The 144,179-nt window shown below is 43.2% G+C and overlaps 1 pseudogene; it reads left to right on the top strand.

Annotated features, from left to right (window-relative positions):
* The first annotated feature begins 71,597 nt into the window (after positions 1–71,597).
* LOC109438787 (heterogeneous nuclear ribonucleoprotein D-like) lies at positions 71,598–133,737 on the top strand (annotated as a pseudogene).
* Positions 133,738–144,179: the final 10,442 nt, after the last annotated feature.

Below are 144,179 nucleotides of genomic sequence, written 5' to 3'. Positions count from 1 at the left end.
AGGTCATCTCAAACACATTACCTCATATTTTTTTCTAAAACAAGGAAATGTTAGCATCCCCATCTTTCAGATAAGGAAACTGAGCTCAAAGATTTGGCCAGGACACTAAGCTAGTAGGTAGCAGAGCTAGGACTCAAATCAGGGTTTTGGGTCTAGATCCCTTTGGGTTAAAAGAAACCAGGCAGTAGTTTCAAAATAAGTGGCATTTAATCATGTTGCTGCTAATCCAGCTCTCAGATCGCCTGTGGCGTCAGGAGGAGAACTCAGTCAGACCAGGTGTATGACATCAGGGGGCAAAGTTCGGAGGCTGCATTTTCCCTTCTTCCTCAGGGCTGTAGGAAGGATGGGGGCAGCCTGTGGAGGCAGCGGTTCCGTGTGACGTGAACATCAGAAGACAGCTGTGGGTGTGTCTGTGAGTGACCTCAGGGGGTGCTGGGTTCCCTGAGGGGAATCAATGAAGGAAGGGGACACTCACCAAGGGATTTTCTTGTGCCAGGAGTGTACCCATCTGTGAGCACCTCTCATTATGTCAACCATTTTCTAAGGAGATAAACTGAGTCTTTGATTGTTCAAGGTCACACAGCTAGCAAGTAATGGCACTGAGATTCAGAGGCTGAGCTGTCTCATTTCAAAGTCAATTTTCTTTCCACTAAGCCAAATGAAGTGGCACAGGGGACTGCAGAAAAAGACAGATGGTTTGGGGAGGGAAGTTAGAAGTAGAAGGAGGGAAGCCCTGGTCCAAATATCAATTTGGAAAGACACATTATGTAGGAAATTATTTACACGGTGAGACAAAAGGCCCACTCTCTTCTCTTTATTTATTCTAGCCTATGCTGTTTTTACTGTGGTAGCCAATCTCCTGTGATGGCTGCCAGCATTCATGCCCTTGTGTGTCCCCTTCTCATGCTTTAGACCTGTGAACTGTGGTGAAGGTGATGCTGTATGACTTCTGAATCTGAGTCATAATCAGACTTGAAGACTTCTGGGTCTTTTGGAGTGTCCACTCTGGGGGAAGCCACCACAATATAAGTAGTCTGACCACTCTGAGACTGCCATGCTGTGAGGAAGCCCAAGCTAGCTGTTTGGAGAAGCTGTGTGGAATGAGGGAGAATCCCATCCAGTCTCTAGTTGTTCCAGCTGTCCTGACTGGGATACCAAATATGTGAGTGAAGAAACCATCTTGGTTAGCAGACCCCACCCAGCCTTCAGATGACTGGTCCCAGCCTCCATCTGACTATAACACTGTGAGAGGCTCCAATACAAACCGTCCAACTGAGCCTAGTCCACACACAAAACTATGAAAGATAATAAAGAATTGTTTTCAGGCACCCAGTTGTTTCTGGGGGGAGATGTGATGGACATTTGCCGTAAATCTCCACGAATCTGGACATCTCTCTTGACTTGGAGAAGCTCAAGGATATCCTGGGCCTGGTGTGTCCACATGGCAGCTCTATGTTCCTCAACTCAAAATGACCTACAGTGCCATGAGAACTGGCCTTTAGCAAAAGGCCCCGAGTTTGTTTCCTGGTTCCTCCATACCACCTGTGTGACTGTAGTTAAGTCAGTGTTCTCTCTAAGCCTTAATTTTCCTATCTACAGAATTAGAGAGGGGTCAATGAGCATTAAACACTCTTCTACTTCTCTGACTCATGAAATAGCACTCTCTGCCTGAAAAATGAACACACCACCAGCTAGGTGCACCCTTTCTTGCTCTGAAGTAGAAAGGAGCCCATCCTGGATATGTCTAGGCTTTAGAAAGGGCTATATGGATGCCAGGTGTCTCTAGTCATCAACCAAGTCGTAGAAGGCCAGGCATGCAAGGTGGGCACCCAAACTCCCCGCCCCACACTACCTCTTGAGCCTCCTGCTAGGGTTGTCAGCACCAAGAAGGGAGTACCAGCTCAAAAGCCAGGAAGTCCTGGAATCCCAGCTCAGCCTGAGCAGGGGAAGTGTCTGCCTGCTGAGGAAAATGGGAACTCCTGAGAGAAGCAGGCTTCTGGGGTGGCTGTGAAATGTCTGGTGACATTATTTGTGTCTAAAAATAAAGCAGCTGAGGACTATGTAATTACAGCTTCTGGAGTCATTCATAATTTGGCATTTTCCCTCATAGCTGCTCTCTCCCAGTGTTCCTCATCAGCAACAGTGAAGGAGGCCACTTGTGGTGGAAACCCAGTCAGAAGGGCCTAGAATTTGGTCTCCAAACCATCCATTCTTCTGTCTCAGGAGCCCAGCCTGGTACCTGGTATGTAGTTGGCACCTGTAAATAAAGTGCAAGAGAGCAAGAATTTCTCAAGTTAGCTGAATACTTCCACACATGTACACACAGATGCCCTTGGCCACTTTTTCATCAAGAATTCATTCAGAAGTGCTGGGACCCTCCAAAAATCAAAGGTGCAGGTGTAAACTCATGATGAATATTTATTCAGGAGAGAGGCTCAGGGCCTGGGCATTTTGGTGCTGGAAGGACCTCTCTCTTGGGTCTGTGGCAGGGTGGCGAGGCTCTAGCCAGAACCTCTGTCCTAGCATGGGCTAAGCAGGCATCAGGGCCCCATTCTTCCCCTTCAGACCCCACTCTCTTCCAGGGCCTCTCAGATGATTTGAGTCTCTTCTACCAGAAGAAAGGCCATGACTCAGTTTGCAGGGAGGGCTCCATGATCTGGAGTTCCCCCAGGCATAGTCCCTACTGTGCCCGCATTCTTGCCTGAACTCTCACAAGGGACAAAGGTCATGGCAAAAGTGAGCGAAGGAATCCCACATGGGGGAATGTCTTCACCCCATTACAGGAGAAAGGATATTTTAAAATCAGGGAGATATTTTGAAGGTATAAGGCCTAACTAACATTTGGATAAAATATTTCGCTTGGCTGTCACTTACATCATTCTGTGTGGTTCCTATTAATTAGATGAAGTAGTGATTATTATTATGTCCACTTTATAGGTAATTAAACCGAAATTTAGAGATGCTAAGTCACTTTCCCGAGATTATCCAAATAATGACTCACCTTGTACTCAAGTTTTATCCTCAGTTCCTGGAATCTTCCTGCTGAGTGTGCAGGCCCAGTTGCTACCTCCACACTCACATTTGAAGCTTGGATAGCCGGCCATGGGTGTCCCAGACTTTAGAAAACACCACATTTGCTACTCCCTCCACATAGTACCGAATTAAACCTAAATCTAGCCCCATTTCAGCCTACCTACTTTCTGAAATACATTTAATCCTACAAGTTTTCAAGTGTGAGGGCCATCTGCTTGTTGGTCAGTGCGTCCTATGCACTTGAGCCAAGTCAGTTGGGGTTCCAAAGAGTTAAGAGACCACAGGGTCTGCGACAGGCCAGGTCCTTGACCAAGATCTGGCTACACATCTGTCTTCAGCCCTGCACCCAGGAGAGCAGCAACACAGAAACAGGCTGTTCACACCTTCTTGCTAAACACTACCGGTTGTGATTGAACACCTTGACATTCTTTAGTGAAAGTTCAGTTCAGCCACAACTCAATGCTGCATGAAGAATGAGGTTTACCTAAAATCTCAGAAGCACAGAAATTAGAGGTGAAAAAGGATGCTGAGTTCAGCGACAGCCCATCCCCAGCCACTGCACACAGGTTCTTCTTGGTAATAGAATTTTCCTTTATTCGTCCAGTCTAGGATGCTGCCTCCCCTAAGACTACTCTCTGCTGTTTCCCAGGGAAGACATTTTTTATAGAAATGAGAGGTTGATCCTTCCATGATTTGCTTTGAAATTCATTAATCATTCAGAAGCTGGTGAAGAAGGGAGAACCGAGAATATAAAATCGCCTGATAGCCAGTGTGTCTGAGAAGGGAAAGGGAAGAGAGCTGGCACACTCTGAAGCTGCTGGCACTCTGCAGCAGTGTGGCACAGTGCAGGCTGACCACTTACTTGCTGCGTAACTTTTGGCAAAAATTTAACCTCTCTGAGCCTCAGTTTTCTCACCAGTAAAATGGGAGCTAATGATGCCTGTGAACAAAGGGGAGTTAATGTAGGAGCATCTCATGCTGTGACTGGCCCATAGGAATTACTCCACAATTTATTTTTATACTTACTTATCCCTCTCCAGATCCAGCTCCATGTGTAAAACAGGGCTAAGCAGGCTCTTAGCCCTGCTCACTCACAGGGTAATGATGACCAAGACAGACAGGTTCTCTGATCTCACCAAGCTTGTTGTCTTTATGACTTTCCTGGAAGAAAGGGGCTGAAATGCTAATAATGATGCTTGCCATTTGATCTGATTGTTCTCCTGCACAGGTTGTAACCCTGTGACTCATTGGGGACAGGAGAGAGGTCACAGAAACAGATGCCATTCCAAAGGTAGTGTGGGAGTATGAAGGTGCAGCTCTTCCCCTTCTAGTGGCATGACCCCAGGACCATCTCATCCCATCTGGCTCCCCCAGGCCCAAGTTCCTAAACACACACACACACACACACACACACACACACACACACCCCTTCTCATAGCATGTAAATCAGTCACTCTTAACCATGCTGCACATTAGTGATTCTCACTCATGTTGATGCCCAGGCCACACCTAAATCAACTAAGTCAGAACGTCTAGGGTTATTGTCATGACCCCAGGTTGAGACCTAGTGATCTAAGCAGACATAGCTGTGAGGGGGAAAAGGGCACCAGACCTCTGCTCTTAATTATTTTTTTGATTTCACTGAACAGCCTCAGTTTCCCTTCTGGGCAAAGAGGGTTCTAATGACTTCCTCACCAACAGCTGTGGTGAAGGTGAAGCAGGGGTTTGGGAGAGTGCTCTGGGAAAGCCTGCCCCGATGAGTGGTCTGGTCCTGTGACTTGCTGGGAGCAGGCAATGGTGTGAACATTTCTTTGGAGACTAAGCACTGAGTGCATCCAGTGTGTGCTCAGGCCAAGTGGGGAGCCAGAAGGAAAACCTTGGTCAGTGAGCATGTGGAGCTCCACCGCAGTCGTCTTGAAGCTGAACTGTCAGCCCAGGAGCCTCCCCTCCCCTCCCCTCTCCTCCCCTCTCCCCTTGTCCTTTTTCTCCTTCTCCATCCAGACTCAAGTCCTGCTGTCTCTAGGTGCTGCATTTCCAATACCTTGGGCCAATAAACAGGCAGATGTCAGCGTTTGGAAGGGGCCTATATTAATCATAGTGAAATACACACCTGTCAAGAATCCAGCCAAGATGCTTCAAAGAGCCCTGGAGGAGAATTGGGGGACCAGGTTGATCCTGGGGCTGACAAGCATGCTGAGGAACTATACAAGAGCATGGAGTCCTCTCTGTGGTCTCAGACCTGTATTGGAGGGCCTCAGGGGGCCATGGAGACAGTATAAAACAGTCCCTGACCTCACCTCATTTATGACCTATATTAGGAGTGTGACACACTGGGCTTTAAAATGCTTGCAAAGCAACATACAGACAAGTGCAGAGTAGTGAATCAGGGTTGAGGAAATGGTGAGGAGAAAAAAATATTAGGTGAGAAGCAGACTTGGGAGGTGGGAGGGTGGGGTTGGAAGAGCCCTAGAGATGGAGTAAAAGAGGAAGTTATGCCCTATTAGTAGGGAGAGAATTGACAGGGAAGAAGGGGAAGGAGAAAGGAGAGGAGGAGAAGGAAGGGGAGGAGAGGAGAAGAGACTTTGCATGTAGTAAGTAAGGGAAGTATTGTTTTATGAAACTTTTGTTTCAGTTTTGCGTGTGTGTGTGTGTGTGTGTGTGTGTGTGTGTGTGTGTGTGTGTGTAGGACCCTGATATAAAATTCATTTCCTGCCTTGAATCAGTCTAAAAAGTGTATGCATCAAGGAAGTCAAAGCTCTGGGTGTGAGATCAGCACTGCCACTGACTCCGGCCCACGTAACTTGGGCAAAGGCACTTTGCCTTTCAGAAAGAGTTCACCATCAGAAAAATGTGAATGACAAACCCTGCCTCAGCTCTCTACCTTCCTGAATTTGCTGTGAGGCTGAAACAAGATAATGCATGTGAAAGGGCTTTGTACACTGAAAAGTTCAAATAAGGATAATCCATTATCACTAGGTGAAGTCAATCAGAAACGTATTCAGAAGAGGTGAATTTATATCTGGACTTCGAAGGAGATGATGGTAGTGGTGACCATGACAGCTCACATTTAGATGGTGCCCACTGTGTGTCTGTGCTGTTCTATGGAGGGATGGAAAATGGACTGTGGGCAAGGAGGGCACAGCTCTCCATGGCCAGGGCATTGGGACCAGGCTAGGTAACAAGAAAGCCTGGTTGCTGGGCCAGCAGCTTGTGGTGAATCACACCAAACAGAAATGGTAAGGTTGGGTGCTAGGTGCCCTTGCCACAGGGCAGCTAATCTGGAGTATGAACTGGCTATATTTGGGTATCCTCCTGGGGAGGAGAAGTGTGCTGAAATGTGTCTGTTGGTTCCCTCCCTCCAGGACAGAGAATAGCAGCAGTCTTGCTCTAAAGCATGGTTGTTGGCCCTTAGCAAGTAGGGAAGAAACTGTCAGATGTGAATTACATCTGTCCAGAGATTCTATGGAGATATGTCAGCCTCTCCTGTCCTCAGAAGATCCAAAGGCATCACTCCAGACGTCTAGGCCACCTGGGTCCCAGGAGGCACCTGCTTCATATGGGCTTGTAAAGGAGAAATCCCAGACCCCAGTTAGAAGCTTGTGATCAGGGAGCAGTTGAAGACTTGCTGCAGGAAATTGGAGCTGCCAATCTCCTAATAATTGGAATATTTTTGCACTCTGCATTTCACAAATGTATGGTAAAAGCCTGGAAATCACAAATGTCCTATAAATGCTCTGTATTACAAGTCAAATCCTGTTACCACAAGTACCATAGCAATGAAACTTTCTGTATTGCAAAAGCAGTTTCCATGTCCTAGCCAACGGCGCACTTATTTCTAGCAATATCCAATACGCCAACAGTGAGTTCTCCCTCTGAGCGCTTGGTTCACTGATTGCTCATCTTGCTCTCTGCAACACACGCAGGCAGCATCTTGTGCCACTCACCACTGTCATGCTTATCAGTCTCGCTTTCCCATCTGGATGAAGAAGTCTGTAAGTATGGCTCTGCTCCTGCCCTTGGGTACAGCACGTATGCACATGACGTCTGCCAGGCGTTCACTGGACCCTGCACCAGATGTGTTTTGCTCACCAGGTGTGAGGTGAGCATGCCAGGAAGGTGAGGATGCTGTTTTCCAGGGCTCACAGGCTGACAGGGGGAGCAGACAAGTGAACCGCCAGCAGGACTCAGTATGAGGCCCATCCTGCAACAGGCTCCGAGCTGGGGTCCATGGACGTGTACCTAACATGGACTGAAGAGGTTCAAAAAGACTTCACCCCAATAAATTTAATAAAATAAAATTAAAAAAAAAAAAAAAAAAACTTCCTGGATGATGTGGCAAAATAAGACATGAAAGATAAACGGAGGTTATCTAAGCAGGTGGGGAAGGGGGAGGCTCAAGGCAGTGGTGGGAGCTGGACTAGAATTCCAGGTGGTTGGATCAGCACAATAACAGCAATCTCTCACTTTTATTGAATACTTGCAATTTCCAGGCACAAAATAAAGGCTCTGCAGATATTATTTCATTTACGCTTCACATTAGCCCTACTATCCCCATTCTATAGATGAGGAAACTTAGGCTGTGAGAGGTTAAATATTTTGCTTAAATAATTTGTGCAATCTATGTATTGTCTGTCATAATTACCATAATCATTACTATTACTATTATCTTCAAACTCCAAGTCTAAATTCTCTTCTTCTGGTAAGTAAGGTTTCTGAGTAATCTCACCTAATGACAAGTTTGTAGTGCTAGTAATGGACAGTGTCAGGATTTGAACCCAGTACTTAATAATACTCCATAGGTGAGAGAAAGCACCAAGTTGGGTTTAGAAGGAAGGGCTCACTCTGGCCCAGCATGGTGTAGAAAGGGGTGAGAGAAAAGTGAGATGAACAGGGATGGTCATGAGGGGTATGAGGCCATGGAAAGATAGCTATCTAAGTGGTCCAGGTGAGGAAGGACATGCCAGACTGTGGTTTTAGAAATGTTCCTCCAACTTCATTATAAAGAATGGATTCCAGGGCACAGATGAAAGCAGAGGGACATTTTAGGGTTGTTTTCTCTTCTGAGCAAGAGATGTGGGCAGCCTGAATTCAGGCCTTATGGGCACTGAGAAGTGAGAGATGAGAGAGTATTTTAGGATGTGGACTGGATGCGACTCCAGCCACACAGGTTAGGGGGGAGGAGAAGAAGGAAGCTGGCACAGGCAGGGTGAGGCAGGGAAGAGACCAAGTTATAGAGGCTGGCTCTGGAGGGGTGGAGAAGACATAGGAGGTCTCACTGTCCATGCCCAAGAGGGCTAGAGAGGCAGGAGGGGCTCTGTAGGTGGCAGGCTGGTGGTGGGGTGGATGTTTGGAGGGGAGTTTATGCTTGGAATCAAGAAGTAATGGTCTGGTGGTTCTGCAGGAGCAGTTAGTTCACTGCAGGTGAAGCACATAGTCCCCTGGGGAGGGTAAGGGTGGACATCAGATACAGCCAGGCAGGCTGGTTTCCAAATAGTAGGGAATGAGAAAATGAAGACCAGAACACAAAGACTAACTGGATCACCATGGGCAGGTTGGGGTAGGAAGTGTTAGGGTTGCAATGCCAGGGTTTCAGGTGGTACCTTGCAGGATCCACGAGTAAAGGCAGAACTGGCCTCATGGTATACTCAAAGCAGCTGATGTCCTTCCTGAGAACCAGGGCACCAGTGACTCCATTTGTGTGGGCTGACAGGGGAAGTGTACTTGTCCTCTGTTGTTTTGCTTTCTTACCCAGGGCTCAACCCAGAGGTGGGAACATGGTGAGTACTTGGCAAACATTGGTTAAAATCAGTCCAACATCATGTTTCAATGTATATCCCCACCCCCAATGATTGAAGTTTGTGCTATTGAGTGTGTAGAGTTTGGAAATCCTAGAAGACAGAGTGCTCAAGGGGATTATTCTAAAATAGGTAGTGAGGCTCCCCAACCAATATTTTGTGTGTTGTGGGAAGATAAATATTTCTAAAGATAATGACATCAGAATGCTACAGGAATGCTCTAGAGAGTTTAGCGCCTCTGCGTCTCTTCGCTCTCTCATTAGGAGAGAGCAGTGATGTTTTAAATTCTTTAAAGTGGCTCTTTAGTCAAGAAGGAGTTTAAAAAAATAATTTCTGCAGCAGGGAGTACAGAGGGTGACAGGCAATAGCTGGACATGGTGTTGAGAGGGCCAGGAGGGAAGCCAAGAAGGCTGGAGGCAGGAGCTGGTGGGTACACAAGGCAGAGCTCTTAACCCCAGAGTAGAGCAGAGGAGACTCCACCATGGACAGCAGTGGGCAGCTAGGAAGCCTGGGGAAGAGAGAGCTCAGTAGGCTGATGGCTGGCAGGCTCCCACTGCTGGCCTCTCAGTCCTTTAGGACCAGCACCAGGTAGGTTCACTCCTAGTCCATACAAGGCCTCTGCAAGCATTAGGGAAAGATGCAGCTCTGCTGGGAAACATGGCTCAGCTGTCAGGATACAGCTAAATCTCAGTTCCCCAGTGTCTCTCAGACAGGTGCCCTGATGTAGAAAAAATCTGTACTACTGTTCGTGGCAGTTCAGGGGAGAGACAGGGATGTAGCTTGATGAAGCATTGGAAAGCAGAACCAAAAGCAAAACTGGAAGTCATGGCAACCGAAGAGGAATGAAGGCATTTCAAATGAAAAAAAGATAAAAGTGTAATTTCCGGTCCAGAAGCAGTAGGGGCTCCTGATTAGCCAAGGCAACTATGGGGCTTTCGCGTGTCCAGAAAAATCCCTTCCCCTCCAGAGCAGGCTGTCATTGGCCCTGTGCTTTGCCATGCCTGGTTCCATGACATCAGCACTCATGAAACCTGGTGGCAGGGGGTTTTGTAGAGGAGGAAGCCACAACTTAGAGGTCTCATGAATTGCCCAAGTTCTCTCAACAAGCAAGGGAGTAAATGGGACTTAAACTTGGGTCATCTGACTTCAACCCCAATCCTTTCCTTAGACAGTGTGGTAGGTTGTCTGCAAAGATGGTCACCAAAATGTCTCCAATCTCTGTACATATCTGTCCCTTCCCTATTAAGATGTGAAATTCATTTCCCTACCCCTTGACCTAGGCTGTCCTTGCAATTTGCTTTAACCAATGAAATGTGGCATAAGTGACACCACACCAGGTTCAGGCCTAGGATCCCGCAGCCATGCAGAGATGCACCAGCTGGACTTTAGGTTGCCTATACATAATACTGCTCAGTGGGGCACATGGAGAGGGAGAGGTCAGGCAACCCTCTAGCCACCCAAGGTGCCAGATATGGTAGTGAAGCTATTTTGGGAGTTCCAGTCCCAGCTAAATGCAGTCTCATGAATGAGCCAACCCGACATCTTGTGGAACAGAAGAGCTGCCCAGTGGAGCCCAGCTATACCATGAAATTACAGTATATATTAACTCACTATTGTTTTTTGTTTTGCATAACTGAGACACCCAATTAGTTCCAGACCCTCCCTCTAGGGTCCTGATAGTGGAAGGACTTGCCCAAGCCATCTTCCTGGCTCTAATAACTGAACAACACCAACCAGGATTGATCTATAGAGACTTGGCTGCCACTCATCATGTCCTTGTTTATCTAGAGACACTGCTCTGTATCTAGGATTGTGCCTGCCCTGCCCCTTCTTCCTCTATGTCCTATCACCTACCTTTGGCGGGGAATTCCATGAGGACAAGACAGTGTTTAGCCTCTGCTTTCTCTCCATACTTAGGGACAATTCTCTACGCACAAAAGGGTTTGGTCATGATGTTGGTCTGTTGGTCTGCTTGTTTAACTAACTAACTATTAAGTTAAATGCCCAAATCATACTCCATTGATAATCTACTGGAAGGCACATTCTAGTGGGTGACTTATTTCAGCGCAACAATTGAATTTCATTTCATATTTTGTTGCTAGCCAGGAAAGCTTGGTTCAGCTGAGGTGAGCTGACTTTTTGGCTTTTGCTGTGTTGGTCTTTGCTCCATGGGAGCCATCGTAGGCAAGTCAGAGGTTTCAGAATATCCCTCACCCCCACCCTACCATCCCCTAACTGGCTGTACCTTGTCATGCTCGCTGTGCCCTGGTTAATAATGTGTTGTCATACAAATTAATTACAAAACAACTAAAGTCAATTTCCCTTTCATCAGGGAAGACAGAAGGACTGGGGACCTGGGAGGAGAGAGGAGGACTGTAAATGAAGCTACATCTTTTTCATAAAGAGAACACTCCACAGGACCTGGGCACTCCCACATTTCTCCACCTCTAGCCACCTCTGTGAGCCTCTGCAGGGAGATTTTTCTGCATAATGGAACATTTTCCCATTTTAATCAGATGCAATTTTGCAAGCAGTTTTTATGATTTAGCAAGTCCATTAAAACCGGAATTTGTTCTGCTCTGACACTAGAAAGGGGCTCCACAGAGCATAAACATTGGAAATTACATGTAGAGAAAGACAATATTAAAATTCCCCAGCCTGGTCTTGTTGTCTGAGAAATTCTGTTATCAAGCATCATGCCAGCTACCATCAGAGGCACTTGAGATATATTCTGCTTCCTCTTTATGCACTAGCTGGGGGCACTGGAACTCAGGAAGCAATAAAGACTGGATGTTGTTATCTTTCAGCACTTTTGGCATCAGGAGACAAATGGGTATTACAGGGAACTCGCTGGAAGGGCAGGTCACAAAGCTCAAAATCTCAAGGAAGAGGGTGGGTGAGCCCATGCGTAAGGGTGAGCCTGGAAATTACTTTCCTGCCCACAGTGCATTATAGGGCATATTGGCACATAATTAAGAAGGTCAGTTTATCAATTTCACTTGTAATTAGTGTACTGACAGATGACCAGGGTCAACTGAAAACTCTAATGAAACTCTCTCTCTGCTTCCCATTAGGTTTTTCTTTCCTTATAGAACCAAAAATAGTAGTAGCAGTGAGTCTTTGAAGAGCATTTCCACTCTCCCAATCAAAGAAGAAGCAATAGAAAAGACTCACAAAAGGTAAAACCTAGGAGATCAACTCCATAAAATTATGAATTTATGTGAATAACAAACTAATAAAACACTATTATAAAAAATATCAAAGACTGAAGACAAATATTTGTTTCCAACCATTCAGACCTAGTGTTAATGTTTTAATATAAATAATTGACACATAAAGGAGCATTCTAAAAGTCAAGATGGGTGGGGTGAGTGAGGAGAAAAAACACAAAAGAGGTAATGGATATGATACGACAGAAAGAGTTTTATAAATGAACGTATGTTAAAAAGTGCAACCTCACTTGTAATTAAAGAGACACGAAGATTCGCTACTATTTGGACTTCCAGCTAAACATGGAGGACTGAATATGTGTTTATTTCCTCTCTCTTCTATATGCCCACTAAAATGAAATTGAAGAATAAAAGAATGGCATAAACTTACAAGAACCCAAAGAACAGGAGTGGAGACAGCTGAACATAAAAGATGCTGATCAATAAATGTCACACAGAAGAAGATGGAGGAGTGGTGATTGGTGGAGGAAGCCAAACAGAAAAGACTGACAGGAAGACTGAGGTTCACAACAGAGGGCCAAGGCAGTGGAACTAGAGGACACTCTGGCTCAGGAATGGGCCAGGAAATATTCAGTGGCAAATCAGAGGCTTCATGGGTTGGAGAGAAAGCTCTAAGGGGTCCTAGTGGAATCAAGGTTGAGGAAGAAGGGGCAGGACTTTGGTGGCTTAGCAGTGTGGTGGCCTAGCTAACTAGGATACATGCCCAGGACAAAGACCTAGAAAGGCCAAGAATCCTTTAGATGCCTAACTGACACTTAAGAAAGTAAGAAAATTTACCCAGGAGCCAGACACAAAGAATCTGGAGCAGGGAGCACTTGATTTAACACTAAAGCAGTTGCATGATTTTGCAAGCTTTGGTAACCCAAGCACATAGGATTAGTGCTCATGTGGAGCCCAAGGATTAGGTTTTGGGCTTTCTGAAGAGGAGTGTTAGAACTGGACCTTTGCATAGAGCCTTGACCCATAAATGGTTATACTCCCACCAAAGAATCGGATAAGAAATGTTCTCTGCTAGTCCAGGAATTTGACAAGTTTGTCTGTCTCAGCAAGAGTGTGGTAAAGGTCTCATATCCAAACCGAAAAATTTATAGTGATGGACCAACTCCTCATGCAAAATTGGTCTTTGACCTTACATGGTACAGAAACAAACAAGTTGATAATTTTATATTATAAAGTTGTCCAGAGTTAATGGATGCTTTGGGGACTCCTAACATAAGCAAACACAACATGATATTAGAACATACAGGTAACCCCCATATAACATGGCACTTCTATAACATGGTTTTGTTCTAACACGGTTCGAGAATTGGGGAAAACCCTCATACAACATGGCATCCTAGAACATGGTTTCACTCTATTACGGTTTGAGAATTAGAGAAATCCCCAAACAACATGGAGCGTAATACGAGCTTTTAAGAGCAAAAAACATCTCCTTTAAAATTAGGGAAGTAATAAGAGCGAAAGATATCTCATTTGAAATTAGGGAAATCCCAGAATAACATGGAATGTAATAAAAGCTTTTAAGAGCAAAAGATATCTCATTTGAAATTGTTCACTGGGCCGTGGATATCATATCAGATTTGACTGCAGAATTTTAAAATTTATTAGAATTTTAAATCCATTTTGTTTGTGGAGTATTAAGTTCAGAAGATGAAGATATCTTGTTGAAAATAAAATGCCCTTGCTTAATGGTACTTAGTAGTGATGACAAAGAAAACATTATTTAACACATATTAATATGTTATACTTTTGGTGAAAATTGCTTTAATAAAGATATTTCTCTTAATTATAACAATATAACAGTGTTTTTTTCAATTTTTGGAACATAACCCCCTTTTTTTGTACTAGTTCTTTGTTTCATATAACACGGATTTGCATAATCCGACATTTTTAGGAACCTAACAACCGTGTTATACGGGGATTACCTGTATTCTTGTCTATGATTGCCTAGGATCCTAGAGATAAAATCTTGTTGAAGTTGAGTTTACAATTCAATTTAAAAACACATGAAAGAAAATAAAACACATGAAGAACAGACAATCATGAAGAAGGATTCAAGATGGTGGATTAGGTAAATACTATGTCTACTGTATCTCAGGATCACACTAAAATTACAAAAAAATTATAAAACAATCAACCTCAAGATACATCTGAACACTAGCTGAGCAGAACCACTATGACTAAGGATATAAAGAAGCACCACATCAAGTGGAGATGTGAAACAGGCTGACCCCAAACCCACAGAGAGAGGTTGAATGTTGGGAGGGAAACCTTGGTGGCAAAGGTCCCACCTGAAGAGGAAGGGACCTCTCAGCCCCATGCCGGGCTCCCCAGTTCAGGAGTACTGTACCAGAAAGAGGAGTGTCCATGGCATCTGGCAGTGAAAATCAGCGAGGACTCTGTCTTCCCTTTCAAGTGGGGCAGAAAGTGACTGGAAACCCAGACACCCTCTTGTAGAACTGACAGATGGACTTGCTTACTGGTGGGCACTCACCTGGTCTCTGGTGGAAGGATGGCAGCTCAGGAAGCCCAGGGATATGTGGGGAAGGACTGAACTGAGTGAGGGACTTTGGTGTGGGAACTGGAGAGATGGGAGCCATTGTTTTTCCTGTGTGGAGCCTGCACATGTGTGCCTTACAAGGGTGCGCCATATTTTCAGGGTTAAGTCCTCCCTCTAAAAGCCAAGTCTGGGACTGCATTGATCTGGTGGAATCCACACACATGAACAGTGCCTTGGTGATGCCCTGGGAGCCCACCCTCTATACAACTGGTACTATGTCATCGAGAAACTCTTGATTGCTAGACTGCTGGCTGCAGACTAAAGTCGGCTTAGGGGCTGGGGCAGCCCAGGAAACATTTGCTGGAGGACAAGAAGTCCAGAACTTTGCCATAGCATAGACAGGCAGTGGCTTGGGGGGACTGAAGTGGGCAGTGTCTGGCCAAAGTGTTCTCAGGGGGTTTTTGTGAAGTGGTCACAGGCTCAGCACTAGTCCAGGAGCTGAGTCTGCACTGAATATGCAGAAACTACCCACCACATCCCTAACTCCCTAAAACTCCACACCACCCACCTAGAGTTGCATTGTCAGGAGCACTCTGGGTACCTAGGTGGCTGGCTCTGCCTCCACAAGCTGTGGAGGAAGGTTTTACAGCAGTGGACAATCCACAACAGTCTGGGAAGAATTTTGGTGGTGGAGGTGTCCTAAAACCTTCACCACAGCTACTTGGGGGCAGTCTCAGGAATTTGCAAGCCTGAGGTAGTGGCTGGCTGCAGTGTTCTCAGTGTGCTGTGCAAGGTGATCATAGGCCAGGTATTGGCATAAGAACTGAATCTGCATTAACATTGTAAAAACCAATGGTCATGTTTTGTGACTCAGTTGAACTACACGCAGCCCAGCTACTGCTATATTGCTGAGGGCAGTCTCAACACTGGGTCAACCAGCCTGGCACAAACACCTAAGGAGCCTCTTTAAATGACTGGGCCTTACAGGAAACTGGCAGATGGCAATAGACCTAGGGAGCCCTGGGCCTTTTGCTAAGTTGCTTCAGGCCCACTACTGGTAGCAGCAGGCCTCAGTTCACAGTAAGGCTAACCCCACATACTACAAGATCCAGCAAAGGCAGCAACCAACCACATCTAACTTTGAGGGAACTACCAGGTAGTCACAGCCAGTCACAAGCAAGGCTGAAATTGCCCTGCATGGGAGCCCCACCCAAGAGAACCAGAAGCAACACACCCAGAGACCAGCTCCAGACCACACCAGACCACTACCTGGTTAGCCCCACAAATGGCACACTCAATGGGGGGGGGTCTCAACAGGCACAAGAGCCCACAGGGGCGAAGCCTCTTTTGAACGGTCAGCCCCCACACAACAGCTCATACACTACAGGTGTAACCAATCCTCATAGTTAGTCAGCCTGTGAATCAATTCCATCCACTGACACACCAAAAGCACTCAAGGTTTAACTACAACAGGAGAATACACACAACACAAGGGACACCTCTGGAACACATGCAAAGGAGATTAGGGAGACTGCACAATTCGACTACATAGGACACAAATACATAAGGTCACCCAGCAAAGACTAAAAGAAGTAGGATATTTATATAATAGATAGAACCAAACACAGGGTGTCAGTCAGAATGAGGAAACTAAGAAACATGTCCCAAATAAAAGCACAGAAAAAACCTCCAAAAATGGAACTAAATGAAAAGGAGGAAAATAACCTACGAGAGACAATTTAAAATATTGATTATAAGAATGTGAAGGAATTTAGTGAGAATTTCAACAAAGAGGTAGTAAGCATAAAGAAGGACATAGAGCCCATGAAAAATAAGCAGTCAGAAATAAAGAACACAATAACTGAAATGAAGAATACACTAGAAAGAATCAACAGCAGATTAAATGAAGCAGAGGATCGAATCAGCGATTTAGAAGACAAGGTAACAGAATACACACAATTGGAACTAAAAAAGAAAAAAGAATAAAAAACAATGAAGGTAGTTTAAGAAAACAGTGGGACAATATCAAGTGCAACAGCATTCACATCTTACGAGTACCAGAAGAAGAAGAGAGGGAGCAAGGGTTTGAGAACCTATTTGAAGAAATAATGACCAAAAACTTCCCTAACGTGGTGAAGGAAAATGTCATACAAGCCTAGGAAGCAGAGTCCCAAACAAGAAGAACCGAAACAGGCCCACAACAAGACACAACATAGTTAAAATGACAAAAGTTGGGGTGGCCAGATGGCTCAGTTGGTTAGAGCGTGAGCTCTGAACAACAAGGTAGCTGGTTCAATTCCATCATGGACCAATGAAACGTGTCCTCCACAACTAGACTGAAAACAACAGCTTGAGCTTGGAGCCGAGCCACCGGTGGATGGCTGGTTGGCTCATTGGTTGGAACACGGTGCTCATAACATGAAGGTCGCAGGTTCAATTCCCACATGGACCACTGAGAAGCAACGACTTGAGCTTGGTGCTGAGCCGCCAGTGGTCAGCCAGTTGGCTCAGTGGTTAGAGTGAGGTGCTCATAACGCCAAAGTCTCCACTTCCAGTCCCACATGGACCAGTGAGCTGCACGCTCCATAACTAGATTGAAAACAATGATTTGACTTGGAGCTGAGCTGCGCCCCCCACAACTAGACAGAAAAACAACGACCTGACATGGAGTTGATGGGTCCTGGAAAAACACACTGTTCCCCAATTTTTTAAAAAAATTGACAAAAATTAATGACAAAGAGAGTATCCTAAAAGCAGGAAGAGAAAGACAGCTACTTATTTACATGGGACCTCCCATAAAACTATCACCTGATTTTTCTACCGAAACTTTGCAGGCTAGGTGGGAGAGGCAAGAAATATTCAAAGTGATGAAAAACAAGAGCCCACAACCAAGACTGCTCTACCCAGCAAGGCTGTCATTTAAAATTGAAGGAGAGATAAAGAGCTTCCTAGAAAATAAAAAATTAAAGGAATTCATTACCACAAAGACAGTATTACAGGAAATGTTAAAAGGACTTCTTTAAGCATAAGAAAGGAGAAAACAAACCAACCTACGAAGATCAGAAATACAAATAGTGGACAAATAGTCATAAAAATGACGGCGTGAGGTGAGCCTCTTGAAATATCCCCTGGAATTTATAATACATTGAACAACTATAACCCCAAAATGGACTCACTGCACAGCAGACAGGCAAGACTAAGAGGCACACTACTGAAATAACCTAAAGGAGGGCAAATAGCATGATCAGGGGAGGAAGAAAGGGAGAAGTGTGGAGACAGGGTCACGCAGGCGCAGGATGCAGACCTAGCTCAGTGCCCTGAGCTCGCTGCATTCCAGAACTGAAGCAGCTGGTCAGACTGCTAGGGCTCTGCTTATAACGCACAGTGCTGAGGGCACAGCATATAACACAGCCGAACCCAAAACTCACAGCAGAGACCTTGGAGCAAAGACTGAAGGAAGAGGGCTGAAAATGGTGGTTTAAGCTCTCACTGCTGAGCAGAGAATGGAAGCATAAGGCACTGAGACTAGCTGGTCCTCTCTACCCTCCCAGAGCTCACCCTGCAACAACCTGCCCAGTGCTAGAAGCGGAAGAGTAGCAGTGTCAGATCAAAAGAACAGAATATTTGCAGTTCTGAGAACTGTGGTCCGCAGACAGAGATTGGCAGCCCAAATAGTTCTGGCAAAGGGGAGGGAGCTGTGGAAGGAGGACTGGCTGTGGTGGTGGTCGCCGCCATTGCTCTGGGCCACCTCTCACAATCCACACTACCCCTGTCCCTACCTATCTGGGCGGATCCCTGCAGGAGTAAACAGCTGCTGAAACACACAGGCTCTGAATGAGGTACAGGAAAAGCTTTGGAACATCAGAAGCTTTCTGCATCACAACACAGAGGCGGCGCCTTATGACCTAAGCCAACTGTTCACAGAGGAGAAGCCCACCTTCCAGGGAATGCCCCCATTGTGTGAGAAGACAGAATAGTGCAAAGAAAATATAACACTACAGTGTGAGAGAGGATAAAAGTCTGCAGATTGGATAAAAAAACTAAACCCAACCATATGCTGTCTCCTAGAAACACATCTCAGCTACAACGAAAAGCATAAACTCAAAGTGAAAGGGTGGAAATTGACATTCCAAGCAAATGGTACCCAGAGAAAATCAGGTGTAGCCATAAAGATATCAGATGAAACAGACTTCAAGGTGAAAAAAATAAGAGACAAAGATGGACATTTCATAATGGTGAAGGGGACTATACAACAAGAAGACATAACAGTCATCAATATTTAGGCCCCTAATCAGGGACCACTGAAAATACCAAGCATGTACCAACAGAACTAAAGAGAGAAATTGACCAAGCCACAATTATAATAGGGGGTCTAAATACATCATTGACAGCTATGGATAGATCATCCAAACAGAAAATAAATAAAGAAATAGCAGCCCTAAAGGACACATTAGATGAAATGAACATAACTGACATTTATAGAGCACTTCATCCTAACACATCAGACTATACATTTTCTTGTAGTGTACATGGAACATTCTCAAAGATAGACCATATATTGGGACATAAAACTAGCCTCAGCAACTTTAAGAAGATTGAAATCATATCAAGCACATTTTCTGATCACAAGGTTTTGAAATTGGATATCAGCTGCAAAAAGAAAACAGGAAAAACCACAAATATGTGAAAATTAAACAGCATACTTTTAAAGAATGACCTTGTCAAAGAAGAAATAAGAGGAAAGACCAAAAGATACATAGAAACAAATGACAATGAAAATACATTCTACCAAAATGTTGGGGATGCAGCAAAAGCAGTTTTAAGAGGGAAATTTATATCATTACAAGCCTATCTCAAGAAACAAGAAAAATAAAAAATAAACAACCTAAAGTTACACAGTAAAGTACAAGAAAAGGAAGAACAAATAAAACCCGAGGTCAACAAAAGAAAGGAAATAATAAAAATCAGAGCAGAACTAAATGAAATATAGAACAAAAAGACAATAGAAAAAATTAATGTGACAAACAGCTGGTTCTTTGATAAGATCAATAAAATTGATAAACCCTTGGTTAGACTGACTAAGATAAAAAAAGAGAAGACAATGGAATTTATAGATGGTATAATATAGAATTGTACACCTGAAATCTATGTAATTTTACTAACAATTGTCACCCAATAAATTTAAAAAAATGCAAAAAAAATAAAAAGAGAAGACACTAATAGCAAAATCAGAAATGAAAGAGGGGAAAGTTATCACAGATGCCACAGAAATACAGAGGATCATCCAAGAATACTATGAAGGACTATATGCCACCAAATTCAATAACCTAGAAGAAATGGACAAGTTCTTAGAAACATATAGCCTTCCTAAGCTGAACCGTGAAGAACTGGAAAATCTAAATAGACCGATCACCAGTAAGGAAATTGAATCCATCATCTGAAACCTTCCCAAAAGCAAAAGTCCAGGACCAGATGGCTTCACTAGTGAATTCTCCCAAACCTTCAAAGAGAATCTAATACCAATCCTGCTCAAACTATTCAAAAAAATAAAGAAGAGACAGTACTCCCTAACTCATTTTATGAGGCCAACATTACCCTGATACCAAAACCTGGTAAGGACAACACAAAAAAAGAAAACTACAGAGCAATGTCTCTGATGAATACGGATGCAAAAATCCTGAACAAAATTCTAGCAAATCAAATGCAACAATACATTAAAAAGATTATTCATCACGACCAAGTTGGGTTCATCCCAGGGCCCAAGGATGGTTCAACATATGCAAATCCATCAATGTGATACATCACATAAACAAAATAAAGGACAAAAATCATACAATTATATCAATTGATGGAGAAAAAGCATTTGATAAGATACAACATTCATTTATGATTAAAACAATAAAATAGATATAAAAGGAAAATACCTTCACATAATAAAGGCCATCTATGACAAACCTCAGCTTATCTCATAAATAACAGTGAAAAACTGAAACCCTTTTCTCTACATTTAGGAACATGACAGGGCTGTCCCCTATCACCTCTTCTTTTCAACATAGTGTTGGAAATCCTCGCCAGAGCAATCAGGCAAGAGAAAGAAATAAAAGGCATCCAAATTGGGAATGAAGAAGTTAAATTGTCATTCTTTGCAGATGACATAGTGCTATATATAGAAAACCCTAAAGACTCCACCAAAAAGCTATTAGAAATAATCAACAAATACAGTAAAGTTGCCGGCTACAAAATCAACATACAAAAGTCCATTGCATTCCTATATATTAAAAATGAAATCTCCTATATCATCTTTTCTTACCGCCGAATAGTATTCCATTGTGTATATATACCACAACTTCTTTATCCATTCATCTATCGAAGAACATTTTGGTTGTTTCCATGTCTTGGCCACCGTAAACAAAGCTGCAGTGAACATTGGAGCACAAGTGAAAAGATGATATAGGAACATTTGTGACAACATGGATGGATCTTGAGAGTGTAATGCTGAGCGAAATAAGTCAGACAGAAAAAGCAGAGAAGCATGTGATTTCACTGATATATGGTATATAAACCAAAAACAACAAAAGAACAAGACAAAAAAATGAGAAACAGAAACTCATAGACACAGACAATTGTTTAGTGGTTACCAGAGGGTAAGGGGAGTGGGGGGTGGGGGGTGGGAGATGAGGGTAAGGAGGATCAAATATATGGTGATGGAAGGAGAACTGACTCTGGGTGGTGAACACACAATGGGATTTATAGATGATGTAATAAAGAATTGTACACCTGAAATCTATGTAATTTTACCAACAATTGTCACCTCAATAAATTAAAAAAAAAAAGAAATCTCAGTAAAAGAAATAATGAAAAAAAGAATTCCTTTTGCAATTGCAGCAAAAAGAATAAAATACCCAGGAACAAACTTAACTAAGTATGTGAAAATTCTATATGTTGAAAACTACAAGACATTTTTATAAGAAATTGAAGGAGACACAAAGAAATGGAAAAATATTCCGTGCTCATGAATTGGAAGAATCAACATAGTTAAAATGGCCATATTACCCAAAGCAATATACAGATTCAATGCAATCCCCATCAAAATCCCAATGGCATTTTTTAAAGAAATAGAACAAAAAATCATCAGATTTGTTTGGAACCACTAAAGACCCCGAATAGCCAAAGCAGTTAAGAAAAAGGAACAATACTGGAGGAATCACATTTCATGACTTTAGCTTGTACTACAGGACAAAGTAATCAAAACAGCATGGTATTGGCAGAAAAACAGACACATAGACCAATGGAATAGAATTGAGAACTCAGAAATAAAACCACTTAAATATAGACAGATAATTTTTGACAACGAAGCAAAAAACATACAATGGAGAAAAGACAGCCTCTTCAATAAATGATACTGGCAGAATTGGAAAGCCACGTGCAAAAGAATGAATCTGGACTGTTCTCTGTCACCATGTATCAAAATTAATTCAAAATGGATCAAAGACTTAAGCATAAGACCTGAAACAATAAATTGCATAGAAGAAAACATAGGTACTAAACTTATGGACCTTGGGTTCAAAGAGCATTTTATGAATTTGACTCCAAAGGCAAGGGAAGTAAAAGCTAAAGTACATGAATGGGACTATACGAAACTTAAAAGCTTCTGCACAGCAAAAGAAACCATCGACAAAATAAAGAGGCAACTAAGTGAATGGGAAAGATTTTTACAAACATTACCTCCGATAAGGGGCTAATATCCAAAATATAAAAGGAACACATGCAACTCAACAACAAAACAAACAACCCAATTGAAAAATGGGCAGAGGACCTGAAGAGACATTTCTCCATAGAGGACATAAAAATGGCCAATGGACATATGAAAAAATGCTCTTTGTGACAACGTGGATGGATCTTGAGAGTATAATGCTAAGCAAAATAAGTCAGACAGAAAAAGCAGAGAACCATATTATTTCACTGGTATGTAGTATGTAAATTAAAAACAACAAAAGAAGAAGACGAACAAATGAGAAACAAAAACTCATAGACACAGACAATACTTTAGTGGTTACCAGAGGGTAAGTGGTTACCAGAGGGTAAGGGGAGTGGGAGATGAGGGTAAGGGGGATCAAATATATGGTGATGGAAGGAGAACTGACTCTGGATGGTGAACACACAATGGGATTTTTAGATGATGTAATACAGAATTGTACACCTGAAATCTATGTAATTTCACTAACAATTGTCACCCCCAATAAATTAAAAAAAAAAAGAGGAAGAAAAAAAAAAAGAAAAAGTGCTCAACATCATTAATCATCAGAGAAATGGAAATAAAAACTGCAATGAGATCACCTCACCCCAGTTAGAATGGCTATCATCGATAAGACAGATAGTAACAAGTGTTGGAGAGGCTGTGGAGAAAAAGGAACCCTCATACACTGTTGGTGGGAATGCAGATTGGTGCAGCCACTATGGAAGGCAGTGTGGAGGTTCCTCAAAAACTTAAAAATAGAATTACCATATGGCCCACCAATCCCTCTCCTGGGTATCTACACCAAAAATCTGAAAAAATTTATCCATAAAGACACGTGTGCTCCTATGTTCATTGCAACTTTATTTACGGTCGCCAAGATGTGGAAACAACCAAAATGGTCTTTGATAGATGAGTGGATAAAGATGTTGTGGTATATATACACAATGGAATACTATTCAGCAGTAAGAAAAGATGAAATAGGATCATTTGTGACAACATGGATGGATCTTGAGATTATAATGCTAAGCGAAATAAGTCGGACAGACAAAGCAGAGAACCATATGATTTCACTAATATGTGGTATATAAACCAACAACAACAAAAGAACAATACAAACAAATGAGAAACAAAAACTCATAGATACAGACAACAGTTTAGTGGTTACCAGAGGGTAAGAGAGGAGGAGGGTGGTAGATCAAAGAGGGTAAAGGGGATCAAGTACATGGTGATGGAAGGAGAACTAACTCTGGTTGGTGAACACAGTGAGTTTTACAGATGATATAATACAGAATTGTACACCTGAAATCTATGTAGCTTTACTAACAATTGTCACCCCAATAAACTTTAATTTTTTAAAAAAAGAAAGTTTGATATTTGGAGTATTCCATTTTCTTCAGCTTGCTTAATTTCTCCATTCCCGTGTTCTGGTTCAGGCATTTACTCTCCCCTTTTTTATGTTTTACTTGCTACAAATATTCCCTGTTGATGGCGGTCGAATAGCTCCCTTTAGTATTTCTTGTAGTGCAGGTCATGTATTTGAAAATTCTCTCAGCTTCTGTATGTCTAGAAAGGTCTTTATTCCTTCTTCATATCTAAAGGATATCTTTGCTGGGTATATTATTCTTGGCTCATAATTTACCTCTTTCAATAGTTTGAATATTTGTTTCCACTCCCTCCTGGCTTGTAGAGTTTCTGCTGAGAAATCTGATGATAATGCACCTGGATTTCCTTTGTAGCTTACCGTCTTCTTTTCCCTGGCTGCCTTGAGGAGTTCTTTCTTTGTCGTTGAAATTTGACAGCTTCAATACAATGTGCCTTGGAGAAGGTCTGTTGGGATTAAGGTAATTAGGTGTTCTATTTGCTTCTTGGATTCAAGGATCCAGTTCTTTCCACAAATTTGGGAAGTTCTCATCAATTATTTCTTTGAATATACTCTCTGTTCCCTTCTCCCTTCTGTTTTTGTTTTTTTTCCCTGTACGTGTTGGGAGAATGTTTTATTTTTCTCTCCGACTGCAGCATTTTTTCCTCTCTCACACTGTATTGTTATGTTTTCTCTGTACTTTTGCAGCTTCTCACACAGTGGGGGGATTCCCTGGAAGGCGGGCTTCTCCTCTGTTAACAGTTCACCTGGGTCATAGGGTGCCGCATCCGTGTGGGTATGCGGAGAGCTTTTGAAGTTCCAAAGCTCCTCCTGCTCCAGATTCGGAGTTCGTGTGTTTCAGCAGTTCTGTTTACTCCTGCAGGGATCTGCCCAGATAGGTGGGGACAGGGGCTGGGTGGGTTGTGAGAGGTGGCCCAGAGCAATGACAGCGACCACCATCACAGCCAGTCCTGCTTCCACAGCTCCCTCCCCTTTGCCAGAATTAGTTGTGGTGTGAATCTGTGTCTGTGGACCACAGTTCTCAGAACTACAAATATTCTGTTCTTTTGATCTGACACTGCTACTGTTCTGTTTCTAGCACTGGGCAGGTGGGGGCACGGTGAGCTCTGGGAGGGTAGGGAGGTGTGGCTTGTCTCACTGCCTGAGGCTTCTGTTCTCTGTGGCAGTGAGGGCTTAAACCACCATTTTCAGCCTTCTTCCCTCAGTCTTTGCTCCGAGGTCTCTGCTGTGAGTGTTGGGTTCAGCCGTATTATATGCTTTCCCCTCTGCCCTGTGGGCCATAAACGGTGCCCAAGCAGTCCAAGTTCTTCTCTCTTCCGCAGCTGCAGTAGTTCTGGGATGCAGCGAGCTCGGAGCACTGAGCTAGGTCTGTGTCCTGCGCTCGCGCAGCTCCGTTTCCGCACTTCTCCCTTCCGTCTTCCCCTGCTCATGCAATTTGCCCACCTTTAGGTGAATTCAGAGTGAGCCTGTTTGTCTTGCCTTTCTGCTGTGCAGGGAGTCCTTTGTGGAGTTATAGTTTGATTTGTTGTAAATTCCAGGAGAGATTTCCAGAGGCTCACCTCACGCCACCATTTTGATGACGTCACTCACTCCATCTGGTTTCTTAGACATCTCTCTCCTTGGGTCAGCTGAGCTCAGCCTTTGGCAATCTTGACCAGGAAACTCCTTGCTCTGAGAAACCCTACTGGCATGAGTTTCATCCTCCTGCATTCTGGTGGGAACTGTCAAGAATATGGATGGTGTCTTAGTCCATTCAGGAGGCTATAACAAAATACCCCAGCCTTGGGGCCTTAAACAACAGATACTTATTCTTCACAGTTCTGGAGGCTGAGAAGTCGAAGATCAAGTTGATGGCAGATTGGATAATGGTGAGGACTCTCTCCCTGGCTTATACATGGCCATCTTCTCACATAGTGGAGAGAGATAGCTCTGGTCTTTCTTCTTCTAATAAGGGAACTATTATTCAGGCTCCAACCTCATGATCTTATCTAAACTTAATTATCTCCCAAAGGCATGACCTCCTAATGCCATTACATTGGCAATTAGGGTTTCAACATACGAATTTTGGGAGGACACAAAGATTCAGCCCATAAAAGGTAGTCTTGGTCCTCCTTAGCAGATTCTTGGGAGCAGGTAAAACCCAATCCCAGGGGACAACTGCTTTTATATCTCTAAGCCCCTCCAACAGACAATTAATCCCTTTTCAAGGGAGGTTTTCCCACTCTCACATGTCTGTGAACCCACAGAACATGAGCAGACAGCATGTGAACACAGGTGCACACACACCTGCACATATCCTGTGTCTTCCAGAAACTTTCTGAGGGTAGGGCCACAATTTCTCTACACCCCCTGTCCCTAACCTCCACCTTGCCTACACATGGCAAGACCAACACACTGGGGGCAAAGATGTTCCCAGATACCCTCGAACCAGACATTCCTTGGCATAGTGGGTTTGTGCCTGCCACTTCTAGGCTGTGTGGCCTTGAGTAGGTCGCTTAACCTCTCTGGGGCTCAGCTTCCACTTCTATAAATTGGAGATAATAATAACACCTGTTTTACCTACTCACGGAGGACAAAAGTTATGTAAAGTAGGATTATAATGATTGTGTTCATCATAATCCTTATAACTGACTGGTCCAGGTCATGGGGGGAGCAGGGAGGGCATCCTCCTAGTTAGAGCTCTGGCCTTAGATTTCTTCAGTCCTCCCTGAGGATTGCAGAAGGAGGCCTTCAGCCTATGCCTACACTAAGGGTCTCTGCCTTCTGCACACACTCCCCAAGCCTGTCTCTGGGATTGGCTGGTCAGCCCCGTTCCTTGTAGGGTAGACAGGTCCAGGATGTGTGCCACGGGTAGACCGGCAGCCAGCAGCCCACAGAGGAGCACCTGTGTCTGTGTTGGTGGAACTGTGGGTGGCTATTTGAGCAGAGCCTCCATTGCTCTGAAATAGCTCTTTAGTGCAACAGTGATAGGGACAAACTAGTACTTGTAGTCTGGGATGAGCTGCCACCTGAGGGCTGCTAGGGAAACCATGGCTGCAAGAGCCCCGCCCCCCAACTCTGCCATTCGTCTCTTTGCCATGGAGAGAGCAAGACAGAAGCAACAAGGATAACAAAATAGGTGGCCCTCACCACGGACTTCGGGAAACGACAGTGGACCCCAGGCCTATAACTGGAGGGAGGGGTGACCTTAGGATCAATTTTTCCATTACAAAACTATGTCCAAATGTCAATCTTTTCTCTTCTGGTTCCGGATTTCTCACCTCCATTTCGTCTATCTCTCTCCTCACTCTTGTGCCTCACTTGTATTTCATGTTAGCGCAACACTGATCTTTGAAGAATGAAATTTGGCAGCAATTGAGTGCCTAACATGACCTCTTCTTGTCTGGTATATTCAGGGAAAGGGCACCTCCTGAAAGGGAGGGGAGTTTTGGGGTGCTGCACAGGATGAGAAGCCAGATTCATGTAGGATCTCTAGATGCAAATGGGAGCCTGTCCACAGTGTGGATGAGGGAGTGAAGCAGCTCTTCTCTTCTGTCAGACCCTGAAGCCCAGTTCATTACCATCGAAGGAAGACCATTAGTATGGGCCAATTCTAGCACTTTCCAGAAAACTTTTCCAACTTTATTTCATAGCACCAGCATTTCCTTTCCCGTCCTTCTGAGGTACCTGGAGGTCGCTGGTTAAAAACTGGGTTCCTACCCAGACCTGGCCTCCAGACATACCTCTACCAGTGTCCAGGACGAATGGCTGCTTCCTTCAGGGCTCACCAAGCCTCACTCACTGCAATGCAAGGCCCTGTTCTGGGGTTCTGGGCTCATCAGAGAGCAAGAGGGTGCTAACCAGCTCCTCAGAATGAACCACCAGACCTATGTGTGAAAAATGACGCTTTCAGTCTTCTCCCCACCATTCCATTTACATTGGTCCTTTCCAATTTTCCAGACCCATAAGACTTCGTTTGTATAGAAATGTTAGTTTTTGATTTTTTTTATGTTTATCATGAGTCATTGGCTATTTCTACAGATATGAGGAGAATTGAGAGCTGTTGACTCTTGGAACTCACCAAGTTATTGGGAATGGTTCCCCTTGTTTGCTCCTTACATTCTGACCTCTCAGCTGTCACCATGCCCAGCCCACTGCCTCCTCCAGCACAGCCCGCCACCCTCAGTTTGGTTCTATACCACACCAACATCCATGTGCCTTCCCCTACCTACTCTGGGTACCAGGTTGTCAGCCAGCACACTCTGCCCTTTTGCCCCACTCCACCCCACCCTAGCCATCTGTCCATCTGTTAAGTTCTCTTACTTGTCCCTGATTTTTTTTTTTAATTTTATTAAATTTATTGGGGTGACAATTGTTAGTAAAATTACATAGATTTCAGGTGTACAATTCTGTATTACATCATCTATAAATCCCATTGTGTGTTCATCACCCAGAGTCAGTTCTCCTTCCATCACCATATATTCGATCTCCCTTAACCTCATCTCCCACCCCCCACCCCCCACCCCCCTTACCCTCTGGCAACCACTAAACTATTATCTGTGTCTATAAGTTTCTGTTTCTCATTTGTTTGTCTTGTTCTTTTGTTGTTTTTGGTTTATATACCACATATCAGTGAAGTCACATGGTTCTCTGCTTTTTCTGTCTGACTTATTTCACTCAGCATTACTCTCTCAAGATCCATCCATGTTGTCACAAATGTTCCTATATCATCTTTTCTTACCGCCGAATAGTATTCCATTGTGTATATATACCACAATTTCTTTATCCAGTATCCAGAATATACAAGGAACTCATGCAACTCAATAACAAAAAAACAAACAACCCAATTGAAAAATGGGCAGAGGACTTGAAGAGACATTTCTCCAAAGAGGACATACAAATGGCAAATAGACATATGAAAAAATGCTCAACATCACTAGTCATCAGAGAAATGCAAATCAAAACCACAATGAGATATCACCTCACCTCAGTCAGAATGGCTATCATCAACAAGACAAATAGTAACAAGTGTTGAGAGGCTGCAGAGAAAAAGGAACCCTCATACACTGTTGGTGGGAATGCAGACTAGTGCAGCCGTTATGGAAGGCAGTGTGGAGGTTCCTCAAAAAATTACGAATAGAATTGCCATATGACCCAGCAATCCCTCTCCTGGGTATCTACCCAAAAAATCTGAAAACATTTAGAGATAAAGACACGTGTGCTCCAATGTTCATTGCAGCTTTGTTTATGGTGGCCAAGACATGGAAACAACCAAAATGTCCTTCGATAGATGAATGTCCCTGATTTTTTGATGTTTAAGCCATAGGCTATGATAATCATATCTGATCATTAACAATTCAATAATGGAATAGTGATGGGAGAGACACTTGGATAATCAGCAAGCACAGGCTCATTGGTGGCACAGAGCAATCACAGTGATATAATAACAGATCCCAGGAAATTTCAATTAAACCTGGAACTTTATTAGGGTTTCATTTTAATTTTAGCACAGAGAAGGATAGCGTAATTGCAGTCAACTAAAGCCAATGCTTTAAATCTCTTCCAAAAGAGACCCTCTTCCCCTGGGGATGCAAGGAATAAGTACCACTCTTCCTTATCTCCTGTTCATGTTAATTCCAAGCCATTTGATGAACTCTTTCTCTGCCCTGAAGAATGTTCCAATTGAATCCCTGGCTATGCTTAACAACAGGATCACTCTGGCCTTAATGATAAGGACGATGGTGCTCAGGATTAGTGTCCATCGAGAGCTCATGTGCATGGCACTGTGCTAAGTGCTATCCGTGGATCATATCATTTAACACTCACTACACCTTATTGACATACTGATTAATATCATCAGTAGGGTTTTCAGGCAGAAATTACCGCCCGTTCTCAGGAAATTTTTCGCTTTCCTGTTCCTGAATCCCGAGAAAAGTTGGTTGGGAAATCAGGAAAAGCAGCTCCTTGAACCCAGTGATACCCACAATGGGAAACAAATGTACTACTCACAATGTATCTGTTAGACATTTTTCCTATTTAATGCTAGGGTTTCCGGGCAGAATTCCCACTAGTTCTCAGGAATTTTTTTCGCTTTTCCGTTCCTGAATCACAATAAAAATTTGTTGGTAAATCAGGAAAATCGGCTCCTTGAACCCAGGAGGTTGGTAGTATTGCCCGTCACTTTGTGGAAAAGATTCATCATGGAAAACAGAAAACAGTGTGTATCTCAGGATTTGGGAACAGGAAAGTGAAAAAAATTCCTGAAAACAGACGGGAATTCCCTAATCATCATTTTATCTACAATGTCACTGCATCTCAATGTTAAAAAAAGATGCTCTGGGTGACCCACCATGTAAATATTAGTGATGAAGCCAGAACCCCAAGCCAGACCTGCCTAAGTCCAAAGCCATTGGACTTTTGGTCCATTGCTGCTCATTCTCACTCTTTCTTCTCTTCTTTTCTCCTCCTCATCTCTTTCTTCCTTTCTCTCTCTCTCTCTGTCTCTCTGTCTGTCTCTCTCTGGATTAGGTATTGGGGGAGCCTAGAAAATGCTGAAGAAGGATGGGGTAACCCAAGAACAGTAAGACCTAAGCATCTCATGTAGGGTCTTTGGTCTCTAATTGAGGGTGGGCAGCTGGGCAGATTTTTAGAGAAAAGTTTCCCTGAATCCTGCCCCCAAATCAAACCACCCAATCAGAATCTCTGGACATCAGGTCCAGGTATCTACATTTTTCCACAGCTTCTTAGGCAATTTTGAAGACCATGTGTTTAAAACCTCACCCAGTGCTTCTTTTTTTTTCTTTTTCTTTTTATTTTTTAATTTATTGGGGTGACAATTGTTAGTAAAATTACATAGATTTCAGGTGTACAATTCTGTATTACATCATCTATAAATCCCATTGTGTGTTCACCACCCAGAGTCAGTTCTCCTTCCATCACCATATATTTGATCCCCTTTACCTTCATCTCCCACCCCCCACCCCCCTTACCCTCTGGTAACCACCAAACCATTGTCTGTGTCTATGAGTTTCTGTTTCTCATTTGTTTGTCTTGTTCTTTCGTTGTTTTGGTTTATATACCACATATCAGTGAAATCACATGGTTCTCTGCTTTTTCCGTCTGACTTATTTAGCTCAGCATTACACTCTCAAGATCCATCCATGTTGTCACAAATGTTCCTATATCATCTTTTCTTACCGCCGAATAGTATTCCATTATGTATATACACCACAACTTCTTTATCCATTCATCTATCGAAGGATATTTTGGTTGGGTCCATGCCTTGGCCACTGCCCTTCTTGCACTTCAGTTTGACATCTGCAAAATGGTGTCATGTGACAGAAGGCACAACTGGGCTTCACTGTGATATGAGCTTGCTTTCTCCCACTTCCTCAGCTCTATCATCACAGGGAAGGGGTGGAACTAGCTTTCAGAGAAGAGAAGCCATACGATTGTGTGGTGATTGGAGAGACCTCAGAAAGGTCCTTGGACTTCAAAGTAGTAATCTCTCCAAACTTACATGAGACACCTGATCTGCCACCATTGGCAACTTAGAGTTCTGGGTTTAGAGACCATTTAGATTATCAGGGCCTCATTTCCTCATCTGTAAACACTTGTTAATCCTCAGCTGGGCCCTAACAGAAATCTAACCCAGCCCTGCTGTCATGGAGCTCCATTCCAGCCATAGGGACACACATAAACAAAGGTATATGCAATACTATACTAAGTGCTAACTCCAATGGGGTGAGCCCTGGGCAGGAAGAGCCCTGGCCAGCATAGGGCAAATCTAGACACTCAGCATGTGTTCACTCCACAAACTCCTTCCCCTCATTCCTCAACCCAAACAGTGCCGACACCTGCCCTGAATAAAATGTGAGCACTAAGTCTTACCTATTTGGGGCCCGTTTGTGGTAGCTTGTCTAGAGGTTAAGAGTACAAGCTTTGAAGCTAACCCTGACTTAACATTTATGTCACTCATAACAGAGTATTTACCTTCCTCATCTTCAGTTTCCTTGTCTGCAAAATAGGGGCCCTGTAAGGATTATGTGAGACGGTATCTGTGAAGCGCTTAGCAGAGCACATGAAAGTGTTAGCTCTCCAGAACCATTATTTGTAGTGATTTTTTTTCTTCTAATAGAAATTCTAGTTTTGGAATGGCACAGACCTGTATTCAAATGCCAGATATACAACTTGCTGTGCATATGACCTTTGAGCCTTGTGTTCTCATCCATAAAGAGGGGTGATAATAGTGGCCTCTTAGGCAAGGATACAAATGCAAGGTCCGTAATGCTGCCCATTTCCATCCATTGCCTTGGTCTGAGAGGAGGTCCCATGCCCAGCCAGCATAGGGCAAATCTAGACTAAAGACTCTGGGTTTACCTTCTACTCTGCCTCACACCCAGCCCAGAGTGGCCCTTCTCAGATGTTCTTGCTTTTTTGATGATCACTTGCATCATCATCCGGAGCCCCACGTCACTGAAAGGACAGACCCATCTTCCACTGCTGGATCAGGGCTGGCCACTCAGTATGGGCAACATTGCTGCTGACCATAACAGGGGCTTCTGCAGTCCAGAGAGGAGTGACAGTTATCCCAGGCGAGGTCAGGGTGGAGGGCTGTGGGAAGAGGGAGAAGGCAGAAGGAAAGAGAAAGATACATCCCTTCTCTTTTCCTTAATCCCCATTTCCTCCCTGCTCATTTAAACCCACACCAGCTCCTCAAAACCATTCCAGAGGCAGCCATGGCACAGAAGAGAGACCTGGAACTTCCCATAGAAGACATGTGTTTGAACTCTGTTTGTGCAATTGCCAGGTGAACTTGGACCTCCCCGCTCATAGTTGCTACCTCTACGAGGTCTGACAATTAAGTTCATGAACTTGTTGCAATGATGTTACTAACCTTTTTTTTAAAAAAATATATATATATATATATATATATATATATATATATATATATCACAGGGAATATTCATTATGAATTTGTACCAGCTGGACAAACAGTTAACCATGTTTACTATTGGGAAGTGCTGAAAAGGCTGCGTGAAAAAGTTAGACGACCTGAACTTTTCACCAACAATTCATGGCTCTTGCATCACGACAACGCACCAGCTCACATGGCACTGTCTGTGATGGAGTTTTTAGCCAGTAAACAAATAATTATATTGGAACACTCTCCATACTTATCTGATGAGGTGCCCAATGACTTCTTTCTTTACCCAAAGATAAAGGAAATATTGAAAGGAAGACATTTTGATGACATTCAGGACATCAAGGGTAATATGACAAGAGCTCTGTTGGCCATTCCAGAAAAAGAGTTCCAAAATTGCTTTGAAAGGTGGACTAGACACTGGCATCAGTACATAGCTTCCCAAAGGGTGTACTTTGAAGGTGACCGTAGTGATATTCAGCAATGAGATATGGTGCACTTTTTCTAGGATGAGTTCACAAACTTACTTGTCAGACCTCGTATAAAGAGAGGTGGCAAAGCTCTATTCCAAGGGTTACTCTGAGGAGTAAATAAAAAGAGTGAAGAGATGCAGGCTTGTGCTCTTCTTCCCTTCCTCTTCTTTGAACCCACAGCTTTTGAAAAGCTGTAAACTTTTTTATCTCCTCATCCTTCCCACATCTGAGGCCCCTCTCCGCTTCCCCAGCCAGGACACCCTCATCATCACCCAACTGGGTGATACAATAGTGCATATTTTCAGGTGTCATGAGCGCCCCAAAAATAAAGACATTGATAATGTAATCAATTATCCCCTTCTGGGCTCAGGCCAGAGCAGACCTGAAGGCCCCTTTTTCAATGACTGGAGTAGGGAGAGGTGTCTCCTAAAGCAGGAACACTTACACCAGAGAACATGAATGAACACGTAATTCCTCAGAAAGTCTCACCACCCTGTCCCTTGCTCCTGGGCCATGAAATGCCCTCTCCTGACAGCGCTGGAACTGCCATCTCCCTCATCTGTCATTTCTGGCCAGAAGCAGACTGGTCCTCAGTCCACTCTGCAGCACCCCACACTCCATACAAACAAGAGCCTGTCTGAAGCAAAAATCCTTTAGCAATTACTTATAGAAACAGGATGGAGAGTGCTGTAGACAGAAAGAATAATTTATTTATTGGTTCTCTGTGCTTTCGTTTAGTTTTTAAATTGTTCTTCAGTGGATAAAGACATCTCTCCAGCAGCTCATCCCCAGATCCTAGCAGCTAATCTGCACCTGGCAAACCAAAATGGCCTCCAAACCAGATGGAGACTCAGAGCCCATCAGGAAAACAGAACCAGTTCTAAGTGAAAGTGGGGATTTAAATATTGGATATGGGCTACCCATGGCAATTTTGGATGAAGCACTTTGCTACCTTGAGCCTCTCCATCTTCCTGGTCTGTAAATTGGGATTACGATATTTATTTCTTAGGGTTTTGATGAAGCCTAAGATAAGGAATGTGAAGCACTGTGCTATAAGCTGAATGTTTGTGTCTCCCAAAATGCATATATTGCAAGCCTAACCCCCAATGTGATGGGATTAGGAGGCGGGGACTTTGGGAGATGATTAGGTCATGAGGGTAGAGCCCTTAGGAATGCTGTTAGTGTTTTCATAAAAGAGGTCCTGGAGAGCTTCCCTGCCCCTTTCACTATGTAAGGACACAGCAACAAGGCACTGTCTATGAACCAGGAACTTAGTCTACCAGCATCTTAATCTTGGACTTCTCAGCTTCCAGAACTGTGAGAAATAAATGTGTGTTGTTTAAGCCACTCAGTCCATGGTATGTTGTTTTGGCAGCCCTAACAGATGGAGACATACCCGGCCCAGTGCCTGGTACTTTGGGAACTGAACAAATATTTGCCCCTTATTTCTTCTATACTTCTCCCCTGGAGTCCACCTTGGGGAAGGGTGTTTAGAGGGGCATGGTGAAACTTGCTTGATAAAAGAGGAAAAGTTCAGTTTGGGTCCCCACACAGTTTGACATAAACTTGACTAATGTAAATTTAATCCCATAGACCCCTGGAAAGTTGACCTCTCATTTCCCCCCAGTCCTCAGGATGAGGGAGCAGAGGAAGGGAGGGACCCCTCAAGCCCTTCACTTTCCTAGAAAGTCCTCTCATGTAAGCTCTCACATTTACTGTGAGTTGAGGCAACGAGAGAGGACAAATGGGAAACGAAAGCATGTTGGAGCTCAGGAGGAGGAAGTGCAGGGTGAGGGGTGGGGTCCGAGACTACAGCTGTGTTCTGTTTCTTGGCACTGCAAAGGACCTGCCCCACAACATCTCATGTCACCTTCACTGCTGGATGAAACAGTAGGCTTGAGGAAACAGGGCCAACCACGGCCAGGTGCTGTCTGCTTTCCTGCTCCTCCTCCTGACCAAGCAGAAGATGGAGACTTCAGCAAGTCCTGACTTGTGCAAATTTCATTTTCTACTCTGTGCTTAAAAGTCTCTATCACCTAAAATTTCTCCAAAGGATGAGTCACTTTGAAAAGCAGGAACAAAAATTAAGGCAAATGTCTTAATTGAAACCTCCCTGCCTATAGCAAACAATCTCCAAGTCGAAGATAATTCTGGTCTACTGCTGAGACACAGCACGGTAACCATCTGGTTTGGGGGTCTGCTTTCCTACTGGAATGGGAGCTCCGAGAGGGAAGCTCTGGTCTTGGATGCCCAGCTCAAAACCTGACCGGTAGTTGGTAGGAAGACAGGCTGGAAAATGGCAGGGAGGGTGGGTGGGAGCCAAGTGCTGCATCCGGTGGCACAGGGCTCGTGCTGGTCCTGGGAAGGATGCAAAGCCCAGGTCATCTATCCAGGTCCAGCCTGTGTGCCTCACTCTGTCGAGCACTCCCTGCAGTAGCCTGCCTTCTCTGCCCTGGCCTCACCTCCTGCTCACATGTTTCTCCGTGGCCAATCCTCTGGGACAGCTGCAACTTAATGAACTGCAGAGTTGCCGAGGCTGCCTCTGATCCCAGCAGTTCAGCGAAGGAAATTGGAAATCAATACCATTAAAGAAGGAAATCTGGGTTGTGATGTGGAGATTTGGGATGCACCTGGTAACCTTCTGGGGATGGAGCAGAGAGGACACAAGGAGAGTCTCCTGGGACTGAACCCAGAGGGGGACTTGACAGGGGCAGTGGTTTCCCGGCCAGAACTGGGTTACGGTCAGAGATCAGAGTGACAACCTGAGAAGGCATAACATGTGAGAAGGGAGAACCTGAGTCAGTGTAGCCAGCACAGTGTAAAGTGTGCTGGAGAAGGGAGAGGGAACAGAGGAGAGGAAGATGGAAGAGGTCTGGTTGGCAGTAAGAAAGCAAGGAAGAGCTCCAGGGAAGATGCTGGCATCCAACAGCCCAGGGACCGGAGCAGCAATATGCACGTGGGAATTAGTGAGCAGGATGTGGCTTTAGCAAATTCCATGCTGATAAGCAATGCAGCCTGGTAAGGAATCTGAAATGGTGGAATCTCAGCAGTGGGCACATTGGGGTCAACTGAGGAAGAACCTGAGCACCACAACGCAGCCCTGAGAGAAGGAAGCAACACAGAGTGAACCATAACATGGTCCTGTTTTGCTCACACGGCCAGCATTTCCTCACCACCCTCCACACTTGGCTGATGTATTTTGTCGCTGTAAAGTTCCCCCACTCAGGGACAGTGCCAGGGCATGGACTTAGTCAGTGTTTGAATCAGCACCCTGGCTCTGTTTTGCCAGGCACGTGTTCTGTCTCTTTTTTCCTGCCACCCTGTAGCTCAACACAATGGTAACAAGGCCTGCAAATAGCTCCTAATGGCAGCCTGTCTACTGAGTAAGACTCTCTCCACCCAACCCTCCTACCCTCCCCCTCCATCTGTGCACCATAGTTGGGATTCAGGGCCATGTACTGCTCTAGACTCATCAGAGAGCCAGCAGGACACAGACTCCTTAGCCCTCCAGCCTTCCTTGTGGGCTCGGGGCTGGGACACAGCTGCTCAGCCCTCACAGGTCTCCTGGTTCGCACATTAGACCCAGAGAGCCCACACAGGAGAGAGCCTATGATTGCTGTGTGGGAGGGAAGAGGCCTACGCAGAGAGGCACACCGGCACCAGGGCCTGCTCAGGGGACCTGGCTTTGGGCCCGTCACTGCTCCTCCCAGGTCCTTGGTTTCCTCACTTATAAGGTACATGGTAGTAACATTTTCCCTGCCTCTTTATAGGACTCAGTGGACCCCTTAAATGAGAACTGAGATATGAAACTACTGCATGAGATGCTGGATATATGCAGTTTTTAATGTCATGAGCCACATTTGCATGGCTTCTTATTCAATCACACTATACAGGAGTTCCTTCCTAGGGGCCAGAATGAATGCTCTGAGAGGCACCTCTGACCCTGAAGGCGTTTATGGTCTAGAGTAGGAGGCATGGCAGAATCAGAGTGAAATCATGGGAGGAAACATCAAAAACATACACAGAAATGTGTGATATTGCTCTGTGGCCCCTCAGTCCCTGAGGGTGGAGTTTCATGGCCCCAACTTGGAGAAACAAATGCTCAGGCTCTGCCCCAGGATATCCAGTGGCCCCCTAGGATAGCAGACACCAAGACATTGGTTGGAGGCTGGTGTCTCAGCCAAGGGGTCTGGTGATATGCTCAGTGTCCTTGGCCTTGTGGTCGGTAGAGAGAAGCAGTCTGGAAAGAAAGGGCCCGTGCACTAGCCAGAGGTCAAGATCACTCTGTACCTTGTCAGGCCCTCAGACGAGGTCTGGGGGTATCCACAACCCAGCCAGGAACACCTAGGTGGAGCCCCATGCAGTGCTTTGCAAGCTCCCAATTCTCACACCTGGAAGAGGCACGGTGAGAGCTTAGTGTTCTGGTACATCCTGACAACAGCATAAAGATCAAGTCTGGGTGTGCAAATGATCTCCATCCCTCATTGCTTTTCCCCCATTGTAGTCACAGTTAGGCACCTTGCTAATATGCAGAAACCACTGCCACCCTGTGCTGGGAAGAATGGGGTTAGGTGTTCCGAGGCTTGGAGCCAATGAGCTGTTCTCAAAATAGGCAGGGCAGGGTTCTGATGTCCAGAAAGGATGCCAGCCAAGGGGATTCATGCAGCTGGGACTTATTAGAGGCAAGTCTTGGCAGGGTTGTTTGCTCAACATCCTGGAAAAGCAGCCCCATCTTCCTCTCCAGCTCCCTTGGGGTTTCCAGCCAAAACCCCCACCTACCCTTCTTAGGACCCTGGGCCCAGGGCCAAGTAATGGCCAGGGAACAGCAGCTCCCTACAGCACCCTCTTGTCATACAGCCCCACAGTGGCAGAGATGACCTCCATTTCTTCTACCCAGCCTCTGAGCATCTTCAGCCTCCTCTCAAGATTCTGGGGCCCTCAGCCATAGCCATGGCCAGGGAATCTGCTTTTCCGATTAGCAATGAGAAGGCAGAAAGATTTTTAAAGATATAGTTTTCTCATTGTTTAACCACCAGAATCAGGATGGTCTCGTGGCCAAAGTAAGGCTGTCAAACCTGGAATCATAGCCACATCAAAGCTGGAAGGATCTTTACAGTCATCTGTTGCACATCCTTCATTTCAGAGACCAGAGGGGCAGGCATGCCCAGAGCACAGAGCTGGTAGGGACAGAGCCAGTCCCAGAGGGAGCCCAGCCTGTCTCCAGCCTCTTGCCCACTTGAGGCCCCCTCTTCCTACCTGTCCCTCTGGTTCTTGGGATGGGCATCTGCAAGGGCTGAGTGGTCAGGGGCTAGGACGGACTCCATCTGATGCTGCCGAGTAAACATGCTTCTCAAAGCGGTGAGAGAACCCCCTCGGGACTGGTGAGAGTGGCAAGACTGAAAAAAGGAGCCAGTTGGAGATGCTAGCCCTGGCCAGGGCTGTCCAAGTCATTCTCCCATGAGTTGTGGAGTCACAGAGGAAACACTGGCCTTGAGTTAGGAGATCCAATCTGCTATTTGAAGCTGAACAACCTTGTAGCTACAAGGTATGGAATATCTCCAAGCCTCAGTTTCCTTGTCTGGAAAATGGGCATGGTGTACCTACTTCCTAGACTCATTGTGAGGATACACAAGTGCCCACATGTAGACTGTGTAGCTGATAATAGGCACCTGACTACCATTCGCCTTTTCCTCTTTGCTCTTCCCTTCCCCTCTCTGGACTTCAGTTTCCTGACCTATAAAAGATAGAAGTGAATTAAAATGGTTTCCATTGTATTTATGACCACCATCTCTAACCCCCAAGTTGTTTAAAAAATTTTCTAGTGATTCAGAGCTGGCACACACACTCACATCCCTTTGCCATATTCACACACAAAGACACACCAGGCAAACTGACTCTGTCACAAAATAGAATTGAAAATAGAATTTCAATCTAGGGTTACACATGTCCTGTGAATATAGTATTCATAGGTTCTCAGGAACTTTTCAGATTTATGCTTGCTTATCATCCAAATTGACATTTTTAGAATGAAAGTGTTGCCAGGACAACAGGTATAAATGGGGAATGCCCTGGGAATCCTATGACTACTCCAAGGGGTCTTGACCTATTAGGGTAAAGCAACCTTCTTCCCCATGCTCCTGCTTGGGGCACTCACGACGCTTTGAGTCTCTGCTCTCGGATGTCTCCTGAGCCTCCAAGCAGGTTCTGTGCTCCTCCTTTGACCATCTTGGCACCTCATGCTTTCATCTCTCTTCACAATTAACTGCTATTTCATTATCACCTATTTGCTTCTCTGCCCGTCACACTGACCATGGGCAACTTAGGCATGGGAAACCCCATAGTGGCCTGACATGTAGTAGGTGCCCAATAAATGTGTATGGGAAGAAAAAATGGATGAATGCCCTAGCTAGGAGAGGGAACTAAGGCAGAGTGTAGGTGGATAATGCAGCTCCTGGTGGAAGCTGGAAGAAGTTAGTTTAGCAATAAAATGGAGAGCTGTTGTTTCCTCCCAGGCGAGCCAGAGCAGGCTTCTTCTGCAGTCTCCCTTCCATCCCTCATGCACACATAGAGATGTGTGCAAATAGCACCTGGTGGTTGGCCAGGGAGCTGACATTTTCATGCCTGCAGGTGAAGGGCTGAGAGAACAGAAAGTGCTTTGTTGAAAGGCCTTCAGAGCTGGAGTCTCTACATGCAGAAGAGGAAAAGCAATCAGAACACTTCTGGGACTGCTCCCTCCCCTGCCAGACAGATCTTACCCCATCCTGGGCATCCAGAGTGAGTCTCCTGTGCACTCTAGAAGGTTACCTATGTGTCACCACTTGTCACTTGACAATGGAGAAGGAAGTTTCTCTATTTTTTCGCTCAGATGAGCTTTCGAAGCCTCTCTCCGGCTGTGATATAAATCCATTGAAGAAGTCCTGGAGGGAGCCCCTTGCAAAGCCCTAAATTGGACACTAAAAACAGATAAAAGCCGATGGTTTAAAGGCTTTATGTGAGCTCCATTTGGGGGAAGAAATGAAAATAGGGATTTAGTTTGTTCTCTCCCACCAACACTCTGGGCAGCTGTGGCCTGAGATTTTAAATCTTTTGTGTCCCTGTTGCAGGGATCCCAGTGGCCAATGACCTGATGGCGGGTGGAGCCCTGGAACTAAGACAGCATCACAGGGCTGCTTCCTTGGCCGTTTCACCCCCACCAGCCAAACCCTACTCGGATGGCCAAGTGCAGTGCTTAACCCTGAATGATTGAATGGGTGATTCTGGCCCTGCTCCAGCCCAACAACTGCGCCAGGTCCAGGTTAGCTGCATTTCCTTAGGGTTTCTGCAACCCAAGGCCCTCCTTTCCACAGGTCCAGTCGGGGGAGAGGCATGTTAACTAACAAGATTTTGTTGCCTGCTTGGACATTGCCTTCTTGTACACCACTGTTTTTCATAGCTGCTACCTTGCAGCCTGCAGACTTGGAATTCGGGAAGATGGGAAAGCCAAAATGAAAATTCCAAGAGGTTTTTGGCCTAATACACAGTATTGAGTGCAACCTGGAATTACCAAGGGCACACAGCAATCCTGCCTCCCCTCTTTGGAGTAAATAATGAAAGTGTAGCTGTTCAACTTCCAGGTTATACCCCAGACCAAATGAAATCAGAATCTCAGGGGTGAGACTCTGGCATCAACAATTTTGAAAGAACCCAGGCTATTTCAAAGCACAGCCCAGCGGAGAACCACTGTTCAATTAGCTATACCTACTAATGAGCATATGGAGGTGGGGAGTCAAGGGCTCCCACATTTCTCAAGACCCTTGCTATTCCTGCCTTCATTCCCACTTTTTAAATTAGACCTAAAGTTGAGGTGGAGATGGCTAGCGGGTCGACCAGTGTTGAAGTTCAAGTTAGGAATGCCACTTTCTCTTTCTCCCAGGCCTGGTGAGCCTGACCTTGGTGTGGTCTGCCTCAGGGCTTGCAGGATATGGAAGCAGCCCACAGGAGTTTGGGGTCATGTCAGATCTGAAAGGGAGGTTGCAAATCATACAGGTCCACCATCCCTCTAGTTTTACAGGTGAGGACACAGAAGAGAGTAAGTGTGTGTCCTAACTAGTATCACTGAGCACTTGTCTGAGTTTTAGGCCCTATCCTTTTTATAATAACGCTTATTTCAGGGTTTCTGGCTCTTTGGGACTTCCAGCTCTGCCACTGGTGAGGACCTGGGACAGAAAAAGCTTTCGGCTTCTGGTAACCTCTCCCTGAATGCAAGACAGGGAAGAGAGGAGGAGTTGTGATAGCACCAAGTTAAACTAACTTGTTCTTGAATTTTGGCTCTGCCATTTAGAAACTCTGTAACCTTGAAGACCCTCTCAGCCTCTCTGAGCTTCCATTTTACTCTCCTACAAGATGGGTAAATTAATAACTGTTACACAAGATTGTTAGGTAAAGGTTAAATGAGATGATATATCTAAAGTGCCTGAGCTATATATAGAGTTTAGCAAGTCCTAGTCCTTTCCTAGAATTGAGATGATGCTTCCTGCAGGCAAGATCACTGCCCTTGGCCCCTGGAAGCTGCACTGGCCTGGGCCAGTGTACGATGTATGTCCCCAAAGTGGACAGGATGGAAGCTTAAGGACCTTGCTCTTTCCCCAAGGAAATCCTGTGGATTATAGTAGAATGGGTGGGTCGAGTTCCTTCAGGTTTCATAAGAATGTCCCCAGGAGTTCAGGCCTCTGAGCAGAAGGTTCAGAGTTCCCAGCTGGCCCCTTCAGCCCCAGATGTGGTATCCTTCATGGCCAGTGACCTAATTTACCAGGAATTAAATGAGATAATTAATTAACTAAGTCATCAACAAGTACCATTTGAGCGTCTCTTCTGGACCAGGAATAAAGGAGTGACAAGACAGACATGGTTGCTGTTTTTATGGAGCTTCCAGGTAAAGACAGATGTTAGACAGGTAATTTCATTTCAGGGAGTAAGTGCTATGATGGGGAAAAGAGAGGGCACTTGGGAGCACTAATGAGGGGAACTTACCCAGATTTAGGGGAGGTCAGGAAAATTTCCTGCAGGAGGTGAACATTAAGCTGAAAACTGAAGGATAAGTAGGAATTTTCTATGAAAACACTTAGGGTGCTGCATGATGTTACAGGAAAGGAGAAGAATAAACATGAGTGATGAAAGTCCTAGGTAATAGATAACTTTGTGCCTCTGAAGAGATGATGAACTGTTGAGAACTGCTGAAATGAGCAATCAAGAGCCAGCTCGTGAGAGACCTTCTAGTCTAGTGGTCCTCAAATTCAAGCATGCATTAGCGTCACCAAGAAGGCTTGTTAAGCACAGACTGCTGGGCCCCACTCCCAGAGTTTGTGATTCAGTATGTCTGGGGTGGGACCTGAGAATTTGCATTTCTCACAAGCTCTCAGGTGATGCTGATTTGCTGGGCCCAGTACTGCACTATTCTAGGCCATGTTAAGTAGTGAAGACTTTAGAGAAAAAAGAACAATGAAGCATTTTCAGCTGAGAGGTAGTCATATGTGCCTTTTAGAGATCCCACCTGGTTACAGGGCAAATAATGATTGTTGTGAAGTGAGCGGGTGCTTGCTAGGGGCTACTGAGACCCTGACATCTCCTGTTGTCCCCTATTGCATCAAGGGTAGATTCAGCTCAGAAAGCTTTCTGCTCTAGTTTGAGAGAAGAGCACTCTGTGGGAAGATGGCTTTCCAGTCTTATTTCATTTTTGCATGTCTCGCTATTAACTGACTTTGTTCTGAACTATCTTTTGAAGAATGTCTGTACAGCGAACAGCCTTGGTAGACAGTGTCTCTTTGGAGCAAAAGAAAAGTTAGCTTAGTGTCAGTATAATAAAGATAATGTCGTAGAGGAAGGTGGTCAAAAGGTACAAACTTCTAGTTATAAGAAATAAGTACTAGGGATGTCATGTACAATACGATGACTATAGTTAACACTGCTGTATTGTATGTAAGAAAGTTTTTAAGAAAGTAGATTCTAAGAGGTCTCATTACTAGAAGGAAAACATTTTTTCTTTTCTTCTTATTGTATCTATATGAGATAATGGATGCTAAGTAAACCTATTGTGGTAATCATTTCACAATATATGTACCATATTTTGCTATGTATAATGCACTCCCATGTATAACGTGCATCCACGTTTTTGGACCAAACTTTCAGGGAAAAAGTCTTTCTTTTTAATTTTTTAATTCAAATTTTCATTTGTTTACATTTAGGTACTTGTTTTTTGTATTATAAAGGAATTTAAGCATTTATTTTTAAACGTATTGTGGTATAAGAAATTTTCTGTAACAAATAATTACGAAACACAAGAACAGATACAAGGTACAAGAAATTTTGTGTACCAGTAACAAATTTATGATATTTACGTGTCATAGAAGGCCAATAATTCTTTGTTGTTCTAAGTTTGTTGTAAGTTCAACAAAATCAATTATCGTATTCCAGGGTACTATTTTGCATGCGGATATCGTTATTGATTTCTAGGGCTGCACTTTTAACTCATAAGTATAAATAAAATAATTAAAAGCATCTATATAGATATGGAATTAACACTACCCATGTATAATGTGCACCCTTATTTTTCCCTCACAAATTTGGGCAAAAAAAATGTATTATACATGGCAAAATACAGTAGATCATGTTGTATACCTTAAACTTATACAATGATGTATGTCAATTATTTCTCAAAAAAACAGGGGGGAAAAAGATGTCTTTCTGGGGCAAGAGTCAAGCTGACTTACTTCCTATTATAAAAGATTCAGGTTCCCTAAATTCAGGATTCCTGCCTGGCAGAACAACCAACTGCATGTGTGTTGCCACGCAGCAGCCTGCCCGTCTGTTTCCTTGTACCTGCTCCCAAAGAAAGGAGAGTCTGTGAGATGGATCCTTTCAGGGACCTTGCTTCACCTTTGTGTTTGTACCTTATGTCTCCCTATTTGGCCCCCAAAAGATGGCTAGGCAGCCAATGACGAGTAAGATTCCCCACGGGTGGCGGGACAACTCAAGTCAGGCACAGTCGAGTGGGGACCAACAAGAGAACCCACGGGGTTCATAGAGGTGGGCACAGCCCCCCACCTTCCCCCAGCTAAGGAGAGCCTCTGCCTCTGTGGCTGCATTCCTTCCCAAAACCTGCAAGGGAAGTGATTCAATGGTGTGCTCTCCATCTATTCATATGCATATAGTTTTTTCCCTTGGGGAAGTACATACATCCTGAGACTTATGGTTCTGCTGCCTGCAGGCAAGGGTGATTGGCTTGAATCAGTTTCTTATTATAATGTATGAGATTCACAGATCTTGAGATTGACAAGTTTTATCCTCACCTAACTAATAAAAGCTAATGCGTAGGCCCAATTAGGCGTGTCCAGTACTTGAGGCCCGCTTAAACTCTATTCTATGGCTACTGTCTTTTCTTAATCCTGCGCCACCCTCCTCGCTCCCCACAACCCTCGTTGCATGGGACAGCACACATGTGCAGGTTTCACATTGCCCTCTTCCAGTCATCCTGTAGGAACTGGGGCTTGGGGAACCGTGCACATGCTGACACTGCCTGCTGCTATTGCTGTGAGTAATCACCTACATCTCTGATCCAAAAGTTTTGTGTATTCTGCTGGCATCCAGGAAATTGGCAGGCTAACTTGTTAGCTTGCAAGTAGGGTAAAATACAAGACCCTTCACAATTTTCAGTACATTCCCATCCTATTCCATCCTTCTCCATCCTTCTGCCTCTTCTACCACCTCTCTGCTATAAATGAAACTGTACCAGCCCAGCCTCCAATTCACATTCTGGAATTTCCAATGTTGCAGAATCCAAGATTGGAAAGAACCCAAGCGGCACTCAGAGAGTTAGGAGAGTCAGCTTTATTATGCAGGCAGCCTCAGCGGATCCTTTCCAAAAGACTGAGCCCCTAGCAAGGTTTTGAGCAGGTTTTTATGGGTTGGGGACTTCCTTGAGTTGGGGAAGGGGTAGGTGTCGTCTGGTGATTGGCTCGGGGTGTGGCTTGGAGGGGGTTATGCGGAAGTGGGCTGGGGCTTAGGCTGAGGACTTCTCTCTCTGCTTGGGCCACCATTTTAGCTCAGTTCCACATGGCAGAGAAAAATTTTAAGGTCAGTTTCCCCATCATGTCCCCCCCTGTTGATGATCGTAAGTGGTAACAATTTAGAGATCATCATATTGGCTAAGAGGATGATAACCTCATAGGGCAAGGATCTGGGCGGTAGCCCGACGGGTGACAGAGGTCTCTATGAAGTGTATGACAGCGTTAACTATGCATGGCCTGATGGTAGCAAGGAGGAGGACTGTGAGGAGTGGGCCGGCCATGGGTAGGAGCCAAGAGGACCACGAGCTGGGATTGAATCCCCAAGAGCCATGGAGGTCATCTCTGCATTTCTGTATGCAGTTGCGAATTCACGAACTTTAGCGGTGACGATCCCTGACAGGTTGAGAAGTAACAGCATTCTTCTCCTAGGAACAGACAGGTGCCTCCTGTCTCAGCAGTGAATAGGACTAATGCCCGCCTGTTCTGTAGGGCGACTGCTGCGAGGCTGTTGAGTTGGGACTGGAGGGTAGTGAGGGAATCGGCCACTCGGTCCATGTCATTGTTGAGTTCCTGGGAGAGACTGTGATAGAAACTGAGGGAGGATCCGAGCCTGGCAGTCCCAGTAGCAACCCCAGCAAAGATGCCTGCTCTGAGTAGGAAAGGGGTTGCGGCAACACGTTTCTGGCATGGGGTAAGCCTGGCCTCCAGCTCAGAGTCAGTATACAGAGAGGTCTCAGGGGTGAGGAAAATCTGGATGCAAGGATTGGTGAGATTGGTGTCTACACAGAGAAAAACAAGTCCATTACAGAGGAGAAAGATGCCAGGCAAGGCACAGTACGGGACACCTGAGGGAACTGAGAGGTTATGGGAGCATAAGGAGGGCTGTAGTTTACCCCAGGAAGTGACACTGGGGGAAACAACACAGGTATAGTTGGGCATGGGGGCCGGGATTTGGGTAGCTATTGGCCCGAGGGTGTAGGTGACATTGTTTGGGCGGGTATCGTTGTCTGGGCTCCAGTCAGGGGTAACCAGGATCCCAATATAACTGGTCCGGGTGAGGGGTAGGAAAATCCAGCAGGTGGGGGTGGAGGCAGGGTTCCCGGCATTTAGTCAGGTGGTCGCCCACAAGCTATAGGTGGTGTTCAGGAGGTGCCAGGTGAAAAGCGAAGTATCAGGGACTCAGGTTAGTCTCTGCAGGGAGGTTAGGTTGAGACCTCGGTAAAGGGGGTGATTCCCGACAGAGAGGTTGGCAACTTGATGGACCTTGTCTTTGATTAGTTGGGCGAGGGCCAGGTCCTGGACTCCTCCCCCATCAAAGTGACCGATGTGGGTAAGATAGGCCCAACATGCCTGTTGTCCTAGTACGCCCGGGCAGTTAGGGCTAGTGATTTTTCCCGTCCAATAGCGCTTGGAACCATCGTAGTAGACGGAGGCTGTGGTGTAACACTCCGAGGGCATGAGGGTAAAGTACAAGAAGGTTGGGTGGCCAGCAGCTTTTCCCTGGCAGCCTGAGGGACAGCAAGGGGAGGCGGTGTCTCCTCCCTGGGGAAGAGATAGTATAAAGAAAAGCCAAATCATAGTCACTGTCTAAAACAAGTTATGGAGAGGAGGCAAGCAACCCAGAACAGGAAACGGAACCCCAATAGTCCTTTCTCTAGCAGTGACCAGCTCGGTGGAGTGGATGTAATAAGCAAGATGAGGGCTAGAAATACTAGGAGTCCAGTAATAGCAAGGATGGAGGCCGGGCAGATGATGGCGAGGCTCATCCGGGCTGTTTCTCGTGGGTCAGGAGGAGTGGATGGGTTGGGTCAGGCTGAGCGGTCCAGGCGTTGGTCTCTGGCTGGGGTCCTTTAACCCGGGTGTGATGGATCCACGGGACAATGCCTGAAACTTTAAGAGCGGTGGGAGTAATGAGTATTACAGTATGAGGGCCTGTCCACCTGGGCTGGAGGGGTTTGTGTTTCCAATCTTTGACCCAGACCTGATCTCCCAGGGAAGAGAGGGATCTCCGAGGGAAATGGAGGCCCTTTCCAGAATGTAAGCACGTACATCTGTGAGGACCTAGCCTAGCACGGCCATCGGGTTTTGGAGGCTGGAGAACCCCAGCTGGCGAATGTCGCCAGGTTGACTTGTTAGCAGGGGAGAGGGCCTCCTGAACATAATTTCGAAGGGTGAAAATCCAGATTTGCCAGGGATGCAGTGTGCCCTAAGGACGGCTAGCGGTAGGAGGTCCACCCACCCTAGGGAGGTCTCCTGGTGGAGTTTAGCCAATGTCTCCTTGAAGGTACGGTTCATGCGTTCAACTTTCCCTGAGCTTTGTGGGCTGTAAGCTGTATGGAGCCTCCAGTTGATGCCCATAGCTCTGGCTACAGTCTGGAAAAGCTCTGCTCTGAAGGCTGGCCCATTGTCACTGTGTATGGAAAGTGGAATCCCGTAACGGGGAATAATTTCCCTGAGGAGGACCTTAGCTACTTCGTGGCTTTTTTCAGTCCGAGTGGGGAAAGCTTAGACCCACCCGGAGTAGGTACAGATCAAGACCAGTAAATACTTAATGCCGCGGCAGCTTGTCATGTCAGTGGAGTTGACTTCGAGGTCTTCAAAAGGTGCAGCTCTGCTCCTTTCGATCCCGGGAATGGGGCTAGGGCCGGACTTTGGATTGTTCTTTGCACAAGTGAGGCAGTGTTCTCTGATGGACTTGCAAAGAGCTGACAGACGGCTAATGTAGACGTTTTTGGCTAAGAGGCCTTGGAAAGCAGTTTTTCCTAAATGGGTTAACTTGTGGTATTCAGCGGTTACTTGAGGACCCAGCAGGGCCAGGATGAAGAGTCTTCCTTCGGGTAGTTGCCACCACCCTTGTGGCAACCTGGTGGCCCCTTCTGACCTTGCCCATCTGAGTTCTTCTGTGTACTGCGGGAGGGACGTGGTGGTGGTGTCAGTGACCAAGAATAGTTCACTAGGGCTTCCCATCGCCGCTGATTTGGCCGTGGTTTTGTCAAGCCTGTTCCCAACTGCTGAGGGCTCGTTGCCCCTCTGGTGGCCCCGACAATGGATAACCGCAACCTGCTGGGGAAGTCAAATAGCTTGCAGGAGCTTAAGAATTTCTTGTTTATTTTTAGTAGTTTTTCCCTCCGTGGTCAGAAGGCCTCTTTCCTTGTCTATAGCCCCATGGATATGGACGGTAGCAAAGGCATACCGAGAGTCAGTGTAGATGTTGACTTTCTGGCCCTTGGATAGAGTGAGGGTTCTTATTAGTGCCCACAATTCAGCCCTTTGGGCTGACCACCCCGACAGGAAAGCCCCTGCCTCGAGTACCTCGTCTGTGGTGGTTACTGTGTACCCCGCATGACATTTTCTGTCCATCCGGAAGCTGCTGCCATCAGTGTACAGTGTAAGGTCCGGGTTAGGATGTGGGCTGTCCCGAAGGTCGGGTGGTCCCTGGTGGCGTAGACCTCGTCGATAACTTCTGTACAGTCATGTTCTGGATCCCCGTCCTCAGTTGGCAGGAAAGTGGCTGGGTTCAGGGTGCACACAATTTCTAACGAGATCCAAGGGTTTTCCAGGAGCAGCCCTTGATACTGAGTCAGCCATGCATTCGATAGCCATCGGGGTCCTTGACTGTTCATTAAGGTGGGGTACTTTAATTATGAGTCTTTGGCCTAAGGTGAGCTAGTCTGCCTCTTTGATGAGAATCACAGTGGCTGCTAGGGCCCGCAGGCACGGTGGACAACCCACTGCTACAGGGTCTAATTTCTTTGAGAGGTAGGCAGGGGGACAGAGCCATGGTCCAACTGTTTGGGCCAGCAGGCCTAAGGCTATTTTGTCTCTCTCATGAACGAATAAGTGGAATGGCCTCTCAGCATCAGGTAACCTGGGGGCTGGGTCCTGTCCAAGTGAGCTCTTTAGCTGCTGGAAGGCGTTTTCTTGATCTTTTGTCCATAGCATGGGGGTCTTTTCTTGACCATCTAGAGCCTCATATAAGGACCAGGCATTGCCTAAAAGCCAGGAATCCAGAGTTGGCAGAAGCCGACGGCCCCGAGGAACTCACAGAGCGCCCTCCGGTTGGTGGACCAAGGGGGAAAGGTGATGACTTTCTTCCACTTGGTGCTGAGGGCCCACTGTCCTTTGGAGAGGACAAAGCCCAAGTATTGTACTTGTTTTCTGCAGAGCTGGGCTTTCTTCCAGGAGACTCTCTACCCCGTCTTGGCTAACTGGACAGGAGTGCCCGTGTCGTGGTTTGGCACTGGTCTCGGTGGCACAGGCTAGGAGCAGATCATCCACATATTGCAATAGAGTGCAACAGTACTCTTCTCTAGGGAAGGTGGCTAAATCTGAGGCTAGCGCTTCCCCAAAGAGGGTTGGGGAGTTTTTGAAGCCCTGTGGGAGCCGAGTCCATGTCAGCTGGAGCTGCCGGCCGGTATCAGGTTCAGTCCATTCAAAGGCGAACAGTGATTGGCTCTGGGGCACCAACCGAATGCAGAAGAATGCATCTTTCAGGTCCAGGCAGATGAACCATCCGGACTCCGGGGGTAGCTGACTGAGGAGAGTATACGGATTTGGGACTATGGGGTGTAGGGAAACTGTAGCTTGGTTCACCACTCTTAAATCTCATACTGGCAGGTGTTCTCCATTAGGCTTCCTTACCAGCAGAAGGGGCGTATTCCATGGCGATTGGCACTCTACAAGTATCCCTGCTGCTCTGAGACAGGCGAGGTGTTTTTGGATCGCTGCACGGGCTTCCTTGGAGATGGGATATTGGCATAGGCATTGGCGTTGAGCTCTGGGTTTTAGCTCCACCAAAATTGGGGCCTTATGTTTTGCCAGCCTGGGTGGATTATCTTCTGCCCAAACCTCCGGGAAATCGGCCCTGTAGGCTTCTGGGTTCTGTTCTACACTGCTGGTCCCACAGAGTCTCCATTCTTCTTCCCTCAGGGTGGTGATAGACAGAATAAATCCTTCCGCCAGAGGCTGCAGAAACATGGTGGCTTGGCCTGATGGTTCGAAGGAGATTTGGGCCCCTAATTTGGTGAGGAGTTTGCACCCCAGGAAAGGAATTGGACAGTCTGGTAAGTAGAGAAACTCATGTGACACGGTGTGGCCTCCTATTTTACAAGTCCTGGCCTGGCAGAACATCCGGCTCTTAGCTTGATCCCCGGTGGCCCCCATTATGGTGACTCTGCGGTCCCTGAGCGGTGCCACCGGTGTGGTGACTACCGAATGTTCTGTTCTGGTATCTACCATGAAAGTCACTGCTTGGCCCCTTACATCTAAGTCGACCGTGGGTTCATGGGGGCCAAGTTCGAATGAGCCCCATCCCCTTCATTCCGACTCGATTCCTGCTAATCCTATGAAGTCGGGCTCCTGGCTAGTTGGGTTGTGACCACGGGGAGGTTGAGGCTTCCCTCTCCGGTGGTTGGGACACTCATTTTTCCAATGGCCCAGTTCTTTACAGTACGTGCATTGGTCTTCTTTTAGTGGGGTGTGGGAGCAGGGGTCTGCCTGCCGGCGGGGAGGTCCTTTCCTTCTAGGGCCGTCCCCTCCCTGTTGGAGCACAGCCTCAAGGAGTGTTACCTTTTCTCTCATCCTCTTATCGTTAGCCACAACCTCACGGTTTTTATAGACCTTGTTAGCCACTTCCAAGAACTGGGTGATGTTCATTCCTGTTAACCCCTTGAGTTTCTGGAGTTTTCGGCATATGTCAGGGGCTGTCTGAGCAACGAAGGCTGCGTTTATCATCCTTTGATTTTTGGGGGCTTCCGGATCGAACGGAGTCTAGACCCGGAACACCTCACAGAGACGTTCATAGAAGTCACCAGGAGTCTCTTCCCCGTTTTGGGTCAGAGCGGCTGTTTTGGACATGTTGGTTGGTTTTTGGGCTCCTGCCCACAGCTCTCGTAGGAGAGTGTCTTGGTATTGGCAGATTGTGCCTTTCCCCACTTCAGTATTAAAGTCCCAATTAGGCGATGCATCTGTAGCAGCCTCGGTCGCCCAGGTGGCAGCATCCAGGACTTCCCCAGGGGCCACTTCTTCTAGCCACTGCTTTGCCCCCTGTATGATCCGTTGGAGCTCTTCAGTGTTGAAGAGCATTTGGAAGAGCTGCTGACAGTCTTCCCAGGTGGGGCGATGAGTGTGGATGACAGACTCTATAATGTCTATCATGGCTTGTGGTTTCTCTTAGTATGCTGGGGTATGATGTTTCCAATTTAACAGGTCAGTGGTGGAGAACGGCTAGTAGTAGATGATTGGGCATCCTGGCTGGAGGGTCCCATCGTCTCCTACTTGGTCTGGCCCTCTGGTCTCTCAGAGGGGCAGCTGAAGTGGAGGCGTATCCCTGGGTCTAAGTCGGCTACCAGGTCCTGGTGAGGGTTGGTGTTGAAGATCAGGCGCCTCCTGGGGAGGGTTTGGGAGGTCGGGTGTCAGCTCAGGGGGTTTAGACGGAGGCGGAGTGACTGGGAGTGCTGGGGTTGCGTTAGCCGTTGGCCGTGGAGCATATGGAGGTGGTATCAGCTCTTCATCGGGGTCTCCCTGGTATATGGTCTTAGTCGCCTCTCTTTGCGTGCAGCCTCACAGGCTCCGTGCAACAAAGATCGTGGACTGTCCCTTACTATTGGAGCAGAACTGTACCCAAGGACGAAGGGTTTGGGCTATTTCCAACCACGAGTCAACATAAGGGAACTGGTCTGGATGTCCTGGGGTCCCGGTGACAACTACGTAGACTCGGCGAATAGTGGGGAGGTCAAGAGTACCTTCTGGGGGCCATCCCACGTCAAAACCTGGCCACTCCAGCTCACATAAAGCGCGGAGACGTCCGGGGGTCATTTTGACCCTGTAGTCGCCTCTGAAACCTTTCCTGAAATTCTTTAACATGCAATCTAGAACCGTGGGCTTCCTGTGTTTCCCTCCCATGATGTTCGGTGTTACACAGACAGGGGAGGGGTTTCAATCAGGCACCTCCCTGGCCGTCTCCCTCGCGGAAACTTAGGGTATGTCTTGGCTAAGGTGTGCCCATATAAACCCCGGGCCAGGTTGCACTCCGAGAGTGTGAATCACCGTTGTGCTGAACGACGCTACCACGGAAATGCAGGTTGGGGCTCACTCAGGTTCTGTAGCCGACAGGCTGTGGATCCACACAGAATCCCATTTGGGACCAAGCACACACACACACTCATTCAGGTAGGAAAGACGCCCTCCCCCGGAATGGCCCTAACTGGAGTCTGAAGTGGGACTCAGCGGGAGGTGATCAGGCTCCCCTTCTGCCCTCAGGCAGGCCTAACTGGGTCCGGGCCCTGGGGTCTTACTGTGTCTGATGTCCTGGTTGGCTGTCCATCCTTTCTCCCTACTGGGGTCCGGAAGGGAGCCACAGGCTGGAGCCGGCGGGAGGTTGCCAGTCCCGGGCCTGCCGAAATCAGCAGGGCGCTCCTAGCCCCGTTTCGACTCTCCCACCACCCCTGCTCTCCCCCAAATCAGTGGCTCAAGGGGCCAGTGCGGTTAGGGTTCCCAGTCAGGGAACCAAATGTTGCAGAATCCAAGACCGGAAAGAACCCAAGCGGCACTCAGAGCGTTAGGAAGGTCAGCTTTATTACGCCGGTGGGCTCAGCGGGATCGTTCCCAAAAGAGTGAGCCCCTAGCAAGGTTTTGAGCAGGTTTTTATGTTATGGGTTGGGGACTTCCTTGAGTCGGGGAAGGGGTAGGTGTCGTCTGGTGATTGGCTCGGGGTGTGGCTTGGAGGGGGTTATGTGGAAGTGGGCTGGGGCTTAGGCTGGGGACTTCTCTCTCAGCTCGGGCCACCATTTTAGCTCAGTTCCACGTGGCAGGGAACCATTTTAAGGTGAGTTTCCCCATCACAACTGTCACAGTCTCCTCTCTAGGATTTTGCACAGTGTTTTCTGCACCCATGTTCATCTGCAAGTGGCTTGTCTCTGGAAGCTTCCCACCCCGAGGAATCCAGTGCTCAGGGGTAGCCAGGACATTTCCATAATCCCACTTGGATTTGGGCTTTTACAGATTGTTAGGTAGTTTTGCATCTGTCATTGTATTTGACCTTCCCAGTAACACTGTATGGGAGGGCTGATATTCTCCCATTTTTCAGATTGAGAACTGAGATGCTGAGACATCCAGACTCCTCTTTACCAGGGCAAGACCAGCTCCAAGTCTCATGCTCTTTTCAAAATACCACAGTTGCTGCTCATTTTCATGTTTTAATATCAACCTGAGTGATTGGGTACATAAGCCCTGATGGAAGTAAAAAAAAAAAAAAATCCTAGAAAGCCAAAGAAAAATGTTTGGGGAATTACATTATTATTAATAAATTAGTAATTGAGAACTGACTGCCTGTACATTAAAACATTTCCAGGCCTAGCTTTTACCCAAGGCTGGGAACAAGAGTATGGGCCTCATCACATGCCCTTGCACAAGCATGTGGTTGTAGGTAGTGAGTTTTTCCCTTTTAACAATCCAAGAGAAGAAGCTGTGCTTCTCAGGTGGTAGGGGGTAGGCTGTAGGTTCACTCCAAGCAGCCCGATTTGTTTTTGAACTGTAGATTGCCTGGTTTGAATGGAAAGTCAGAAGTCTAGCCAGGCCCCCTGCAGACCTATTTGTGTAAAACTGGTTTCCTCTCAGAGACTGAATAAACACCAGAGACTACCCAGACTGTTGTCAAAGCAGGTGACAATGTCAAACTAAAGCTGAACAGTTGGGGAGCACTGGAACTCTGAACAGCCCCCACCCCCAGCCTGTGTGCATTCAGAATTTTCTTTACATGCTTCCAGGCTGCAACCAGCCATGTGAAACTATTAGCATCTACTACCTCCTCTTCAGCTCCTGTTAAATCCGTTCCTTCTTTCTCCTCCACCACTTCCATTTCCTCTCTAAATGATCTAATGTTAATGTTCTCGTCATTACAGCATTCAGAGTAAAAGAACAGGTTTTGTCCACAGACAGGAGTTGATAAATTAATATAATATTTGTTCAGGATTGATTTCAAGCTGTAATCTCTGCTGTCAGAGAGACCCATCTGTTTAAAACTATCAGACACGAATTACCCAGAGCTCGAGCACAAGAGCAGGATCGAGGAGCATGTCCTGATACTTCCACACATACTTGCAACTTAGCATTGTTATTTATGAAAGAAAAAAGTATCCCAGTGAAGATGGATCTCCCATCCACTTGACTGGCAAAAGTTCCCAGAAGACTAAAGATCAGGGAAGAAATCTGAGGAATTTCTTGATCAAAGACGACCAGGAATTGCATTCAGCATGTGATAAAGGCCACCTTCATTCCAAACTCTCTTCCTCTCACTTCTTTGACTCAGTGTGGACTCCCCACCAAACCAACTCTCTGGTACCAGTTAATAAAGATACCACCATCCTCTGGATAAACCAGTGTTGAAAGCACTGATTCATCTTTGAAAGTCCTCTTTCTTTAATCTTCCTGAATAAGTCCTATGAAGCCTATTTCTACCACTTCTCTCACATCTGACCCTGTACCGTTATCTTCAATGCTGACACCAAAGTACTTGGACAGGAGCCCAGCTCCGGTCTCCACCCACTTCTAATCTGTTACGCTCAATTGTACTGTGATTCATCTGATAGGAAAAGGAAGAGGAAGGTAAGGAGGGGGAGGAGGAAGGAAGAAAAAAAGAAAATCAGTGCAGTACAGCTAATTAAGTCATTCACTTGTTCAAAAACCCGCAGGAGCCCCCAAGTCAACAAATAATTGGATATTTAACACCCTCCAAGCTTTGGCCTCAAGGCATTTTCAGTCTTTCTTCTTCCTACTTTTTTCATTCTGTAAATGTATACTCTGGGGTAAGTGGACTGCTCTCGTCCCCACGTTCACTGTAGACTTTCTTGCACCTTCTCCTTTAAGTCAATTTTTACTAGGTATATGAAAAACCTGACCCAGCTCCCTAATGCTCCTTCCTTCTTGCCACAGCCAAATCTCCCTCCCTTCTCCTATGATACACTCTGGTGTTCTATTTGAGCTCTGCTTTATAGCACCTACAATTTGCTTAATGTATGTACTTGTGTTCCTGTCATATTGGCCCTAATAGACTGAACCCTCCTTTAATTGGTAACCAATACTTATGTGACTCTTGTCCTGTACCAGTATTCTGTATCCTGTTCTGTATCAGGCACTGGGAACTTGGAGTAGATGAAATAGTCATGGTTCTTTTATGAAAAGTACAGTCTTTTATGAAGAGACAGATGATAACTTAATCACTAACTTAGCATTGTGAGAGCACAGACTGAAGCAGGGCCCAGCTGGGCCCCGTGTATTCAGAATGCCTCTGGGATGCCCCAGCCCTGTTCCAGCTCCTTATCTTAGAAGATCACCTTGTAGATGCTTGATAATTACAAACTCTATCACTTAGTATTTTCCAGGTTACTCCCCCAGCATTCCCAACTGATGGCACCACAAGAGATACAATGACAGTGGGGGGGCATCATGAAAGGAGAACAGAACTCTAGGACGTCATGCAGCCTCTGGAAGAGTGCCCTGATTTTCCCTTAAATACCCCCAGTAAGTCTGAGAACGTTAAGACAGTTTTTGGAGGTGTTAACCCGCTGCCTTCTCAGACCACCGGTGCTCTGGTAATAAATCTTTATTCTATGACCCAACTCCTGTGTGGGTCTATTGGCTGAGCAGCGCAGGCAGCATGAGCCCCAGACTTATTTGGCCTCTGGTTACAAGACTAGTACCAAGGAAGAGTTCTGGATTTTAATTGGGAGACATAACTAGACTGGGATTGGGAAATATCTCTGTGAAGAAGCAGGGTTTAAGGTAGGGAACATGTAGTTTGTGTTTTTTATCTGCAAAAAGCAACATGTATTAAGGCCTTTCAGCAATCACACACAAGTTCTAGAAAGCTCCCATTGGAGGCAGTGTAGAGGATGGATACCATGGGAAGTTTCAAAAAGGGGAATGGGAATGCGGGGAGGGCAGTGAGACTGGACACTGGTGACTCAGAAGCCTATCACAATAGTTCAAATGTGAGATAATAATGACCTAAACTCGGCTGGAGAGGAAGGTTAGAATTTCAGACAAATTAAGGAAAAAGAATCACTAGCACTTAATTTCCAATTGACTGTTGGTGGAAGAAGAGGAAAAAGTCCAGGATGGCTCACAGGTTTCTAAGTTCCGGGTGGATGGTAGTGTCCCTAACCACTAGAGAACACGACAGGAGTAAGAGTGCATTGGAGGTAGAGCAGAAGAGGAGTTCCATTTTGGATATATGAATCTGAGGTACTGGAGATGTTAGAAGGAAACCTAGCCCTTTCATAGGACCTGCATGGTATTATTTGTAACAGTTTTATTGAGGTATAATTGACATACAATAAGCTAAGCATGTTTAAAATGCAAAGTTTGATAAGTTTTAATATACGACAATTAAGTTTGTGAACTCATCCTAGAAAAAGTGCTACATGCCTCATAGTCAAGTTCGAAGTACTGCCCTTGGGAAGCTATGCACTGAGACCAGTCCCAGGTCCTCTCGTCAAAGCAAATTTGGAACTCTTTTTCATGGAATGGCCATCAGAGCTATTGTTGGATTACGCTTGATGTCCTGAATGTCATCAAAATGTCTTCCTTTCAATATTCCTTTTATCTTCAGGTAAAAAAAGAAGTCATTGGGGGCCAGATCAGGTGAGTAGGGAGGGTGTTCCAATACAGTTATTTGTTTACTGGCTAAAAACTCCCTCACAGACAGTGCCGTGTGAGCTGGTGCATTGTCGTGATGCAAGAGCCATGAATTGTTGGCGAAAAGTTCAGGTCATTTTCGTCTTTTTCTTTTTCTTTTTTAAATTTACTGGGGTGACAATTGTTAGTAAAATTACATAGATTTCAGGTGTACAATTCTGTATTACATCATCTATAAATCCCATTGTGTGTTCACCACCCAGAGTCAGTTCTCCTTCCATCACCATATATTTGATCCCCCTTACCCTCATCTCCTGCAACCCAGCCCCCCAACCCTCTGGTAACCAATAAACTATTGTCTGTGTCTGTGAGTTTCTGTTTCTCATTTGTTTGTCTTGTTCTTTTGTTGTTTTTGGTTTATATACCACGTATCAGTGAAATCGTGTGGTTCTCTGCTTTTTCTGTCTGACTTATTTCGCTTAGCATTATACTCTGAAGATCCACCCATGTTGTCAAAAGTATTCCTATATCATCTTTTCTTACCGCTGAATAGTATTCCATTGGGTATATACACCACAACTTCTTTATCCATTCATGTATCGAAGGACATTTTGGTTGTTTCCATGTCTTGGCCACTGAAAACAAACATGCAATGAACATTGGAGCACACGTGTCTTTCTGTATAAATGTTTTCAGATTTTTTGGGTAGATACCCAGGAGAGGGATTGCTGGGTCATATGGTAATTCTACTTGTAGTTTTTTTTTTTTTAATTTTATTTTATTAAATTTATTGGGGTGACAATTGTTAGTAAAATTACATAGATTTCAGGTGTACAATTCTGTATTACATCATCTATAAATCCCATTGTGTGTTCACCACCCAGAGTCAGTTCTCCTTCTGTCACCAAGGTGCCCTTTTTAAAAGAGGAAGAGACACCGGAGCTCTCTCTGTCATGTGAGGACCCAGCAAGAAGGTGACCATTTGCAAGCCAGGAAGAGAGCTCTCAGCAGAAAGTGAACCCTGCCAGTGTTTTGATCTTTGACTTTTCAGCCTCCAGAAACTGAGAAAATAAATTTCTGTTGTTTTAGCCACCCAGTCACCACAGTTTCTTGATCCAGTCATCTACCAATGGACATTTCGGTTGCCATGTCTTGGCTGATGTGAATAGTGCTGCAATAAACAGGGGTGCATAAATTTCTTTGAATTAGTGTTTTGGATTTCTCTGGATAGATACCTAGTAGTAGAAATGCTGGGTCATAAGGTAATTAGCCATCTTGACTGGTGAGGTGATATCTCATTGTGGTTTTTATTTGCATTTCTTTAATGGTTAGTGAGGTTGAGCATTTTTTTCATATATCTGTTTGCCATCTGTATGTTCTCTTTAGAAAAATATCTCTTTAGGTCCTCTGCCCATTTATTAATTGAGTTTTTTTGTGTGGGTTTTTTTGGTGTTGAGTTGAATGAGTTTTTTTTTATATAAGTTTGGATATTAACCCCTTATCAGATATATCATTGATAAATATTTTCTCCCATTCAGTAGGATCCCTTTTTGTTTTATTGTTGGTTTCCTTTGCTGTGAAAAAACTTTTTAGGTTGATGTAATCCCACATGTTGTTGTTTTTCTCTTACTTCCCTTGCCGAAGGGGATATATCAGTAAAAATATTACTAAGGGTAATGTCTGCAAACTTTCTTCCTATATTTTCTTTTAGGAGTTTTATGGTTTCAGATCTTACATTTAAGTCTTTAATCCATTTTGAATTTATTCTTGTATATCATGTAAGGAGGTGGTCCAGCTTCATTTTTTTTTGCATGTGTCTGTCCAGATTCCCCAGCACCGTATATTGAATAGACTGTCTTTACTCCAACATAAATTTTTGCTTCCATTGTCATACATTAAATGACCATATAGGTATGCATTTATATCTGGGCTCTCTATTCTGTTCCATTGATCTATGTGTCGTTTTATATGCCAGTACCATGGCGTTTTGATTGCTATAGACTTGGAGTACAATTTGATGTCAGATATACATACCTCCCACTTTGTTCTTATTTCTCAAGATTGCTGTGGCTATCCAGAGTCTTTCATGGTTCCATATAAATTTTAGGATTATATGTTCTATTTCTGTGAAAAATGTGCTTGGTAGTTTGATAGGAATTGCATTGAACCTGTATATTGCCTTAGGCAGTATGGACATTTTAACCACATTAATTCTTCCTATCCATGAGCATGGCATGTGTTTCCATCTATTTGTATCTTCTTTAATTTCTCTATTCAGTGTCTTATAATTTTCTGAGTACAGGTCTTTTACTTCTTTGGTTAAATTTATTCCTAAGTATTTTATAGTCTTTGAAGCAATTGTAAATGGGACTGTTTTTTTAATTTCTCCTTCTGATAGTTTATTATTGGTATATACAAATGCAACTGATTTCCAATCTTAATTTTGTATCCTGCTTCTTTACTAAATTCATTTATCAGTTCTAGTCATTTTTTGGTGGAGTCTTTGGAGTTCTCTGTATACAATATCATGTCAACTGCATATAATGACAGTTTTACTTCCTCTTTACCAATTTAGAAGCCTTTTATTTCTTTTTCTTGTCTGATTGCTGTGGCTAGAACTTCCAGCACTATGTTGAATAGAAGTGCAGAAAGTGGACAACCTTGCCTTGTTCCTGATCTTACGGGGAATGGTTTTAGCTTTTACCCATTGAGTATGATGTTTGCTGTAGGTTTATCATATATGGCCTTTTATGTTGATATTGTCCCTCTAGTCCTACTTGGCTAAGAGTTTTTACCATAAATGCATGCTGGGATTTTGGCAGGTGCTTTTTCTGCATCTATTGATATGACCATATGATTTTTATTTTTCATTTTGATAATGTGGTGTATCACATTAATTGATTTGCGGATATTGGACCTTGCATATGAGGAATGAATCCCACTTGGTCATGGAGTATGATTTTTTTAATGTATTGCTGAATTTGGTTTGCTACTATTTTGTTGAGGATTTTTGCATCTATGTTCATTAGGGATATCGGCCTGCAGTTTTCTTTTTTTGTAATGTCTTTGTCTGATTTTGGGATCAGGGTGATAGTGGCCTCGTAAAAATTGCTTGGGAGCCTTCCCTCCTTCTGGATTTTTGGAATAGTTTGAGGAGAATAGGTGATAATTCTTTTTTGAATGTTTTGTAAAATTCACCTGTAAAAACATCTGGTCCAGGGCTTTTGATTTTTGGGAGCTTGTTGATTACTGATACAATTTCCCTTGTAATAATCAGTCTATTCAGGTTTTCCTTTTATTCTTGAGTTAGCCTTGGAAAGTTGTATGCTTCTAGAACATTATCTATTTCTTTCAGGTTGTCTAATTTGTTGGTGTATGATTGCACATAGTAATTTCTTAAAAATTTTTGTATTTCTGTGGTGTCTGTTGTCACTTCTCCGCTTTCATTTTTTTTTTAATTTATTTTTTAAATTTATGGGGGTGACAATTGTTAGTAAAATTACATAGATTTCAGGTGTACAATTCTGTATTACATCATCTATAAATCCCATTGTGTGTTCACCACCCAGAGTCAGTTCTCCTTCCATCACCATATATTTGATCCCCCTTATCCTCATCTCCTGCAACCCAGCCCCCCAACCCTCTGGTAACCAATAAACTATTGTCTGTCTCTATGAGTTTCTGTTTCTCATTTGTTTGTCTTGATTTTATTAATTTGAGTCCTCTCTTTCTTTTGATGAGTCTGGCTAAAGGTTTGTTAATTTTGTTTATCTTCTCAAAAAATCATCTCTTGGTTTCATTGATCTTTTGTATTGTTGTTTTGGTCTCTATTTCATTTATCTCTGTTCTGATATTTATTATCTCCTTTCTTTCACTCCCTTTTGGCTTATTTTGCTGTTCTTTTTCCAGATACTTTAAGCTTAAGGATAAACTGTAGATTTGAGGTTTTTCTTGTTTATTTAGGTTGGCCTGCATTGCTATGAATTTCCCTCTTAGGACTGCTTTTGCTGCATACCATAGATTTTGAGTCATTGTGTTTTCATTTTTGTTTGTCTTGATATGTCTTTTGATTTCTTCCTTGATCTCATTGTTGACCCATTCACTATTTAATAAACATGTTATTCAGCCTCCTTGTATTTGTGTGTCTTCCAGTTGTGTTCTTGTAATTGATTTCTAATTTCATAGCATTGTGGTCAAAGAAGACACTTGATATGATTTCAATTTTCTTAAATTTATTGAGACATGTTTTGTGGCCTAACATGTGCTCTATCTTGGAAAATGTTCCATGTGCACTTGAGAAGAATATGTATTCTGCAGCTTTGTGGTGAAATGCTCTAAAAATATTGATTAAATCCAGCTTGTCAAATGTGTCATTTAAGGGCACTGTTTCCATACTGATTTTCCGTCTGGAGGACTTGTACCTTGTTGTCAGTGATGTGTTGAAGTCCCCTGTGCATAGATGTTTACTAGGGTTATGTCCTCTTTTTGGATCAATCTCTTTATTATTAGGTAGTGACCTTCTTTGTCTTTTAATATATTCTTCATTTTAAAGTCTATTTTCTCAGATATAAGTATTGCTTTTTTCTCATTTCCATTTGCGTGAAATATCTTAATCCAATCCTTCACTTTCAGCCTGTGTATGTCTTTTGATCTGAGGCGAGTATCTTGTATATATCACATGCAAGGGTCTTGTTTTCTTATCCACTCATCCACCCTATGTCTTTTGATTGGAGCATTCAGTCCATTTGCATTTAAGTGATTATTGATAGGTATGTAGCTATTGCTATTTTGTTATTTGTATTTCTGGTCTTCATTACTTATCCTGTGTCCCCCAAAATAAGACCTAGCTGGACAATCAGCTGTAATGTATCTTTTGGAGCAAAAATTAACCTAAGACCTGGTCTTATTTTACTATAAAACTGGGTCTTATCTAACATAATATAATATAAGACTGGGTCTTATATAAATTTTTGCTCCAAAAGATGGATTAGAGCTGATTGTCTACCTAGATCTTATTTTCTGGGAAACACGATAGATTGTTTTCATCTTTCTTCTGCTTACAGAAGCCATTTTAACATTTCCTGCATGTCTGGCTTAGTGGTAACAAATTCCTTTAGCTAATTCTTTTCTGAGAAGGTCTTTATCTCCCCTTCAATTTTAAATGATAGCCTTTCTCGATAAAGAAATGTTGGTTGTAGTCCTTTGTTTTTCGTCACTTTGAATATCTCCTGCCACTCCCTCCTGGCCTGCAAAGTTTCTGTAGAAAAGTCATTTGATAGTCTTATGGGAGTTCCCTAGTATGTAACCTAATGTCTTTCTCTTGCTGCTTTTAGGATTCTCTTTTTGTCTTTAACCATTGCCATTTTAACTATATTGTGTCTTGGTGTGGACCTGTTTTGATTCATCTTGGTTGGAACTCTCTGCACTTCCTGGGCTTGTGTGTCAATTTCATTCACCAGGTTAGGGAAGTTTTTGGTCATTGTTACTTCAAATATGTTCTCGATCCCTTGCTCCCTCTCTTGTCCTACTGGTACTCCTGTGATGCACATATTGTTGTGCTTGATATTATCCCACAAGTCTCTTAAACCATTTTCATTGTTTTTTATCCTTTTTCCTTTTTGTTGTTCCACTTGGGTGACCACTGCTAACTTGTCTTTTCAATTGCTGATTCAATCCTCTGCTTCATCTATCCTGCTGTTTATTCTTTCGAGTGTGTTCTTTATTTCATTTATTGTATTCTTTAGCTTTAACTAGTTGTTCTTTATGATTTCTCTACCCTTCTTTATGTCGTCACTAAGCTCCTTAAACATTCTTATCATCAGTGCTCCAAACTCTGTCTCTGATATGTTGGTTACCTCTATTTCATTTAGTTTCAATTCTGAAGGTTTCTTCTCTTCCTTTATTTGGGACACGTTTCTTTGTTTCCCCATTCTGGCTGGCTGACTGTTTGCTTTGATGTATTAGGTAGATCCCCCTAGGGTTCTCAGTCTTTGCTTGGTGGTCTTATCTAGTATGTGTCCTTTATATTTGAATTGTACTGCTTCCCTATTCTCCTGTGTGTGTGCCCCAGAGGTGACCCTTGTGTTGTGTGTATTCTCCTATTGAAGTTGAGCTTTAATTGCTTTTGGCTTGTCAGTACGTGGGATTGACTCCTAGGCTGACTAGTTGTGAGCATTGGCTATGCCCACAATGGATGAGCTGCTGTGTGAGGGTTGATCCCTCAGATGAAGCTTGGCCCCTATGGCTCTTATGCCTGTAGAGAATTCCTTCCGGGTGTGTCACTTGTAGGTCAAACCCAGTAATACTCTGGTTTGGTCCGGAATTAGCCTCTGAGTGTGTTGAATCTTGTGTCTCCTGGGCTAGGCCCTGGTGTAGGGCGATTTCAGAACACAACAAATCAATAAGCACAACAACAACAACAACAAAGAAAAACTCAATGCACTCACATGTAAAGGCAACCGATAATCAACTCTCAACACACGCAAAAATACAAAAAGAAATCAATATAGAAAAATGGAAAGAGGGAGGAAAAGTAGGGCAAGGAAAATAAAAAAGAAAATAAGGGAGCGAGAAAGGGGAATATATATATACACACACACACACACACACACACACACACACACACACACACACACCGTGTTTCCCTAAAAATAAGACTTAGCCAGACCATCAGCTCTAATGTGTTTTATGGAGCAAAAATCGATATAAGACCCGGTCCTATTTTAATATGAGACCCCGTCTTATATAATATAATATAAGACAGGGTCTTATATTAATTTTTGCTCCAAAAGACACATTAGAGCTGATGGTCCAGCTAGGTCTTATTTTTGGGGAAATACAGTGTGTATATATACATGTGTGTGTGTGTGTGTGTGTGTGTGTGTATACACTAAAATGATAATAATACTTAAAAAAAAAGAGCAGCACCAGTCGTGGCTTAAGTCCACCAAACTATCTTCAGGTTGTCCTCTGCTGTACAAAGACTCCTCTGCGTCGTGTGGAAGCAGAGCCACGCGGCCACCTGTTGTCCAGAGTGACCCTGGAATTGCAGTTCTAGATGAATGGGTCTATGGGGTGTGGTTGTTAGTTTTTACAAAGTCAGTGCAGTTTCTGCTCTCACCTGCACATACACACGCTGAGAGCACCACAGGCAGCCACTGGGAGGTTGGCTTATTCCCTGTGCCCAGGTCTCCTGAGTCTTAGGGCTCTTCTTCCCTTGGGGAGCATGGAGGGTGGGAGATTTCTGAGCTGCTGAAAGCCCAGAGCTACCTCTACCACCCACTGCTGTCTCCACAGCTGTAATTACCCTGCCGCAGCAGCCCAGAAAAGGCGGAGGCTGGGAAGGGAGGTGTCTTCCATTTCCCAGCCGAGCAGTTTCACACTCTTACCAGTCTCTTCCCTAGGTCACAGTTGCAAGCTGGCTTTTTCCAGGTCCTGAGTGCTACAGCTCTTCTGTAACCTGACAGTACTCCTCAGTTCTGGGACCAGCTTGAGACTCTGGAAGGGTGGGGGTGGGAGAACTGTGGGAGAGTAGGGGGAGGGGCCAAGGTATGGAGTTTTCTTTTTGTTTTTTTGTCTGACCTAGGGCTCAGCTGGAGATCTCAGCTGAGGTTACTGCCTCAAACACTGGATAAGCTGCTCTCTCTGTGGGAGAGATCAGCTGTAGGACACAGGGAGGGAGTCCATCGCCTGTCTCTTGTGATCTCTGGTCTGCGTCCTGAGGCCCCAGTGGCTCCACAGCTGCAGATATGGGCTGCCTCTCCACTCCGCTCCCTTCCCTCTTCACCTTCTCCCCTGGTTTGCCCACCTTCACGTAATCCTTGTGTGAGTCTCTTAGCTGTTCTGTGTGATGAGCAGAGAATCCTTTGATGGGTTATAGATGTTCAATTTGTGGTAAGTTCCAGGGGAGAACTCAAGAAGCCTACCTCACTGCCACCATTCCTATCCTTTTGACCTTCAATAAATCTTTTTTACCCTTGTAGAGTCTTACACCTGATGAAAAATTCTTTTTATATTCTGTGAACAACCAGGGGTTAATTCTACACCAAAATACCAAAACCTTCCCCTTACCCATTGCAACTGCTTCTTCTAACCCTTCCCCACCACTTCTCCTGCTGGTGCATTTTGTTACTATAGATTGTGTTTTCTAGAGTTTTATGTAAATAGAAGAATACAGTATATATTTTTTTGTGTGTGGCTTCTTTCACTCAGCATTATTTGGAGACTCTCCATGTTGTTCATGTTTCATTACTTTGTTTCTTTTTATCAATGATTAACATTCCATTGGATATACCATAATTTGTTTATGTATTCACTTATTAATTTGTGTTGTTTCCAGTTTGAGACTATTACAAATAGAGTTGCTATAAACATTCATATGCCAGTCTTACACCTGATGAAAAATCATATATTTCCTTTGCTCTTGAGTATTTACTTAGAGCACAATGACTAGATCAAATGTGTGGTTACAGCACTGCAGTGACAATACTGGCACAAACCATCTCGGGGTAATGCAAACTATACAGATTAGGGACACAGTCCCCAATAAGACTGTCCTCACTTCAGATGCTAGCCACAAGTTTGGGGATCACCAGGCCACTTGCACAACTGGCAGCAAACTCGGAGGTTTTACAAACTTTATTTGGTTTTAGAATACACTAGACCAATACACAGAACTCTGGAAAGCACTATACGTACAATTATAATTTATGATAAAGGATAAAACTCAGGACCAACCAAATGAAGAGATACATAGGGAGGGTCCTGAATGCAGAGCTTCAATATCCTCTCTTCCTGCCTCCAGGCACATCGATGTTTTCACCATCCAGGAGGCTCCACTGAGCTTCGGTGCCCAGAATTTTTATTAGGGTTTCATTACATAGGTATGATTGATTGAATCATTGGCCATGTGACTGAACACAATGTCTAAAACCCCTCCCCTCTCTGGAGGAGTTTAGGCCAACATCAAAGCCCCAGCCCTCAAATTACATGGTTTGTCTCTCTGCCCTGACCAGCCCCATCCTGAGTCATCTCCTTAGCATAAATTCATGTGTACTCGAAGGGCCCACCATGTATAACAAAGGTAACCTTTCTAAGGGTTTAGAAGCTGCCTCCCAGGAACCAAGAACAAAGATCAGTCAAAGTTTTTGTTACACAACAATGGGGTTTTATAGTTAATAAATTTTTGTTAAATATATTAATAACTAAATCAATAAATGAAAACATGAATAAATGAATGACCAGCAATAACTCTTTTCAGGTGCATGTGAATGAAAACCATTTCCAACTAATTAAGAAATGTTGGCTTGTAAGGTAGAAAATACCTAAGAGTGTTCAAAGAATGAAGAGCTGTAAGTATCCAACAATCAGGAGCTAGAATCGGAAACCAGGGCACCAGATTATTACTTGTCATTACCCATATCTCATTCCTGTTTGTCTATTTCATCTGCAGAAATGCTTGTTTTCTCCATGTGACAAGGAAGATAGCCTTCAACGGCCCTGATTCATAGCCTCTTTTTTTCCCTCTTAGCACAAATATATAAGTTTCAGGGGAGAATCCAAATTGGTCCTATTTGTATCATGTGCTCAATTCTCAGGCCAATCACTCTCCCAAGGGAGGGGATGACTGTCCAGGTCTGGGTCACATGCTTATCCCTGTGGCCTGCTGTTGTGATTGACAGGCTAATTGAAAGCACCATGGGAACTGGTAGGTCCCCAAAAGAAGAGAGATAAATAGATAAAAATCAGCTATTGACTATACTTTATGTCTATATAATGTTTCAAAGTGTAGAAAGGGTTTTCACATATATTATCTTGTGTAATCCTCACAGTGACTTCTGAAGTAGGGTTGCATTTCACAGATAAGGAAATAAGGTTTGGTGGGATTAAAGGTTCAACTGAAAAATGTTAGGACTACTAGGACTTGGTCTTTTACCGTAAGTCCAGGATAATATACGAGGCTTGACAATTAAGTTCACGAACTTGTTGCAATGATGTTGGTAACCTTTTTTGATATCAGAGGGATTATTCATTATGAATTTTTACCTACTGGACAAACAGTTAACCAAGTTTACTATTTGGAAGTGCTGAAAAGACTGCGTGAAAAAGTTAAGACAACCTGAATTTTTTGCCAACAATTCACGGCTCCTGCATCACGACAATGCACCAGCTCACACGGCACTGTCTGTGAGGGAGTTTTTAGCCAGTAAACAAATAACTGTATTGGAACACCCTCCCTACTCACCTGATCTGGCCCCCATGACTTCTTTCTTTACCCGAAGATAAAGGAAATATTGAAAGGAAGACATTTTGATTACATTCAAGACATCGAGGGTAATACGATGACAGCTCTGTTGGCCATTCCAGAAAAAGAGTTCCAAAATTGCTTTGAAGGGTGGACTAGGTGCTGGCGTTGGTGCATAGCTTCCCAAGGGGAGTACTTCAAAGGTGACTGTAGTGATATTCAGCAAAGAGGTATGTAGCACTTTTTCTAGGATGAGTTCACAAACTTAATTGTCCAACCTCTTATGTCCAGTTTTGTACTTCAGAATCAGGGTAAAAATTTTTCATATTTTTTAATCAACTATTCAGTCACATATTACTTGAGCACCCGTGATACACCAGGGCATACTGAAGTAAAAGAGACAAGCCTTGTGGAGCTTACATTGCGGGGGCAAATGGGTGACAAATAAGTTGACTTTAGCCAGCAATGCTATGAAGAAAATAAAGCAACTCAGTAGGATGGGGTGCTTGGTACACAGTGATCAGGGACGGCCTCTCTGGGGTGAGATCATGGGTGCTGAGAGCTGAATGAACTCCAGCAGGCCATTCCTCCTTCTAGCTGCCTGAGCACAAAGACTCTTTACTCCTCAGTAATAATGCCCACAGCCGACCACCAGCTCACCCAGAACACCCTCAAAGCCTTGACAGTTCCCTTTCTAACTCTTTAATAATGAGCTTGCCAGGTTTGAAATGTGATGAAAATCAGAAAAACACCCAAACTGCAGCTTGAATTATTTAAATGTAACTAAGGGCACTCTTTCAGACTCCTCTGACCAGGAAGTCATGGATCCTCTTTGGCAGTAGGATCTATTTTCACCTGGCTAGGGCATTCCCTCAAGGACCTTGTGTGGACTTTACAGAGGCAGAAGTGTTGATCTAACCACGGTCTGTTCCAGCTCTAACCTTTGAAGCTGTGATGAAAACCAAGTTCATTTCTGGCTTTTGATCCAAAGAGAACATAAAGAGGGCAGAGTCCCCACTCCTTTGGGAAGCTGGTCCTGTCTCCCTGACAGTTAGGAAGCCATGTACTATGTCCATATCAGAACCAATGACTCCTCTGGGAGACTATCAAATTAAGACCCTTCAATTGGAAAATCTAATGCTATTGATTAAAGAGCAGATGCCAAAATCAGAACTCCCCTTGCCCTGGAGCTAGACAGATTTATGTTCTCCCTGACTCTAAATCTTGAGTTAGTACACGCTTGATACCCCCAGGAACTCAGGACTTAGACAATAAGCAGAGCCCTCTACCTTTTTTCTCTGAGATTTCTGCTTCAGCCTTAGGGGGGCTGGGCCTGCTTCTAGGCTCTATTGCCTGAGCTCTCAGTGTGGCCTTGTATCCCCCATCTTTATGAAGAGCAGCTAATGCCATATGCTAGGCATCCCAGAGCACAGAGCTAGACACACTTAAGATATTCATTACCCAACTGAAGGAATTAATGATGTATTTCATAATTTCATATTCTCTGAAGGTTTGGCCCTCATTGCGTTGAGGCAAACACCATGGGAAGCAATTGAAAATGACTTGCTGGTCTGAACAATTTGATGTCATGTCTTCCCTTCTCCTTCTTGACTGACTGTAGAGTGCCTGTGTTTCTTTTGAAGGCATAGTTCAAATGTCACATTTGGTGGTGCCTTCCCTGAGTCCCCAGTCAGAGTCACTCTGTTACCATGGCACTTTGTCCATATAAAGCACTTATCATATGGTCTATAACATTTATATGTATACATTTGTCTTCCCCAAGACTGTGAGTTCCTTGGGAAGAAGTACCATGCTTTCTTATCTCAGTCTCCCCTGTGCTTTGCCCAGTTACTGGCATGGTCTAGAAAGTCAGGAAGTGTTTGTTAAATGAATAATTCAGTGATGGATGAATGGGCTACGTAAGCAGAACAAGGCCTTCCCTAGCTTTGAAATCTCCATGATAGTGGGTTACAGGTTGGAGAACAGTGATGAGAATCTTGGCCTAGTTAAATTGGTAAGATGGTCTCAACATCCAATAAGCAGTTACCCCACAAATCTGTGCTTTCTCTGAGAAGCTGTCTCAATTCCATCACCACTGGGAACTGTACATGATGAAAAGGAGATGCTGTCAGGAAAATAGCCATTTGTGGATCTTGGACCAAAAATGGGATGAGATGCAATGAGATGAATAAAGCTGTGAAGGATATAGGAACACCCCTCCCCCAACACCTGATCTGTCAGACCAACCCTGGAGAAAATGAGAATGAGAGATAACACAGCCAGAGTGGTCATTGTAAAGGCAAATTCATCTAAAATTTTAGGTTAGAGCAATTCATTCCCACAGGAAGACCCCCAGAACTGGGGGAACATGGAAGACAGATAATAGAATTTCCTTTTCTGTAGTTCTTAAAAGAGGCTACTACTTCTCTCATATTACCCTCTCCTCAATCTAGGTGGAGTGGCTGTGGGATGGTCCTGCCTGGAGGCAAAGAGAAAGGGGCTGTGTTCTCCACCAGCCAGAGGATTATGGAATATCCTAGCACTCTGTTGCCAAGATACTGGGCAGACCACCAAGGATGGTGTGGAGGCTTCTCTGAGCCCCCATTTCAGGCACAGCAGTGTCAGTAATTAAATCTCACTCCTTCCTGACACCATCAGAAGTGAGTGTAACTGGAGAGGCGTAGTCTCACACGGAGGGAAGTAAAACTGGGGCTGTTGGCTGCAATCTTTCCCTCCCACTTGGTGTAAGACAAAGCCAGGTGCAGGAAGCAGCTGAACTAAACAGTGTCATGATGATGGGAGGAGGAAGGGATAGTTAATATGAAGGAAATAAATGCTCATTCTGATAAAAGAAAATCAAAGCTCCAAATGACTCTCAGGGAGGAAAGATGAGCCAGAGGGAAGTGAAATGGAAATCACCAACAAACTGGAAATCAGGCACAGAGGTTGAGTGAAGGAACTGAAATGCTCTCAAGTGGGGAGACAGCTCCCCAAAGGGTTGGTCTTTCCGGAGAGAACCTGAGATCCAGCAGGTCTGAACCACATTTCCTTGGAGTTAAATGGAGCCCACAGTTTTGATGCTGCTTCAGCAAGGCAGTGGCCCAAGCTGAGGCATTTCCTGGCCTATGGGAATGTCACTTTAGCAGACCCAGTCACCTGAAAAGATTGGTTGGTTCTTTTGCAAATGGAGATTTCCTGGTAAGGTGAAGGGCCACGTCGGTATCCTTAAAAACAATTTTTATCTGATTTCAGTGAAAGTGCTGGTAGCCAGACACATCTATCCACATGGACAAGGAAGCAGAAGTGGGCCACTAAGTTCCACATCTAAATGGTCCTCTGTCCTTTGAGAGTCTCCTGCACCTTCAGCTATGTCTCCATTTGAAAGAGAAAAGGAACATTCTTACTGAAGGAATATTTTCATAAGACACTGGCTCCTCTCACAAAACCCTCTTTACAGGTTCTTGCTCTAGTTCCCTGTTACCCGCTCCCCACTTCTCCTGTTACTCTCCCTTCTGGCTCTCTCTGGCTTTCCAGCCCCCATCCCCCACCCCCGCCATGTGACTGAACCTCTAGCTTCTGCTTCTCCCCATTAGGAAGGACCTTCTTCTTCTTGCTCTCAGATTCCTCCTGTGTTTTGACCTGCTTCCTCAGAAGCCTTGGCACAGGGCCACCTGGGAAGTTCCTCCACCATTTGTACTTTCTTCGCTGTACCCTTCTGGGGTCCTTTGTGAATGTCATTAAGTCTCTTCCTCCTTAATGAGCCTATCTTAACCCAAAAGCCCCGTGGAGCGCACTGGGGTCTTCTCCTTCTTCTGAACCCCTCTCTAAACTTGGGTTTCTGGGCAGAGTGAGTGCCCCAACAGCTGACCGACTAGATCCCGGAGGTTTGAATGTCACCAGCTAGACAAGGTTGGGGGGTAAATTACTTTGTTGGCAGCAGTTATGATGTCACCTTTATAAACCAACATGCTGGACTCAGAGTTTTCCGTGCTCTCTACTAGATCCCCCAGAAGGTAGGAGTCTGAACTGAGATGGATGTCAAATGTTCATTTCCAATCAAAGGGACATAAAACTGCACATGAGAGGAACAGTTTAAGGAAGTAGCGCTGTTCTCCTGAAGGAGAGAAGCCTTGGGTTTACATGACAGCCAATTTCTAATGTGAACCAGGCTGTCATAGAACAGATATTAGCCTCCATCTTTATGTTCTGTGGGGTTAGAGCAAGAGCTGGTGGGTATCTACTCAGTGTGGACAGACTTCAGAAAAGCCACAGAACCGTTTAGGCATCCCTGAGCTTTAAGACACACTGAGGTTCCCATTGCTAGAAAGATACAAGTGGAGTGATGACCGACTTGTGGAGGAGATTTCAGCATGGAATGGAGGGAGAGGGACGCAGTGGCGGGAAGGGAGGTGAGAAGGGACGAGGCGACTTAAAGTCTCTCCAGGCCTGGAGAGTCATTACTAGAGGACAGTGGCTTCAAACAGCAAGGAATTTCAAAGGCCTTTAGGAACAATTGTCCTATCATGGCATCATAAAGTCTGGAGTGAACTCCAGAAGTTATTTTCTACAACACCCCCTCTCCAAATGACCCGCAACAGCTCTGTCCAGCCGTAAGTTTATCACCAGCATGGGATTTTCACCAGAGCTAGGTGGAATTTCTCCATGTCTGCGGTTGGAGGAGGTGGGGGATTCTATGGCAGAAGGTGGACAGGAGTTCTCCAAGCTAGACATCAAGCTGGGAAACCTTGCGGAGGGCCCCACCATCACTGTGGTGGATCCATACAGTATGATGCACTCATCATGCTGGAGGGAGAGAGATTTCGAGGGAGCTCCACTCAGTTGAAAGCAGTAAAACAAGCTTCATTCCACTGGTTCCATTTTTTGAGCTGCCTCGTCACCTGCTGACAAGGGAGGGGTTTGCAGACAGATTGAACCTATGTAGGGATAAAAGTCGCTCTTCCTGAGCTTAAGCTGTTTGGAAATTCCTGTCATGTGCCCCTCAAACAAAGAGAAAGGAGGCAAGCAGGAAGTGGTGGCTGCCGATGGAACTTGGGCATGTTTTCTTAAGGTTGGCAGTGCTCTATAGAACTCTCCTTCTTCATTACAGAAGCTTCCTTTCAAAGTAATTGAGGGATGGCATGACTCACGATGGCATTGCATTCATACCCAAAGGAACAAGACGCTAGTGGGGCTTGGCTGTAGGGTGACTGGTGAGATCTGCCTGTCAGGAGGGACATTACTAGGCCCCTATGATATAGCCTTGTGCTGGCTAATGTGGGCCAGCACCCCTGTGATGCCAGCCATCTGTAGAAGTGGTTGGTGTCCTGTAGGCACAACCACAGGATCTGGGAGTGGCCCAGGCCAAATTGTCATCTTGATAGTAGAACAATATTAACTGAGCTGGGATGCCATTACAGGAGAGTCTGTGATGTTGGTTAACTCCTGTGGGTTAATCCTTCAAAATCTGCTCTTCTGTCATCTCCTCAGCCTCCCACCACCCCTCACCCACACCCCCACCACCAGTCTGGTTAGATGCTGCCTCTGGGTCCTTATCTCCATCTCTGGTTATCATATTATGCAGTCTATGTCTATTTACGTTTCTACCTCACCCAGAAGGTTCTGAGATCTTTGAGGATCCTGTCCAGGATTTGTTAAACCAAGTGAGTCTGCACTCGAGACAGAGGCCTGAGACAGAGGCCTGAGACAGAGGCCTGGGACAGAGGCCTGGGACAGAGGCCTGGGACAGAGGCCTGAGACAGAGGCCTGGGACAGAGGCCTGGGACAGAAGCCTGAGACAGAGGCCTGGGACAGAGGCCTGGGACAGAGGCCTGAGACAGAGAGAGCCAGTGAGGCATCCACTCTAGGGCTCCTGTAAGCGCGGGTTAGCATCTGAGGAAGAATGCCTCCTGAAAATGCCTTAAACTACCAGGCTGGGCTCACTATTCTTCTGGCTCTGGGGCACAGAAAAGGAAAGAATATTAATTCTTGAAAACCAACCATACAGAAGCACTACGCTATTTCATTTACTCCTCAAAGCAACCCTAAAAAATAGGTGCTGACACTCTTATAGTAAACATGAAGAAATTGAAGTGTAGAGGGTGGGGGGTGGGAGATGAGGGTAAAGGGGAATCAAATATATGGTGATGGAAGGAGAACAGACTCTGGGTGGTGAACACACAATGGGATTTATAGATGATGTAATACAGAATTGTACACCTGAAATCTATGTAATTTGACTAACAATTGTCACCCCAATAAATTTAATAAAATATATTAAAAAAATAAAAAAGAAATTGAAGTGTGGTACAGTTTTGTATCTTGCTGCTGTTGGTCTTCAAACTAATATTATAGAGGCAGAACTCAAACCCCAAGTCTTCAAATGCAGAAAACCTTGAACTCTGCACTGTACCGCACTGCCTCCAGCAACTGCATGCAGCCGCCAAGCAGATCAGTGCGGGCAGCCTGAGGGGAGCTCTCTGGGGCTTTAGAGGTTCATGCTAACCCTGAGGGGACTGAGGCCTCACAACGCCGGTCATGAAGAAAGCAGTTGCTCAGGCCAGGGCTTCCAAATCCTGATTCAGTAGGTGTGGCTAGGGCCTGGGGATCTCTGCATTTACCAAGCTCTCCGGGGGATTCTGATCCACCCGTTTGAGGTGAGGCCCATTGCACGCACTTCGTGAAGCTCCCTTCATACCACCTGGTGGCATCTCACTGCCTCTTTGGACCAGGAAGTCCTCCCTTGAGTCTGCCCTTATCACAAGCTTTGTGATGCAACCCCCTCCCCTCTAACCCAGGCCTCCACAGAGACCTGCAGGAGCCTCCTGCCCAGAGCTGTACAGTTTGCCAAGTTATGCTGTTGCTCAGGTGGGACCCCAATGAGAGCAATTTGTGTTCCTGTTGCTGCAGGCTACAGAAGGGGTCTGGCCCTTCAGAGGGCTCTGCAGAGACTCAGAGACAGCTGAGGGGCAGGCAAGAGTGGAGAACTTTGTCAGAAGCCCTCCTAGGCCTGAATGGTTCTGCATCCCTCTACCCCTCGGTGTCCCACTGTTACCTGTGCATTCTCTTTCCACAGTGCATCACCACTGAGAAGTGGGACCAGACAGGGAAGAGCAGGATGCACAGAGGAAACTACTGAGGGGAGCAGGTGCTCAGGTCAGCCTGGGTGGGTCACCCCCACAAGCAGAGCCCCTGCAGTGGCAGACCCCATGACTATCAGGCACCCAGCCATGCTCCAAGTTTCCACGGTGGAGAAAAAAAGATCTAGTGCTCAGGATAGATTCCAGGGTGGTGAGATCAGCAGGTGTCCCAGCTTGGAGCCAACCTGTCTACCCTGATGAAGAGAGCAAAGGCCCATCCAGGAAATAGAGCTCAGGAGAGGACTTTTCTGGCCCCTCATAGCTGCCACCATCCTTATTACCTCTTGCCTGACCTAAGTCCTCAGGTTAATAGTCCTCAACTGACCTTGCCCCATAGGCTGCCTCTAGCCCAACCTACACAGCATCACATATTTATCTTCCCAAGCACAGTTCCAGCCAGGTACTCTCACTGCCAATACCTTGCTCCTATTGAACTGAGAACAAGCCCTTCAACTTAGCATTCCTGGGCATCCATGGTCTGGCCCAGCCTTTTTATCCCACCTTGTCTGTTCACAGACCTCCTAGAGGATTCTATGTTGCTCCTCCAACACACCCCACATTCCCCATCTCCCACCATGTCCTCTGCCTACTCCAGCCCCCTGTGCTTACCTCCTCTGGTTCTATTCTTCATCTGCCAAAGTCTGACTTATCTTCAAGACCCATTTCCAATGCTGCCCCCTCTTCCTTCTCTTATCCCTTAAAACTTTGACCTCTTGGTACTCTTGCCTGGTGCTCACCTATAGCATTTGCATCTCTTTCCATATCCCACCCCCTACCACCCTATGAATCTCTAAGTTCCTTGAAGGCAGAGACTCTACTGTCCTCATTGTTGTACTTCTCCCTACCCCCACCTGACCTCTACTGTCCCCAGCAGCTCCTCAGTACACAGGAAGTTGTTAATAAAACTTAGTTGAGTGAATTCAGATATGAAACAGTCTTTTTGTTTATGATACAGCAGAAGGCTCTTTCTTCAGCTGACCTTTGTAGACAGGAAGTTCTGTCTTACATCTAGCTTAATTCCACCCTGCTTGACATTCGTTTTCATTCCTCAGTGGAGATGGAAAGCAGTGGATTATCTTCCCCTAAATAATAACACTTCTTAACATTTAAGACTATTATTAAATCGCCTTTGAGCTACCTTTGCTCTTCAGGGTGAATAATCCCTGTTCTTACATGTTCCTTTAAAATGTTACTCCCTGCCGTGTAATTAGCTTGGAAACACTTCTGAATTCTCTCCAATTTCTCCATACTTGAGAGGAGAACAGAAGGAACTAAACTGATGGCCTACTATGTGACAGGGACTACCCCCCACACATGCACACACATACACTAAATTTGTTCTTCTGAGAAACCAGTGAGGTAGCTGCTCTTCACCCCATTTTACAGATAAAGAAACAATGGCTCAATATGGTTGACAGGGTTGCTTGATCTTGGTGCTATTAACAGTTTGGGCCAGATAATTCTTTGCTGTGTGGCTGTCCTGTGCACCGTAGGATGTTTAGCAGCCTCCCTGGCCTCTACCCACTTGACACCTGTAGCACACTCACCCTCCCAATAGTGATCACCAAAAATGTCTCCAGACATTACCAAATGTCCTCTGGAGGGCAAAATCACCTCAGGTTGAAAACCACTGGGTTAGGGGAATTTTCCAGAGATCACTCAACTCCTAAGTAAAAGAGACTAAACTCAAATCTGACAACTTCAAAGAATTTTCTTTCTACCCCCATACAATTCCTAAGACAGAGTCTCACCTGGGAAAATAATGGGAGGATGTCATTATTTTCTCTACTGTTATCACTACCTTCCAAATATTTAATCTTCTATGTATGTCATGGGATCAACTAATAGATTATTCTGCTCTAAATCTAACCCTACATTTTCCAAGTTTACTCTTACTCAATTTGAAAGAATTAGTTTGGGTTCACTGTGAACACAGGAAACTTTTAAAAAAAATGTTCAATCAATTTCTTAGTATCACTAATTTCAGGCCTGCTGTAGACATCTAGGAGCAAAGAAAATAGAAAACATATCCTCCCAGAGGACAAGGTCTAACCTGTGAGCTAGATGTTCATATGAGAAGTTCCAACACTTACTACAGAATGTGCAGACCATTCTTGTACCACTCCTAAGCAACCTGTTGCAAAGTAGGAACACCAAGTCCACTGAGCAGTTGCTTAGACTAAAGATGTCAAGCAGTTAGTTTAAGGAGTTAGCTGAGACCAGTCTTTGGCACAGTGAAGATGCTGCTGTAAACTGAAGCAGACAAATACTGTGGACTACAACTTGTGATGATGACATGTGTACTGATGGAACACAGAGTAATGAACCAGGTGTCTGCATGCTGCATTTGATATTTCTGTGCTCCACACAGGCCTGGGGGCCATGTTCTGCTCTGAGACAGATTTCATATTCCCAGTTTCACCTCTACTGTTCCTGGTGGCAAGGGTAGGGGAAAAAAATGCCAGGTTTGTACAGGTGAACTTTTTCACTTGTTCTCCTAGACATTCATCTGAAGCCACACAAGACCTTATTGCAGCTACTTCATTTCTCTCCACCTATCAAATTTAGACTTATTCTTCAAGATACATTTAAATGGCCCCTCCAGTCTTCTCTCCTTAAACCCCACCACCTACTCTCTAGTCTAGCCAAATCAGTCTGTCAGTCTTACCTAAACACAACTTGCAATTTCCCATGGACTCTCCTTTTTCTCATTCATTCTTTCAACATATACCTTTTTTTCCCCATTCCCCACCTTCCCTGATGCAGCTCACTGGCCCATGTTGGTATTATGAGCATTGTGCTCCACCTGGCTGAGGCAGTCAGTCACTGGCTGGCCAATGCTCATGGCCGCCCATGGCTGCCCACGCCAGCCGCTCATGGCAGCACAGCTCCAGGTCAAGCCGTTGTTCACAATCTTCGCTGTAGAAGGCAGGGCTCACTGGCCCATGTGGGAATCGAAGAGAGGACCGTGGTGTTAGGAGCCCAGTGCTCCTACCATCTGAGCTACCCGGCTGCCCCTCAACATATATCTTTTGAGAATCTACTCTGTGCCAGGCACTATTCTAAGAACTGGGGATATGACAGCTCACAAAACAGACAAAAATCTTCTCCCTCATACTTAAGGAGAGAAGCTGACATTCTGGTGTTATTATTCCTACCTGAATATGTTGGCCTCATGCACTCCATCTTAAACTTCAAAAACCCAGCCCATAGGTCCTACCTCATCTCCTCCATGAAGCCCTCTCTCTTCATCCCAAACAGCATCACTCCTCATTCTGTATTTCTTTCTATTGCATTTACTGTGTAAGCCATGCATTTGGCATAAATCAGACATGACCTTTTATTATCTGTGTGCATCATCCTATCTCCCAAATATAATGTAAGATACTCAGAGGGAAGGAAATACATCTGTTACTTCTGTAGTCCTGCAGCACTGAGCAGAGTGTTTGGCACAGAGAAAGCAAAACAGAATATTAGAAAAATAATAATAATAACTAGTACCGATTGCAGGCTTACAAAGGACCAAGCATTGTTCTAAGTACTTAATAAGTATCAGCTCATTTGATCCAGACAATAAGTTTATGAGGATGGTGGTGTAGAAACACAGGTGGAGGTGACTATGGAGGCAGTGGCAGCAGCAGAACTGATAATATTATGTACCAGGAGGAGCAAAGCAAGTGGTTGCAGAATGTGGCCTTTGGAGCTAGACTTGGACTGGAGGTCGGCTCCATCACTTACAAGCTGAGTGACTTTAGTCAAGTGACTTCTCTTCCATTGGCTTCTGTTTCTTTTACTATAAACTGGGGATAATTACAGTACTCACATTATAGAAGTGGATGACAATGACATGAACTAATGCAGATAGAGCACCTTCAGCATAGTACCTGACACATTGGAAATACCCAAAAAATGGTGCCTGCTATCATCATCATCATCATCATCATCATCATCATTATCATCATCATCATATTTTCATCCCCCTTCCAAGAATCGCCCACACCTGCTGCCTATCCTATCCTGATCCAGTTCCCCACCGCCCCCTATATACCGCCTTCCACATCCTCAATCAAGCACAGAAAAATTTTAGTACAATATATTGAGAAGAGACTCTTCAGTGGCTATTTTATTTCCTCTTTCAAAAAATGAGCCCTGAAACAAATAGATCCCAGACATCATAACTCATTTATAATAACTCAGGCCCTTGGGATCACAGAAAGGATAGAAACTCTGCTTGGGTATTGACAAAGCATCCAGGACTCAAAGATACAAGAATCCAAGGGGACAACTCGGGAAGCCATGTACAAATGAGATGCTATCATTTCTTCCTGGTTACTACAGGGATTGGCTTGAGCTCTTTTATTAGAAATCTGATACTGTTGTTAAAAACAAAAAACAACAACAAAAAAAACACAAACTAAAAAGCACCTCCTGGGGGAAGCAGCTCTATTTATGTCAGCTACTAATACTAAGGGCTCATTCATCCACTGTCTCTTTGAGTTATTTAGCTCCACAGCACATTGACCTTTGGTGAATCCAGCGTACCAGGAGTTGAAAACCCTTGACATTTCTTATATTTCTATAGCAGTTAAGATCTATGGCAGCCTCCTTCTCCCTGGCTTTCCTCTGTGCATCCCTCCATTTCTGCCTGAAGTAGTGAAGCATCAATTATACACTTCAATTATGTGATTATACATATTTCCACTAATTAATAATAATTCTTGCTATTCATCCTGATAAGTCTTATTGGAAGACCTCAGAGGGCATTCAAGAGGATAACAAACAGCTCTGATACCCAGGAGAGAAAGTGCAAATTTTGTAGACTTTCTGGGGGTGAAAAGGAAACAGAGACACCACATGGTACCTCCTCCAAGTCTGTGATAGTGATAACCACTGAATCTAAGACTTGACTTTGTCTTAATAGATTATCTGTCCAAACATATGGGCCTGCTGGGTGGTGCTGCCTGGAGAAGTGGCAGGAACAAGAAAGCAATTTAGCCCAGGTGTAGTATTTTGTACCTGTACATGGACCAACTCCTTCTGCCCAGCTGTCATTAAAGTAAAAGTTCCTCCTATTTACAGGAATCTGGATTTTTTTTGGTTACATATAATACTATGACCTCCCCTCTTGAGATCTATAACTTGGCCCAGCCTATTCATTTTTCAAAGGCAAAAATCTGAAGCCCAGTAAACTCTAAGTATATCTCAGCATCGTGTCCGTTGTCAAACCTAATCATCAAAACAATGCTGTGAGGTAAATTTTACTGTCTTCGTATTACAGAGGAAAACAGGGTCTTAAGAGAGACCTGCCCAGGGTTGCGCTGCTTATTAGTGACAGAACTGTGACTAAACCCAGGTTTCAGTACATTTCAAAACCAGTGACTTTTTCACTGTGTTATGTTAATAGCACAGTTAACTAGCGGCAAAAGGCTTGAGCATGCTGATGCATACGGCCAATCCGTGAACTCTTGGAATAGAAGATAAGCCAAAGTGACAAAGAAAACAAGACATTCCATCCTTAAGGTGAGTCTTCCTGAAGTCAATTTCATTTTGATTGGTGCAGTCAAACAGCAGTCCTAGCCACTGGAAAAAAACATCAATCAAAGCAGGTTTCAGACTGAAGAGACTGGTCAGTGGATAATTCTGATGAGTTCAGGTCCAGCAGTTCATTCAGGCTGAGTTAAAGCTTTGAGTAATGTCAGGATTATATCTGTGGGTATAATTCTGCAGTGGAAACCTCACAGAACTTGGTATAGCCACCAGTGTACATGGACCTCTGCTGCCCAGCTACCTAGGGCCATGACCAACAGGGAGAGCTGGACATGTTGGTACTTCTGCTCTGCCCCCCACCACAATGAAGAGACAGAGGGTCAGGACCTGTTCATATTGACATTTGCAGCCAAGGGCAGAGCTGGCTTCAGTGGACTTGGAGAGTTGAGGCAAGCTCAGAACTTATGCCCAGAGAACAAGCAAACCCAACAACAGATGGTGAGGCCACTCTTTCTATCAATTATCCACCCCACAGGTATCTGCCTAGCAGGGGAGCCCAACAGAGAGGTTAGCCACTAGCCAAGCATTGAACCAGTCCCATCACAGAAATAAGTTTGAGACCCCTACTCGTCACTTGCCCCAGCTGCTTAGTCCTAGGAAAATGACAAAATCCCAGCATTCCAATTCTAGCTCAGAGATCGGATGTGAGCTCCCCTCCCTCTCACACCACAGCTTTCTATCCATCCTTTTCATGGAACTGATTTGCTATGCTGTGAAATATTTTTCTGTATACTCCTCTATAAGAGGTTGAAAGTGTTGGTATTAAGATATTATTATGTACAAAAATATGTACGAATGGCCAATAAGTACATGAAAAGATGTTCAACATCATTAGTCATCATGAAAATGCAAATGAAAACCACAATTAGATACCACTACACACCCATTAGAATGGCTAAAATCTAAAAAAAAATGAAATTCCGAGTGTTGGAAGAATGTGGAGCAATCATGTGCACTGTATGGCCCCATGAAGTGGGAGTGCAAAATGATATAAAAACCACTTTGAAAAAATAGGCAGTGTCTTAAAAAATGAAGCATGCACTTACCATAAGACCCAACAACTCCACTTCTAGGTACTTACTCAAGAGAAATAAAAACATGTATTGACACAAAGACCCATACATGTATGTTCATAGCAGATTTATTTATAATACCAAAAACTGGAAACAACCCAAATGTCCATCAACAGATGATTGGATAAACCAATCATAGTGTAGCTATACAATCAATAGAATATTACTCAGGCACTAACTACTTATAAAAGCAACAAAATTGATGAATCTCAAAAAAAATGCTTTGTGAACGAAGACAGACATGAAAGAGTATATCCTATATGATTCCATTTATGTGAAACTCTAGAAAACATAATCTATATAATGTATAGTGATAAGAAAGCAAGTGAGTGAAGAGGAAGTTGCCCAGAAGGGGCACAGGGGAGACTCGGGGGGACGGAAACGTTTATGTCATGATTGTGCTGGTGGTTACGTGAGGGTAAATATTTGTCAAAACTCACCAAGTTCTATACATCAAAATAGGTCTATAAATTACATCTCCATAAAGTTGGGGAAAGTGCTATTATATAAGATTATTATGAACAACTTTAATTTTGGATTTAAATGACACCTTTAGTTAATACCCTTTAAATCTAACCCAAACTTAGAATGAAAAGAACAAACGTCAAATACGTGTTCAAATAAGAAGCCACACACAGACACACACACACCTATACATACACATGAAGATGCTATTATTAAGGACTGTCCTAGGGACCCAGGAATACATGAAAGCTGCCCCTAAAGATGAAATATATTCAAAGGAGGAAAAGAAAAAAAAAGAAATAAGTTTTTCTATCAGCCATAGCTTTGTCCCCAAACCCCACCGCAGAGCTCTAGTAAGCTAGACTGGACCATGTGATATGTTCCATTTGCTAGGCAAGATGGCCTTAAATGGTATAAAACCATATAAGCCCTACCCCTGCTCCTGGTCTCAGTGCCCAAATCCAAGTCTCAGAATCTGCCCTTCCTGTGTAAGCCACACCCACCAGCACCAGAGGAAAAGGAGCCAGAGAGAGGCATTCACCCACTCAGGTTTATTTCATTCCTTACAGTGTCACCCACTGGCACATGCAGCCTAATTCATGTTTAGTACATCCTTACTCTAAAATGGGATTCACAAATTCAAATTTCTACAGGGACCTACCAGATAAGGTAAAATAAAATGAGTGAAGTGAGCCCACTGTGAGACAAAAGGGAATGGATCCATACACATACAAGTCCTGTGTGAATGGAGCACAATTCTTCAGAGCCAGCCCACTGTTGGTATGTGGGAATGTATGACCAGTGTTTTCAGACTTTCTGATTTTTTAAAAGAAGCCAAAAATGCAGACTGTGACTGTCTCAATTTTAAATATTGGCAACAGATTTTTAAAAATTTAAACATGGTATAGGCCAAACAAAACATGCTCTGGCCAAAGCAGTGAAGATTCACCAAGTTATGACACCATCTTACAGGCTACCATCCTCTTGGGGCAGGGACCAAGGTGGTGTCCAAGGGCTATATTACCTACTGAAACTATTTGGTTTAATCTCCCAGTCAAGGCACAAATCCTCTATTCATCATTTTCAGCAAGTTGTTTTCTAATCAATCCTTAAAATCCCCAGTGACTGAGAGAGTGAGCATTCCATCATGGAACGGTGTCCTCTCTCCTCTACCCCCTCCAGCTGGCTTTGACCATTCCTTCAGGACTCAGCCTAGTTGTTATCTACTCCAGGAAGCTTTCCCTGGTCTTCTGTACCTAGATTGGATACTCCTCATTTATGCTTCCGCGGCTCCTTAGACTTCCTTGTCTCTGTGTTACTTATCTGATACTCGCTAAGAGCTCCAGAGAACAGGGGCTGTATATCCAGTGATTAACTCACTCAGTGGGTATATCAGCTTGCCCTTTCTGATTGTGAATGACAAAAATCCACCAGATTTTTATCTGTAGGTACAAAAGATATATGCTCCATAAAAATGACCAGGAATGCATAAGGCTGGATTGAGGCATGACTAAATCAGGAATTCACACAATGTCAGCCATGCTCCATCTCGCTCCAACTCCCAGCTCTGCACTCCTCTGTATGTTGGCCTCCCACTCCGCATTCATGTGGTAGCAAGATGGCAAGCAGAGAGACAATCCTAAGTGTATATACACATAATTATTATCCCTCTTATATGGATGAGGAAACGGAGACACAAAGGTGTTAAGTAATTTGCTCCAATCACACAACTATGAAGTGAAGAAGGAAGGAAACAAAGAAATCTGTTTCTATAACCTGTGTATTAAATACTATATAATCCTGTCCCTCAAGGTATGCCTTTATCTTGGTCACTTCCATGTGTGGTCTATTATGGTCAGGCAAACTTTGTCTAAATTATACAGTTAACATCCCCTACCTGCCCCCTGCAACATCAATAGTACACAATAATGGACAGAGAACAGAATAATCGCAATAAAAAAGAGAATGGTAAACAACATACACAAAGGGTATAGCCCATAGGACACACCACTCCCAATGCCTGGAGGAGAGTGAGGTTGTTGGTCCTTCAGTATGTTTTCTGAGAGATCTCCCTAGCCTACTCTCTTCCATGGCTACGTTTGAGATGGGCACTGAGGAAGATGCAACCTCTGGAAAGCAGCTCTCTACTTAATGAGGTAGTGGGAACCTGAAGACTACCTTAAATGATGGCATCTTACATAGATTATTTAATAGATTGGGTGTTTCTCTTATAGAATAATTATCTCAGGTCTTTAGTAAGCTGTTGGTGTTTGCTTCTGGTCTGCTCTATGGGTTCTTTGCCTGAAGCCAGAAATCTCACTGAGGCACATCAAGAGTCCTTGAATGTGCAACTTGGCCAGTGCTCATTTCTTTAGCCAACAAGCAACCTGGCCTCCATCCTCCACCCCGGGGGTGGGAGGGGATTATGTGGCTCCTTGGCCTCATCTGCATCCCCTTCGTTGAGCAGGTGCTCATCACAGGAGGTGACTAAGAAGGGCCTAAGGGACCAGTGTGCTCCCAAGTCCCAATCTGATTTCTGCAATTTGAAAAAGATAATTTCGCTTTCCAATCCGGCAGGCCTCCACATTTCTGGATCCTCAGCTGTTTTTGGATTTCATGTCATAGGAAGGAAGTGGCTCTCTTAGTCGAGCCTAATTAAATGCCTTCTGCTTTCAAGCAAGCTAGTTTCAAACTATGCTTGTCATTTTCTAGTAGCACCTTGCGGAAGATCACTTCTATGTAACAGGAACTCCAACCTTTCAGCAAAGCCACCTGAGTCCTTACTGCCCTGCACCCTCCTCCACTTAGTGTGGTCTGTCATTTGTATACCCCCACTCCTGGAACTAACATCTGTATCAGTTTTGTTTAAGAGTAACAAAAGAAACAAAACTATCTTAAGTGTTGGCTCATAGATCTGGGAAGCCCAGGGTCTGGCTCCAGGCACAGCTGTTTTCAGGGCCTCAAATAGTATCATCAAGACATAGTCACTCTCTGTTTCTTAGGTCTGCTCTCTTCCACCTTTTGTTTTCGTTTCAGATTCCCCATGGTTAGCAACATGGTTGCCCAATTTCAGACCTATATTCTCACCTGTTAATGTTTAGCAGGCCAAAGTTACAGCTTTCCTTCTCCAATATGCAAACAAAAACCATGAGTTCACTCTTATTGGCCCAGATTTGTCATGTGTCCATCCTTGAGGTAATTACATTGTCCTGGAAATGCAGTGCTCTGATTGGCCAGGCCTGATCACATGCTTGCCCTGGAGGTGGAGTCAATGCTACCTAAAGAAATGGAATGAGGAAAGGGGATTTCTTCAGAGAGAAACTGGAGTGCACCTACCTCCTCCAGTGTGAATGAGGGCTGGGCCACCAAAACAATAGAAGCCCTTACAATTGATGTTCAATATACGTTTATCAAATGCTGAACCAGAGTGGGAAAGTATTCTGGAAACAAATGACATGTTTGTTTTCTTCCCTGTTCAAGGAAGTCTGAGTCAGCCCAAAGAAAAAAACATTGTGTCCCTGAGAACCTGTTTACCATTTTCAGTGAATTCCCAATTATCTATATGTAGCAGATTCTTTCTGGATTATTCAGGTCATGTGTTTAACCACTGCAGCCCCTGGCACTGCAGGGTTCCAAGCAGAACACAAGAGGCCAAATTAAATTGCTTTAAAGTTTCCTTCGTTCAACAAGGCCCTGCCCCATTGCTGTAGACTGAATTGTGTCCTCCCCTTATGGATATAATTAAGGTTAAATGAAGTCATAAGGGTAGGGTCCTAATGGGATAAGATTAGCATCTTTATAACATGAAGAAGAGACCAGAGCTTTCTGTCTCCACATACATGCACCAAGAAAAGGCCATATGAGCACATAGCAAAAAGGTAGGCTCTCACCAGGAACTGAATCTTGCCAGCACTTGATCTTGGACTTCTAGAAATGTGAGATATAAATGTCTGCTATTTACACCACCCAGTCATGGTATTTTTGTTATAGTAGCCCAAGCGGACTAAGTCACTGTGGGGACAGAGCCAGGAGTGCAGTTTCCAGGCTCTCGGCCTCACTTGGAAAGGTGCTCACTCAGGTAGTAAATGGCCATCAACTGTGATTGGATGGCCATCAGCTGTGGCTAGTTGGCCATCAGCTGTAACCAGTGAGCCATTGGCCACTAATATAACTACTGTGGCTACGCTAGCAGCAAAATGGGAGACTGGCAAGAGGATGGTGGCTGGGCTGGCGGGAGCAGATTGCGGTTGGCATGGCGGATTGCAACTAGCGGGTGAGGTTGGTTGACAGAGAAGCGGACAGCAGGTTGCAGGTTGTGTGGATCCTGTTTCCTGTGTCTCCAACCCAGTCACCAGCGTGATTATAGTAGCAACTCCCCTATCTATGGCTCTGTGGCTGTTCATTTTTGTCCTAACCATATCCTGCGTTCTCATGTGGGGAGCAGGAGCTGAGACCTCACATGACACTCTGCATGACACATGGCACAGTGAACAGGTATGGTGCTGGCCAAAGCTCTCCAAAGGGTGGTGGAGCATTTTGTGCATATGAACACTCAGTCTCAGGAAGACCAGGAGGAGCAGCTGCCAGAGAGCTGGACCCCTGTCCAGGGTGGGAAGACATGGACAGTTCTCTGACCAGCATAGGACGGAGAAAGCGAAGGTTGTTGTGGCCCTGTGGGCTGGGAAGTTCTTGCTGAGGCAGCCCGGATGCAGGACTTGTAGTCCCACGAGGAAACACTTGCTGAGTCCTCCGTGGGAGATGAGGGTGAGGTGAAGGTCATCCCTCACCCCCAGGACAGCCTGGCGAATGACTATGGACTATGTGGAATTGCCTTCCATCCCTAATTTAATGGACCGCTTGACTGTTTGGTGTTACCACCATGTAGTGGAACTGGCAGATGTTTGCTTTTGTGTCTTGACCAGCTGCCATCAAGAATATGTAAGCACCTTGACTGTGAGTTGCTGTTGTTCCAGCAAGGTACCCTGAGAGACCCAGAGAGAGTGGCAGTGCCCTGAGAGCACTGGCTGAGTCCAGGAAGTCTGGCTGTGCCCAGAGAGAGTGGCAGTGACCTGAGAGCCCTGGCTGAGCCCAGGAAGTCTGGCTGTGCCCAGAGAGAGTGGCAGTGACCTGAGAGGCCCTGGATTTGCCTGGGGAGACTGGTGATACCCTAAGAAGCCCAGGAAGTCTGGCTGTGCCCAGAAGGACTGGTGGTGCCCTGAGAAACCCTGGCTGTGTCCACAGAGCCTGGCTGTGTCCAGGATACTGCATTCACCTCCAGGCTCCTTGCACAGGGCCCCTTGTGGAGGATGCTTGTTGCGTAGATTGTGAGGTGAGACCCTGTAGGGATGGAGTGTGGGGACAGAGCCAGGAGTGCGGTTTCCAGGCTCTCAGCCTCACGTGGAAAGGTGCTGGCTCAGGTAGTTAATGGCTATTAACTGTGGCTAGTTGGCCGTCAGCTGTAACCAGTGAGCCATTGGCCACTAATATAACTGCCGTGGCTACGCTAGCAGAAAAAAAATGGGTGCTAGCAAGAAGACGGTGGCTGAGCTAGCAAGCACAGATTGCAGTTAGCATGGCGGATTTCAGCTACCAAGTGAGGTTGGTTAGTTGACAGAAAAGCAGACAGCAGGTTGCAGGTTGTATGACACCTGCTTCCTGTGTCTCCAGCCCAGCCGCCAGCGAGACTACAGAGGTATGACTTTTCTATCTATGGCTCCGTGGGTGTTGCTTTTTGGCCTCACCATATCCTGCATGCCTATGCGGGGAGCGGGACCAGAGACCCCGCGTGGCATCCTGCATGACAGACACCCATATTCCAGGCATTAGACAGTATGTACTCAGGGAATGTAAGTTCATTTTAATGTCTGTCCAAGCAAAGCAGACATAAGAAAGCGACTCCATGTTTGGCAGGAAGAGGCAGGGAGTGCAGCTGGGGTGTAAGACTGTGACAATCCTCCCGAACCGAACCAGGCCTGAGTCGCTGAAGATGCACATCCATGCACAGAACCTGATATAAACTAAGAGTCAGTAAACTAACTGCAGCTATCAATGAACCTCTTCCAAATTTTCTTAGGTGCTTAGGTTAGGTTCCCTAGAAGCCAATTCTGGGAATAGGAAACGTGTGGTTATTAGGAGAGTTCTCCAGAGAAACTAATCAGGTAGTGGGGGCAGTTAGAACAGAGAAGGGGAAGAAACCAAGAAAAGGTGTGATTTCAGGTGATGTCTCAGTCCCAGCCTGATCCCATGGAAAGCTCTGGAGTATAAATTACATTGCAGAATGTTTTTTCACCTTGAGGCTAACGTCCTGGGCTTCTGTACCCCTGGCCCAGAAGTGGTGGGTGAGGGTGAGGAGGGTTGTCAACTTCCAGCACATCCAGGTGAGGTGACTCCAGGAGTCCCAGAGGAGTCCTCCAAAGGCTTCATGTGCAAGCTATGAGCAGCAAAGCACACAAGCAGGTACGTGAGTGCACAGAAGCATAAGAGGGAGACAAAGGGACCTAGGCAGGGCACCTCCTGTGTCCACTACTGATGCAAAAGCATAGAGATGTGTTAACTCACCTGCCCTAAGACCCAGAAGAGCAGGCACAGAGTAGTGGGGCCTTCTGGTCCTGGGTTCCTAACTTTGAGGTGTTTCCCTCCAGCTCCTCACATCACTCCCTTTCTGGTGTGTGGCCTTAACTTGGTCCTAATTCTCCAAACTGCTCCAGGCTGGAGACACCAGGGGTGACTCTCTGAAAACTGCTCTCCCTGTCCCTCACCCCCAGCTCAGGGCCCCACTGGCGAGCAAGGCAGATTTCCCTTGAATTTGCTGCTCTGCCACCACGTCCTTCCCAACAGATGGATTGTAGCTATTTCATTTTCCATATCAATCATGTCACAAATCATTAAGCATATTGACACAGAGTGGAGCTGGACTGTGCACTTGCAAAGAGGCAGGTGCTTTTCCACTGCTGAGAGAGAAAGTGTTATTGTCCTGTCCTTAATTATCAAGAATCCCACACCCTCCAGGGGTCAGAGGCCAGCATCCCACCCTGTTCTTTAGGCTCACAGGATGGATAGCGTTCACTGATTTAGCTACATCCTTGCAGGGGCCCTTGCACAGGCCACAGCTTTGCTCAGCTGGTCTTTAGAAGCTACAAACAGGAGGGCCTGCCAAAGGGCAATCCAGCTCTGAATTCATCCAACAGCAAAAGTTGGTTGAATATGTATATACTCAGGGTCTCAACATGTGTAGACTCAGCCCCACCTTCAAGAAGCCCACGTTATTTCAAGGTCGTCTCCTCCAATCCCTGACTCTGGGTAAGAACACATTTTCAGATATCATGAGAATCTCAGTGCTTTCTAACACTATCTCATAATCCTCACCCAAACCCATTTGGTTCTTAGTTTCATTGGCATTTTATAGAGGATATACAGAGAAGTCCAAGGTCACCCAGTAAAAAGTAACAGAGGCTGGGTTTCAAACCTAAATGGGTCTGATTTCACAGTCAGTACTGTTAACCACCAAGCTGTGTTCTCTGCCTTTCAACTGAGGTTCCCCCCTCTGCAATCTGCTAAATGGTGCTCAATACAAGTGCTATCTGATACCTAAAGCAACGCCCTCTATTTCACTTAAACCCACTTTCTCTCTCTCTTATACAGTCTACCTTCATAAATTAAGCTTCATTTACTAGTAGACAGATCTTTATTCAACCTACTGTCCTTCCTTTTCCAGATATACTTTTAATGTGGTGTTTTTGTTTTGTTTGTGTTTGTGTGTTTTATAAAACACATGAGGGAAGAATGAAGATGAGAGAGGAGGGGAGGGAAGGGGAAAGAAGAGGAAAGGATTGTGTGGTAGACAGAATAATGCCCCCCACCCCCAAGATATCCCCATTCTCGTTCTCAGTAGCTGTGAATGTTACTTCACACAGTAAAAGGGACTATGCAAATGTAGTTAAGGATCTTGAGATGGGAAGATTCTCCTGGATTATTTGGACTGGCCTAATATAAGGGCAAGTATAAGAAGGAAGCAGGAGGGTGACAATGGAAGCAGAGGTCTGAAGGAGAGATTTGAAGATGCTACCTTGCAGGCTTTGAATATGGAGGAAGTGACCTCAAGCCAGGGAATGACGGAGGCCTGTAGAAACTGGAAAAGGCAAGGAAATGGATTTTCCTGTCAGAGCCTTCAGAAGGAACACAGCTATGCTGACACCTTGACTTGAGCCCAGTAAGATTGATTTTGGACTTCTGACCCCCATAACTGTGAGAGAATAAATCTGTGTTGTTTAAGCCACTCAGCCTGTCATTATTATTTGTCACAGGAGCTATAGGAAATTAACATGGGGTAAAATAAGAACATTGCCCAAACATTTAGGAATCTACTCGGGTGGCAAATTTCCACAGAATTGGAAAATCTGGGTGCTGAAAATAATCCTTAGAAATCACCCAACACCTGAAATCTATGTAGTTTTACTAACAATTGTCACCCCAATAAATTTAAAAAATAAAAAAAAGAAAAAGAAAAAAAGAAATCACCCAACCCTACATTCTCATTTTATACAGGACTAAACTATAATATTGAGAATTCTTCTACCTCAGTTGTGTTCATATATAAAATGGACATATCAATGGCCACCTCTCAGGAGTAAATAAAAGATTGTTTACCTAAGCTATGTCACCTAAAAGATATGTCACCTAAGCTGTCATCACAAGAATAAGAAGCCCCAAGAGGTTAAGATTGACCAAGATCACACATCCAGCTCTCAGCACAGCTAGGCCACTGACTCTAGGATCAGTTACCCTCTCCAGTGTTCTCCACACTTCACATTCCATTCCATCAGCCAAGAAACAGATATTTGTTGAGGTAGGAGCCTGTAGCAAAAGGGAGTTGGAAAAGCTCCTCAAAACATTGCTATGAGTCGCCCTAGAACCAGCTCCCAGGAGCCCTGACCTGCATCAGCTGAGCTTGAACTTGCAGGCTTGTGCAGCTATTGCTGCCCTGCAACAGGAACATGCAATGAACCCACAGGTAGTGTATTACACACACATACATACATACGAGGTCTGACTATTAAGTTCGTGAACTTTTTGCAATGATGTTGCTAACCGTTTTTGATATCAGAGGGATTATTTATTGTGAATTTCTACCAACTGGACAAACAGTTAATCAAATTTACTATTTGGAAGTGCTGAAAAGGCTGTGTGAAAAAGTTAGGTAACCTGAACTTTTTGCCAACAATTCATGATTTTTGCATCATGACAGTGCACCAGCTCACACAGCACTGTCTATGAGGGAGTTTGTAGCCAGTAAACAAATAACTGTATTGGAACACCCTCCCTACTCACCTGATCTGGCCCCCAAAGACTTCTTTGTTTGCCCAGGAACAAAGGAAATTTTGAAAGGAAAACATTTTGATGAGATTCAGGACATCAAGGGTAATACGACGATAGCTCTGATGGCCATTCCAGAAAAACAGTTCCAAAATTGCTTTGAAGGGTGGACTAGGCGCTGGCATCAGTGCATAGCTTCCCAAGGGGAGTCCTTAGAAGGTAATCATAGTGAAGGTAACCAGCTCCCAGGACCCCTGACCTGCATCAGCTGAGCTACAACAGGAATGAGGTATGCAGCACATTTTCTAGGATAAGTTCATGAACTTAATTGTTCAACCTCATATGTGCACACATATAGGCATGCAACACTCCCTCTCCTCTGCCATAATTCAAATAGCTCCCTAAAACCATTCCTGCCTGGTCCTCCAGGAAGTCTTCCCAGATAGATAGAGGAGAGTCATCTTCTCAATCTTACCTTCCTGGACTGGACACTGCTATGTTACCTTAAACAATCTCCACATTCTGCTGCCTGTTCTCTGCACATCCTCACCCCATCTTTTGTCTGTATCACAGATTTGTTGAGGGATTGTGTGCCAGGGTCTAAGCCCTTGGTGCCCCCTTGGCACAGAACCTAGTCAACACCTTGTGCAAATTAGGAGCCACGTATACAAACCAGAGACTGACACCTCAAGTTCTATCCCCAAGGTGCCTCGCTTGCATCAAGCTATTCCAGGCCTGTTGGATGGTGTGTGACCATGCCCCTGTCATCTTCCCATCTCCCAAGTCCTCCTTCACAGTTGCCATAGCTTTACCTGTTCCTGACCCCTCTCACACAGAGCCATCCATCCCTCACTCCAACTACTCCCACCCTCCATGGAATCACCCTCACTAATGCAGGAAGCCCCACACAACCCTCCCTGACAACCTCCCTTGATTCCAGGTGCCCTGGGTCTGAGAGCAGAATCCTACTTCTGCAGAAGCCACCATGGAAGAATAATTGTTTTATGATTTTCAAAGGAAATTGAAATCCTTTGGAATTGAAACTGTTTTCTAAATGAACCTTATAATTTTTCCTTGTCTGCAACATCCCTGCATATTGCTTCCTCTATGTCTGTGTGTGTGTGTGTGTGTGTGTGTGTGTGTGTGTGTGTGTGTGTGTGTGACAGAGAGAGTACTCAAGCTCAGTGCCAGTGAGCAGCCAGGCTGGGCATGTGCCTCTGGTGTATCAGATAAAGGCCCATCACCCCATTAGGGCTAAGTGAATGCTCTGTGGTGAGGAGCCACAGCCACACAAAGCAACCTTTCCCCACCCCACTATTTCCCTCAGATTGGAGCCTCTGAAATAGAAGTGGCTTGAAAACACCCAGGTAGATGGGACTAGCCCAGGCTGTCAGAGGGAACTCAAGCCTGGAGGAGGAAGAAGGCCAGCCCAGGGAAGGATGTGGCAGGGAATTCTGGGAAGTAACTGGGGGGAGAGGTGTGGATTAAAGAGTGGGAGAAAGGTCTTGGGAGGCCAAGAACAAAAGGTGGCCCTAACAGAAAAGTCACAGAAGAATCTAGAAAAGCATCAGGGAAGGGGCAGGGAGGAGGAGAAGGAGCCCAGGCCAGGGCAGCATGGGTGATGGGCACATTGACTACAACTGCAGCATCCGACCCTCCAGAAATCCATGACCCTCCCCATGCCTTTCTATTTACCCATGGAGGGTGGAAAATCAGGGACCCATTTCATCACTCAGTGGGGACGGGGAGAGTTGAGTCTAGGCAGAGGGTGAGCCTAGGCCATCCCTGTGCCATGAGTAGCCAGCCAGTCTCCAGGTATCCTTCTCGCTCTGGGGGGAGGAATAGCAGACCACCTCCTGCCCACTCCAGGCCCCAGGGCTGCAGGCAGGGAGGAAAGATTAGTTTATTTTTTTTTTAATTAAATTTATTGGGGTGACAATTGTTAGTAAAATTACATAGATTTCAGGTGTACAATTCTGTATTACATCATCTATAAATCCCATTGTGTGTTCACCACCCAGAGTCAATCAGCAGTGAGATTTGGAGTTTTAGACTTGATTTTCTTAATAATCAAAAAAAAGTCACAGAATCTGCCCAAGATGTTATCAGCAGACAGAAAAGGGAGAGTCAAGACTGCAGTTGAAAATAGTGACTTGAGAAGATTTTTTAAACTAAACATTTTGTGTTTATGCCAAACTGAATTGAGCCTGAGTGATGAGCCAGCTGTATAAGAGACAGACTCCCTTAGATGAGCCCACTTGTGTGCAATTGTGTGTGTGTGTGTGGGAGGGCGAGTGTGTGTAAGGAGCCATACCAAATCATAAATACCAGCACCCCAAATCCTACTTACGGGACCACACTTCCCAGATAGGGGAACTGACGGGTTGCTCAGGAGCTGAGACTGTCCAGTCATCAGCCCCTGGACACAGCAGAGCTTGGTGGTCAAGATTCAAAACGTGGCTTTGCCACTAACTGATTGTGTGAGCTTGGGAAAGCCATTAAGCTCCTCTGTGTCTCAGTTTCCTCATCTGTCTAATGGGAGAGTAACACCTATGCGTGGGATGGTTATGAGGATTACATAAGTCAATATATGGAAAGTTCTTAGAAGAGTGCCTGGCTTGAACATTTTCTTTCCCTCTGGTGTCCCATCTGTGAACAAAAAAGAGACTATACAGCAAACCTAACAGACACCCCAGGAGCTGCCACACTCCATAGTAGGGATCCAGGGTGGCTCCCTCCCTCCCATATCATCTCTTTCCTATGCAGCAGTTTGTGCTTCCCCAAGTCCAGGACCAAGGAGAGACTTCAGGTCCTTGCTCACCTTCCTTCCTTTATTCCTTCAGCAAATGAACTCCTGCTATGTGCGAGGTGTTCTCTCCCCAGACTTGCCAGGTCTATCTTCAGAACACCCCTAACCTCCCAGGATTTCTCAAGTGCCACTTTGCTCTTCTAGAAAGCTTTTCCTGCCTTCTCCCCTGCAGCTATCACTCCATCCTTTGTGCCCCCTTAGAGGTCATGTTTGTGTCATCATTTTGTTAGCTTACTTACATATCTGTTAAACTGAGTTCCTTGATGGCAAGGATCTTGGCTCATTTATCTCTATATTCTGGCCCCTTATTTAGGTCTATATTCTGTCTCAAAAAAAAAAAACTTTATAAGATGAATGACTAAGTAAGGACCAAAGAAGTTTCACTGAAGACATGGAACTTCAAGAATAAAAAGATTTAAATAGGTAAAACTAGAAAAGGGAAGACTTTCACAGGGAACAAGATGGGCAAAGGCAGGGAGATTGGAACGGGGGGTGGGGCATGAGATGGGGCAAGGTGGTCCTGGCACAGTGAGACCACTGACGCAATGAGAGGGCGGGGGTATGCAGGGAGAACGGAGGAGAGTTATGCCTCCTCCAGGCCTGCCTATTGCTTTCCCTAACCTGCCTACATCTTTCCTGCACTTTGCCACTTCTTCCATCTGCCAGTGGGCTCCTACCTCCCTACCCTCCCCACCCTACCCCCAAGTCCTCCCTGAGGCTGCTGTCTTGATCACTGCCAAGAATTTATTAAAGCCCAGTGTGGATCTAGCTGGTCTGTGTCAGGACTGATGCTGGAGATTATCTGAGGGAGCCTGAGCTCTAAGCACCAGAGCCAGCTTGCAGATTGATTGGCTGTCTTTATCTAGACAGCAACAGAACAGCCCTTGCCAGGAGCCCTACTGGAAAACTGCCTTCTTGTCTTGTCCTTTCAAGTTCTTGGGAAGCCAGAAGTCCCGTCTTCCTCTGGGTGGCAGCTCCTCCTCCTAGTACCTCCAGTGTCATTCTGGAGTCTTCTCTGATGTCAATGATGGAGGGCTCACTCGTTGAAGGCTCATTTACTCCAGATCAGGCAAACAAATTTTGTCACTGGCCTCAAAGAAAAGAAGCCTAGAGACCTTAGATAAATTTTTGCAAATTCCCACCACTCCATCCTATTCCTTCTTGGAAGATATTTCATGGTGTTTTGCCATATTTTTCAGTTCTCAGATTATCTCTTCTGCCCCAGCCACTCACATAGGGACTCAGTGGAGTGAAAGTGAAGACACTACACATTGATTGAGCTCAGAATAAATGCTACCTGCCTAGTAACATCATCTCACTTAACCTATTAGGAGGTGGTCTGAATTCCCTCAGGTCATCCTGAGGGAATCTGGCTACTTTCCTGGCCATCAGCTCTCAACCCTGGCTATAGGCAGAATTACCTGGAGAGACATCTGCGTTATGAGATGCACAGGCCCCTCCCCTATAGGTGGGGGTGGCTAAGTTTGGATTTGCCCAGGCATCCCCAAGTGATTCTGATGCATCCCAAAAGTTGAGAACCTCTGTTATGGCAGGTCCAAAAAACCCACCATTGAACAGATAAGGACCCAAGGATCATAGAAGAGAATTGACTAGCCCCAGGCCACCTAATAAAGGAGGCAGACCTAAAGGCCCATCCTCTTGGCTTCTTGCCCCCATGCTCTCATAGTTCCTTCATGAAGGCTTTGCAAAGGTCCTGTCTTCTCCACACCAGCTTGACTCGATCAGCTCTCAGTAGAGAGGTAAAATGTCATAGCTGGTTTCTATGCACCCCCTTCCCTCTGCTGCGTGCTCTTCCACACTCTCTCCAGCCCCAGGCTGCTGCAGAACAGAATAGAACAGTGGCTCCCATTCTCATAGTTGGCCTTTATGCCAGCATTGTATCGCTTTCCTGCTGGGCTCATCACAGACTGTGCAATGCTAAGAGAGAAGAGTTCTATCAGACTCTGTATCCCCAGAGCCCAGCACTGGCCTGGTTATGGAGAAGGAATTCAGGATTTGTTGCTATAGTCTACTGAGGGGCTGGGTTAATGTCTTTATTACTATTCTTGTAGGGATTTTTGTCCTTTATAAGGGCAATGCTTAATGCAAAGGCATAACATATTAGTAGTGGGAGTAGTTTGACTCTCCTCAAATCACCAGTGGTTAGGGTTACCCATGCTTCCAATCCTCCCCTCGACCACACCAGTCAGATGTGTCCTGAGACGTTTTCACTTTCCTCCTCACTTTTTCCATGTGGTTCCAAGTGATCCTCCTTAAGTAATGGACTCATGAGAAAGAGGGGTGCAGACAGACAGGAGAGGGACATCGACGGTGATCCCAGCTACACTAAGTGGAAAAGGCTGTGGAAATGTTTTCAAAGTGATTGATTCCAAGGAAAGATGCTGGTGAGAAAGGAGGAAAAGCCATTTCCTGGGCCCATAGTCTGCATTGTGAGTCACACACATAGTTGCACAGGTCCCAGAGCCTTCACAGCACCTGCTATGGAGTAGCCCTCACTCCCTAAGACAGGCTCTCTGGCCCCTTAGCTCCTCTGCTTCTTAGGGGACCTTGGAGTCTTTCCACCCTGCCTGACTTCCTACTGAGAGACTTATGATTCCAGGATTTGAAAACCTCAAGCTCCTAGATCTTCAGAAATGACTAGCCAGTATTACCTGAGAGCTACAAGTGCTGAGCTCTTACATCATTGCTTCTAATCCCTTCCACAACCTTGAGGTGGGTTATTCTCTTTTCAAACAACTGAGGCAACTGAGGCAACTGAGGCAGTTAAGATCAATGAAAACAGCAGAGCCAGGAATCCAATCTAGGTCTCAGTTTCCACCCTGCTGTTTGCCTCTGTGTGACCAGAGATTCACCCACAGGCCAGCTCTGGCCCAGATTGTCCCTCTTTTTTCTTCCTCCAGGCTCCTGAGGGCTCAGCAGCAAGACAGGCGTGGGAGGGAGAAATCAACTTAAATCTTTTCTAGAGCAAGATGGAATATGAATCAATAAAACACTGCCTAGCTGAGAGAAAGTAGAGACATTCTTCATGAGGCCTGAGAAATGTGTTGGGGTTCATCTCCATGGGTTAAATAGTTCTAGGCATAAGACTATTTTTTTCTCTCAACTTTTCACTATGAAAAAAATTTCATACATAAGGAAGCTCAAAGAATACAGTAATAACCTATATACGCACAATGTACATTATATAATTAATATTTTGTCAAATTTGCTTTATCTGTTTTTCTAGACCATTTGAGTATAAGTTGCAGACTTCAAAACACTACACTCCTAAATACTTCAGCCTGTATCTCAGGAAGAAGGACATTCTCCTACATAACCAAAAGGCCATTATTACACCTAAGGAAAATTAACAATAATTTTCTAATATCTAATATCCAGTCCATACTTAAATTTCTACAGTTGTCCCAAAAATGTCTTCTATGGCTGTTTATTGTTTTTGTTTTTATTTTTTTTTAATTTCTTTTTTATTTTTTATTTTTAAATTTATTGGGGTGACAATTGTTAGTAAAATTACATAGATTTCAGGTGTACAATTCTGTATTACATCATCTATAAATCCCATTGTGTGTTCATCACCCAAGGTCACTTCTCCTTCCATCACCATATATTTGATCCCCCTTACCTTCATCTCCCACCCCCCACCCCCCACCCCCCTTACCTTCTGGTAACCACTAAACTATTGTCTGTGTCTATGAGTTTCTGTTTCTCATTTGTTTGTCTTGTTCTTTTGTTGTTTTTGGTTTATATACCACATATCAGTGAAATCACATGGTTCTCTGCTTTTTCTGTCTGACTTATTTCGCTCAGCATTACACTCTCAAGATCCATCCATGTTGTCACAAATGTTCCTATATCATCTTTTCTTACCGCCGAATAGTATTCCATTGTGTATATATACCACAACTTCTTTATCCATTCATCTATCGAAGGACATTTTGGTTGTTTCCATGTCTTGGCCACCGTAAACAAAGCTGCAATGAACATTGGAGCACACGTGTCTTTATCTCTAAATGTTTTCAGATTTTTGGGTAGATACACAGGAGAGGGATTGCTGGGTCATATGGCAATTGTATTCGTAATTTTTTTAGGAACCTCCACACTGGCTTCCATAATGGCTGCATCAGTCTGCATTCCCACCAACAGTGTATGAGGGTTCCTTTTTCTCTACAGCCTGTCGAACACTTGTTACTATTTGTCTTGTTGATAGCCATTCTGACTGGGGTGAGGTGATATCTCATTGTGGTTTTGATTTGCATTTCTCTGATGCTTAGTGATGTTGAGCATTTTTTCATATGTCTATTTGCCACTTGTATGTCCTCTTTGGAGAAATGTCTCTTCAGGTCCTCTGCCCAATTTTCAATTGGGTTGTTTGTTTTTTTGTTGTTGAGTTGCATGAGTTCCTTGTATATTCTGGATATTAGGCCCTTATCGGAGGCACTGTTTGCAAAAATCTTCTCCCATTCAGTTGGTGGCCTCTTTATTTTATCGATGGTTTCTTTTGTTGTGCAGAAGCTTTTAAGTTTCATATAGTCCCATTCATTTATTTTAGTTTTTACTTCCATTGCCTTTGGACTCAAATTCATAAATAGCTCTTTGAACCCAAGGTCCATAAGTTTAGTACCTGTGTTTTCTTCTATGCAGTTTATTGTCTCAGGTCTTATGCTTAAGTCTTTGATCCATTTTGAATTAACTTTGGTACACAAATAGCAGTCCAGTTTCATTCTTTTGCCCCTGGCTATCCAATTCTCCCAGCACCATTTATTGAAGAGGCTGTCTTTCCTCCATTGCATGTTTTCAGCTTCTTTGTCAAAAATTATCTGTCCATATTTATGTGGTTTTATTTCTGGGTTCTCAATTCTATTCCATTGGTCTATGTGTCTGTTTTTCTGCCAATACCATGTTGTTTTGATTATTGTAGCCTTGTAATACAAGCCAAAGTCAAGAAGTGTGATACCTCCATACCTCCATTATAGTTCTTTTTTCTTAAGATTGCTTTGGCTATTCGGGGTCTTTTGTGGTTCCAAACAAATCTGATGATTTTTTGTTCTATTTCTTTAAAAAATGCCATTGGGATTTTGATGGGGATTGCATTGAATCTGTATATTGCTTTGGGTAATATGGCCATTTTAACTATGTTGATTTTTCCAATCCATGAGCATGGAATGTCTTTCCATTTCTTTGTGTGTTCTTTAATTTCTTTCAAAAATGTCTTATAGTTTTCAGCATATAGGTCTTTCACATCCTTGGTTAAGTTTATTCCTAGGTATTTTATTCTTTTAGCTGCACTTGCAAAAGGAATTGATTTTTGTATTTCTTTTTCTGAGATTTCATTGTTAGTATATAGGAAGGCAATGGACTTTTGTACGTTGATTTTGTAGCCAGCGACTTTACTGTATTCGTTGATTGTTTCTAATAGCTTTTTGGTGGAGTCTTTAGGGTTTTCTATATATAGCATCATGTCATCTGCAAAGAGTGATAATTTAACTTCTTCATTCCCAATTTGGATGCCTTTTATTTCTTTCTCTTGCCTGATTGCTCTGGCAAGGACTTCCAACACTATGTTGAAAAGCAGAGGTGATAGGGGACAGCACTGTCGTGTTCCTGAATGTAGAGCAAATGGCTTCAGTTTTTCACCATTAATTATGAGATTAGCAGAGGGCTTGTCATATATGGCCTTTATTATGTTAAGGTATTTTCCTTCTATACCTATTTTATTAAGGGTTTTAATCATAAATGGATGTTGTATCTAATCAAATGTTTTTCTGCATCAATTGATATAATCATATGATTTTTGTCCTTTATTTTGTTTATATGATGTATCACATTGAAGGATTTGCGGATGTTGAACCATCCTCGTGCCCCGGGGATGAACCCCATTTGGTCGTGATGAATAATCTTTTTAATGCATTGTTGTATACGATTTGCTAGAATTTTATTTAGGATTTTTGCATCGGTATTCATCAGAGATATTGGTCTTTTGTGCTGTCCTTACCAGGTTTTGGTATCAGGGTAATGTTGGCCTCATAAAATGAGTTAGGGAGTACTGTCTCTTCTTCAAATTTTTGGAAGACTTTGAGCAGGATTGGTATTAGATCCTCTTTGAAGATTTGGTAGAATTCACTAGTGAAGCCATCTGGTCCTGGACTTTTGCTTTTGGGAAGGTTTTGGATGACTGATACAGTTTCGTTACTGGTGATTGGTCTGTTTAGATTTTCCAGTTCTTCATGGTTCAGCCTTGGAAGGCTATATGTTGCTAAGAACTTGTCCATTTCTTCTAGGTTATTGAATTTGGTGGCATATAGTCCTTCATAGTATTCTTGGATGATCCTTTGTATTTCTGTGGTGTCCGTGATAACTTCCCCTTTTTCATTTCTCATCTTGTTAATTAGTGTCTTCTCTCTTTTTATCTTAGTAAGTCTAGCCAAGGGTTTGTCAATTTTGTTAATCTTTTCAAAGAACCAGCTCTTTGTGACATTAATTTTTTCTATTGTCTTTTTGTTCTCTATTTCATTTAGTTCTGCTCTAATTTTTGTTATTTCCTTTCTTCTGCTGACCTTGGGTTTTACTTGTTTTTCCTTTTATAGTTCTTTAAGGTGTAACATGAGGTTATTTATTTGGGAGTTTTCTTGTTTCTTGAGATAGGCCTGTGATGAGATAAATTTCCCTCTTAAAACTGCTTTCGCTGCATCCCAAAAATTTTGGTAGGATGTATTTTCATTTGTTTCTATGTATCTTTTGATCTCTCCTCTAACTTCTTCTTTGACACAGTCCTTCTTTAAAAGTATGTTGTTTAATCTCCATGTATTTGTGTTTTTTCCGCTTTCTTTTTGCAATTGATATCCAATTTCAAAGCCTTGTGATCAGAGAATATGCTTGGTATGATTTCAATCTTCTTAAATTTGTAGAGACTGATTTTGTGTCCCAATATATGGTCTATCCTTGAGAATGTTCAATGTACAGTAGAAAAGAATGTATAGTCTGATGTTTTAGGATGAAGTGCTATACAAATGTCAATTATGTCCATTTCTTGTAATGTGTCATTTAGGGCTGCTATTTCGTTATTTATTTTCTGTTTGGATGATCTATCCATAGCTGTCAATGATGTATTCAATTCCCCTAGTACAATTGTGTTTTGGTCAATTTCTCCCTTTAGTTCTGTTATTAGTTGCTTGGTATATTTCGGTGCTCCCTGATTGGGGGCATAAATATTGATGACTGTTATGTCTTCTTGCTGTACAGTCCCCTTCACCATTATGAAATGTCCATTTTTGTCTCTTGTTATCTTTTTCACCTTGAAGTCTGTTTCATCTGATATCATTATGGCTACACCTGATTTTCTCTGGTTGCCATTTGCTTGGAGTTTCAATTTCCACCCTTTCACTTTGAGTCTATGCTTGTCCTTGTAGCTGAGATGTGTCTCTTGGAGACAGCATATGGTTGGGTTTAGTTTTTTGATCCAATCTGCTACTCTGTGCCTTTTTATTGGTGAGTTCAGTCCATTTACATTTAGGGTGATTATTGATATGTGAGGATTTCCTGTCATTCTATCTTTAGTTTTCTGGTAAGGCTGTGTCTCCATTGTTTCTTTGCCTTTTTGTTGTTGTCTATTATTTCTGTGTGGTGGTATTCTATGATGTTTCCCTCTGTTTCTTCTTTTATTACAGTATATATTTCTGTTCTGGATTTTTTTGGGGTGGTTACTCTTAAGTTTATGTAAAAGAAAGTCTGATATTTAGAGTATTCCATTTTCTTCAGCACGCTTACTTTCTCCATTCCCATATTCCGGTTCAGGCCTTTACTCTCCCCCCTTTTTGAGTTTTTGTTGCCACAAATTGTCCCTGTTGATGGTGGTCGAATAGCCTCCTTTAGTATTTCTTGTAGTGCAGGTCGTGTATTAGAAAATTCCCTCAGCTTCTGTATGTCTGTAAAGGTCTTTATTCCTCCTTCATATCTAAAGGATATCTTTGCTGGATATATTATTCTTGGCTCATGATTTCTCTCTTTCAATAGTTTGAATATTTGGTTCCACTCCCTCCTGGCTTGTAGAGTTTCTGCTGAAGAATCTGATGATAATCTAATGGGCTTTCCTTTGTAGGTTACTGTCTTCTTCTCCCTGGCTGCCTTGAGGATTCTTTCTTTGTCGTTGATTTTAGACAGCTTCAATACAATGTGCCTTGGAGAAGGCCTGTTGGGATTGAGGTAACTAGGTGTTCTATTTGCTCCTTGGATTCGAGGGTCCAGTTCTGTCCACAAGTTTGGGAGGTTCTCATCGACAATTTGTTTGAATACATTCTCTGTTCCCTCTCTCTGTCTTCTCCTTGTGGTATGCCCATTATTCTTATATTGCTCTTTCTGATGGAGTCAGAAAGTTCTTGTAGATAGGTGGGGCCAGAGGCGGGGTGAGTTGTGAGAGGTGGCCCAGAGCAATGGCGGCGACCACCACCACAGCAGGTCCTGCTTCTACAGCTCCCTCCCCTTTGCCGGAACTAGTTGGGCTGTGAATTTGTGTCTGTGGCCCACAGTTCTCAGAACAGCAAATATTCTGTTCTTTTGCTCTGACACTGCTACTGTTCCATTTCTAGCACCGGGCACGTGGGGGTGGGGTGAGGTCTGGGAGGGTAGGGAGGGGGAGGCTAGTCTCAGTGCCTAAGGCTCCGTTCTCTGCTCGGCAGTGATGGCTTAAACCACTGTTTTCAGCCTTCTTCCCTCAGTCTTTGCTCCGAGGTCGCTGCCGTGAGTGTTGGGTTCAACCGTGTTATATGCTGCCCCCTCAGCCCTGTGGAGCCCTAGCGGAGCCCTAGCAGTCCGAGTTCTTCCCTCTCCTGCAGCTGCGGTAGCTCCGGGAAGCAGCGAGCTCGGAGCACTGCGCTAGGTCTGTGTCCTGTGCCGGCGTGGCTCCGTCTTCGCACGTCTCCCTTCCCTCCTCCCCCGCTCGAGCGAATCTCCCACCTGTAGGTGATTTTCGTAGTGGGCCTCTTCATCTTGCCTGTCTGCTGTGCAGGGAGGCCTTTGTGGAGTTATTGTTGTTCGATTAGTTGTAAATTCCAGGGGAGCTTTACAGAGGCTCACCTCACGCTGCCATTTTTCCGGAAAACCCCAAGATTTTATTCTTTTTTATAGCTAAGTAATAATCCATTGTATAAATGTACCACAGTTTCTTTATTCAATCATCTATCGATGGGCATTTCAGTTGTTTCCATATCTTGGCTATTGTGAATAGCACTGCAATAAACATAGGGATGCATATATTTTTCATATTAGTGTTTTGGATTTCTTTGGATAGATACCCAAGAGTGGAATTTCTGGGTCATAAGGTAGTTCTATTTTCAATGTTTTGAAGTACTTCTGTACTATTTTCCATAGTGGCTGCACCAATCTGCAATCCTACCAACAGTGCACATCCTTGCCAACACTTGTTTGTTGATTTATTCATGATAGCCATTCTGACAGGAGTTAGGTGGTATCTCATTGTGGTTTTTATTTGTATTTCTCTAATGATTAGGGATGTTGTGCTTTTTTTCATGTGTCTGTTGGCCATTGTATAGTCTCTTTAGAGAAATGTCTCTTCATGTCCTCTGTTCATTTTTTAATAGGGTTGTTTGTTTTTTTGGTGTTGAGTTGTGTGAGTTCTTTTACAAATTTTGGATATTAACCCCTTATCAGATGTATCACTGGCAAATATCTTCTCTCAGTCAGTAGGATGCCTTTTTGCTTTACTGATGATTTCCTTTGCTGTGAAAAAACTTTTTAGTTTGATGTAGTTCCACATGTTTATTTTTTGTTTTGCTTCCCTTGCCCAAGGAGATATATTGGTAAAAAATATTACTAAGGGCAATGTCTGTGAATTTACTTCCAATATTTTCTTATAGGAGTTTTACAGTTTCAGGACTTACATTTAAGTCTTTAATCCATTTTGATTTTTTTTTCATGTGTCTGTCCATTTTTCCCAGCACCATTTATTAAATAGACTGTATTTACCACAGTGTAAATTCTTGCTTCCATTGTCATAAATTAAAAGACCATATAGGCATGGATTCATTTCTGGGCTCTGTATTCTGTTCTATTGATCTATGTATCTGTTTTTTTACCAATACCATTCTACAGCTGTTTTTTAATAGAAGACTCCAGAGGCAAACCATTGTGTTTTGTTGTTATGTCTGTTCAGTCTTATTCTATCTGAAATAGCCCCCCTACCTTTTATTGTCATGACATTTACTTTTTGAATGATTGAGTTGATGATCTTGGAGAATCCCACTTTTGGGGCTTGTCTGATTATTTCCTTATGGTACTATTTAACTTGCTGTATTTGTTGTATTTGCCATCAATTGGACATTAGATCCTGCGCTTGATTAGATTCAAGTCAAAGATTTTTGGTAAGAAAACATTTGAGGCAGCCTCCAACATGGCCCCCAATGATCTGGTCCTCTTGGTATTCACATTCTGATATAGTCCCCTCTCCTTGAGCAGGGGCTGGACTTCGTGACTCACTTCTAATAAATAGAATATAGCAGAAGCAATGGAATGTTACTTCTGAGATTAGATTATCAAAAAACTGTGGCTTCTGTGATGGGTTTTCTCTCTCATTTACTCTTAGATTGCACATCCTGGAGGAAGATAGATGCCATGACATAAGACAGCACTATGGAGGGGTCCATATAGCAAGGGACTGCGATCTGCCAACTACCATGTGAGTGGGCTTAGAAGCCGATCTCCCAACCCCACCCCACCCGACCAAGTCTTTAGGTGAGACCACAGCCTCACCTGATAGCTTGACTGCAGCTTCATGGGAGACCTTGAGCCAGAGGCCACCATTTAAACTGTGCCTGGATTCCTAACCCACAGAAACAGTGATGTAATAAATATTTATTGTTTTAGGACACTAATTTTTAGGGTATTTTGTCATGCATTTCTGTGGACTAAATTTTGTCTCCCTTCCTACAAAATTCATATGTTGAAGCTCTAACCCTAATGAGACTGTATCCTAACATAAGGTCATTAGGAGGTAATTAAGGTTAAATGAGGTCATAACGGCAAAACTGTGGCCTTATAAGAATAGGAAGAGGAGAGATCTCTCTCTTTCTCTGTCTTCCATGTGAAGATGGCAAGAAGGCAGCCATCTCCAAACCAGGAAGAGAGCTTTCACCAGAAACTGAAACAGCCAGCACCGTGATCTTGGACTCCCAACATCCAGAACTGTGAGAAATCAATTTCTATTATTTTTTAAACTACCTAGTCTGTGGTAATTTGTTACGGTAGCCTGAACATAATGATACATGCATCAATAGATAATTAATGCAACATAATAGGTTATGCTACCAACTTCATATTTCATCACATCAGATACACATAATGCCAGGTTGTGCCATTAATTTTCATTACTTGAGGAAAGTGACCCCTGCCAGATCTGGCCATTGAAGTTTCATTTTCCCTTTTCTATAATCAGCAAGTAATCTGTGGGGGCTATTTTGATCCCCTGGAATATCTTGTTCATTAACAACCTATCACCTGATACATTTAATATTTATTGATGCTCTTAGCCTGAGTCAGTTATTTATTTGAATATTTCAAAATGATGATTTCAAAAATTCTATAATTCTTTCTATATTCATTGGCTAATGTTCTTCCCAAAGAAGGGATTTTTCTCATCAACAGGAATGAACTACAAGTCCTCCTAAAAAGTCAGGGTAAATGCTTAATTTTTTCTTTTTAATTAGTAATTTCCTGAATAAAGAATTGGTTCAATAGTCACCTTCAATGGTGGTAAACGAGTCTCTCTCTCTCTCTCTCTCTCTCTCTCTCTCTCTCTCTCTCTCTCTCTCTCCATACAGTTATCTATCTATCTATCTATCAATCTATCATCACCATGATCTGATGAATATATATTTGTTCAATGTTTCACAATCACTGTACTCATTATTCTTTTCAATGCTCAGAATATCCCAGATTTTGCCTGTGCCAGCCATTCCAAGCTGGAGGAACTCAATTTTAAATTCCCGATCCCTAAGGAAAGGTCTCCCTCCAGCAGTCCACCCATCATTCTTAGAAATCTTTATTAGATACCATGGATGAGCAGGTGAGGTGAAGGGAAAGAATAGTGAGAAAGAACGGGGAGTGATTATTTAAGCAATTATTCTATTTAGTGAATGAGGTGTCCTGAAAAGAGCAAAGTAGAAATTGGGCATCCAGACCCCTGAGTAGTAATCCTAGTGGCCTTACCAGCTTGCTTGTGATGGGCTTCTCTGTGCCTCAGCATGCAAGTTTGCTGTAAGGCCTGGAAGAGATGCTCCATGCAGCAACAATGAAAGGTAGAACGTACGGTAGTCATGTAAGATGACATCCCTAGGGCCTGTGCCCCAGAAATCACATACCAACAAGAGAATAGGGAGGTGGAGAAGAAAGGCCAGGTGTCTGAAATGTCTTCCCCACAGCTGAGGGTTTAGTTGGGAGAAAGTGGTAAAAGTCTTAGTACTGCAGCATGGGAGAGAGAAAATAAATGGTCTGAGAAAGCTCCCAACCCCCTCCAAGGAGGTAGGAGATGGTAAATTCAGGTTCTTCTGAGCCATTCAAGCCTCTGGGACTCTTGGACTCCAGGCCTGCAGCCCATCTATACAGCCCAGCAGGTATGAAATGAACAAGAGTGCATCTGAATTGTGTAGAAGGAAAACTGTCTTTGATGTCCCCACAATCTCCAAAGCTTGTGTCATGCCCACACTCTGCTGTAATGGGCTGAACATAGCTGAGTTCTGAGCTCACATCCCAGGCCTCCCTCCTTCTGCCTGACTCTATTCCTACTTTTGACTTAAACTTTCTAAAAGGCAATGAGTAAGCTTAAAGATCTGATTGATGAAAACGATTGCTTACTCCTGAGCCTTCTGATATTAGCGCATTGCGAGAATGCTGTCTTAGCCTCCACTGAGAATAACAACATGACATTGGGCCCCATTTGGGAGGCATTGGAGGCTCTTTACACATAGTTGCTTCCATTGTTTACCTGCTTCTCAGGCTCAGCCTTCCCCCGCCCCCCCCTCCCCGCCCAGCAATCTCTCATCTCCATCCCTTTTGTTCTCCCCTTGGTACCGAATGTCAAGGTTCTCCAAAAGCCCATGGGTTAAAATGTTGGGGGCAAGCATTTCACATCTGTATTACAAAGATGATAAAGCTGCACCTCAGGGAAGTACTTTGTCCAGACCCCGTTGCCTCATGCCCACAGCAGAGCAGAGAATGGACAATGTGTGAAAACCAAAGAGAAACCCAAGAATGCAATAGAGATACTAGGTATTCTTACACAATAAGCTCTTCCCAGAATAGGGGCCCTCACCTGTGTGGGAGCTGTGTGTGTGTGCATGTATTTTGCCATGGATTGGCCTGTTTTTTCTGTCCCACAAATGTTCACAGCAATTGTTTACAACAATAGGCAGAAATCTCTGTAGGGAAGACAATTGTCACCCAGACCCCTCCTTGGCTCTCTCAGGTGATAGGGAATAGTATTTCCCTGCATTACACTCTCCATTTGAGCACACATATACACATGTCTATCCTCTCATAGGTGAACCCTGTTATGTCTACTTCTGTCTCTCATAACCACTATGTACACAGGAAGAAAACAGCCCACAACTTCCCTTTTGTCCTTTGCCAAGCTCTCACCTGGTCTGAGAAAATCAGGCTAACTTCTCAGATTGCCTCACACTTGCCAGGTACTGTGCTGTTGCATTTTAAGCAACTGATGCTCAGCTGTGGCAGTATCATCTCTCTTCCTCTCATCCTTCACCAGACACAAGGCAGGCACTCCTGTTGTCTATTCAGGTCAACAGACTTACTTTGATTTACCTACATTTATCCAGACTCTAACAGATGTCAGAAATATGAAAATGAATAAGGCAGGCCCCTTCCCTAAGGAGCTTAAAATATAATGTAGAACATATAGATCAGAGATATAGAATTAAGAATTCAGATATAAACCCTCACATTTACAGCAAATGATTTTCAGTAAGGGTGCCAAGACAATTCAATGGGTAAAGAATAGTCTTTCCAACAAATGGTACAGAAACAACTGGATATCCACAATGAATAAAGTTGGATTACTACCTCATACCCTGTATAAAAATTAGCCCCAAGTGAATCAAAAGCCTAAATGTAAGAGCTAAAACAATAAAAATCTTAGAGAAAATATAAGCATAAATCTTCATGACCTTGGATTAGACAATAGTTTCTTAGATAGCACAAGCAGCAAAAGAAAAAATAGGTAAGTTGAACATCATCAAAATTAAAAACTTTCGTGCTTCAAAGAACACCATCAAGAAAGTACAAAGACAATCCATGGAAAGGAAGAAAGTCTTTGCAAATCATATATCCAGTAATGGAACTGTATCTAGAATATATAAAGAGCTATTATAACTCAATAACAAAAAAGGTACTCTAATTTAAAAATGAATAAAGGATCTGAATAGACAGTTCTCCAAAGAAGATATACAAATGGCAAATAAGCACATAAAAAGATACTAAACATCATTAGTCATCAGAAAAATGCAAATCAAAACCACAATGAGATATAATTTCACACCCACTAGGGCAGCTATAATAAAAAGAACAGATAATATGAAGTATTGATAAGGATTTTGAAAAATTACAACACTCATGCATTGCTGGTGGGGATGTAAAATGGTGCAGCCACTTTGGAAAAGACTGTTAGTTTACCATGATTACCATATAATCCAGCAATTCCATTCCTAGGTATAAATGCAAGAGAAAGGAAAGCATATATCCAAAAACAACTCACACAGAAATGTTCATGGTAGTATTATTTACAATAATTAAAAGGTATAAAGAACCCAAATGTCCATCAACTGATGAATAGATAAATAAAATGTAATATATCCATATTATTCTGCAATGAAAAGAAATTAAGTGCTGATACATGCTATGACATTGATAAATCTTGAGAAGACTATGCTAAGTGAAAGAAACGAGTAAAAAAGGACTATATACTATATGATTCCATTTAAATGAAATGTCCGGGAGAGGCAAAACTATAGGATCATTAAATCTATAGAGATAAAAATACTACCCTTCGAGAATGAAGGGGAAATCAAGACATGCTCAGATGAGGGAAAACTAAAATAATTAGTCAATAGGCGACCTACTCTAAAAGAATGACTAAAGGAAGTTCTCTAAACAGAAAGAAAATGATAAAAGAAGGAATCATGGAGTATCAGGAAGGAAGGAAGACCACAATAAGCAAAAATATAAGTAGGCAGGGTAGGCTTCCTTTTCCTCTTGAGTTTTTAAAATTATGTTTTACGGTTGAAACAAAAATTTTAACATTGATGTGGTTCAACATGTATGTGGAAAAAATATTTAAAGCAATTGTATTTTAATGAGAGAAGATAAAATAATGTAAATCTACATTTACAGAACATTTCATCCAACAACATCAGGAAACATGTTTTTTTCAAGTGTCCACAGAACATATACCAAGATAGACCATATTCTAGGCCATAAGAGAAGGTTACAGATTAAACAGAACACAAGAGAAGTGAAATCATACAGAGTGTTTTCCAACTACAATGGAATCAAAATAGAACCCAACAACAGAAAGATAACACAAAACTTTTGGAACACACTTCTAAGTAATGGACAAGTCTCAAGACAAATTAAAAAAATACACTGAACTGAATGAAAATGAAAATACAACATATAAAAATTTGTGAGATGCAGCTACAGCAGTACTGAGAGGGAAATTGATAGCACTAAAATGCATACATTAGAAAAGAAGTAATGTTTCAAATCAATAATATAAGCTTGGGGCCGGCCCGGTGGCTCAGACAGTTGGAGCTCCGTACTCCGAACTCTGAGTGCTGCCAGTTCGATTCCCACATAGGCCAGTGGATCTCAACCAGAAGGTTGCCTGTTCAACTCCTCGAGTCCCACAAGGGGTGGTGGGCAGCGCCCCCTGCAACTAAGATTGAACATGGCACCTTGAGCTGAGCTGCTGCTGAGCTCCTGGATGGCTCAGTTTGTTGGAGCGTGTCCTCTCAACCACAAGGTTGCCAGTTCGACTCCCACAAGGGATGGTGGGCTGCGCCCCCTGCAACTAGCAATGGTAACTGGACCTGGAGCTGAGCTGCGCCCTCCACAACTAAGAGTGAAAGGAAAACAACTTGAAGCTGAATGGCACCTTCCACAACTAAGATTGCAAGGACAACAACTTGACTTGGAAAAAGTCCTGGAAGTACACACTGTTCCACAAAAAAAAAAAAAAAAAAAAAAAAAGAGTCCTGTTAAAATAATAATAATAATAAATACTAATCTAAGCACACACATCAAGAACCTAGAAAACGAAATGCAAAATAAACCTAAAGCAAGAAGAAGGAGGGGGGCAGCCAATTGGCTCACTTGGTTAGAGCACGAGCTCTGAACAACAGGGTTGCCAGTTTGATTCCCACATGGGCCAGTGATCTGTGCCCTCCACAACTAGATTGAAGACAATGAGTTGCCACTGAGCTTCCGGAGGGGCAGCTGGATAGCTCAGTTGGTTAGAGCGTGAGCTCTCAACAACAAGGTTGCCAGTTCAATTTCCTCCATGGGATGGTGGGCTGTGCCCCTGTAACTAAAGATAGAAAATGGTGACTGTACACCCTCTACAGCTAGATTGAAGGATTACTTGGAGCCGATGGGCCCTAGAAAACTCGCTGTTCTCCAATATTCCCCAATAATTTTTTTTTTAAAGGAGGAAATATTACAGATAGAAGCAAAAATCAATAACTTTGAAAAGAGAAAAAATAATAAAAATCAATGAAACAAAGAGCTTGTAATTTTGAAACGATCAATAAAATTAACAAACCTCTAGCAAGACTGCCCAAAAAAATTACCAATGTCAGTAATAAAACAAGAGATATTACTACAGTCCCCACAGACATCAAAAGGATAACAAAGAAGTACTATGAACAAGTCTACATACATACATTTGACAACTTAGACAGAATAGACCAACTCGTTGAAAAACATAAACAACCACTACTCACCCAAAATGAAGTAGAATTTCATTTGAATAGCCCTGTAACTACCAAGAAAATTGAATTCATGATTTTAAAACTCCTAAAAAATAAATCTCTAGGCCCAAGGGGCTTCACTGGAGAATTACACCAAGTTTAAAGAATTAACACAAATTCTATACAACCTCTTCCAGAAAATAGATAAAGAGGGAATATTTCCCTTTTTTTTTTTTTTTTTTTTTTTGAAGCTAGGATTACCCTGATACCAAAGCCAGACAAAAACAGCACACACACAAAAAAACAAAACAAAAAAAAAAAACAAAAAAAACTGCCGACCAATATCCCTCATGAATTTAGAAGTAAAAATCCTTAACAATGTTAATAAATAAAATTCAGCAATATTGAAAAGGAATTATGCCACAAATGAAGTGTATTCTAGACAGGCAAAACCAGTTCAATATTTGAATATTAATCAGTACAATCCAAGATATTAACAGATTGAGGAACAAAAATCAGGCGGTTCTATCAATCAATGCAGAAAAGGGATTTGATAAAATTCAATACTCATTAATGTAAAAAAAGTAGTCTCCACTTTGTCAGAGATGTCATCAAAATGGTGGAGTGAGGTGAGCCTCTGTAAATCTCCCCTGGAATTTACAACTAATCGAACAACAATAACTCCACAAAGGCCTCCCTGCACAGGAGACAGGCAAGACGAAGAGGCCCACTAGAAGAAAAATAAGCTGCAGTTGGAGAAAAAATAAAACATTCTACCAACAAATACTGGAAAACAAAAGAAAGAGTGCTTCCTATCAACCTGTTGCAGAAGCCACTCCTGTAGATGTCTAGGAAAAGAAATAGTAAACCAGTAATTGCCATGAATAACCAGGCAACAAGACGGCTCAGAAAGAAACTGAAAAATCTCCAGAAAAGGCACTTAAAGACACAGAAATATGTGACCTAAATGACATATTTAAGAGAATTCAAGATTGCAGTTCTGAAAAAACTCAACGAGATACAAGAAAACACAGATAGGCAGTTAAATGAACTCAGAAACACAATCAAAGAACAGCATGAGCATTTTACGAAAGAGATTGAAATCTTAAAAAAGAACCAAATAGAATTTCTGGAGATTAAGAACTCAATAGAAGAAATTAAGAATGAAATAACCAGCTTAGGTAGTAGAGTTGACCAGATGGAGGAAAGAATCAGTGACATTGAAGATAAAAACCTGAAAATTACACAGATGGAAGAAGAAAGAGACTTGAGACTTAAAAGAAATGAAAGAACTCTACAAGAACTTTCTGACTCCATCAAAAGAGCAATATAAGAATAATGGGCATACCAGAAGGAGAAAAAAGAGAGAAGGAAACAGAGAATGTATTCAAACAAATTGTTGATGAGAACTTCCCAAACTTTTGGACAGAACTGGACCCTCGAATCCAAGAAGCAAATAGAACACCTAGTTACTTCAATCCCAACAGGCTTTCTCCAAGGCACATTGTATGGAAGCTGATCAAAAATCAATGACGAAGAAAGAATCCTCAAGGCAGCCAGGGAAAAGAAGACAGTAACTTACAAAGGAAAGCCCATTAGATTATCATCAGATTCTTCGGCAGAAATCCTACAAGCCAGGAGGGAGTGGAAACAAATATTCAAACTATTGAAAGAGAGAAATCATGAGCCAAGAATAATATATCCAGCAAAGATATCCTTTAGATATGAAGGAGGAATAAAGACCTTTCCAGACATACAGAAGCTGAGGGAATTTTCTAATACATGACCTGCACTACAAGAAATACTAAAGGAGGTTATTCGACCACCATCAACAGGGACAATTTGTGGCAACCAAAACATAAAAAAGAGGAGAGTAAAGGCCTGAACCGGAATATGGGAATGGAGAAAGTAAGCGTGCTGAAGAAAACGGAATACTCCAAATATCAAACTTTCTTTTACATAAACTTAAGGGTAACCACTCAAAAAAAAAAATCCAGAAGTGAAACATATACTGTAATAAAAGAAGAAATAGAGGGAAACAGCATAGAATACCACCACTCAGAAATAATAGACAACAACAAAAAGGTAAAGAAACAATGAAGACATAGCCTTACCAGAAAACTAAAGATAGAATGATATCAATATCAATAATCACCCTAAATGTAAGTGGACTGAACTCACAAATTAAAAGGCACAGAGTAGAAGATTGGATTAAAAAATTAAACCCAACCATATGGTGTCTCCAACAGACACATCTCAGCTACAAGGACAAGCATAGACTCAAAGTGAAAGGGTGGAAATTGACATTCCAAGCAAATGGTACACAGCGAAAATCAGGTGTAGCCATAATGATATCAGATGAAACAGACTTCAAGGTGAAAAAGATAACAAGAGACAAAGATGGACATTTCATAATGGTGAAGGGGACTGTACAACAAGAAGACATAACAGTCATCAATATTTATGCCTCCAATCACGGAGCACCGAAATATACCAAGCAACTACTAACAGAACTAAAGGGAGAAATTGACCAAAACACAATTATACTAGGGGACCTAAATACATCATTGACAGCTAGGATAGATCATCCAAACAGAAAATAAATAATGAAATAGCAGCCCTAAATGACATATTAGATGAAATGGACATAATTGATATATATAGAGCACTTCAGCCTAAAACATCAGACTATACTTTTTTTTCTAGTGTACATGGAACATTCTCAAGGATAGACCATACATTAGGAAATAAAATCAGCCTCAGCAAATTTAAGAAGACTGAAATCATACTAAACATATTCTCTGATCACAAGGCTTCAAAATTGGATATCAACTGCAAAAAGAAAGCAGAAAAACACAAATACATGGAGATTAAACAACATACTTTCAAAGAACGACTGGATCAAAGAAGAAGTTAGAGGAGAGATCAAAAGATACATAGAAACAAATGAAAATGAAAATACATCCTACCAAAATTTTTGGGATGCAGCGAAAGCAGTTTTAAGAGGGAAATTTATCTCATCGCAGGCCTATCTCAAGAAACAAGAAAACTCCCAAATAAATAACCTCATGTTACACCTTAAAGAACTAGAGAAAGAAGATCAAATGAAAACCAAGATCAGCAGAAGAAAGGAAATAACAAAAATTAGAGCAGAACTAAATGAAATAGAGAACAAAAAGACAATAGAAAAAATTAATGTCACAAAGAGCTGGTTCTTTGAAAATATTAACAAAATTGACAAACCCTTTGCTAGACTCACAAAGACAAAAAAAAAGAGAAAAGACACTAATTAACAAGATGAGAAACGAAAAAGGGGAAGTTATCACGGACACCACAGAAATACAAAGGATCATCCAAGAATATTATGAAGGACTATATGCCACCAAAATCAATAACCTAGAAGAAATGGACAAGTTCTTAGAAACATATAGCCTTCCAAGGCAGAACCATGAAGAACTGAAAAATCTAAAGAGACCAATCACCAGTAACGAAACTGAATCAGTCATCCAAAACCTTCCCAAAAGCAAAAGTCCAGGACCAGATGGCTTCACTAGTGAATTCTACCAAATCTTCAAAGAGGATCTAATACCAATCCTGCTGAAATTTCCAAAAATTTGAAGAAGAGACAGTACTCCCTAACTCATTTTATGAGGCCAACATTACCCTGCTACCAAAACCTGGTAAGGAAAACACAAAAAAAAAGAGAACTACAGACCAATATCTCTGATAAATACCGATGTAAATATCCTAAATAAAATTCTAGCAAATTGAATACAACAATGCATTAAAAAGATTATTCATCACGACAAAGTGGGGTTCATCCCCAGGGCACAAGGATGATTCAACATCCGCAAATCCATCAATGTGATATATCACATAAGCAAAATAAAGGACAAGAATCATATGATTATATCAATTGATGGAGAAAAAGCATTTGACAAGATACAACATACATTTATGATTAAAATACTTAATAAAATATGTATAGAAGGAAAATACCTTAACATAATAAAGGCCATATATGACAAGCCCTCAGCTAATCTCATAATTAATGGTGAAAAACTGAAGCCATTTGCTCTACATTCAGGAACATGACAGTGCTGTCCCCTATCACCTCTGCTTTTCAACATAGTGTTGGAAGTCCTTGCCAGAGCAATCAGGCAAGAGAAAGAAATAAAAGGCATCCAAATTGGGAATGAAGAAGTTAAATTGTCACTCTTTGCAGATGACATCATGCTATATATAGAAAACCCTAAAGACTCCACCAAAAAGCTATTAGAAACAATCAAAGAATACAGTAAAGTTGCTGGCTACAAAACAATGTAAAAAAGTCCATTGCTTTCCTATATACTAACAATGAAATCTCAGAAAAAGAAATGCAAAAAACAATTCCTTTTGCAATTGCAGCAAAAAGAATAAAATACCTAGGAATAGACTTAACCAAGGATGTGAAAGACCTATGTGCTGAAAACTATAAGACATTTTTGAAAGAAATTGAAGAACACACAAAGAAATGGAAAGACATTCGTGCTCATGGATTGGAAGAATCAACATAGTTAAAATGGCCATATTACCCAAAGCAATATACAGATTCAATGCAATCCCCATCAAAATCCCAATGGCATATTTTAAAGAAATAGAACAAAAAATCATCAGATTTGTTTGGAACCACAAAAGTCCCCGAATAGTCAAAGCAATCTTAAGAAAAAAGAACTATAATGGAGGTATCACACTTCCTGACTTTGGCTTGTACTACAGGGCTACAATAATCAAAACAGCATGGTATTGGCAGAAAACAGACACATAGACCAATGGAATAGAATTGAGAACCCAGAAATAAAACCACATAAATGTGGACAGATAATTTTGACAAAGAAGCTAAAAACACACAATGGAGGAAAGACAGCCTCTTCAATAAATGGTGCTGGCAGAATTGGATAACCACATGTGAAAGAATGAAACTGGACTGCTATCTGTCACCATGTACCAAAGTTAATTCAAAATGGATCAAAGACTTAAGCATAAGATCTGACACAATAAACTGCATAGAAGAAAACATAGGTACTAAACTCATGGACCTTGGGTTCAAAGAGCATTTTATGAATTTAACTCAAAGGCAATGAAAGTAAAAGCTAAAATAAACGAATGGGACTATATAAAACTTAAAAGCTTCTGCATAGCAAAAGAAACCATCAATAAAATAAAGAGGCCACCAACTGAATGGGAGAAGATTTTTGCAAACAGTGCCTCCGATAAGGGGCTAATATCGAAAATATACAAGGAACTCATGCAACTCAACACCAAAAAAACAAACAACCCAATTGAAAAATGGGCAGAGGACCTGAAGAGACATTTCTCCAAAGAGGACATACAAATGGCAAATAGACTATGAAAAAATGCTCAACATCACTAAGCATCAGAGAAATGCAAATCAAAATCACAATGAGACATCACCTCACCCCAGTCAGAATGGCTATCATCAACAATACAAATAGTAACAAGTGTTGGAGAGGCTGTGGAGAAAAAGGAACTCTCATATACTGTTGGTGGGAATGCAGACTGGTGCGGCTGTTATGGAAGGCAGTGTGGAGGTTCCTCAAAAAATTACGAATAGAATTACCATATGACCCAGCAATCCCTCTCCTGTGTATCTACCCAAAGAATCAGAAAACATTTATGCATAAAGACACGTGTGCTCCAATGTTCACTGCAGCTTTGTTTACGGTGGCCAAGACATGGAAACAACCAAAATGTTCTTCGATAGATGAATGGATAAAGAAGTAGTGGTATATATACACCATGGAATACTATTCGGCGGTAAGAAAAGATGATATAGGAACATTTGTGACAACATGGATGGATCTTGAGAGTGTAATGCTGAGCGAAATAAGTCAGACAGAAAAAGCAGAGAACCATGTGATTTCACTGATATGTGGTATATAAACCAAAAACAACAAAAGAACAAGACAAACAAATGAGAAACAGAAACTCATAGACACAGACAATAGTTTAGTGGTTACCAGAGGGTAAGGGGGGTGGGGGGCGGAAGATGAGGGTAAAGGGGGATCAAATATATGGTGATGGAAGGAGAACTGACTCTGGGTGGTGAACACACAATGGGATTTATAGATGATGTAATACAGAATTGTACACCAGAAATCTATGTAATTTTACTAACAATTGTCACCCCAATAAATTTTAAAAATAAATTAAAACAAAATATTTAATCCATTTATACACTGGCATTTTCTTCATGGCATTATCCCCATAAACTTGGACTAAACCTGTGCCTGATTTCACTTCCACTCTTGCAAAGTTTAACAAGAAATTTAATGTTTGTTCAATGCTCTAATTCAAGCTTAGATATTCTTGTGATCACACACAAAAAAATGAACAACAACAATAGTAATGAACGCCACTCAGCAAGACACTGCCACATGTCAACATGCACACAGTTGTGAGACACTGACATACCAAGGTTATGGAACCTTACTGAGCTGTCTGTACAGTGTTGCCAATGTAAATGCATGGTGACAAGATCGCAAATTTAATTGTCAGACCTCATAAGCCTCGATCCCCCTTTCTATCTCTGAACCTCTCATACATGTGGGGTCTCTGCCTCTCTATGTATGTGAGATTCCCATACATATTAAATTTGGTAATTTGCTTGTGTTAATCCACCTCATGTCTATTTGATTATGAGACCGAAAGAAATTTGAGGATAGAGGAAAGAGTCTTCCTCACCCACACACCATCTTAAGCTATAGATAAGGAAGAGGGGTTGGGAGCTTGAAGGGGAGGAGGTTAGTTTTGAGAAGGTGTCCAGTGAAAGTATGGTAAACAAGGGTTGTTTAGTAGTGTGTTTTGCAGATTTAAGTCAATGCCTTCTCCTTTGATAAGAGCTGTTTTAAGAGTCTCCTCTTTCTGCAATAGGAGAGGGAGATACTTCTACAAATGGAATTATCAGGGTAAATTTCCTTCACAAAAGGGAAACTTATGCTCTGTGTTATAGCTTTTTCTGCATTTGCTGTTCCTCAATGGCCTTCAGTCCAAGATAGCCCGTGTGCCATATTTTTGTCTAATGTATTCTGGTCTCCTTCAATAGTTAAACAGATACAATCTATTGTATACCTGCCCATTGTTTATCCATCAAGATAAACAAGACCTAGTCCTCAAGGCTTTGACAGCACCATTTTTCATACATTGTTCATCCTGACATTACCTGGTAACTGGAATTTCAGTCCTCATTAGCTTATTGGCTTTATCCAGAGGTAAAGCAAATTCCTTATAAGACAGTAGGTGGTCTTTCAAATGGGAGGAAGGCACCCACTAGTTAAGCTCCCACCCTCCCCAAAGAACTGGGAGAGACAGGCACTATCTCTTTTGATGAGTACATTTCAAAAAGGTGGTTCCCAGTCCTTGAGGAAACAGTTGTGAGGCTGGCAAAATACTTACTTAGTCATTAAAAAAAATTTTGTACAATTGGAAAAGACAGAGAAAGAAATTCTGAAAGAAAAGGGAGAGGGGGAAGACACCACTTCTCATCTCTTCAACAGGGTGAATTAAGCTATGCCTCTTATTTTAATTTATATTTACCCTTCCAAGACCAACAGGCTCAAAAGTAGCTAGGTCCTCATGGGAAAAGCACTGATCTCACATCAAACCTGTTCGAATCTCACTCTTCCTTGTGCTGGATAAGTAAGTCAACTCTCCTCTCTGACTTGGTTCCTCACCATTGAAATGTGGATTATAATTGCTACCTCATAAGATCATGATAAATAAATGAGGTAATATTTTAAAGTCACCTAGAACACAGAGGGCACTTTGAAATGTTAATCTTTGAAATTAAAATGTACAATATCATGATGGTTGGAAGGGTAGGATAAAGAATATTTCACCAAATTCTAAAACACAGCAACTGGAGGATTCCTTTAACAGCAGCATGATATGGTTATGCGGCAGATCAGAGGGGAACACTCCTCCCAGCTGCTGGAAATACATTAAAGTAGCTCATTTTCCTAAGAGGTGTCTGAAAATATAAGTAGGTTAGGGAAGGGTTTAGGTTGCTTGTGAATGCTATCTGTAAACAGGCTGTCAGGGAAGTAGAAGGTGTTGGGGCAAGACCATAACTCTGAGGTTGACAGCTTTCAAGGTAAAGCCTTTCCGATGAAGTCGTCTTGGTGACACTGTCACAGGCAGTCTCTATCACAGGTTTGGACTTAGGGGATAATCCTGCTATTTCTGTGCTCTACATCCCACAGGTCCGCCAAGCCCCCCAGGATGACAGGCTGAATTTGCAGTAGTACCATCTTTACTACTTCCTTGCCAAAAAGCAGCATCGTTCAGCCTCCCACCCCACCACCAGACACCTGCCCACCTGTGCTCAAGATGGGGGAAGGAGGGAATAGAGAGCCACAGTGACCAAATTACATGCCCCTCTGCTCTCTTCAGCCCCCACTGCCACCCCCTGCATCTGTGGGGGCTGCCTTGCTGTTGCCTCAACAACAGGATTCCAGGGAGGCAGGTCTCATCCTGAGTAGCTGCTAGTGGTGCCCTCATGTGTTCTTAAGATTTCTCTGTGCTTCCTAACGCCAGATGGCACAGCCCCCACCCCCACCCTCCACAACCACCACTGGGGCTACTGAAGGTAGAAGGAGAGATGTCCTGTAGTGAAACTGCACTTTTTTGAGTTTTGAGTAGTTGAGGCCGGGAGAGGTTGAGAAGAGCAATAGACCATGGTGGCCTGAGCTTTCTGGGCTCTTCCCAGCTTGCTTTTCCCACCTTAAATGGCACCTGAGGAGAATCTGGAGGCTGAAAGGAGTAGAGCTCCCTCCTGCCTCTCCTATCTTCTCACTACCCTTACCGCCTGTCTTCTGCCAGAGTCATGAAGTGACTAGCATAGGGCCAGCCAAACACATGGGTGGTAAAATCTGATGCAAAGGAGGGCGGTGGAGAAAGAGACCAGCCAGAGTGACAACAGGAAGTCGATTTTCACAGCAGGGGTGGCTGGGGCTGGTGGGGGTGGAGTGAGGGGTGATGGGGGGAATGGAGTAGACGGCAGGCTCAAGGCAGGGTGATGGGGGTGACAGGGCCCTTAGGGAGGGCTAGATCAGAGCTAAGCCTGGCCCTGAAGTATGATTGAACAGCTCGAAGGGATTGAAGCCAGAGACAAAGGATTTGCTGGAGCCAAGAGCCCTGATGGAGCATGGTGGCCGCTTTGAGGCGGGGGCGGAGGGGGTTGATTTAACACTTTGGAAGGCAGGACCGGTGCTTCCGGACAGAACTGCGGACTGAGCTCATCCATCCCGGCCTGCCGAAGGCACAGTGACTGAGGAGGCAGGCTGAGGAAGGGGTAGCAGCTGCGCGGAGGAGAGCAGAGCTGGCTGGAAAACGCAGCCGCAAACACATTTCACCCGCAACACGCAAACAAATTCCAGGGCAGCTTTTCTCCTGGAAAAGAAAGCGTGGTTCGAACATACTGAATTCGCTGAAATAAATAGCTAATTAGTTCCAGATCACATCAGAAACTCAGATAGTAAGCAGGTGCAGGGTGGTGGGCCAGCAACCTCCTCCCGCCTCTGCTGGACCTAGCCTTCTCCAGGGTGCAGGGCGCCCTGGGATCTGCCGGAAAGGGAGTCCCAAAGCAGAAGTCTCAGAGAGCAGCTTGCCCTGACTCTGCTCCTTAGCTGTCTGGACGGCCTTATGACTATCACTGAGAGACCTGGTGGCATGAGGGAAAGAACAAGGCATGTGGAAACAACACATGAGAGATTTCATTCAGTCCAGTCTCTGTCTCTGTCACCTTAAACACCCTGATTGATTTCTCTAAGTGTCAGTTTTCTCAACTAAAAGAGATAAAACAAATGCCTGCCCCGAGTGCTCCCAGGGATTTTTCAGGAGTCAAATGACAAATGAGAAACAAAAACTCATAGACACAGACAATAGATTAGTGGTTACCAGAGGGTAAGGGGGGTGGGGGGTGGGAGATGAAGGTAAGGGGATCAAATATATGGTGATGGAAGGAGAACTGACTCTGGGTGGTGAACACACAATGGGATTTATAGATGATGTAATACAGAATTGTACACCTGAAATCTATGTAATTTTACTAACAATTGTCACCGCAATAAATTAAAAAAAAAAAAAAAAAGAATCAAATGGGAAAAGGTTATGTCACAAACCCTGGCCATTGTTATCCATTAGACACTAACTTCCACGAGGGAAGAAGGTCTCTTTTGCTTGCTTTTGTATCCCCTGCATTTAACATAATGACAGGTACAGTATTTGTTGAATGTTGTTGAAGGTGGACTATTCACTACTCCAGTCATTTACAAATGGACTGAACCCAAGAAAGTTGGGGGGTCCAACCTAGGGCTATTTGGTTGCGACACTGCCCCAAAGCCATCCCCAAATGATGTTTGGATTGGTCATCGTTTTGAATTAGCCATAGCTCTGTTGTCCTGAAAGACAGAGGATGGGGAGTTATTTAAAATTTGGTAGAGAGGGGTGGGCCATGAACTAGATTTCCCCTCCATGGTCCAAGAGCCTCATGTCAGGAGCAGTGCTGGGCTCCTGCCCCAGGAACTCTCTGTCTCCAGTCCCTCTTCAACTTTCTGATTCAGAAGCAGAGATGGGGAGGGACAGGGTCACTTTATGACCTTCATGTGCTATTCAGTCTGATATCTGGAGGTCACACAATGTATCAATCATCTTAAGCTGCATACACATTCCACACTAATTGTAATTTAGATATAACTAGGAGTTTAGTGACAGTTAACTAGTTGATATGTTTTATAGACATAATCAAACATCTATTAATTTTGACTTCACAGTTTTCTTTTGGCATCAATTCTTTGTCAGGTATCAAACACTTATGGAGGTCCTTACGAAGTTCAGAGGACTCAGGCACCAAAATAGGAGGGGCAGTCATGGTGTCAGGACACTATGCTCTCCTAGAGAAGGAAGAAGCAGCATGGTCTGTGGCTTCAGCAGTTTCCCAGGAAATAGAAGACATACATCTGTGTCCAGAAATGGTCACTATATAAGGTCAATTAAGTCCATGAACTCATCCTAGAAAGAGTACTATATACCTCATTGCTGAATATCACTATGGTCACCTTCGAAATACTCGCCTTGGGAAGCTATGCACTGATGCCAGTGCCTAGTCCACCCCTCAAAGCAATTTTGGAACTCTTTTTCTGGAATGTCCAACAGAGCTCTTGTCGTATTACCCTTGATGTCCTGAATGTCATCAAAATGTCTTCCTTTGATTATTTCCTTTATCTTCAGGTAAAGAAAGAAGCCACTGGAGGCCAGATCAGGTGAGTAGAGGTTGTTCCAATACAGTTATTTGTTTACTGGCTAAAAACTCCCTCACAGACGGTGCCGTGTGAGCTGGTGCATTGTCGTGATGCAAGAGCCATGAATTGTTGGTGAAAAGTTCAGGTCGTCTAACTTTTTCATGCAGCCTTTTCAGCACTTCCAAATAGTAAACTTGGTTAACTGTTTGTCCAGTTGGTAAAATTTATAATGAATAATCCCTGAGATCAAAAAAAGGTTAGCAACATCATTGCAACAAGTTCCCAAACTTAATTATCCGACCTTATATGCTGTGATCTTGGGTAAGCTGTGTGACTTGTCTGGGTTGCAACTTGGAAGCCCTTGGAATAGGGCTTGAGAAACAGGGATGGAGGCTACAGGGCAGAGGATGGTAACCAAGCTTTCTCTCCCCCAAATCAGAACACGTGGCTGAGAGCATGCATGGGGGGCCCAGGGCAAGGTGATCTGGATACCTGAAAGCTGAGCTGAGGGTATACTTGTTTCTCTTTGGGAGGCAGAGATCCTTGCCAAGTGGGACGAGCTAGCCCTCCTCTGCCTTGCCGTTCCTGCAGATGAAGAAGAGGCTCAGTCAGACCCCAGCCTCAGTACATCAGTGTTTGCCCCTCTCCTTATAGGTCAGTAAAAACAGCACCAAGAAGAGAGTCCTTGCTTCACAGTGGCTTATCCTGAGCACTTTGGGGAGAGAAAGGGGAAGGAATAACAAAAGACAACATTTAATCAAAACTCATTGTGAACCAGGCTGTGCTCTAAGCATTTTATGTATATTAACATGTTTAATTCTCACAACAACCATAGGATGTACGTACTATTATTATCCCCATTTTACAAATGAGGAAACTGAGGCACAAGATGAGAAGTAACTTGCTCAGGATCATGCAGCTATAAAAACAGCACTATTTCTGCTTTCATGGAGTTCACAGTTTAAGCAATGCGTAAGAGTGAATTGAGCACCTAGTATGTACCCAGCTCTATACTAGGTACTAGGAGATAAGAAAAAAGGCAAGATATTGATCCTGCCTTTCAAGGAGTCTAATTGGGAAAGTAAGACAACCAGTCCCTAAATTCCATGAGGTAGGGACACATCTGTCTGATTATTTCCCCATCTCTAATGCTGGCATGATACCTGTAATAAATATTTCTTGAATGATTTATTGGAACAAATATATGTGTTAATTTCATATTGCTGCTGTAACAAATTATTATAAATCAAAGGATTTAAAACAACACGAAGTTCAGAGGACCCAGGCACCCAAACAGTTTAATCATCTTATAATTCTGGAGGTTAGACGTCCAAAATGGGTCTCACCAAACTAAAATCAAGATATCGGCCGAGCTGCATTTCTTCTGCAGGCTCTAGGGGAACATTTGCCTCCTTCTGCACCTTAAAGAAGCTGCCTACATTCCTTGGCTTGTGGCCCCTTCCTCCATCGCCAAAGCCAGCAACATAGCATCTTCAAATCTCTCTCTGACTCTGACCCTAACTCTCCTGATTCACACTTTCATTTATAAGGACCCTCGTGATGATATTGGGCCAATTTAGATAATCCATAATAATCTTTCCATCTCATCAGCTGGTTAGCAAATTTAATTCCATCTGCAGCCTTCATTCCCCTTGCAATGCAATATAACATATACATAGGTTCTGGCATTTAGAATATAGACATCTTGGGAAGGGGGCATTTTCTGTTTACCATCATAGGGTTATAAATGTGGCAAGTTAACTCCTCTGACCCTTAGTCTTTTCCTTTAAATTAGGAATAATTTTATTTTTCCAAATGTTCCAACAGATCAGAAATATCAGTGTTACACATAATATGCCCATCTTCTTCAGTCTTTATCTCTGGTCCTTCATCAAGTCCTGTCCATTTTACCTCTCAAATGACTCCCAAGTCTTTCTCTCCATTTCTGTTAACAAGTCCCAGATCATCCTTTAATAGCCGCATACCTGGTCAACTGAAGTGACCTGTCAACCTGTCTCCCAGGGTCTATTCCAGCCTTCCTTAACCTTTTCCACGACTGACAAGGCCACCTCTCCAACACAGTCTCATACTATCTCTCTCACTCACAGAATCCCAGGCACTCTGGCCTTAATGGGTGTGTTCCTCAAACTAATCTCATTTCTTCCTCTGAGCCATTGCTCTTGCTGTTTTGTTGCTTGGAACCTTCTTATCCTGGCTCTACACATGGCTGGTTTTTTCTCTTCCTTCAAGTTTACTTCAATGGTTACCACATCAGAGGGGCCTTCCCCAAACACACTTTCTATGACCCTGATCAGTCATTTTCTATAGTTATTACCCTGTTTTATGTCAGTCTGGGCACATAGGTCCTGGGAAGGCTGGGGCTCTGGCAATAAAATGTCTTCTTTCTGATACAAAATGTGTGTGGTTTTTTTTTCATATCACAACCAATTCTTCAATTCTCTGACACCAACTAGGTGTCCTACAATTCAATCCTGTCCTGACACTAGCTACCCAGAGTTAGCGTCACACCCCACAGGTTTAAGGGCTCAGTCCCACAAAACTGCCCCACTTCAGATTCTAGTAGTAGGTACCCACACTTTTGACTGGCCAACTGTAATTTAGGGGTTCTCACAACCTCCTCTCAGGTACAATAATTCCACAGAGCAACTCACAGAACTCAGAAAAGCACTTTATTTATGTTTACCAGTTCATTATAAAGGATACAACTGAGGAACAGCCGAATGAGAGCTGCATAGAACAAGGTATGGGGGGCATGGGGGCAGAGCTTCCATGCCTCTCCAGTGCCACCTTCCCAGCACATCAGTGTGGTCGCCAACCCAACAGCTCTCTATGCCCAATGAGTTCAGTGTCTTGTGGAGGTTTTATTACATACACTAGATTGATTAAATCACCATCCATTAGTGAATGAAGTCAATCTACAGCCTCTCTCCCCTCTCTGGAAGTCATCAGGATGGGAGTGAAAGAACTAATCTGCTAATCATGGTTTAGTCTTTCTGGCAACAAGCCCCTATTCTGAAGCTATCTAGTTTTCCTACCCCACCCCACCCAACTGGAGTCATCCAATTAGAACACAAAAGACACTCATCGCTCAGGAGATTCCAAAGGTTTTAGGAGCTCTTTGCCAGGAACCAGTGGCAAAGACCAAATGTGTATTTTTTCTTATACCACAGGCAACTTGCTATATTACTCAGTAGTCCTTAGAGGGAGGAATAAGTATGGGCTGAACTAGAGTTTCTCAAAGATCCCTCCTTGTTGTCATGTAGCAACCTACCCGTCTGTCCCCTCGTACCTACCCCTAAGGAAAGGAGAGTCTGTGAGACTAATCCTTTCAGGGACTTCACTTCACCTTTATGTTTACAGCTTATGTCTCCCTGTTTGGCCCCAGGGGATGGCTGGTCAGCCAATGATGGGTAAGATTCCCCATGGGGGAACTACCTAAGCCAGGCACAGCCACGTGGAGACCAACAGGAGAACCCACAGGGTTGATAGAGTTGGGCATAGACCCTCACCTTCCCCCAGCTAAAGAGAGCTTCTGCCTTTGTGTCTGCATTCCTTCCCACAACCTGCTTGGGAAGAGATTCAATGATGTGTTAACATCAGTTCTCCATCTATTCATATCAGTAAGTTTCAGCATAAAGATTTCGTTCCTTAGGAAGGTACGTCCTGAGACTTACGGTTCCGGCTGCTTGCAGGCAAGGGTGATTAGCTCGAATCAGTTTCCTAGTATCGTGTATGAAATTCACAGACCACGGAGAAAACAATGCTACTTCCTTGTATGTGAATCAATAAAAGCCACAAGGTGGCCCGATTCGGGGCTCTCAGTCCTTTGAGGTCGTGAGACCCTTGGCCCCCTGTTTCATAACTTTCTTGATTTCGGTTTCTTTCTTAACCCTTAGCTGCCCCTTCTCGTTTGCTCAGTGCCTGTGTTGCACTGGACGCAACACCTCCCAATGGACATCTGTGAGTCACCCAGCAGAGCCTGGGTTCCTTTGTGTGGGATGGTTTCTAGGTCAGCGCCATCCTGCACATCACCTTCATAATCAAGCCCTAAGAGAAAGACCTGGAGAGACAAAAAGTTGAACAAAGATCCTCTCTCATGTCCTTTAAGCTCCTTCATCGAGGATCTCCTCCATTTCCCAGGCTGAATCTTTGTGTATGGGGAGCAGGACACAGGCCTTCTTTGGTAATTAAGAGTCCTAATCCCCATTTTTCCAAGAGCTCACTTGGCTTAGGCTTGATCAATTTATGATGAAGACTTCTTTTCCTCCCCCTCCTACCCAAACATGCAAACATCTCATCTCTCCAGAGGGCAAAGAAGCTATAACAAGTTTCTCAGGTGTGTAGACAGAGAGATGAAAACAAACTCTGCCCTAGGTGATTTTCTTCTCTGGATTATAAACCAATGTAGTTTCTGAGTGAAATCAGATCCATTCTGATTCATTTCACACTGGGAAAGGTTTTGTGCATAAGAGAGATGGAGATCCCAGAGGCCCCTTTTAGTTGATTTAACAATTCCCTTTCAAGCTTCTATTCTTTCATTTGGAAGCAGAAGTTGCTTGTTCCCCAAGCACACACATATGCCAGGCACATGTGCACATAACCCACTGGTTTCAAATTTTGTATTTCTCCAAGCCCTGAAGACTGAAATATCCCCATGAACCAAGAGTTAGGGGACAATTTCCCCATCTTCTCCATTTAGCATCTGCTGGGAAATGCCTGAAAAGGAGTCCAGGGAAAATCTACAAGAACCAGGAGGAAGGAGGCAAAGTGCTCCTCCTGCCCAAGAAAGCTGGCATTCCTGCAATGTCTAGTTCAGAAGGACCGCTGTGGCTCCAGACCCACTTCTCAAGTCTGAGTTTAATTTCGGTTTTGGTGGGAGGCCCCTGAGCTAAGAATAAAGACCCACAAGGTATGGGATAGCCGTGAGACAGGTCACTGGGCAGGACCTCATCCGTTCTCTGGGCAGGACTTTAAAAAGGCATCTAGGACAACCCTTCATCCCAATGCCAGACACAGCAGGAGGTAGATGGAGCAGAAATGGAGTATAAAGAGCTTAGCTGTGGCCCCAGCTCCCCTGTTGTGTGACCTTGGTCCAGTCACTTAACCACTGCACCTTGTTTCCTTGCCTGTACAATGAGTGTAATGAAATCTGATTACCTTACAGGAACAAAAGAGAGTGGATGTAAAGATAGTTTGTAAACTGCCAAGTCCTATGGAAAGGTGAAATATTAGGGGTACCTATCTTGGATGATGTTCGCAACATTCCTGTTTGTAAATGTTTTCAGGGCAAGGGGCACTCCAACAACAACTGCCATTGTCTCATAACTATTTGGGAAGTGCTTCCTAGCATTCACCTGAATTACTTTTGAAACAACTTATGTTTTATGTCATAAGTGGACCTAAGCATGTTTCACTGTGATGACCCAGCTGTGTTTACTGTCTGTGTGCATGCACTCCATGTGTGTCCCACTACAGGATTATGAGCTGGGCGAGGGTGAGGAAGCCATGATGCTGGGAAGTTCTGCCCTCTGAGGCCTGGGCCACACAGAGCTTTGAACAGCACAACACCTCCATTGCCCAGCAAGTCAGAGTGAAGTTGGACTGCTGGAAGGGTCTCTGTGCTTTCCTCATCAGAAGTAAAGGCATCTGAGCAGCTTTGTTTTTCAAATCAATGGGTGTAATAATCTACCCAGAATTTGAGTTTTGAAATGTGTCATTTTTATCTGTGAAATTTGCACCCACTGACCTCATAACCTTCCTGATAATGGGGGACTTTCTCACCTTCTACTTTCAATTTAATCTGCATCTGATGCTGGCCGATCTCAGGCTCACGTGCATCTTTTAGAGCCATTCCCTTCCACTTAGGAGTAAATGATAATCCCAGGGAGCCCTGCTGAGGGAATAGCACTCAGCCTGGTGGGGTGGCACTCCTTCTCTCTTGCTCTTTTAGGACACTGCCTAGCAAACACAGAGGCTCCAGTGTGCTGGGATTTGAAACCAGCCTCGGTCTGAACCCAATTTCAATCACACAACCCTGTCTGTGAGCATAAACACTGGTTTTTCTCTCCTAATGACTCCCTTAACTGAGCTGATGGCTGTCCTCTCTCAGGGACCTGTCAATAAGAGTGACAGAGAAAGATAACCCCTAGCCTCTGTGTCCCTCTGCCCCTCCTCCCCTCTGTCTTTCTGAAGCAGAAATGCCCAGATGGATGCATTCTTTGGATGTACCCAGAGCTAAATGAGAGGAGACACTAGTCTGAGAGACAGGAGTTGGGCTGCATGGTCTGCACAGGGCTCTCTCTCTCCTACCAGGTCCTTCTCAGTTCCATTAACTTTGCCCTGCATGCACTGTGTTAATGGGCTGGGAAGGACAGATCACCCTGCTTGCCTGCCGAGAGGAGGGGGATGCCATTTGTTGCCAACTTTAGCATTGATGTGGGTGATGGGGTGGAACAGGGCTCAGGACCCAGGCAGGCCCTGGCTTGTGAACTGGCCCCCCAATCATTACCTGACTTCAGGAAGAAGAAAACAGTTCTCACCCCACCCCAGAGTGACATGATGGGCATCTGTGATGCTGACGGAGCTGGAAGGAAAATTCCTCAGGTCCACTTTCCCCTTCATTGATCCTCAGAGCCCTCCCTCAATACCAAGGGACACTCAATCATGTAAACTTCCTAAGTGCAGTAAAAGGGTCTGTGAATATGAATCCTTTTTATTTTAACTCTTCCATTTCTGCTATTGGATTTCATAATTCACTTATATGTTTGCTAAGCAGAAGAGGCTGCATGGTGAGGCTCCACTGAAGCAGATGGAGAAGCAGCTTGGCAAGGTTGAATGTCACAGGCCTGAGTAGTGCTGACACCCACCCTCATTGTCCCCATGCTGGACTTTGTTTGCAACCTCCTGAGTTGGAGAGTTCTTCTTGTCATGCTTCATCATGCCATCTCTCAGGATGGAACTTGACACAATCTTATCAACTGAGGCAGATGGTATACTGGGAGACAGGAGCCCAGAGCAGAACTAGATGGGGCTTAGCAAAGACTGTCTCCTATATAGAACCACATGACCTAGACATGAAGGTGGGTACCTGATAAGGGCAATCAATTCATAGGCTGACCAGGGTCCCATGAAATGCCAGACACATAAAGCAATAAGCTAAACTAATAAGGGTCTCTCTCTATATATATATGGAAAAAAGAAAAGAATAAAGCCATTGGCATGGGAGTGAAAAGTACTATGAAGAAAATTAAGTCAAGGCAAGAAGGTGTATCATGACGGGGTGCTATTTTTATGGGGGGGGAATGGTCAAGGAAGGTCTCTTAGGAAGAGGTATAGGAGTCAAGTACCCCATTTCTTACCTCCCTACTTAGTGTATCAGTTCCTCTGGTGTCCAAAACAACAAGCCCTGAGCTAAGCACCTCCTATTAGGAGTAATGAGCAAAAGAGATGTCTATGAACCCCAGGGCCTGACTATCTCTGAGTTCAGAGACACGGGGGAACACTGAGAAAGTGAAGAGAAAGCCACTGCCTTCAGGGAGGTGGGGTGATTACACAAGAAAGGGCATAGGCATGTACACAGAAGCAGAGGAACAAATGCCAATTAGTGTGATGCAAAGTGACCATCTGTCAGGCAGTCTGCATGAGGGGAAGGGGCATCATTCGTCTCTATGATATTCTCCATACAAGTGCAATCTGAATGTCACAGGTTTCCCCAGCTGGGAAATAAAAAGGTATTTCCACTTACCTGAATGTCTAAATTTTGATGCGCCAGCTGTGTGGTGGAAGGAAGTCCAGTCTTTCAGGGGAGTCCCTGCTCCCATATATTCCTGCAATTCTTCTGGGAAGTCCCATGTGGACACAGAGCACCCTGGCCTTATTTTGCTCCCACTATCTAAGTTCCAGGCTCAACAGCATCCCTGAGGTATCACATCTAGTGCTCCATTCTATTACCAGTATTTTGCCACTGCCAAGCCTATTGCCACCGTGGTGAAGCCCAAAGTCAGTGACTATAGACGATGTCTGATTTTGCCACCACTGGCAAAACTGAAACTCGTTATGGTCATTCTTGAAAAGGGGAAATGCTCATAGCACAAGAGTAATACAAAGGTTGGTACTTAAAACGTTATCCAGTTAGTCAAACAACTCATCCACTCCCCTGGACAGGTTGCTGGGAAGGCCTCCACCATGGCCCCCATCCCTGATGGCCATGCCAGAGCTTTCACAATCCAGGACATGCACTGCTCCAATGAGCCCTACCACCTGTTTCTACTCCAAGAGCAGCTCTGAGTTTGCAAACAAGGAGAATGCTTCCTCTCACTCAGTCAAGGAATGTCACATAGCAAGGATTTCTGAGCAGGAGCAGCCACATGTTACAGATAAAGGGACACATATGCCCCCTTTATCTCAAGCCTCATCAAGGAGTTAGGTCACAAAGATGTGATGCATCAACACTCCCCTATGAAGGATGTAGCCTGTGATCTGCTCTGGCTTACTCTTCCAGCCATCTTTCTCACTCAAGTGAGTTCTTTTTGAGAGTCCCTGTCATTCTCCCATGTGATTGCTTTCCTTTGGGTCTCATCCATCCCACTGTTCAGTCCATCCCACCATCTATCAGACGTATTTGTGTCTGTGTCCCAGTAGTAGATGAGGTTTGTCCTTTAATCCCAGGAAGCTCCCTTGTCCTTATGTAAATCAGTGCATGCATGTTGGGCAAAGTAGTGACCAACAACTCCAATTATTAGGAATACCCAACACACCATTTTCTGGTCAAGATAGTGGAGTAGATAAATGCTGTTCTTGTCTCTTCTCATGACCACATCAAAATTACAACTAAACTCCAGAACAACCATCATTGAGAATGGCCTGAAGTCTAGTTGAACAGAAGTCCTACAACTAAGGACATACAGAAAAAGCCACCTTGTGACTGGTAGGAAGGGTGGAGATGCAGAATGAGCTGGTTCCATACCCGCATGTGGCAGTTAAAAATTGAGAGGGATATCTCAGCTGTGGAGGTCGCCCCTGAGGAATGAGGGGTCCCAGTCCCACACCAGGCTCCAAGCCCAAGGTTCCAGTCCTGGGAAAAGAACTCTCCACAACTTCTGGCTGTGAAAACCAGCAGAGATTGTGGCTGAGTGAAACAGAGAGCTGCTGGAGTCCTAGGGCTTGCACATGAACTTACTCACTGACAGACTCACTCACTCTGAGCTCCTGTGCTGGGGCAGCAACTCAAAAGATTCCAGGGACAAACAGGGAGGAACTGAGTTGTCTAGCTTCAGGGCAAGGGCTGGAGGGGCAGTTTTCTGCCAGACAGAAGTGCTAGCAGAATCCACTATTTCTTTTTTGAGACCTCACCCATCCTGGCATGCAGATGCAGATGGCTGCCATATCTGAGTCTCCATCAACCTGACTAACACCATTCGCCCCACACTGGTGATTGCCGCATCCAAATTGTGGACCCACCCAAGCCACTTCCAGTAGCTTTTCCATACAAACAGCCTGTCTTGGTTCATGCTACAGACTTTCCAAAAATCTCTTAAAGGTTCACAAACCCCAAACAAGCAGCATCTGGCCTCAGTGTGACCCATATCTCTTGCATAGCAGCCCAAGCCTGGCACTAGTGGCAGCCAGCCACAAATTATGGCTTTGCCTCTTGCAAGCACCTCCATGCCCAGTTCAGATGGCTGCCATCTGGGGATTGCTTTGTGGCTCATGCAGGTGGCCTGGGGCAGAGCACAGGCTGCAGCTGAACTTGGCGTACAGCGGGACCCCTCACAGGCAGCCCTGGGATCAACACACCTGGTGGCCAGCTTTGGACTAAGCCAGAGCACCACACAGCTGCCTCTGTGGGCAACACACCCAAAGGGCAGACGGCGCAGGCATCAGAGACCCGCGAAAGTGAACCCTGCTCTGTAGGGTCAGCTCCTGCATCACAGCACCTCCAATGTGGTCACAACCAGTCCTCACAACCAATCAGCCCAAGGGTGAATCTCTCCCATTGATGTGCGAACACCAACCAAGGCTTGACTGAAACAGGAGGGTACACACAACACACACAAGAGACATGCCTGGAGCATCTGGCTCAGATGACCAGAGAAAATGCACCACTGGGCCCCACAGGAAACCTACTATATAATGCCACTCTACTAAGACTAGGAGACATAGCAGCTCTAACCTAACACATAGAAACAAAAACAAGGAGGCAGCTAAAATGGGGAGACATAGAAACATGTCCCAAATGAAAGAAAATAACAAAGCTCCAGAAAAAGAACTAAACAAATTGGAGAAAAACAATCAAATAGACACACAGTTCCAAACATTGTTTATAAGGATGTTCAATGAACTTAGGGGAAGAGTAGATAAACTCAGTGAGAAATTTAACAAAGAGATAGAAAACATAAAAATGGAGATAAAAAACATTTAAAAATAAAGAGTCAGAATGAAGAATACAATAACTGAAATAATGAACACCTTAGAAGGAATTAGCAGTAGATTAGGTGAAGCAGAGGATCAAATCAGCAATTTAGAAGATAAGGTAGCAGAAAACACCAAAACAGAACAGCAAAAATAACCCAACAAAGTGAGGAGAGTTTAAGGGGCCTCTGGGACAACATCAAGCATACCAACATTATCATCATAGGGATACCAGAAGGAGGAGAGAGAGAACAAGGAATTGAAAACATATTTGAAGAAATAATGATGGAAAATTATCCTAACCCAGTAAAGGAAATAGATATACAAGCCCAGGAAGTGCAGAGTCCCAAACAAGATGAACCAAAAGAGGGCCACACCAAGACACATCATAATTAAAATGCCAAAGCTTAAAGACAAAGAAAGTTCTGATGTGATACAGAATTGTACACCTGAAATCTATGTAACTTTATTAAAAATTGTCACCCCAATAAACTTTGATTTAAAAAAAAAAGACAAAAAGTTCTTAAAAACAGCAAGAAAGCTCTTCCATCACCATTTAAAATCCAGCTCCACACAACACTCAGCCACCACTGCTGCCAAGACTCAGACTGCACACCAGCAACCCCCAGTCAACAACTCCACCACCATGGAGGACATAAATGAATACAGCAACATAAAGAAATTTCAGAGGGATCCAAGATCAGCGCAAGCAAGAATCAGTAGAATAATGGTAAAATCTTTATTGGAGGCTTGAGATGGGACACAAGTAAGAAAGATCTCACTGAATATTTGTCTTGATTTGGGGAAGTTGTAGATTGCACAATTAAAACAGAACTAGTCACTGGAAGATCAAGAGGATTTGGACTTGTGCTTTTTAAAGATGCTGCTAGTGTTGATAAGGTTTTGGAACTGTAGGAAAACAAACTGGATGGCACATTGATAGACCCCCAAAGGGCCAAAACTTTAAAAAGAAGGGAAGCTCCCAAAAAGGTTTTTTTTTGGATGGATTGAGCTCAGATACTTCTGAAGAACAAATTAAAGAATATTTTGGAGCTTTTGGAGATATTGAAAATATTGAATTTCCCATGGATATAAAAGCAAACGAAAGAAGAGAATTTTGTTTTATCACATATACAGATGAAGAGCCAGTAAAGAAATTGTTAGAAAGCAGATGTAATCAAATTTGTTCTGAGAAGTGTTAAATCAAGGTTACACAACCCAATATATAGATGATGTATTACAGAATTGTATACCTGAAATCTATGTAACTTTACTAACAACTTTCACCCCAATAAACGTTAATTTAAAATAATAATAATAGTAATAATAATAATGCTTCAAAGTTGCACAACCCAAAGAGGTATATAGGCAGCAACGGCAATGACAAAAAGGAGGAAGAAGTGCTGCAGCTGGTGGACAAGGTGTTTACTAGGGATTGTGGCCGAGGTCAGGGTCAAAACTGGAACCAAGGATTTAAAAACTATAATGATTACGGATACAGAAATTACAATAGTGCCTATGGTGTTGATCAAAACTATAATGGCTATGGTGACTATGATTATATTGCGTATAACTATGGGAACTATGGATATGGACAGGGATATGCAGACTACAGTGGACAATAAAGCACTTATGGCAAAGCACCTCAAGGGGGTGGCAATCATCAAAACAATTATCAGCCATAATAAAGGAGGATACTGGGGAGAAAACAGGAGGAGATTGTTAAAGTAACCCATCTTGCAGAATGACATTGAAGATTGGCCTTCTGTTGATCTAAGATGATTATTTTGTAAAAGACTTTCTAGTGTACAAGACACAACTGTGTCCAATTGTATATAGCCATCGATTAGTTTTCTTTGTTTTTACTTTGTCTTTTGCTCTCTGTGTTATGACTCAATGTGGACTTGTGTTTATACAAATTTTATTTGTATGAATTCATGTTAAACCTTAAATAAATGCTTGCTTATGTGAAAAAAAAAGCAAGAGAAAAGCAGTTATTTACAAGGGAGCTCCCGTAAGACTGTCAGATGAGTTCTCAACAGACACTTTGCAGGCCAGAGGGATTGGCATGAAATATTCAAAGTGATGAAAACAAGGACTTGCAAACAAGATTACTCTACTAAGAAAAACTATAATTTAGAATTAAAAGACAGATTAAAGAGCTGCCCAGACAAGAAAAATGTAAAGGAATTCATCACCTCCACACAGTATTACAAGAAATGTTAGAAGGACTGCTTTAATAAGAAGAAAACAAAGAAGATAAAAAATATGAATAATAAATTGGAAATAACTGCATATCAATCAACAATTAGTTTAAATGTAAATGTATTAAATGCTCCAATCAAAAGATAAGGTAGCATAAAAATTAGGGATAACGTTATAGAAATGGTGGTGTGAGGTGAGCCTCTAGAAATCTCCCCTGGAATTTACAACAAATTGAACAACTGTAACTCCACAAAGGACTCCCTGCACAGCAGACAGGCAAGACAAAGAGAAGCGCAACTAAAAGCATCTAAAGGTAGGCAAATTGGTTGAGCAGGGGAGGAGGGAAGCAGGAAGTTTGGAGACAGAGGCCACGTGGGCGCAGGACACAGACCTAGCTCAGAGCTCAGAGCTTCTTGCATTCCAGAGCTACCACAGCCATGGGAGAGGGAAAAATTCGGACTGCTACCGCTCCCCTTAAGGCCCACAGTCACACCTGAGGGCTCAGCATATAATACGGCTGAACCCAATGCTCCTCGGAGCAAACTGAAGAAAGGAGGGTGTAAACAGAGGTTTAAGCCCTAACTGCCAAGCAGAGGACAGAAGGCTTAGGTGAGGAGCCTAGCCAACCCCTCTCAGCCCTCCCAGAGCTCGCCCCACCCCCACCCACCCAGTGCTAGAAGCGGAAAGGTAGCAGTGTCAGATCAAAAGACCACAATATTTGCAGTTCTGAGAACTGTGATCAGCAGCCACGGACTCGTGGCCCAACCAGTTCCAGCAAAGGAGAGGGAGCCTTGGGTGCATGATGAGCTGTGCTTGTGGTCGCCAACATGGCTCAGAGCCAATTCTCACAATCCACCCCACCCCTGCCCCTGCCTATCTGGGCAGATACCTACAGGGGAAAACAGAGCCTCTGAAATTCAGGATCTGAATTTGGTGCAGGAAGAGCTTTGGAACTTCAGAAGCTTTGCACATCCCCCAGTGGAGGCAGTACCCTGAGACTCAGGCATCCTGCTAACAAAGAGGAAGCCCACATTCCAGGAAATTCCCCCATTGTGAGAGAAGCAAGAACAGTGCAGAGAAAATATAAAACTACAGTGTGAGAGAGAATTAAAGGCTGCAATTGGAAAGAAAATAAAGCATTCTACCAACACCTACTGGAAAGCAAAGGAAAGACCACTTCATATCAACTTATTGTTGAACCCACTCCTATAGATGCCCAGGAAGACAAATAATTTAGTGATTGCCATGAATAACAAGGTAACAAGGCAGCTTAGAAAGAAAATGAAAAGTCTACAGAAAATGAACTTAAAAACATGGAAATATGTGACTTAAATGATAGAGAACTCAAGATTGCAGTTCTGAAAAAACTCGATAAGATGCAAGAAAACACAGACAGGCAGTTTAATGAACTCAGAAACACAATCAAAGAACAAAACGAACATTTTACCAAAGAGATTGAAATAAAATAAAATAAAACAAATAGAATTTCTGGAGATTAAGAACTCAATAGAAGAAATGAAGAATGAAATAGCCAGCTTAGCTAATAGAGCTGATCAGATGGAGGAAAGTATCCGTGACATCACAGATAGAAATCTGGAAATGGCACAAATGGATGAAGAGACTCTTGAGAGTTAAAAAAAAAAGTGAAAGAATATTACAAGAACTTTCTGACTCCATCAGAAAGAGCAATATAAGAACAATGGGGATACCAGAAAGAGAAGAAAGGGAGAAGAGAATAGAGAGGAAACAAACAAAGAGTGGACGAGAACTTCCCAAACTTGTGGAAAGAACTGGATCCTCAAATCCAAGAAGCAAATAGAACACATAATTACTTCAATCTGAGCAGGCCTTCTCCAAGGCACATTGTATTAAAGCTGTCAAAAATTAATGACAAAGAAAGAATCCTCAAGGCAGCCAGGGAAAAGCAGACAGTAACCTACAAAGGAAAGCCTATTAGAATATCATCCGATTTTTCAGCAGAAACTCTACAAGCCAGGAGGGAGTGGACTCAAACATTCAAACTAATAAAAGAGAGAAATTATGAGCCAACAATAATATATCCAGCAAAGATATCCTTTAGATATGAATGAGAAATAAAGACCTTTCAAGTCATACAGAAGCTGAGGGAATTTTCTTTTCTTTTTTTTTTTTTAAATTAAAGTTTATTGGGGTGACAATTGTTAGTATAGCTACATAGATTTCAGGTGTAAAATTCTGTAATACATTTTCTATATCTCACATTGCGTGTTCACCACCCAGAGTCAGTTCTCTTTCCATCACAATATATTAGACCCTGTTTACCCTCTTCTGGAACCCCCCTGCCTGCTTACCCTCAGGTAACCCCTAAAGAATTGTCTATGTCTATGAGTCTTTGTTTCTTCATTTGTCTTGTTCTATTTTTGTTTTTAGTCTTATATAGCACATATCAATGAAATCTTATGGTTCTCTACTTTTTTTGTTTGACTTATTTTGCTTAGCATTATAATCTCAAGATCCATTCAAGTTGTCACAAACGGTATTATGCAGCGAAAGCAGTTTTAAGTGGGAAATTTATATTGTGACAGGCCTATCTGAAGAACCAAGAAGAATCCCAGATAAATAGCCACATGATACATCTTAAATAACTAGAAAAAGAAGAACAAATGAAACCCAAGGTCAGCAGAAGAAAGGAAATAACAAAAATCAGAGCAGAACTAAATGAAATAGAAAACAAAAAGACAATAGAAAAAACTAACATGACAAAGAGCTGGTTCTCTGAAAAGATTAATAAAATTGACAAACTCTGGGCTAGACTCACTAAGATAAAAAGAGAAAAGACAAAAATAAACAAAATCTGAAATGAAAGAGGTGAAGTTATCACGGATGCCACAGAAATACAAAGGATCATCCAAGAATACTATGAAGGACTATATGCCACCGAATTCAATAACCTAAAAGAAATGGACAAGTTCTTAGAAACATATAACCTTCCTAGGCTGAACCATGAAGAACTGGAAAATCTAAACAGACCGATCACCAGTAACGAAATTGAATCAGTCATCCAAAACCTTCCCCAAAGCAAAAGTCCGGGACCAGATGGCTTTATTAGTGAATTCTACCAAACATTCAAAGAGGATCTAATACTTGTCCTACGCAGACTCTTCCAAAAAATTGAAGAAGAGACAATAATCCCTAACTCATTTTATGAGGACAACATTAATTACCCTGATAGCAAAACCTGGTAAGAATAACACACAAAAAAGAAAACTATAAGGGGGTGGGAGATGAGGGTAAGGGGGATCGAATATATGGTGATAGAAGGAGAACTGACTCTGGGTGGTGAACTCACAATGGGATTTATAGATGATGTAATACAGAATTTTACACCTGAAATCTATGTAATTTTACTAACAATTGTCACCCAAATAAATTTTAAAAATAAATTAAAAAAAAAAGAAAACTACAGACAAATATCTCTGATGAATACAGATGCAAAAATCCTAAACAAATTTCTAGCAAATCGAATACAACAATGCATTAAAAAGATTATACATCACAACCAAGTGGGGTTCATCCCAGGGGCACAAGAATGGTTCAATATAGGCAAATTGATCAATGTGGTACACCACAGAAATAAAATAAAGGACAAAAATCATATGATTATATCAATTGATGCAGAAAAAAACATTGACAAGATACAACGTCCATTTATAATTGAAACAATAAAATAGGTATAGAAGGAAAATATGTTAATATAATATAGGCCATGTATGACAAATCCTCAGCTAATATCATCATTAATGATGAAAAACAGAAGCCCTGTGCTCTACATTCAGGAACATGAGAGGGCTCTCTCTTATCACCTCTGTTTTTCAATATAGTATTGAAAGGCTTAGACAGAGCAATCAGGCAAAAGAAAAAAAACAAAAGTCATCCACATTGGAAATGAAGTTAAATCGTCACCTTTGGCAGATGACATGATGCTATATATAGAAAACCCTAAAGACTCCAGTAAAAAGCTAATTACTTTCTTGTATACTAACAATGAAACCTCAGAAAAAGAAATAAAAAAAATCAATTCCTTTTGTAATTGCAACAAAAAGAATAAAATATCTAGGAATAAACTTAACCAAGGAAGTGAAAGACCTATATACTGAAAACTATAAGATATTTAAAAAAAAAAATTGAAAAAGACAAAAAGAAATGGAAAGACATTCCATGCTCATGGATTGGAAGAATCAACATAGTTAAAATGGCCATATTACCCAAAGCAATATACAGATTTAATGTGATCCCCATCAAAATCTCAAAGGCATTTAAAAATGCTATAGAACAAAAAAATCATCAGATTTGTACGGAACCACAAAAGACCCCGAATAGCCAAAGCAATCCTAAGAAACAAGAACAAAGCTGGAGGTATCACGTCCCTGATTTCAGCTTACACTACAGGGCAACAATAATCACAACAGCATGGTATTGGCAGAAACACACACACACAGACCAATAGAATAGAATTGAGAATGCAGAAATAAAACCACAAAAAAATGGGCAGGTAAATTTTTTTTTTATTAAATTTATTGGGGTGACAATTGTTAGTAAAATTACATAGATTTCAGGTGTAAAATTCTGTATTACATCATCTATAAATCCCATTGTGTGTTCATCACCCAGAGTTAGTTCTCCTTCCATCACCATATATTCGATCTCCCTTACCCTCATCTCCCACCCCCCTTACCCTCTGGCAACCACTAAACTATTATCTGTGTCTATGAGTTTCTGTTTCTCATTTGTTTGTCTTGTTCTTTTGTTGTTTTTGGTTTATATACCACATATCAGTGAAATCACATGGTTCTCTGCTTTTTCTGTCTGACTTATTTCGCTCAGCATTACTCTCTCAAGATCCATCCGTGTTGTCACAAATGTTCCTATATCATCTTTTCTTACCGCCGGTAATTTTTGACAAAGAAGCCAAAAACATACAATAGAGAAAAGACAGCCTCTTCAATAAATGGTGCTGGCAGAATTGGAAAGCCACGTGCAAAAGAATGAAACTAGACTGCTATCTGTCACCATGTACCAAAATTAACTCAGAATGGATCAAAGAGCTAAATATAAAACCTAAAACAATAAACTGCATAGAAGAAAACATAGGTACTAAACTTATGGACCTTGGGTTCAAAGAGCATTTTATGAATTTGACTCCAAAGACTAAGGAAATAAAAGCCAAAATAAACGAATGGGACTATATCAAACTGAAAAGCTTCTGCACAGCAAAAGAAACCATCGACAAAATAAAGAGGCCACCAAGCGAATGGGAAAAGATTTTTGCAAACAGTGCCTCTGATAAGGGGCTAATATCCAAAATATACAAGGAACTCATGCAACTCAACACCAAAAAAACAAACAACCCAATTGAAAAATGGGCAGAGGACCTGAAGAGGCATTTCTCCAAAGAGGACATACAAATGGCAAATAGACATATGAAAAAATGCTCAACATCACTAATTAACAGAGAAATGCACATAAACCACAATGAGATAACACCTCACCCCAGTCAGAATGGCTATCATCAACAAGACAGATAGTAACAAGTGTTGGAGAGGCTGTGGAGAAAAAGGAACCCTCATACACTGATGGTGGGAATGCAGACTGGTGCAGCCACTATGGAAGGCAGTGTGAAACTTCCTTAAAAAATTACAAATAGAATTACCATATGGCCCAGCAGTCTCTCTCCTGGGTATCTACCCCCAAAATCTGAAAACATTTATCCATAAAGACATGTGTCCTCTAAAATTCATTGCAGTTTTATTTATGGTGGCCAAGACATGGAAACAACCAAAATGTCCTTCGATAGATGAATGGAAAAGAAAGTGTGGTATATATACACAAAGGAATACTACTCGGCGGTAAGAAAAGATGAAATAAGACCATTTGTGACAACATAGATGAATCTTGAGGGTATAATGCTAAGTGAAATAAGTCAGACAGAAAAAACAGAGAACCATATGATTTCACTGACATGGGGTATATAAATAAAAAATAACAAAAGAACAAGACAAACAAATGAGAAACAAAAACTTATAGACACAGACAATAGTTTAATGGTTACGAGAAGGTAAGGGGGGCAGGGGGTGGTAGATGAGGGTAAAGGGGATCAAATATATGGTGATGGAAGGACAACTGGCTCTGGGTGGTGAACACACAATGGGATTTATAGATGATGTAATACAGAATTGTACACCTGAAATCTATGTAATTTTACTAACAATTGTCACCCCAATAAACTTTAGTAAAAAAAAAGAAAAGAACAAAATCCTGCCATTTGAGACAACATAGCTGGAACTTGAGGGCATTATGTTAAGTACAATAAGCCAGAGAAAGACAAATACTGTATGATCTCACTTATATGTAGAATCTAAAAAAAACAAAATCGGTAAAAAAGTGAAATAAAATAAAATACATAAAAAAGACAAAAAACAAGCTCATAGATACGGAGAACAGATTGATGGTTGTTGCTGGAGTGGTGAGGGGAGAAGATGGGTGAAGGCAATACCTATCCAAAAGGAACAAACTTCCAGGTATAAGATCAATAAATCCGGGGGATGTAATGTACAACGTGGTGACTATAGTCAACAATACTGTATGCATATTTGAAAGTTGCTAAGAGTAGAACTTAAACTTCTCACACAAGAAAAAACAACAACAACTGTGTTGATGGATATTAACTAAACATATTGCGATAATCTTTCCAGCACAGCTCTGTACAAGGTGAGAAGATGGAACTTACAAATAAACCCCTGGATTTGAGACAAGGCTGAAGTCTTATTTGAAAGGCTTTGTTTTCCATTTCTTTTCTTTTTAATTTATTGAGGTGACGATTGTTAGTAAAATTACATAGATTTCAAGTGTACAATTCTGTATTACATAATCTATAAATCCCATTGTGTGTTCACCACCCAGAGTAAGTTCTTCCATCACCATATATTTGATCCCCCTTACACTCATCTCCCACCCCCTCCCCCCTTACCCTCTGGTAACCACTAAACTATTGTCTGTGTCTATGAGTTTTTATTTCTCATTTGTTTCTCTTGCTCTTTTGTTGTTTTTGGTTTATATACCACATATCAGTGAAATCACATGGTTCTCTGCTTTTTCTATCTGACTTATTTCACTTAACATTGTACTCTCAAGATCCATCCATGTTGTCACAAATGTTCCTATATCATCTTTTCTTACCGCCGAATAGTATTCCATGGTGTATATATACCACAACTTCTTTATCCATTCATCTGTCGAAGGACATTTTGGTTGTTTCCATGTCTTGGCCACCGTAAACAAAGCTGCAACGAACATTGGAGCACACGTGTCTTTATGTATAAATGTTTTCAGATTTTTTGGGTAGATAGCCAGGAGAGGGATGGTTGGGTCATATGGTAATTCTATTCGTAATTTTTAGAGGAAACTCCACACTGCCTTCCGTAACAGCTGCACCAGTCTGCATTTCCACCAACAGTGTATGAGGGTTCCTTTTTCTCCACAGCCTCTCCAACTTGTTACTATCTGTCATGTTGATGATAGCCATTCTGACTGGGGTGAGGTGATATCTCATTGTGGTTTTGATTTGCATTTCTCTGATGATTAGTGATGTTGAGCATTTTTTCCTATGTCTATTTGCCATTTGTATGTCCTCTTTGGAGAAATGTCTCTTCAGGTCCTCTGCCCATTTTTCAATTGGGTTGTTTGATTTGTTGTGGTTAAGTTGCATGAGTTCCTTGTATATTCTGGATACTAGCCCCTTATAGGTGACACTGTGTGAAAAAAACTTTTCCCATTCACCTGGTGGTCTCTTTATTTTGTCGATGTTTTCTTTTAAATCTTTTCCCATTCACTTGGTGGTCTCTTTATTTTGTCTATGGTTTCTTTTGCTGTGCAGAAGCTTTTAAGTTTCATATAGTCCCATTCGTTTATTTTAGCTTTTACTTCCCTTGCTTTGGAGTCAAATTCATGAAATGCTCTTTGAACCTAAGGTCCGTAAGTTTAGTACCTATGTTTTCTTCTATGAAGTTTATTGTCTCAGGTCTTATGCTTAAGTCTTTGATCCATTTTGAATTAATTTTGGTACATGGTGACAGAGAGCAGTCCAGTTTCATTCTTTTGCACGTAGCTATCCAATTCTCCCAGCATCATTTATTGAAGAGGCTGTCTTTGCTCCATTGCATGTTTTTAGCTTCTTTGTCAAAAATTATCTGTCCATATTTATGTGGTTTTATTTCTGGGTTCTCAATTCTATTCCATTGGTCTATGTGTCTGGTTTTCTGCCAATACCATGCTGTTTTGATGATTGTAGCCCTGTAGTACAACCAAAGTCAGGAAGTGTGATACCTCCATTATTGTTCTTTTTTCTTAAGATGGCTCTGGCTATTCGGGGTCTTTTGTGGTTCCAAACAAATCTGATGATTTTTTGTTCTATTTCTTTAAAAAATGCCATTGGGATTTTGATGGGGATTGTCTTAAATCTGTATATTGCTTTGGGTAATATGGCCATTTTAACTATGTTGATTCTTCCAATCCATGAGCACGGAACATCTTTCCATTTCTTTGTGTCTTCTTCAATTTCTTTCAAAAATGTCTTATAGTTTTTAGCATATAGGTCCTTCACATCCTTGGTTAAGTTTATTCCTAGGTATTTTATTCTTTTTGCTGCAATTGCAAAAGGAATTGTTTTTTGTATTTCTTTTTCTGAGATTTCATTGTTAGTATATTGGAAAGTAATGGTCTTTTGTACGTTGATTTTGTAGCCAGCAACTTGACTGTATTCATTGATTGTTTCTAAAAGCTTTTTGGTGGAGTCTTCAGGGTTTTCTATATATAGCATCATGTCATCTGCAAAGAGTGACAATTTAACTTCTTCATTTCCAATTTGGATGCCTTTTATTTCTTTCTCTTGCCTGATTGCTCTGGCAAGGACTTCCAACACTATGTTGAAAAGCAGAGGTGATAAGGGACAGCCTTGTCGTGTTCCTGAACGTAGAGCAAAGGGCTTCAGTTTTTCACCATTAATTATGAGATTAGCTGAGGGCTTGTCATATATGGCTTTTATTATGTTAAGGTATTTTCCCTTTATACTTATTTTATTAAGTGTTTTAGTCATAAATGGATGTTGTATCTTGTCAAACGCTTTTTCTGCATCAATTGATATAATCATATGACTTTTGTCCTTTATTTTGTTTATGCGATGTATCACATTGATATATTTGCAGATGTTGAACCATCCTTGTGCCCGGGATGAACCCCACTTGGTGGTGATGAATAATCTTTTTAATGCATTGTTGTATTCGATTTGTTAGAATTTTGTGTAGGATTTTTGCATCTGTATTCATCAGAGATATTGGTCTGTCTGCAGTTTTGTTTTTTTGTGTTGTCCTTACCAGGTTTTGGTATCAGGGTAATGTTGGCTTCACAAAATGAATTAGGGAGTACTGTCTCTTCTTCAATCTTTTGGAAGAGTTTGAGCAGGATTGGTATTAGATACTCTTTGAAGGTTTGGTAGAATTCACTACTGAAGCCATCTGGTCCAGGACTTTTACTTTTGGGAAGGTTTTGGATGACTGATACAATTTGGTTACTGGTGATCGGTCTGTTTAGATTTTCCAGTTCTTCATGGTTCAGCCTTACAAGGCTATTTGTTTCTAAGAACTTGCCTATTTCTTCTAGGTTATTGAATTTGGTGGCATATAGTCCTTCATAGTATTCTTGGATTATCCTTTGTATTTCTGTGGTGTCCGTGATAACTTCCCCTTTTTCACTGCTGATTTTGTTAATTAGTGTCTTCTCTCTTTTTATCTTAGTGAGTCTAGCCAAGGGTTTGTCAATTTTGTTAATCTTTTCAAAGAACCAACTCTTCATCACATTAATTTTTTCTATTGTCTTTTTGTTCTCTATT

Source organism: Rhinolophus sinicus, chromosome 14 (assembly GCF_057876585.1).
Source record: "Rhinolophus sinicus isolate RSI-liver-muscle chromosome 14, RSI-T2T, whole genome shotgun sequence".
Classification (NCBI taxonomy): Eukaryota; Metazoa; Chordata; class Mammalia; order Chiroptera; family Rhinolophidae; genus Rhinolophus; species Rhinolophus sinicus.
Note: the sequence above shows the minus strand (reverse complement) of the source record. Positions and strands in the feature narration are given on the sequence as shown.